We start from the raw sequence: 121,896 nt of genomic DNA, 5'->3' as shown, positions 1-121,896 counted from the left end.
AGGACGATGGAAAGCTCCGAGTTTGAACTCTGCAGTTTGCACTTTGAGAGCTGCCCTTAAACACCGGCCCTTAAAAACTTTGTTCAAAAAGTGGCAAGTTGTTTATTTTTTTGCTTCGAATATCTTAAATGTTTCTGCTTCGCGAAAGGCCACCCCGCTTGCCCCACCAATTCTCCAAGAATACGTAACGATCTAATGAATCTTAACATTAGGGTTTCGATCCACATTTTGCGGCCATTTTAACGTGCTTGTATTACTTGTTAAGCAGGTAGCACGACTTATCTACCTGTACATTACAGTGTGACATCACAGTGACACAAAGTGATGTCACTCATTAGGGCAGCTGTTAGCCAGCTGGAGCTGCAAAACATTTCCTGTGCGGACAGAAGCAGAGGAAGAAAGCGGCTGTCTCCTTGGCTATTGCTCGGCCTGTCGGTCTAAAATAACGGGTTAACCAGCCCCGGGCAGTTGTAGGAGGGTTGCCCACCTCTGCTCCGAAGGAGTTCAGATTCCACCCGCGTAGCAATCAGCCAGGTAAACCTTGCTGGGTTACCTTGTGTGTTGAAGGTGTTTGGATGGTAGCAAGCACAGGCTGGGATGAATGTGCCGGCTTTCCCCGCTTAATCTCTGCCCGAGCCCGACCCACAACAGACACCCTGTCCCCGGACGGGCTGACAGAACTAGGACCCCAGAAGTCCCCCGGGCCCGGGAGCCAGGCGTGCAGCTCGGCGGGGCTTCGCTCCTTTGCAAGCAATGGGGGATAGGGCGGGTTTTCCGGGGATTTTAGGAGCAAAACCAGAAGAAAATAAGGCGCAGGAGGCTCCCGCCGGGCAGGTCTCTCTGCAGCCTGAGGCCAAGGAGAATCGCCGCGGAGCCCCGTAGCCTCCCCTCTGCACGGCCCCGGAAGGTGGATAGCGCAATGGGAGGATGTTCGCAGGCTCAGCTCCGCAGCTAGGAAACATGAGAAGGCTTCGGGATTCATGTTCCGGGGCCTGGCCGTGCCTGCTCGGTAAATAAAGAGGAGCGGCTGCCGCGGTCGGTGTGGTCAGAGCTCGGGCGGTGTGTGTAGCAAACATGCGGCGGGAGTCACAGTGGGAAGGGGAGTAGGGACCCAGCTGGATTATTCCCCACCGAGCGGACTCCGCGGGCCCGCCCGCATCAGGTATTGTCTCCTCGCCGCCTGGAGGCTGGCGGCCAGGCGCGGCTCTGCAGCCTGGCTTGGAGCAGGCTCTGACCCGCTGCTCAGCTGCCGTGTGAGCAGGATCCCCGGCTGAACCGGCTTTCTGGCTGCTGCCCTCGCGAGCACGTCTCCCGGGCTGCTGGAGAGGGAGAGGGGGTGGTTTCCCCGTGTTTCGGTTCTCCGGCGTTGTCATGCATGTGTGTGTGTGTGTGTGTGTGTGTGTGTGTTGTCTGATGGGACTGACAACAGCACGATAGCTTGCTCTGGAATGTGCACAAGCAGGGTCCTATTGGGGAAGTGAAGCAAAATCCTTGTGTCCCGGGATACGGTTGTAACTCGGGAGGGACCTAGCTGTGCTGGATACGTACACCTGGGACCTGTGCCTTGGGCATCAATGGATTATGTTAGCAAGTAATTTTGTGCCGTTAAGAGGCCCTGGCCAATAGTTTGTGTTTAAAATCCGTGTCAGAAGAGTTGGCTTGTTAGATTCAGTTGTGTTGTTTGCTCCCTCGATGTCTGAAAACACGTCGGCTGGATCATGGAAACGCCTTTGCTTTCTGTTGGGGGTTAGGACAGGAAAGCAAATGTGATTCATAGTGGGACCAGGCAAAATAAGCACATGGGTAAATGAACCCTGTGAGGGTAGAACAGATGATGGATCCTTTTACCGCGTTTAAAGGACAGTTTGAATGGTGGGGATCCAAAGGCTCCTAAAGAAGAAGCAAGGAGGAGCTGTGGCAACTCCGAAGCGGTGTAATTGTAATACGTGTATCTGTGTGCAAACACACACTCAGAGCAGTGTGCACGTCCCAGGCCAGTGGATTCAGACATCTAGTCATATTTCACACGCAGCAGCCAAATAATGTCTGAATGGCATCCTTGCAAATATTGACAGTGGCCGTCTTTTAATTTCTGTGTACAGTAACTTAAACATTTCCCTGCGCAGCAACCTCGGGAGCAACTGGCGAGGGCGGGCTGGCCGGGCTGCAGGTTCCCGGGGCGGGGGGCGGGGGGGCGGCAGCAGCGGGAAGGGGGCTGTTCTTTTGGAAAACAAGAGCGGTACAGTGAGAGGGTCGCGGAGGAAGTCAATGCGCAGGGGACAGCTTTGAAAACAAACACAAAGGCGCGCGGGACTCTCCCTACCATCGCCTCAGGGGTCGGCCAAACGGGCTTTGACACCAGAAGAAAAACCATCGCCTTTCTCCGAGAACGTGTCGTTCGAGTTCATGGCGCTAAGTGGACCAGTCCCTCCGCCTGGCTGGACCGCGGCCTAATGGATAAGCCTGGGGAGTTGCAAGGAAAGGGTGTCCAGCGGCGCTACCTGCCGCAGCTCTTCCCGCTTCTTAAAAATAGCCCAGGCTCACCTTACTGCCAGATGGGGGGTGTAATTAGCCAGAGACTGGGCCACACACCAAAGCTTGTAACCCGTTCCCTTTCCCGCCCTTCTCCTCTGGGCACGGCATCTGGGCGCTGGAACAATTTGTAGAGTGGGGGGTGCCCAGAGCCATTGACCCAAACTGCAAACCAGGCCTACAATGGCAACCACTTCAAGGCAGGCGGTGCGGCAGCAGCACCCCTAGCTCCAGCACCTATGGCTGCCACGCCCCTGCTGCCTTCCCCGGGCCATGCTGGTTTCAGCTGCCCCTCCACCTGATCTCCTCGGAGCCTAAAGCCTCGCCCCGCCCCCCGCCCGGCTCGGACGCTGGACGCGGATCGCCTGTGCCCTGCCCACGCTCACACCGTGAATCGGGAAACACTCGTGTCCCCACGGCGTGAGGCTCCCGCACTGCGTGCGCCGGGCGATCCGAGCGCTCTGTCCCCCGGGCTGCGCTTGCGTTTTGAGGGTCTCGGGTCCTGTCTGGAAGGAGTGCCCCACAATCCAGCCTTTGTGAGCTCTAGATAGCGGGGCACACCGCCGAGCTCCCAAGAGATGACTTTGTGGCTCCGGAGCTTAGTTAGCAACGAGCCCTGCGCTGTAGATCTCCCTCGCCAGTAACCTCTGTATAAAAGCGAGCCTTCAGGCTTTACGGGAATTAAAACAATGTTTTAATTCTCTGTGTTTTGAATCTAAATACCCGGTAAGATATTTACCATCCTGAGTTTACAGGGGTGATTCTTTTTATTGCTTTGGGGGGAGAGGGAGCGGAGAGGGGAAGCTCCAGGCTGTTGCGACACCCTGGGGAGCCCCGCGGATGGCGACGGCTTTTAGATAACCCTGGCTCTGGGGGAGATTTGACAGCAGGAGGAGAGATGATGGGGCAGGAATTCCAGTGAGAATCAGGGACATAGAACGGAGTTGTGCACACACCCACCACACACACTGGCTCTCACACACAAAGAGCAGCTTCACAACCTGGGCAACAATTCAGACTGGACATGGAGCTCTGTAGTGAACCGTGTGCAGCAAAAGCAAGCGGCAGAAAGCTCCTTCCCTGCCAAGTTCGCCTTGATGTTTCTCGTGTTTAAATAATTACTGTGATATGACTGATTTCCTCGAGTAACCCGATGCTTCTTCTTTCCAGCACAAACCGAGTCATCTGGACATCCAAGCGGCAAGTTTCCCACTTACCAGAGTCTGCTGCAACTGAAGAACCAGGCAGATTGCAGCCGACCACCAGCCCTCCCCCCCACCATGAACACCGTAGTCTTTAACAAATTCAACAGCCAAGTGCTTTTTGAGGAAAACGCCAAAGAAAGGGAAAGTAACAGCCGGCCTTACCTGGGGGTCATTGACAGCCCACAGCACCCCGAAGTCCACATCCCCGACAGCCCTTCAATTAAAGACAACCTCAGTCTTCGGAACAGGCGGACAGGGTATGGCCCTCATTCTGATCACTGTAATTTGTGTTACTCTTGCAGCGCTACATAACAACAGAACCTAGCGAAGCAAGCGCGGTGTGTGTTGAATCTAGCGGTGTCAAACGATTGTTTGACTGGTGATTGTGAATATGTTTTTTAAACCTTAATCTCTTGAGATTCCAATTCCACAGCCATGGATAGTGGAAATTCCTGTAGCAGATAATGCAGTATCAATCTTGTTTTACTGGAATGTGTGAAAGTGTGTACTTCTGTTTTGGATTACTTATCTCCTGCTTTTTAAAAATACAAATACAAAAAGGGGTAAAATAAGTCTTTATACTGTTTGTTTTAAAATATTAACTCCGCAATAACAGACCAGCAAGAAGGAAAGCCGCTCTATAAATGATTCTTTCCATGGCATTATATCAAATCAGCCAGATAGGGCAGCTATAAAACACGAGCTCTAGGAAGTGTTATCTTGAGATCTTTTTAGCAAATGGAGCCTTAAGAAAGTCTTACCGTGTAAATCAAACTGTCTACAAATTTGTTTTTGCTTTAAGTTTACTAGCTGAGCTAAAGAAAATGAACTTTATGTTTTGTTACAATGTTTGCAAGAGGATTTTAAAATAATCACGCTTTCATTAAAGCCCTTCAAAGACCGGGAATATTGGTATTAGACACAGAGCTGTGCTAAAAATCCACCTGGCGATAAAACATCAGATGTTTAATGTTTGTTCTGGAACAGGTGAAAAGGGAGGTGGTGTGGGAGGAGGGGAAATAATAAGTTTTGTTAGTTTAAAAGTCTAATAAAATATACTTTGTAGTGTTGTTGTGATAAATCTTTGGTTAAATTTAGAAATTAAGGATTAAGGCATTAAAAGAGATAAGGAAAACGAAAAATGCTGAAGAGCTTTATTGCTGAATTTCCACCTTAAAGATTGCATCAGCTCATACTTCTAACTGCAGTGCTGGTTGGTAGGGCAGAGATTATGTTTCATCAAAATGTTATTACCAGCCGACTCAGACATAGATTTTAAATAAAGTATTTTAAAAGACCGGGAAACAGGCGAAAGAATCCGGAAAATATGGGAGAAAGCTGGCGAGGCCGGACAGCGACACCTGCCGACAAAGTCTGGAACTACAACACCAAAATCACATTTCTTCCTGCTCCCTGTAGCAGCCGCTAACGATGTAGCAGGCATTTCATTGGGAACATATCCTGGACTATTTTTAATCCGATTGTATTTTTGTTCTTCTGAATTTAGTTTATTGTTTCTGCTCTTTATTTCCTTAAGCATTTTAAATCTTTTAAACTAGAGTTTCACGTTTTCCTCTTTTAGTTGTTTTCAAATTTGAGATTTTTGCCTGCAAATTTGGGAAATGACACGTGTGTTTTCAAGACGATGGTTGTCTGACCTCTTGATTTAACAAGGGTTTGTGCACCAATGAACCAGGACCTGCTTAACACTTCAAGTTGTAGCGCGAATGGATTGTCTATCACTGGCAAATTAACTCAGTGAGATTAGCCAGATTTTTAAGTGTACATTCCCAAAGTGTTGTACAGAAGAACATATTTCTCGTGGCGATACAAAAGATGTAAACTAGGCAGGGAAGGGTGCTGCAATATTTTCAAACGCTAAATGTGCTCAAGACGGAGGCTTCCTTAGATCTCGCAAACCTGCTGAAAAGGCCGATTACAAACCTACCAAAAATATTTGCAGATGCCGAATACCATACACCTCCTGATAACGGACGCTAATTTTATACCAGACACGTCGTTGATTCAAGTTACTCAGCAATCTAATACTTCAGCGCGGGTATATGTAGCCCTTTGCCACCGCCTTTCTTTTATGTTCTATGAGGACATTGGGTTTTTATGGCAGGCATTAAATATTTTTCTATTGCAATCTCTGTTTTGTCTGTTTTACATTCCTCCCTCCCCTCTTCAGTGTCCCAAGGTCAGCCTTCTGCTTGTGCTTCTCACTGAAACGTTTCCACAATTTTCCTGCTTCGTCGTGGAAATCTAAGAAGTTGTTTCTTCGGACAAAGTGGAGGAAACATTCACACTGCAATATGGAGAGCACAGTAGTGGGTGTAGTAGAATGCAATTTGTATTTTCTTGTAGGCAATTGGCCCCATGTCTTAATCCACAGACAGGGAGGTTGCTGAACACAGTACTCTTTAGGTGTCAATATAAGTATTGTTACGTAGTGTTGTCATCATTCTTTGGGATTAATTTCACTCATGCTAGAAAACCATGATGAAGTGGAATGGGGTTTTTTGCTTGTTTGTTTGGCCAGAATGTGCTGTAGGACCTTTGCTGCAAATATATGGCATGCATGTGCAGTGGTGTGCATGGGTCCCTGTGTGTTACACCCCCACAAGGCATACGTACTTTACCTGTACAGTATGCTAAGGTTCACACACAAATAAGACATCGCGTGGGGGTGGGTTTATAGATTCTGTAGCTGCACCCGCCCCTGTCGCTAGTTGTACTGCATAGCGCGGCGTGTGTACACACACGTGTCTAGAGCGACAGATCGCGTGGTGCGGTGGTGCGGTGCGATACGCACGTGTGCACACACCGTGTCCTCCGCTCTCAGGCGGTGAACTCCAGCTCCGGCCCCGGGGCCCCTGGGCCGCAGCCATCGCTGTGGAGCCGGGCGCAGGGAGGGAGGCTGGCGGAGGGCGCCCCGCGAGTTACTAACCGGCCGGGCCGCTCTCTCTCCGTGCAGGGCCCGGCAGAGCGGCGGCAAGGTGCGGCACAAGCGGCAGGCGCTGCAGGACATGGCCCGGCCGCTCAAGCAGTGGCTGTACAAGCACCGCGACAACCCCTACCCCACCAAGACCGAGAAGATCCTGCTGGCCCTCGGCTCCCAGATGACCCTGGTGCAGGTAACCCCGCGCCTCCCTCCCCGCGCACTGTCGGCGAAAGCAGCCAAAATCAGGGACCGGCGGCATCCACCCGCTGGCTTTGCACAGCCGCCGGGCGCCAGCCTCCCTCGTGTGACACTGTCCGTGGGGTGTAAGTGTAGGGCCACGTATCCCCCCCCCGGCGCTGACAGGGAGCTGAAGTCCTGACACCGGCTGGGTGTGACAGTACAGTATCCGAAATGTTTAACACACAGGCAGCAGGCACCCACAAAGCGACACCAGGAGACGGTTAAGGAGGCGTGACTAAATACTCCAGTTTGGGTGAGGTTTATATTGGCCTCTTTGAAAACGCGAAGTAATCACCTAATTAAAGACCCCGTTGTAAGGTGTACACACGCGGTACACGCGCGGGGGCAGGGTTCAGCTTGCACGTGCCACCTCAGCTTGCGTTTCTTGAATGTTGTGCACTGAACAAACGGTCACATACTCGTAACACCTTTTGAAATAGAATGCCCATAGCATGGAATCTCTCTCCCGAATGCTATGGGAATATATAATAAGAAACCCCCCCTCCTCACTATGCAACTAATTGGCTATCCCCTCTGTAACACCAGTGCTCACCTTAGTGACTGGACAAGTGTCTCTTGCAAAGTCCGTGGCTCAGCCCAGGCACACCTTGAAAGGTCTAGCTGGGGGCAGGAGAGATCTCAGGAACGAAGAACGAGGCAAGGACTCCAAGCACTTGTTTAACTAATTCAGAACCAAACTATTAATACTTCCTCTCAAACAGGACTACTTCCCTACCACGCTTGCACTTTCTAACTTCATCCAGTCTGATGGTAGAACTGTTAAAACACAAGTTGCAAGAGATTCCTTTTTTGTGAGAAAGGGATATACTTTTTAAATCATCTCATTCATGAAAGCAATTTTGCTTAGTCTTTAAAAAATCATCTTAAGGCAGCGACTAAGCATGGAAGATTTTAGCACAAAAACCAAATGTTTCAGAAAGTGATGAGTAGCTGTTCATTTCCCATATGAAAATGGGATAGAATGGAAAGAGCTATCCAGTCCTAACTACAGAGATCACTACTACTACGTATTACACCCGTTACACACAAAGGGTACCTGCATCTAATGATTCTGACTTTCCCATTTTCACAAGACTGTATATACAAATTATCTTTATAAGATCTAGATAGATATGGAAGCCTATCTGGTTTTACTTACCTGGGCAAAACTCCTACTGAAATTCGTGAAGGTTGTGTCAAGAGAAAGGAGTATAGGATTGGTTTCCAAGGATTTGTAAATCTTACTTCCTTATATTTTCTTTTTTCATCTGGCACCATCTGTTAGATGATGGCGTTACGTGGTATCAGCTGTGGGGTGGTGCTATCTCAGGCTCCGATCCTGCAAAGACTTATACACTATGAATGATTTTCTTGACTGTAGTAAGACTACTCATCATGGTGCATAAAGATAAGCAGGTGTGTATGTCTCTGTAGGGTCAGGACCTCAGTACTCCACTGTGTGCCACTTAGCAGATTATATCCATGTAGAAAATACCATCAAATATTAGAAAAGTAGGAAGGAGATAGGAATCCAATATTAGTTTGCATGTTCCCTCGAAGAAGACTGTACTATGAACTGTACTTGGAAGAGGGTACCTCTTTAGTATGTGTGTGAACTGCATGCACTAGTGAATGCAACATAGCTTTGACCAAAATAATATTTACATCCTGGAAAATGCCATTTATAACTGGAAGATATAGTTGAAACAACTTATCTGAATTTTTAAAAATAGGTATGAAAGGATCACTCTGACTTTTTAAATATCATTACATAGCACTAGCTATAACTTACAACAGCTTGATATGACTATTATTGGTCTGCACCTTTAGAACATTTCTATATTTTTACATGAGACTTAAAATATTTTCAGAATACATGTGTGGAGAAAATATCATTTCATAGCTGATATATTAGAGAAGTTTGTCTGTTTTTCTTTAGAAGTGCCACAGATTAACTGTATAAAGCAAACTGTATTGGATTGTTATTATTTAATATTTACATGATAGTAGCAATCACAAGCCCTAGTCAGGCTCTGGCTTCTTGTGATAGATGATGTACAAACATGGAATGAGACATGGCCCCTGTTTCACAGAATTTATATTCTAAGTAGGATGCAGAGTAAAAGAATAATATAGAGCTAAATTAATCCCTGGCCATTGACTTCACCAGAGTTACACTGGGGTTGAATTTGGCCTAGGCATTTTATGTGAAAATCACATTTTAAAGAATCATGTAAATCAGTTATTATCTTAATTTACAGAAGCACAAGATCAAAGAGAAACTCCATCCGTTTTTCCCATAATTCAGGTGTAGTATTCTTTTAATCCAGAAGCACCATAGCATCTGTATGAGAGATAAATATATATGTCTGGCTTCCACAGTAATTCCTGCGCCTGGAAGAATAAAACAACAGTATCCCATATATGCTTTTCAAATGCCAAAAAAGAACAAGACTGGAATCCAGATCAAAATAGTTGAACCGTGAGAATTAAACACGCAGAACCAGGTTGTGATCTCAGACACACTGGTGTAAATCTGAAATAACTCCACTGAAGTCAGTGGGGTTACTTTGAATTGAGAGAGGTATAACAAAGGGCAGATTCTGGGCCATATATTTGTATCTGTTTGAAAATTTTGTTTCTCATTCCAAGAGTTGCATATTCCAGAGATGTCAAACAGGCTGTTGTATAAGTGCCCTTCTAATCTAGTAATCCAAATGCCAAGACATGTAGAAGAGCCAGGAACCATTATGTAATGTTTTCTCCTGACTGCATTCCTTCAAATTTTCTAAACAGTCTTACATTTCATCTTAGCTTTTTTCCAGTTCATCAATTCAGTTTCTCAGAGCTTTACAGCATCCTTTGTTATCACCTAGAATATCAGCCAGTGTTCACAGTAGTTATGTTCTCACTAGTCTTTCAAGCTTATTATCTACTGAAGCTGTTTCACCTTCAGTTGCAGACAGGCTTAGTTCACACCCTGCATTGACAATCCTATGGGAGGCCAAACAGTACTTTGAAAACCCTTGAGTTTCCACCAACAGTGTATCCAGGGAACCATCCAATTGGTTTTATTGGGTGGTATTGTTTTCCTGAATGATTACCTTGTAACAACCATGCAGAGATTCCAAGAATGATAAATAATTCTCATACATTTAGATGCATCTGCACTGAAGTCTAGCCCCTCTATGCTATGTTCTGGACTCCAGAATAGTTACAGGTGGAATTGTGCTGCCAATGTCTCCTTGCCTGCACCTGTCTGCTCCCACACATGGTGTTTGCAAGCATGGAGAATAAACCTGTATGAACTTACTACTTAACTTTACAGAATCAGCATTCATTCCTGCATATATGTCCTCTACAATTGGCTGGCAAATGATGCTGAATACAGTAGAGTGACTGTCCCCAGGCTTTGCCCAGTCTACATCTCGCCTACTCTCTCCAAATATGCAAACCTCCAAAATGCAGGATTTGCACAATAGGGCTTCTGCAGGATCATATGAAGCAGGGGAGGGTTATTATTAGGGTGATATCTTTCTAGCCAGATTTTGGGCCATTTTCAAGTGTCCTGATATTTTAATTCCCTCCACTGCCTCCCAGGTTTTTTTTAATTAATTTCCATCATTTTAGTAATTGTTTGTCTGTTGGTGCTGTGAAACTAAAAGGAGGTTTGTTCTATTTCCTGGACCCTAGAAATTTAGAAAATAAAGGCAGACTTGTATGAAGAGCTAGGGTTTGGAAGGTATTACGAAGCTCCTTTATTTCTAATCACTAATATAAACACATTGGGCAAAATTCTGTGCTGATTTATACCTAAACAACCCCAGTAAAGTCAATAGGATTGCACTGGGTGTAAGTTACTGCAGCATTTGGCGAGCAGTTCAAAACATTATACTCCCAAAATTGCGAAGGCAGAAGACCTGAAAGCAATGTACTTCTAAAAGCTGTCTTACAATTTACCCCACAGATTAGACTCCAGTTTGGAATCCAGCAATTTGTTCTGTTAATTTGCCATGAATATGTTATGTTTTCATTTGCACTATTACCACAGCATTTGATTTATTTTAGTTTAAATTTTAGTTTAAATATTCTTGTGAAATAAAAAAGAAAAATGACTGCATATTCTTTCCAAAAGGAAATATGAATGGCTTTATTGTTTAATAAGAAATTGTTTGCCATAGCAAGATTAATATACTGGTCATGTGCTGCTGTGGATTTAATAATATTACCGTTTACACAAGCATATCTATGACATAATTTATTTGGGCGAAAGGGATCATTTGGCTATTATCCCTCTTCTAAATCCTTGGCTCTTCTTGAGTAGAAAAGCATAATAAATCAGAATAATTTTTTCAGCGGTAAAGCCAAAGGGTCAGTATTTCTTGGGTGCCTGCATAAATACTTTTGACCATTCTGGGGAATTTCTAGAAGACTGACAAATATATTTATGGTAAATCCACCTGTTTTTTCTTGTTTACACATAAGGCTCTTGTTTTAATACTATGACGATTATTATTATTATTATGCATAAATAGGGAGTAACAATACTTAATCATTGGTTGGATTCTAACACAAATTTCTTCTCACAGTGCCTTGTAAGCAAGTCATTATTTTTTTTGTTTGCTAAGATTCCTCATGTACACAGAGTAATATAATTCATAACCATCTTAATGGGTGTTTGGGTGTTGTTAGTTTAGGGTACTTTCTTTTATAAATAAATCCTAAATAATAGTGGTAATGACATGTGCAGACAGATTAATAGATTATAAACTCAGAAGGAACCACTGTGATTACCTAGCTTGATCTCCTGTATAACATAGGCCATAGGATAACAGACTTGTTGGGACACTTGACATGCAACATTTGAATGAACACATACGGATATATGATGAATTCCTGCCCTAGTTAAAGTTAGTGGCAAAACTCTCTTTGACTTTAACAGGGCCAGGATTTCATCCACAGTATTTTAGGAACTGTTAGGTGGATAGGCCTAATCTTCATTCAGCATTAGTGAACAGTCTTGTAGTTCCGTTCAGAATCTGTGTATAAAGTCATCTAAGGGGGAGTCAGTACCTGGAGTGTATTTCTGAGACAGGATCTGTAATACTACACATTTGGGAAAAGTCTCTTTTGTAAATGCTGAATTAAGATTATTTCTTAATAGTTGAATATTATTATTTCACCCTCTCATACCGGAAGGCTTAAAATATGAATATACTGTTCATTCATATTAATATGAAAAATGTTTAAAGTTGGCATGGAAAGAACATATCCACAGTGTTTGCTGTCAGGTTTTCAATAAATTGATAGGGTAAATCACTTTAGTTAAATCTAATTGCTTTTATGCAAGAGTCACACCATTTCTGTACGTGGCACTGTAATAGCACCATGGTAATCTGTGCAGGCCTGACTTGATAACAATATGTTTCTCATGGGATGCTGAGAAAATGGTCAGTTTTCTTAGGCATTGCACAAACTGTTAAAATATTCAACTGGACCCCAAATCAATCAGTCTCTATTATTGCACATATGAATCTAGAATTATACTAAATCCTGTGGCAGTCAGGTGACCAACGTTTCATCTGAACAGTCTGGAATGAGTTTGTTAACTGCATTAGAAGGTGGATGGATTCCAATACATCCCTTCTGGTTTACTAAAATGATTGCTGTGTCAGTATGATGAATGTAAACAAGCAGCCTTGGAGCAGAACAAACATTACTTAGTCTTCTCTGCCAACTACAGTTTTGGTCTCCTAACCCATCACAGCAAACAACAGGGTTTGTAAAGCAATGAATGTGGCATTAGAGTGCTGATCCAGAGCTCACACTAGTTGCTGTGGAGCCCTGTTTAATGTAAAATAGGATTTAAGTAAAATCAAAGTGACAGGCTTAACGAGTCTCTTCTAAGTTCTAGGTAGAAAGCTGGATGAAAATTGTAGTTGTAATTAAGCAGGTAGTGTTTATTTTCCCAATAATCACCCTTAAATGGATTAGCGATCAAAATAATTAGCTAACTACTTATGTGCTGTTTATATACTTTACTGCAATAGCTGGATTACAAAACTAGGCCAAATCCATCTTTGCGATCCACACTGCAGCTTTCTGATAATAGGCTGCTATCTGGTGTGTTGCCTGATCTGTTGATTAGTTATTGACTAGGTTATTAATTTAGAATCCCCAATTAGTGCTCTGAAATTTGGTAGGTTCTTGTCCCAAGATCAGGCTCAGTATTATCAGAATTGCTGCTTTGGGAGCCCCATGGGCCATGGCAGTGACAACAACATTCCCAGTCAGGGAAGACTTTCTATAACTATAAAAGTTTTATTATTAAAATAATTAGTCCAATAAGTAAACCAATCCTAACAAATAAAGTCATGTAATATGTATAATGTTGTCAAGATGGCTCACACCATCTCAGGTATATACTTGGGGAGAGCTCTAGAAGTTGAGACATATTTTATTCTGAGTCTGGCATGCTGATGAAGAACTCCAGTGGGTGTACCTGAGACGAGATGTTTTATAGCCCTTGATGGTCCTCATGTATATGTATGCATAGCTCTTCCCTCCTTTACTATATCTTAACTTATTCCCCCTCATAATATTGGAGTGCCCTTATCCTATAGGTGAATATATTAATTAAGCAATGCTTATAAACATATACATCAATTGGATTACTGTGGTTATCTGCAGCTGAGCATCTGATAATGTTCCCTCCAAAAATACTCGAATCTGATACAAACTGCCTTCTGGGTCACTTACCAGCAGTTCGAAACACTTGTGACTATTACAAAACAATAAACAAAGTCTTATGCCATCTTGTGATTTAAGGTCATTGTTAGTTTACTTTCTTATGCTAACTTATTCAGTAGTTACTCCTATCAGGTTGTAAGACCTTATACTTATGCTAACTGCTTAAGCTATTGTTATAGGTCTAGGCCTGTAGGTCTCTAGCATTTCTGCTATCCATTCCTTAAGCCTTTATCTTATGATTACTGATAAAATTACTACATGGCTACATAATGACAGGTTTCAGAGTAGCAGCCGTGTTAGTCTGTATTCGCAAAAAGAAAGGAATACTTGTGGCACCTTAGAGACTAACACATTTATTTGAGCATAAGCGTTCGTGAGCTACAGCTCACTTCATCGGATGTAGCTCACGAAAGCTTCTGCTCAAATAAATGTGTTAGTCTCTAAGGTGCCACAAGTCCTCATTTTCTTTTTACATGGCTACAGGTGATTGAACATGCATTAGCTGGCTTTGCAAGGTAATAGGCCATGGTATCGTGCTGAAATCAGTGTGAATCACCTCTTTTACAGCTCTCTGTGTTAGAACTCTCACAGCACAAACGTAGGGGGGGCCTTGTGGACAATCCAGAGATCCCTCACATTCTGCTTTTCAAGTAATGCGGCTTTGCATCCTTTCTGAAGAGAGCCAATCAAAATACAATTAACCCTGGCAGAAGTAACCTGCACTCTAAAGTCCTTCTACATGATTAGTTTCTATTGAGATTTCCAAATTTATAGAATGTAGGTGGCTTGAATCTCTTTACTTACACCAGTGTAGCTCACTGATATCAATCAAGTTTCTCCAGTTTTACACTCATTTAAGTGAAAGTGGAATCAAAGTCAGCATTTCCCCAAATACTGCAAACATTACTATTCAAAGTCACTGTAAATACATGGGATCGTTTCTGGAATGTTTGCACAATGTAGGTGACTTGTCAGAGTCTATAGCATGTGTAACATGCTTCTTCACTTCATTAACACACAAAGTACTACACAATATTGCAACCCTCTCTTTTTTAGTCTCACTTCTTGGAGCCCGTGTATATCAGAAGGCACAACACATGTGTTAAATAATTTTTGTCCATTTTGTCATATCTAACTATTTGAAAAATATTGTTTTGGATAATTATCTATAGATCAATGTCTAGGTTTCTACAGTGACTCTAAACATGGTATGTTCCCTACATGCTGCTCCCTTTACCTTCTTGTCATCCATCATAATGTGCCAGCACAGCAAATGGCAGAATTTAGTCATTTATGTCAACATATTGAAAAGGGTTTATATTTTACTCTTTTATTATACACATACTTTATAGTCTAAGAATAGATGTTGCAATGTCAACTGGTAGATGATCTAACATTACTTTAATTTAAAAAACTAATAGTATATTGGAGTTCCTTTAAAAATTTCAGTATATTATCTTTTTTCAAAGATGCTGAAGTTAATATAAAAGGGACTTTATGGAAGAGTTGAATTAAAACTGACTATTATTAATAACAAGTGCTTGCTAATGCTTCAGAAAGAGTATTTGTCAACTGAAGGCCTGATCCTGCACTCCTGTCTCAGGCAAAATTCTCCAGTCTCATTAATTGAGTTTAACACACACTCGGGCCTTGATACATGTGAATACATTTCAGTCATTTTCACAAAGCATACATGAAACTTGTAAAACAATTAGCAGATTAGATTTGTAATTTTTTTGAGGAAAAACGTTGCATTTGTTTTTATGTAGGTATCAAACTGGTTTGCCAATGCAAGACGTCGCCTAAAGAATACAGTCCGGCAACCAGATCTCAGCTGGGCTTTACGAATAAAGTTGTACAACAAATACGTTCAAGGAAATGCTGAAAGACTTAGTGTAAGCAGTGATGATTCGTGTTCTGAAGGTTTGTTGATATTTTTATGTTAACTTTGTTCCATGTTTCTATGTGAAACTAGAAAATATCAGATTCTTCAGAAAGGATTCCGATCTTTCACAAAAAGCTTTCAGTGCCATAGGCTTTATTTTTCATGAGCAGCATGCCGAATTCTGTTTGGAGCTGTACACAAGTAACTCCACTATAGTTAATAGGATTATATAGTTTAACTGGGGGGGAGAATCTGGCCATACATTAGGTTTGTTTGTCCTTGCTGTATGTTATTATTAGACAAAATAATGCTTGGTTCTTTGGGTATTAAATAACAGACCTACTCCTTTAGGTCCTAGTACAGCAAAACACTTAAAAATGAGCTTTAAGGACATGGTTAGTCTAATTGAAATCAAAGGGCCTTAATGTTCCTTTGTTTATGTGATATTATATGCTGTTAGGGCCAAATCACTTGGTCACTTTATTAACAAAAGTAGTCTGATTAACTTCAGCTGAACTTCTCACATAGTAAGGTCAGCAGGATTTGGTTTGTAGTGTGATCATAGAAGAAAAAGCAGTCCTTGGAAAATTCCTTCACATTTCCTCTCCTCAGCAAAATGAAAGTGCAGTGCTGTGAAAAATTTTTATATGGCACTCTACTTTTGTTTTCTGAATGTTGATAATAATCATACATGTAAATAATTTTCCAATAATTTTGTTACATGATATATGTATTTATCCACTGTAGTCATATTAGAAATGAGCCAATGCTGCAAAACATTTATGGAAATATTTGTTTGCCTTTAAATGAATTTGTTTCATCTGCACGGGTGTTTTTTTTGTGTTCACTTTCCATAAAAGTTTAGTTGCAGGAATATTGTTTGAAGAGCAAATTTTAAGCAAATATTTCAGAGTGTTCATGGGAAATAAATTTCAAATTCACAATTCTTAGCAAACACAATGTTAAGAATTAAGCTAATCAGATCAGGGTATTGAAAGATACCATGTGATTTAGTTGACTGTTCAAATTTCAAATATCAAATGCATGGAATGCACTGTTCATATAAAAGTTACAGACAAAGCATTATTTCTAAAATTGTTCAGAAAATAATTTAGAATAGGTAAAACATTTGAGAAGATTATGATCTGCTTATGGACAATTTGTGAACAGGAAAAAGTGAAATTAATTGAGAAATCATTAGTTATGTTATTTGCCTAGCTTTAATCATGTTATATGTATTTAAAGATGCACAGATAAGGCTACTCTATAAATGTTATATAAACCATAATGTATCTTTCTTCTTCAGATGGGGAAAATCCTCCAAGAAACCATATAAATGAAGGGGGATATAACAAACCAGTTCACCACACTGTGATTAAAACTGAAAATTCGGTGATAAAAACAGGAGTGAGACCAGAGACAAGTGCCAATGAGGATTATGTTTCACCTCCCAAATACAAAAGTAGCTTATTGAATCGTTATCTAAATGACTCATTGAGACATGTCATGGCTACTAATGCAGCCATGATGGAAAAAACGAGACAAAGGAATCATTCTGGTTCATTTAGTTCCAATGAATTTGAGGAGGAATTGGTGTCCCCATCATCATCGGAGACTGAAGGCAATTTTGTCTATCGGACAGGTAAGGAATTCTTCATGTATCATTTTAAAACAGTTGGCTCTGTTTGTTAATGTCACCTGAAAATGAATATAGGTGTCCATTCTGCCCTTCATATGAATGGATAACTCCCATTATTGATACATGTGCAATCACATAGTTATAAGCTATTATTGTCATCATCAGAACACCCTCCCCTGATACATCCCAGAACATCATTCCATAAGCAAGACACAAGAAGTAATTCTTCCACTCTACTCTGCACTGATAAGGCCTCAGCTGGAGTATTGTGTCCGGTTCTGGGTGCCACATTTCAGGAAAGATGTGGACAAATTGGAGAAAGTCCAGAGGAGAGCAACAAAAATGATCAAAGGTCTAGAAAAGATGACCTATGAGGAAAGATTGAAAAAAATGAATTTGTTTAAATCTGGAGAAGAGAAGACTGAATATGGGGCAGAGGGGGAGGAATGATAACAATTTTCAAGTACATAAAAGGTTGTTACAAGTAGCAGGGTGAAAAATTGTTTTCCTTAACCTTTGAGGAGAGGACAAGAAGCAACGGGCTTAATTTGCAGCAAGGGAGGATTAGGTTGGACATTAGGAAAAACTTTCTGTCAGGGTGGTTAAGCGCTGGAAGAAATTGTCTAGGGAGGCTGTGGAATCTCAATAAGTGGTGGTTTGTAAGAACAGGTTAGACAAACCACTATCAGGAATGGTCTAGTTATTACTTAGTCCTGTCTTCAGTGCAGGAGACTGGACTAGATGACCTACTGAAGTCCTTTCCAATCCTACACTTCTATGATGATTGTCCATGAAATTAAGCTACCCTGGTGTAAATACCATATTTTACAATAGATATCAGGGACACGTTTTAAAATGGATAGTACAGAGCTGTTGCCCCAGAGGCTGAGGAGGGCATCTGTTGGGGCTGAAGATGGGGGAGGATGGCAAAGAACTCTTGAGACACTCCTTAATCTTTCCCCCCTCAGGGTAGGCATAAAAAGATATATGCAGCCAACATTTTCAGAAGTGGGTGCCCTAGTCTGCGGGAGCCCAGAAGGAAAGTCCTGAGGTATTTAGGGGGCCTAGCCATCCTCTCCCTCTCTCTCCATTAGGAGTCACATGACTGCAGTGCTAGGGTACAATACCACCCTGGCCTCATCAGGATCTAAATCCACCTAGGCATCCTTGGAGTGGGGGAGCATATTTATGTGAGTTACCTGCTCCCCAAGCAGACCATGTGGATCCCTTCCTTCCTGCTTACATCAAGCTCAATCATCCACAGGATGAGTCAGCCCCAGTGTGCAGCTGGTTATATGACCTCTTGGGGCTTATAATCGTTAATCACCTCCTACTGCTGCATACATTGGCAAGTGGCTTGGCCCTGTTGTTGCTGTACTACCTAGGCACCACACACTGTGCTCATGCAGTTTTAGGCTTTGCTCTCAGTTTCTTGGTTTAATATTTTTAACATTTAATTTATTCTTTTAATCTTAACAATAAAAGAAAAAATGTTTGTGTCACCCAATAGGCTGTCTGTCAGGAAATCACCACCTTTAATGGGTGTATGTTAGGGCAAGATTTGCACCCTCTCTGGGCTCCGCCACTGCCTCACAGATGGGGGAGAGAGGTGAGGGGAGAAAAGCTCTGCTTTGGAGCTTATTCCAATTTTGGGGGGATGGAAGAAGAGGGCAGTGGCTCCCCTCCATACCTGAAAAAAGTAGAATTTTGAACCTCAAACTTTTGATCTCACCAGCACCAGCATAGGGCCTTCCCACTGGCTTGGGGTCTCCCCACCTGAAGCTGCCCTACCAGGGACTCTGTACTTAGCTTTTAATCCTTTCAGCAGTGGTCATTTTTCTATGGCTTGGAGGGGCTCTGTGGGAAAGTTCATACGGCTCTAGGCTGTGGATTTCCAGATGGGCTGATTGGGAGGGAAAGACACAGGTTCCTCTTGACTTGTCGATAGCTCTTTACCTCTCATCCCTTGCCCATTTCCCAGGATCTCTGTCACTGTGAAGAGTTCTCTGCTGAATATGAGGGGATAAGTACAGTGCTAAGAAGACAGCAATCACCCCTTTCATGCAGATCTTAGGGGGATGATGAATTTAGATTGTGTGGTAATATCAAATCTTATGTAGAACAGGAATGGTGCATGCATAATGAATACATTCAAAAATTAAATTGCTTGATCATTTAACATTATTTTTTGGCATACCAAGAGCATTTGGTCTACATTATGGACTAATCGCCTGCCAAGTTTTGTTTTTAAATCAGAAGTTATTGAAGAAGTTACAGTGGCTTAGACATGTAAACTTCGGATTTTCTATACTTTTATATTGTAACTTTAAAATGGTCACAATGATTTTTTTAAATGTAATAAATTTGCTACTGGGCTAAGTTTTGCTTGTCAGGTTTCAGCCAAGAGTGAAAAATAGGGTCTTTAATGGAAAGGCTGAGACAGCCGTACTATAACCGTTGCAGTGTTAACAGACTGGGCTGTAATGTACGAATAGCAGCATATTTCCCCATAAAGTTAATAACCATGGCATATATGGAATTCATTGTAAGATCTTTTAAAATCACTTTTTAAATATCTTTATTAACTTTTTAAGTGCTACAGTCTTTGATGAGAACAGAACAACTTTTAGGATATACTTTATTCTACCTACACTTATAAAACAGACAAGCAGAAGTTTGTGGAAAGAAAATTGCCAGGTGTGTGCAATGTCATGCAATCTCTTTCCCATGTGTACAGAGCTACTCATAAAATAGTAGATGCAGGTAGGCTGTTTTAAACTGTAAGTTTATAATTCCATTAAAGGGGTTCTGGTGGTGTTATGAGATGCAAGAACAGAGCCTGTTATAAGAAAAAATGTGTGTGTTTTCAAGTTATTTCAAGTCCATTTATGAGAGCTATTTTAGAAATATTTGAAATTACCAAAATGATTGCTAGACAGTTTGAGTTAAAATAAGAAAGTTTTAGTGTTTCAGAATTCCACCTCTCCATTGTTCCCAGAATAATCATGTAGCAGACATGTATGCATGTTCTCAATAATAGCTACAATCCATTCTTGTGATGCCAGATTAGCCGATTATTATTTTCTGATGTCAGTCATAAGTCTCTGATTGCAGAAAGTTAGAGAATGACTTTTTAAAAAGTGAGGCTTACTATACATTTATTGACCCATATAGTTTGTGTTAATAAAATAAATAATTCTTAGCAGACAAGAATTGAATTTCAAACTGTTTGGCATTTTAGTTCATGACAACAATTTATTTGGCATTTAAATAAACTGTGAGTGAAAATTGATTCGCACGTTAGTTTTGAAAAAATATTAGCAAAGTTGATATGTTTATAATGGTAGAAGACATGCCAGAAGAAAATGTTGTTTTGAAGCAAACTATTTATTGTGCATTTTCTTAAGAGCAATTTCTTGTAGCTAATCATGAATTTAAAGTTTACTAACTGCAGCTCGTCCATGTTACAAGTCACATTCTGATTTCAGTTATATCTGTATATCTGGGGTAATTCCATTAATATACTCTGGTGTAACTGAGATCAGAATGTGGCCCTGTATATCTTAATGGTTCTGGCCGAATTAACAGGATATGAGTTCAGTGTCCAATGATAAAAACAAGAAATTGCAATTTAAAATTTATACGGAAAATGGGTTGTACCATTTCCCATTCCAATCATTAATATGCTTATAAAGACTGGACCATATGCTACCCTAGATCCATGTATGGAATTGGGGAGTCCTACCTTGAGATCTAGGCTAGAATGTAACCTATTGTTAAGAGAATGTGTTTGTGTTATACCGCTACATAATTATAGTGAGGTCATGAGAACCAAATGTTAGCATTTTAATACCCACTATAGTCTTCAAAAGAAAACAGAAAGCTGCATAGCTTAAATCTTTTACACATTCTGTATTTGGTTTGTACTTCCCTCAGCCATTTCACTCCATTCTCACATATCATTGACATTGTTAAATAGGAGAACAGACTGAAATGATATGTACCATTGCCAGCTCATGAAATGATAGAACAGTGAAAAAGAGAAAAATATATACATTCATACATATTACTTATGTAAGAGCTTCTACCTTAAGGGATACATATATCATGTGCTGTTATATATGTGTTCAGTTAAGACAGAAAGTTATCTGTCCAGAGTAGTTCTTAGTGCAGATATACTATGTATAGAATTGATCAGCCTCCTGCCTTTAGTTTTATGTATCTCAAGTTTTCCAATATGATTGTGCTTAACCTTTAGTTAAAAAAATATTTATATTAGGTAACCAATTTTTACTGGTCCCTTTGGATAGGTTCCACTGTATATTGTTCTGATGTACTCATTGAATATATGAAGAACTGAGAATCTCATTTATCTATTCTTATTTATTATAATTTATATTGTGGAGGTACTTAGAGGCCAGGTTTCCGTTGTGTTAAGCATTGTACAATAATATAACAAAAAGATCTAACAAGATTAGTGAGATCTGGATGTGTGTCAAAAACCTAAGTTAATCTTTGCCCAATGGTTTATTAAAATTTTAACATTGTAATTATCTTGATATGTTCTTCAAATACTCTATCTGTTGGTCACCTATTGATACAGAATCTTCTGCACTATTACAGGTTAAGGAAATTAAAAAACCACCCAACTTCCTGGAATGTCACTATTTTGTGAGCTAGGGCTGATAAATAAAAGCAAAATTTAAAATAAAAAGAATGAAATGCCAGGATGGAGAGTTTGCAAACTTCTTGAGACAGATGGATTTTCATTAATTTTACTTTATGTGTTACCTAGCACTGTAGGAGAGCCAAAACAAACAAAAATAATGAGGAAATTAAGACTTGCAGACCTGGAAAGGAAGGTAGCTTAAAAAAAAAACTTGAGAGACTGGTTGATTTTGAAGATGTTTGATTTTTATTTTTAGACGTTTGTACTCAGGAGCATGTTTGGTTTCTGGTGTTTTCATTACTGTTGCTTTTTTTTTTTCTCCTTTTTTCCCCCTTTCTCCTTCCTCTTTTCCTTCTTCTGATTCCTGGGAAGTTTGTGATTGACACAGCCTGATCCTGTGCACTTTGTAAGCGCCCTCAACTCCCACTGAGTTGCACTGGGAGCTGAAGGTGCTTAGCACCTCAACTTTGTGGGAGGCACTCAGCAAATTATAAGATCCGGCCCATGATCACCAATGTCATTTATGCCTCTGTGTGTGTGTGTGTTTGTGTGTGTATGTACTCTACAGAACATTCTGATTCTGTGTTGTCCTTGCCAACTTTTCCTCTCAATTTAATATTTTCAGAAATGAACATGTACTTTTAAAATGGGCTATAAAATCTAAAGCATAACCTAAATACAATGGAACCTGTCTTGAGGGGCCAGCAAAAATTTCTAGTATTAATGATTTCTGCAAGTTTGAACTAAATTGTACAGGAATCCTTGGGGATACTTTAAAATAAATGGTCACTTAAAACCAACTGCAGGAGGTCCTAGCTGCAGACCCCAGTGTAGTCAAGAACCAAAATTGGGAAGTGGAATATCAAATATAGTATTTAATGCACAAAATGCTAGAACTGAAATTTGAAGGTTACACAGTTTAAATAACTTTGCTAATGGAACTTTACCTTTTGCATTATCAGATTGGGCAATATTGCATTAATATAGATTTTCTTTGGGAAGGGATTGCATTTAATTTCTTTATTGTTGTTTTTAGAAAAAAGAGAAACAAGAAATTACCTGTGCTAAAATGGGCAGTATCAGTTTAAAAATATATCTTATGTTGTAAACAAACTGTGAGAATGTTAAAACTCAAGTTGGCTTTTCACTACTTAAGCTGTTTGCACACTTTTGAATTTCTTTCCGTTTTGACAATGAAAATCATTTAAGTCAATTTCACAGTTGTTTCTAGTCAGTTTCTCTTCTTGCTTCTACTGATGGCAAGGCAAAATTCCCATGCACTTTAATAAAAGCAGGATGAAGCCAGTTATTTGGTTGCAGACAGTTTTGTTGCTGGGTAGCAGCACATTGTTTTTCATGTTTTTTGCTGGCTTTATCAATACAGCAGAGAAGGATATATATTTTTAAATTAAAACTTTGAATTTGAAAATTCAAATTCAAATTAAAATGTGACAAAAAATCCAGAGAAATCTAAAAATGATGGGTTAATCAATGATTGTGTGCCTACAGCTTTCTCCTGCCATCGATATTATGACAATGTGTGTTTAATTGAGACCATTACAGTTTCCCTCATACAAATGTTCTTACCACTAGGTTGAAAGCTGCCCAGGATCTTGTGCCTGCCCAGGATCTATGTCTGGCCAGGTGGGAAAAATATACAGTGCTGTCATCATGGGACAGCACTATTGGCAGGTGCCTCTGAAATGGTAGACAACGCCAAGAGAGTATGCCCAAACATCATTGGCCGTTGCTTACACCTTTTTATGTTCATATCCTCCCTCAAATTTAGCAAATGCTCCAGTCCTCAGTGAGGACTATGCCCCTGCCACGTTTCAGACTTCATCCATCTAAGCTTATTGAAAACATGTGGTTAACCTGTGTACTAAGGGGAAAGAATATCTTTTTCCCATTTTCCCCATTGTCCAAAATGACTGAAGAGATTTTGCAGAAAAGAAAGAGAAAGAAAGAAAAGAATAAGAATTGCCTTTAAAAAGAGGCCAGCCCAAAATATGACTGTTTCAGGAAGTTATGAGTGTGTGAAAACAGAAGGTTAGATTGGTCATAAATTGTTTTTCAGCTTCAGCAATGGATAGCATGACCAATAATTACTATAATAAGGAAATTAGAATAAGACAATTAACATTTAAATAAGGAATATTCAATGAGCGTGTAGAAACTGAAAAGGAAACTGCTTTAGAAACTGATTTAGTTAAATGAGTTTAACACCTGTATGAGGGCACTCTTGTTGCAATTTAGACTATTGGTTAAGTTTAGTCAATAAATTATCAATTTAAGGGGAGATTTCAAAGGCACAAAGGAAAGGTACATGTCCAACTCCCATTGAAAGTATATGGAGTTGGGTACTTAACTCCCCTTTGTGCCTTTCAAAATCTACTTCAGAAACTAAATTGATATAAGACCCTCTTAAACCAGAGTGAGAAGGTCCACACAGATGTTTGTACCAATTAAATAAATTCATTTTGAAACAGATTTAGTTAAGTCAGTACAATTTTCTCATGTGGAGAAAGCCTAATATCCAGTCCTACAAACCCTTACTCATGTCAGTGATTCCCACTGAAGACAGTGAAATTACTTGCTTAAGTAAGGACTGCTCACAGCATTTACAGGGTAGGGTAGGATGCACACCAAAATGCGCTCCCTGCAGTCTTGAATGTGGGGGCTTTGTCTGGCCAGTGGAAAGAAAAGGAGTTGCGGCATCTTTAAGAGCCCCCGCCTTGGGTTAAAAGGGGAGGGAAGGAGGTGCATCACCTGAGCCAGGAGCTGACTGGAAGGAGCTCAGGTGGGATACTGGCCATGCACACCTGGGGGAGGGAGAATACTTATATTCCATTCCCTCCAGACAGAGCCCTCTTTCATGCTGGAGCAGCAGCACCCTGGGCTCAGAGTAGGATCACGTGTTTTGGTCTGCTATTAGGCGTTGGACTAATCACCTTTTTTGGGACTGAGAAGGAATTTTTCCCTCACTGCCAGATTGACTGGGGTGGGGGTGGTGTTTTCTGTCTATGTCAAAGCAGCTCATGGATGTGATGGGGTAGGGTCAGGAGTTCGGTTCAAGTTGTCACAACTTGGCATGTATCCAGTGCACATACTCATTCTGTTGGGCATCTGGTTCCCCAATAAACTTGGAATTGGAAGCAGATTCAGGGGAAGGCATCACCTAAAGAAGCTGGGGAAAGGAGGTAAGGCTCCTAATGTCTGGTACAGGAGGGAGACAACCTGCTTTCCTCAGCCCCTTAGCACTCATACAAGATGAGGGCAATGGGGTCCCAGCAATGGGTTGGGGCCAGGTTGGGAGGGGGGAGGACTGAGAGCAGTCCTCCCATAACAGGTGGAAATGATTAACAAAGGAATGATGACCTATACCGTATGAGTTATTGCTGGGTAGTGCCCAGATGAGTTAAGTTAATAAAGTTGCAGCCTAATTAAACTGCATCCCTTGAATCCTGTCTGTCTTCCTGCATGTACAGAACAATAAAAGCAGGGACTCCTAATACAGCAGACAAAGGGAAAAATTCTTGGGCCCACAGAAAGTCAACAGAAGGCTCTGAGCATAAGTGACCTGCCATAGTTCTGCTGCTTGGGGAGGAATGGTGCAGAGGCCGTAGAGAACAGAGATCTGGAGCAATCTCCCCATTGGGTCCATGGAAGGGTTGGGGGATAAAGCTGGGACATGGCACCTTTCAGATCCACTGGAACTCCCTTGTGTATTTATGGGGGAGGTTTGGGGCAGGCATGTGCAGTGGCCACAAAACCATTCTACCGATGCTTTACCATCTGGGAGGGGGAGGAGGAGAGAATCTGTTTTCTCCGACTCTTGGGAAGCCCTAATGCAAAGCCCTTTTACCAGGTGTTTGTGGAGGAGGGAGGAGTTGGGGCAAAGAAAGTGAAAAATATGACATGAGACAAAGAAAATTCAAGCGAAATGTGAAGGGAAGAAACAAAACAAATTTCCACAGATAAAAACATGTGATTCCACTCCGTGGGGACTGGCTTTTAAATCACATGCTTCACTTTATCATTGACAAGAGAGATTCTACTTTCTAGTACACATTTGTAGCTGGAGACAGACTAAACTGCTACTTTGCTGAGCTTGAACTGGCAACACGCTTGTTGTGCCTGACACTGAAATGTTCCTGTTTTGTATAGTGGATTTTCTATGGCTCATCGCTCATGGAAGCTTCCACTCATACACTCACACCTGCATGTACAGGTAATAACATTGTCATGGGCAAAACACCTTTTTGCTTGGTGAATTTTACACCTAAAAATTCCACTCATCTTGTGTGTACACATGTTAATGCACCAAAGTGTATATGCAGGTGTGCAAATGCACCCAAATGAACATGCACAATACGTGGAACTGTCATCCGAACATCCATTCCAGGATGGGGGTGTTAGCAGGAGGGGAATGAAAGAGGCATGTATTTTTAGCATTCCTTCCAGTAAACTTAAAGGAGTGGGGAGCCTATAAAAATTCATTTCATTCTGGAAAAATGTCTGAATTGAAACTTCATACCTGGGATGGTGTTTCTGTGTGTTCCATTCTGTTTTCACTGTTTGATATAAATAAAACAACTCCTGGTGACATACTGGTAAATTCTACTTGTACCATGGTCTATTGGATTGGCCTGTGTCCTTCTACAGTATTAGAGAGGTGCTGTTGATGCTACTATATTTAAGGTTGTATTGGTGTTTCCATTAAAATCCCTTTTAATCCAAGACTTTATAACCCAGCTGTTAAAATTCAGTTTGGACTGAAACTTGGCATAGATGGGAGTTTATTCTCCTATCTGGGTGTAGTGGATTTAAGCAGGTACATCCCAATAATACCAGTCTGAGTTATGCTTGTAAATCCCTGATGTGTTGGTAGGAAAATAAAACTCAAGGCATCTTACCAGGAGTAGAGATGTGTGAATAAATTTACTCCCCTTGTGAAACTGGTGAAAAACTGTTTTTACAATGGTTTGTGGAAAAACAAAATGTTTTTTCTTTCCTTCTTCTGGGTTCTGTCTGTCTGACTCTCTCTCACATACACATACTTCTTTCAGAGAAAAAGAAAGACTGCCATTTTGCTGTGAAAATATTTTAACTTGGTTGACAAATGTGTGAATGTCCTTAGTTTGTTGCCCCAAGATATCATTTAATCACTTCTCATGGTGAAAATTTGTGTTCACTGGTGAAAATGATGAAATTTCTTTATTGATTAGATATACAAATTCATGAGAAATTAATAGTTGATAGTTTCATATAGCTTTTCTTGGGAGCCAGTTTTTTAACTGATTTTTTTTTAAATTAAAGGTTGAACGGTAGGGCAGAAATTAATTATACTTAAAATTCTCTTCAGTATAGCACTGCAAAATCAGTTTTATTCACTATATTTTTTCCCATTTTGGTCTGAAATGTCATGTTTTGGACCCTGCCAGAGTAGGTGGACCAATAATCTTATATGATATAGCAAATCCTATTGCCCATTGTAGGTTTGTGGCTTTTGAAAGCCACACCATAACTTAAAAAACTACTTTATGCGTTTAACAGAAATTTTGAGGTCACTTGTCCATAATGTGAACACCTGAAACATAATGATGGAAGTAGGTTATTGAGACCAGACTTCTGCTCTCACATACATGTGCAAATGGACTCTTACAGGAGACAGTTGACACCAATAGCAAATAGCAATAGATTGAGGGAAGCAGAGCTTTGATCTGTGTGTGCACCAGGTTTAGCCTGGGAATTAGGTTTATAGTCTTTCACTCCAAAATCTCATTAGCTTCACCCTCATAATGATGGGAAAGTTGTCGGATCAACTTATCTTGAGATATTTCTGCCATCTTGAGAGGGGGAAACTCATGAGAACCAGTTTTCGTGAGATTTCTTCCATTTTGGACCAAAAACCATAACTGAAACAGGGAGCCAGTGTTGGATTCAAGTGTATCCATCCCATCCCTCTCCAAAATTCAAACGGGGTGGGATTTAAGGTTCCAGTTTTGGCTTCTCTCTAGTTACAATGATATAGTCCTTCAAGAAAGACTAGATTCCTAAACTTCCATGAATAATAAACGCTAGATATTACTTGATGCCTTTTGAGTTTTTTTCAAGAAGCAGTTGCAGAAATTACCACACATTTTACATAATGTGGGGGTGTCTGAAATATACACTCAATTCACAGACAAGGTATATGTGAGTGAGTTTTATGAGAGACAAAAAGCAAAGCAAACCAACCAACTAAACAAACAAAAAACCCCAGAGAGACAAAAGTTTAAAGCAAGAGACTAAATTGGAAAAGGAAGTTGTATTGCAGAAAACCTGGAAAAGTAAGAACAACCTAAATAAAAAAGAGAAGGAAATGAAAAGCTTGAGGGTTAGAACAGCTGAAAAGGGACACAAAAATAAATAGTTAAAGAAAAATTCTAATGAGTCAGGAAATGTGTTCTCCTTCTTAATTCTTCACAAGCCTTGAACCTTAATATGAAAGACTTCCAGAGTCTAGGTCTTTCACCCATGGCTAGTGGCTAACGTTATGATGACCAAATCTTTTGGTATGGCACTGATTGCCAAGATTCTCAGTTATGACACTAAAATGTACCATTATTTCAAAAGCCAGTTTTCAATCCCTCCCTCCTGCCTCCAAGTTGATTTAGACAACAGATGCACGGAAGGCAAAGCAACATTCAAAATCATCTGTCAGCTGAACCTGGGAGGAAAGATGGCCAGCTGACTATAGCCAAAATTCCTTAAATGTTACAGTGTTTTACATTTCTAAATGTAAAAACTCTCTTTCCAGCATGAAGTACTAGCTAAGTGCCAGAGCTGTGGTATCTCAGACTAGCTTAAAGTTGGAATATTAGAGTCTTGTGGCCATTTGTGACTCTTGACAGATTTACACTATTGAAGTTAAAGTTAAATGTTGTTTTCTCTATTTCCCTTTATTTTGTCTGCTTCCTTCTTTCTCTCTCAGCTACTATTTGTCATCTTAAATCCAGCTTGCTGAAAAAATCAGGGCTTTTTATAAACGAGCTCTGGAGGAGTGAACCACTTCAAGTTCTTTCTGTTCGCAGACGTTTCTCTGTGTTATATTATTATTTGTCTAATGCTAGCAGTGTGCTAGACCAGGGGTTCTCAGAACGATCTTTTGGTGGCCTCAGAGTGCGGCCACCAACCCTTGTTGGTGGACACTCTGATAATTTTTCCAAGCTCAAGGCCTGCCATCCTGGGCTGAAGCCCAGAACTGGAGCCCAGCGGCTGAAACCTGAAGCCCGCTGATCACACACACCGGCCCCATGTGTCTGCAGAGCCTCTGCCTGGAGCCCCCAGGAGGCTGCATGGTGGAGGATGCTGATCTCCTGCTGGTGGTGCCAGCAAACACCAAGGCAGCCAGAATCCACAGCTGGGCACTATGTGGGGGGCGGGGCATTGTTTTGCCCTGCCCCCCACAAGGAGGCTGTCATGGCTGCTGAAAAACTCCCTGGTGGCCGCATTTGAGAAATGCTGTGCTAGACACTTTCTGGACAGATATAAAGACAAAGGGTAAAATGCTGGCCCCACTGAAGTCAATGGGAGTTTTGCCATTGACAGTGGGGGTCAGCGTTTCACCGCAGGTTCCTGAACAAAAATAGTCACCCTGCACTAGATACACAAAGCCCTTAGGCATTTCAGTGCTCAGCATTGCAACGCCTAACTCATAGCTGCTCTGCTGTCCAATGCAATTCATTGTCCTGGATTGGGTGCCCCAGAGAGCTAGCTACCTTCTCAAAAGCCAGCAAGCAGGGAGCCACCTAAATGCAGAGGACGGGGTGGGGCTTAAGACCCAGGTCCACAAAGGTACTTAGGTGCCTGACAGGCCAGAGGTAGGCACCTATCTTAGCTTGGGATTCTCAGCTGTGAACCCTCTCCTGGAGTTAGGTGTCATAGCCAGGCCATTCTTTTCTTGTGACGGGGAGGGGGAAGAGGAGGGAGAGAGAGATTGATAGAGATCAATCTCCCTCCCTTCTTATAGCCAATGGCCAGGCACTCATCTGAGATTTGGCAGACCTGTTTTCAAATCTCTACTCTGTTTGATTTGGAGTAGAGACTCCCACATCTCAGGTGAATGCAGTGTTGGTTGGTGGTATATTATATTAGTGATGCACTAAAATTCACTGCTCTCCTACTTTTCTCTCTTTTATGTTGCTTAGATGGTGTCTCCATTGATTAGGACATAATATTAATAACTTACTTGGATTGTCAGATAAGATCACGTAAAGGACGGTTTAGTCCTTTAATATTTTTTGCTGACAAAACATTCATTGACTTCAGTGGAGTTCCTGACAGCAGTAAAAACACAGCAGTAAAAACATTGTTTTCCCTGTGGTTGTACAGGGGTAAATGAAAGCACAGTTTAGCTCATTTAGTTTCTTTTCATGGGAATAACGTATATCATTGGTTTGTCATACAACTTGGAGTCCTCATCCTTCAGTAATATTTGTTGGTGTAATTGTCATACCATCATCATTATCGACTCTCAACAGTATTGAATATTTAGTAACACTTTTGAACTGGAAATATATGAGAAATGCTATCGAACCCTGGACATTTCAGGAGATTGAATTTGTACATGTAATTAGTGCACTCCACTATATTGTATATTTATTTATTTGGCTCTCTATTGTGATAACACCTTCTGCAATATTAAAGTCAGTTGCATTGTCTTCCTGCTTATTTAACTACTTCAGCTAGGATCATTTTAATTGTTACCCATTAGAACATTTCCTTTAGCATTCCTAAAGCTAAAGGAAATGCTATTGGTTAGGAAATCTTGCCCTGATGTTTTATTCCTCTCCCCAGGTTATTATGCTTCACCATTACAATGAAGTGTTCCTATTATAGGCCCAATCCTGCTTTTCTTCCTTACCCCAAACATCCATTCAAGTAAATGAAAGTTGGAGTTAAGTAAAGAGTTTAGTACACTCCTGAGGGAATTCTAATTAAATATTCTGCATCAAAATATTAAAATTTCTATGCACAATATTTTAAAATTCTGCATTTTTGTCAAAATAATACAATATAATCACACCATTTTCAATTATTTGCTGACAAGTATTTTGAAATAAATTACCAAAATAATTGAAAATGATGTGGTTATATTGTTATTGTGTTTCTGTGTTATTTTGACAATTAAAATATGCAGAACTTTGCAACATTTTAATTTTTTTATTTTTTTGGTGCGGAATTCTCTCAAGAGTACCAGGGTTCTGTGTGGCACAATCTGGGTGTGGGCAGCTTGGTGGGGGGTCTGGGTACAGGGGGAGAAGCTGGATCCACAGGGCCTCGGTGTGCAGTTCTGAGTACAGGTGGAATGAGACTCTGCAGGGGAGTCCCTCCCACTAAGCCTCATCCCCTTGCACCCGGAAACTCCCCCCCCTCCTCGAGCTACCCCCTTCCTCCCCGCCAAGCTCAGCTTGAGGTTGGCTCAGCCTGTGGGACATGCTCTGCAGAACCTTACATGTCTTTAGAGCTTCAGTAGAGCTTTATGAAAGTCGAATGCCCCAGGACCACAAACACATAGTAATTGTTTATAGAGAGCAAGAAAAATAAAACTTCAACTTCCTGTGATATATTGTGTATCATCTATATGTGGCATATTGTTACACTCCAGTACCTTCAAAACTACAAGTGCTTAAACTAAAGAGCTAAATATAATTTAGTTAGTAAAAATATACCTTAGTTATAATAAAATGATAATAGTGGAACTTGGCAACAGAGTAGCTAATAAATACTACACTTCTGAAATGTGACTGGAATCCAAGTACATACTATTTTACTGTGTAGTTAAGCATGTGGCAGGACATACTAGAGCAAGATTTTCTTTTTGTCTTTTCAGTGGAAAACTAGAGTTCTTTGTTTAAGTGGGGCCTGATGGGAATTTTTAAAATAAAAACAAGGAGCTAAAGAATTAATTCCATTCCTTTTTGCCAACTTTTTTTCTCCTTCAAGCCAAATTATCGATTAATGGGGCATTAAATGTCAAATACTACATAGATGTTTTCTTACCCTTTTTATTTAGGGTTACTTCAATCATTTCTAGCTGGTACTTCAAATACCGAGATATTCCACAAAGAAAGAGAATACCCTTTCCAAAGTTTTGGCCTTATAACAATAAAGGTCAGTGCTATGAAAGACGGGAGATTTACATATTTAGTCCTATTTCTATTTTTTTAGAAATCTCCTCCCATTAGCCTTCTTTGTTCTGAATCTCAGTCTTTTGTCATCTTCATTAGCTGTCGCCAGTCTGGCACAGCTAACTGAATGCTTGACCATATTTTTGTCTGGCTATAGTTAAATAGTGATCTGACAATAGAATACTTTTCTCTAGGTTTTCCTTCTTCCCCTAGGGAACAATACTTCAAGGGCAACCTGCTTGTCCAGCATATGAACATGTGGAAAATCCACTGCTATGCACTAATGATTTTCAGATGGGCCATTGTTGCTGAAAATCATCCCAAGAGTAGCAGCTTCTCCATAATAGCACCTAACTATTCTGAGACCACATTGCCAATACTTGGATCTGGAATAAGACCCTTACATTAATGTGTGTAGTGGTGACATGCTACATTGCATATACCTAACAGTAAATAGTTTTAATCAAGAAAAGTGGGTAAATTTTCCTGCTGTGGCGTCGTTGTAGTCTGGAATAATCCTACATTTATTTCAGCATAAAAACTTAAACATTGGAAAAAGTAAGATTACGCCAATGATCCACGACAGTAATGGCAAAAGCATCCTAAATATTGTTCATAAATTAATTACTTTCACACATTTGCTTTAAATATTTATGGGTAATATTGCCTCACACTTGGGAGAGGAGAATGAATTTTAAATTTCAAACAGTTTCTGTAACTATTCTGTTCAGAAAACACATTCTTTTTAAACAACTTTCACTTTTAATCTATAATTAAAGCCAAAGTTTTCTTTTAATTTGAAAAGCTTGTCCTTGGACTAAAATAACATGGAACATTTTTAAACATCGATCCAAACTGCTGTAGATACATTTTATTTAAACCACAGAGCCTGCAGTTAGATTCCTTACTTTGCCAGACAGACTACAAATTGTAACTGTGGCAGTAATGACTGAATTTCTGGATGCTGTTCTACCAGTAAGGAGGGTTGTTTTTCTGGAGTTATTCCTCCCTTTGGGCCCTATTCATGAATGACTTAATCCCTGTGTATTATCAAATGTTGTGCAAGTTACTGTGCACAGAAAAAATCATGCAATGCTTCTCTCCCTTATGTTCCTTACATGGAATTGGTATGCTCACCTTGCAGGCAGTGGGACAGAAGAGAGGATGGAAAGACAGCAGCAGCAAAAAAGCATGCGAGTGAAATAAAAGGGGTGAGGCAAAGAAAACAGATAAAATTTTGAAAAATTGGGTGTGCACATTGGACTAGTCCTTAGACTGATTTAACTTGCCCAAGTATCACCAGCTGGAGATGGAACAGAACTTAAGGCTTGGCAGTGTTACAGGGCTAATATTTTCACCATGAAAAAAATGTTCCAGAGTAGTTTCCAGCGTATTGGGTACAAACATGATTCCTTTATGCATGTCTTTTGTTCAGCCTGTTTCTAATGGAGATTAAATATTTATTGTAGCGATGGGCAGACCTCAAAAGGTTCAGAAGTTCAGTGCATAGTATATTTTTCTGACCTTCCTGGGCCAAATTAATTCGTGGTGTAATTCTACTGATTCAAGTGAAGTTAAGCCAGGAGTGAGTCTGATTCCTCCTTTGTTTGAAACTTAAGACAAAAAGGCTGCCTCACAAGATTTCCACTACTTTATGGTGTTGGCCTGGTCCTAAACACCACACAAGTAACCTCTCTTGTGGTATTTTAATGTTTCTGCTGTAAGACCCAGCAGAAATGGGATAGTGTAGAAGTTAACAATTTTTTCTTTTTTTTTAAAAAAAAGCTTTGTCTAACACTTTTGAACCTCAGCAAAGGTATGGGTTGTGTTAGGTTCCATCCTGGGTGAAGGTTGAGGCTGTATCTTATTTTATCTGAACTGTTGTTTTCAACTCTAATTTGTTGTGGCCAGTGCAAGAAAATCCCATATTCCATGGCCATCCAGGGTATTGATTTTGGATACATCTTTGTTACAATCCTGTACACAATCAAGACTCCCTTTCCAGCAAAGGAATTGGTAGCAAGTATGTATAATGTCTTGATTCATGTGCTTAATTCCCATTGCTATCACTATGTGGTGTAGTCATTTACTTCTGTTTTAAGAACATAAGAATGGCCGTACAGGGTCAGACCAATGGTCCATCTAGCTCAATATCCTGTCTTCTGACAGTGGACAGTGCCAGATGCTTCAGAGGGAATAAACAGAACAGGGCAATTTTGATTGATCCAGTCCCAGATTCTGGTGGTTGGAGGATTAGGGCCATCCAGAGCATTGGGTTGCATCTCTGTTCTAGCCATTGATGGAGCTGTTCTCCATGAACTTATCTGATTCTTTTTTTAACCCAATTATACATTGGTCTTTACAACATTCCATGACAACGAATTCCACAGATTGATTGAGCATTGTGGTGAAAAAGTACTTCCTTTTATTCATTTTAAACCTGCTACCTATGAATTTCATTAGGTGACCTCTTGTTCTTGTGTTATGGGAAGGTGTCCTGGGGTCACTCACCACATTGGCATCTCTTGCTGGGCATTATGGGAATTAGCTTGGTCCCAGCTAGGGTGACCAGATGTCCCGATTTTATAGGGACAGTCCTGATTTTTGGGTCTTTTTCTTATATAGGCTCCTATTACCTCCCACCCCCTGGCCCGATTTTTCACATTTGCTGCCTGGTCACCCTAGTCCCAGTGTGTGCACCCTCAGGTGGTGGTAGCTCTCCCATCCTCGCCTCCACTTGCAGACCCATTATGGCTCCTTTCAGTCGGCATCTGCTTCGTGGCACAGCCCCTCCGGCCATGCCACCATCTGGCTTCCTCCCCTTCCTGGGGACTCCTCCAGCAAGAGTCGAGCCACTCCTCACAGTGGCTTGGCAGTCCACAGCCAGGCTGCTCCTTCAGCAGCTAGTGGTGGGGGCAGACCTGTCCATTACTCCAGGCCCCACCCCAAGGACCCTGCAGACAGCAGCTTCCTGCAGCCTCTTCCTTCCAGCTCACTGTCTCTATTCCCTGGGCCACTTCCACGGAGCCTCATTTCCCTCTGCTCCTGCCTCTGGTTCCAGCTCCTTTGCCCTCTTCGCAGGTCCTCAAGCCTGTAAGTCCTGGCAGCCCATCAGGAGCTCTCACTAACTTTTCCGGTCCCTGCTAGCACCTGTCCTTCCCCAGATGCTGGTCTCTCTGTAGCCCTCTAGGAGGATAGTCTTCTCCCTAGGGCTCCCTGCAGCAGATTAACTCACTCTGGTCTGCAGCTTCCATTTATATGGACTGGCTGGGCCCTGAATTGCTGGTCCAGCCACCGCCTAATTGTCTGCAGCCGCCATCCTAATTGGCTGTTTCCCCTGCAGCCACTCTTTTGGCTGCCTGTCACTCAGCCTCCCCAGGCTGTTTTTAACTCTCTCAGGGCCAGTGCGGGGCAGGCGCCCCGTCACAGAAGGGATAAATAACACTTCCCTATTCATTTTATTCATATGTGATCATGTCTTTTTTAGATGATACTTTTCACTTTAGCACTGACTGTGAACTTACAGGATTTACCCTCACTCTTCAGGTAGCATGTTGTTTGGGCCTCCTGCTGTGTCATTTCATCTCTGTGATATCATGAAGTGGGGGAAGAGGCAAGAGAAGGAGGAAAGAACAGAGGTGGAGAAAAAGGCTTTGTGGCCAGGAGGCAGATAAGGAATGGATAATAAGGAACAGTGAGAAGCTGATGGGGAAGGACAGAGATTAGGAAAAGGAAGAGAGGAATGGGAAATAAGCACTGGGAAGGAGAGAAAAAGAGGAGGAAAAGGAAAGGGAAGTGTTGGGGGAAGGAGACAGGAAGAGAAAATGCTGGAGAGGGCAGAGAACTGGTAGAAGTGTTGGGGAAGACCTGGGGTTTCACTGGGGCAAATCTAGGCAAAAAATCTAGGCAAGCATAGAAAATGTCAACCTTCCTATGGAGTAAATGAAAAAGTGGCATCATTCTTTACACAGCACTTTCCATAAAAGGACATGCTTTTAAGAAATGTATTTCACCACCCAGCCTCTGGCAGGCACCTGTGAGTCCACTCACTGCATGTCTGCACTGTTTTTACATGTAACATGGGATCAAAGTAAGCACACTTTTTCTCTAAGGATTGGTATGACCTGATCAGGATACAATAAGAATTGATATAAATCTTTGCTCAGAATTTAAAACAAACCTGATCTTATTTGGAGTTTGGAAAAGGCTCAGTTGACTTCTTTTTTTTTCTTTTAATTTTCCAGTACGTCTGCACTTCCTGATTTTGGCAGGAAGAGGATGTGCTGAAATACTATGACAAATGCTGTACTCACAGTGTTCTTGGCCTAACCGAACCCAAACCTGGAGGTATTGGAAATCTCTCACAGAGGCATGTCTTCAAATTTATAGCCTAATTTTCAGCCTACTGTAAGGTGGTTTGGACATGTTTGGATGCATCTCTGACCCAATAGTCCAAATATTTTGAACTTTACCCCATAATTCCTTTTCTTTCTGTCACCTCTGCAAATTGAATTTCTTGTTTTAAGACACATTAGAGACTAACAAATTTATTTGAGCATAAGCTTTCGAAAGCTTATGCTCAAATAAATTTGTTAGTCTCTAAGGTGCCACAAGTACTCCTTTTCTTTTGCGAATACAGACTAACACGGCTGCTACTCTGAAACTTGTTTTAAGACGTTTAAGACTGCCATCTATAAGGCCCAGGAAGAAAATTCACCTACCCCATTCCACAGGCTTTGGACAGTTGGTAAGGAGCATTACAGGATCTTAGCCTTCCTCTGAAACATCAAGTATTGGCTATTGGCACACAAAGGACATCACACTAGATGGTCCAATAGTCTGATCTGGCATGGCAAATCCTACATTCCCATATAATTCATTTTACATGTGTATCCAAGTGTATAAATGTATGTCATGGCAGATCAGACTATCCATATAATTTTAAACTTAAATGGAACATCAACAGAACCTTTGTTCTCCCTTCCCGCTTCCCTGGCCCCAAAATATCACTTTTAAAAGAAATAAATTATCTGGATTAAAAATGCTGTCTGTGGTGGTGAGTGGGTGGTTCTGTTTACTCTGCCACATTATATAGTACCACTTCTACTCCTTGTTTGGACAGCAGTCACAAGACCTAGATATCAAGCTGTGAAAGTTATTTTTCTTGCAGCAGTCTCTCTCTTTTTGGCAGGCATTTCTATCAGTGACTTTGGAGATGCCTCTGTTTTTGTCATGTGGTTGGGCTGATGATGAGATTTCTGTGCTGCTTCATTTTCCTGGATTCAGTTGGTCTTTGAGTCTTCTTCAGTTCTGAGTAATTGGTACACTCTTGAACGCATGCAGATTTGCATCACAACCTAATAAGGTCTTAATATAAAGTCTCTGTAAGAAAATAGCCTCAAAAGAAAGAATTCATTGTGCTGTTCCACATGATAAAAATCTGTTTTCTGTCTCTGCAGCTACCCACATCCAAAAACACATTCCATTTTTTATAACAATTTTCATTTGTGAATCAAGGCAAAATGAGAGGAAATGACTGGGGTATAATCGTCCCATCTAGAAACATTCATTTTAGTCTTGTAAACACAGAGCTAGAACTGTGTAAACAAGTGTCTTAATTTTCTTTAAACTGAATATTTTAGATGTCAGAGGTAGACAAGCTGCTTATATCAATACCATATGCTTTTTATTGCATCAGTGGCTGTCTCTTTATTTAATATTCTGATCAAAAAGATAATTTTTCAAAAGCATGTTAATTTTATAAAATCCAATAATCTCTCTCTGTCTCTCTTCCCACCCCCTCACCCCATCTACAGTTTACTCTCCTACCCACCATCCTAATATCTGAGCACCTTGCATTAAAATCAATAGCAATACTGAAGTCCCTAGTGGACTTCAAGGAGTCTCTGGCATGTCTCACTTTTTGAGGTCAAACCTCTTCTTCAGGTATGTTTGTGGGGATTGGTACAGGTTTAGCAATAGGAGAGGGTATCAGTGGGGGAATGAGAGCTAAGGATTATAATTTATTTATTTAGTCAAATTACTAATTTATAATACAAAATACATGGACCAAATAATATCTTTAATGTTGCAAAATTCCTGTTGACTTCAAAGAAGAACTAGGCCTACTTAACTACAAGCATTATATGTAAATGTCATCAAACCAAAATCTGCCTGATCTAAAGAGAAAATTGAGTTTGGATTATAGCATCCAAGAGTGTGAGCAATGTATGTTAATTTTTCATTGTATAAATAACAGCCAGCAAAGTAAATAATACATGTTTAATATGCAATACACATATGTAACTTAGGCACTGCAATGAGGTTTTGCTTCTTACCTAAGCTTACATAAGCTTTAATCTGAGGTTTATTCTCTTGAGATAACTGAGCAATATATACTTGCATGCATGTTGTTATGTTACAGAGATGTCTTTTAAAACTGAGTTAAAGTCATCTCTCTTGCGACATTCTTTTCCGTTTGCATTGCAAATTCTGGGCCGCAGCCCATTGAAGCCAATGGGAGTCTTGCCATTGACCTCACTTCGAATCAGTCCCTACCTCTACCTAAAATCACCTTTTACAAACATGCAGGATTCCTAACTATAGAATTATTGTTTGTGAGTAACATGTCATGTAAATTCATAAAGGTCATAGAGATCAATCACTTTGTTAAGTGGAAATATTTATGTTTGGATCCCAAAAATGTTATGAATCATTTTGGTGCTTTAAGTTCAGGATACAGAGTAAATTATTCCAAAAATTATAGTGGCTAAACGTCATTCCCTCCAAACGTTTGTGTAATATCTATTTATCTGTGGGCCAATGGCTGCTATGTATAATTAGAGGCAGACTTTGTCGAGTTAAGACTAAGTAAACACAGCTGAACATAAACAAGTTGGACTACAAGCATTTTTTAGTTTTGCCAACATCATACAACCTTGAAGACTGCTGCTTCTTCACTACAATCTGCTTTCAATGAGAGAGAGAATTCTTTTTGTTTCAAATGAGTAAGTGTTGACTGGACATTTGGTTTGTTTAAATTTTTCTTTGCAACAGAAATAAACAATATGCATGTACCTGGTGGAGGGCATCCTTTCTATTGTTTAGGAATCAGAGTGGTTTCATAGTGGAGTGCATCCTGAATAATCTGCTGAAACAAGGAACAATAACATAGCTAAAGACATAATTACACACTAATTTAAAATTCAATGTATGTGAAAGAAAACTTTCTACTGTTTCTGTAGAACTTAAACATATTTAAGATTCTGTATGAAATTATATGTGCGTGTGTGTGTGTGTGTACACACACACTTTTCAGCATTCTTAAAATAACATGAAGACAAATTTTTGGCTGGGTTTCTAAGACTACCTTTTTTGATAAACATTTTCCACAACTCCTGTTTTGCCTCAAGGTACAAAAAGAAAATATAGCTTGATCTTCTCGTAGAGAGAGTGGCACAATCTAAAAATATATTCATGTGGTAATTTACCACGTTTATATTATCAAGTGCTTAAATAGAATTCCTTGTTACAAATTTGATTTTAAAGGTCACATTACTTATCAGTTCAAAGAGTCTTGAAAAAAATGAAGTAGTAGAAGCTTAGCTGAAAATTAAATAGCTAATTTCTGGTTACTTAGACAAAGAGTTTTGATTTATACAACAGTAGGAGTGATTGTTATGACTTTCAAAAGACATTCAAATGGACTTTCAAAGACTTTAAATCATATCCAGTTTTTAGATCTAGTTTCAAGACATTGTTGTTAGGTGCTGCTTTTGATAACACAGTGCTTGATTCGAAGGGGTGATGACCCCCAGTCACGGAGCTAGACTTCAATGGAAATCACTGATGCGCATCGCTCTTCAGACTCAGTTGTAGACTAGTTTGCATTGGGCAGGGCAATGAACAGTTTTCTGAGAACCATATGTAATAATAAATATGATTGATACAGTCTCCCTGTCAGGTAGATGAGGCTGTGCTGGTATATGGGAAACTATAGTAACAAGGGCATGTACTATTGTTTTATCACCTACGGTTTCAAATGGGCAATACAGTTTCTTCAAATGAAATAATTTTTTTGAATCATCTCACCCAATCAAGAGAGTGATTTTTATTTGGAGCACAGACAGTCCTAGAGCTAATCAGAACAACACCCCATTAATAACCTTTTTGTTTTAGATGTTGGGTTTTTTCATTTCTCTTTTTGAAAATGATTTTATGTTTTTGTTTGAGTTTTGCACGTTAGGAGCCTCTGTTGTTCTATTCAGTGTTTGACTTTGTAAAAATTCCTGTTCTTGTGAACAATTGTCCATAGAGACATTTCACATTTGTACAGTGGATATTTGTACTAAGAGCCAGCCACTTTGCACTGCTTAGCAGTGGGGACTCTCTGATGGTGTAGGGATGATGGAGCTGGCTCCTGCACCAACTGCCCCTCTTCTTGTTTCTGAGGGGATGCTTGGGGAAAATAAGGAGTTGAGTGAAGAGGGGTATGAGAGATGTGTAATTCATTGTAGGGACCATAGCTTAGAGCAGCCCCTAGACTAGGGCCAGGGGAGCTTGAAAATTAAGTTGTAACAGAGCTGGTCTGAATTTCTGTTTGGTAGAAAATTTTAACATTTCATAATTTGTTTTCAGTTTGGCTCAGAACAAAATCAAATATTTTTAATATTTCCCACAGAATGGAGTTTCTGAAAAATTCAAGGTTTGCAGAATTTTCGGAAACAATTTTGTTGACCAGTTTGAAATATATTTTTTCTGTAGGAATTTTCATTGATATCAACACATTTTTAAATGTTTCAATTTTGATAAAAACAACATTTCTCATTGAAAAAAGATTTTGATGAAAAATTTCTGACCAGCTGTAAGTCAGAAGCTGCTGCCTGATGGCCCTTTCCCACTCTCCCAACTTTTTCCTATGCTGTGTAGATTTCAGCAGAGGGGAGAATCTGTCCGTACATGTCTTATGTCAGTGTTAACAGACAAAACTCTGCAACTTTTCCTCAAACGCATTTTAAAGTAATGTAAGTCTCCTGCAAATCCCCAAATGCCATTGGGTTTGAACTTCCGCAGTTACTATACCCATTATGCAAATAGATCAGCTGAGCCACTGGGAGGCTGCCCAGGTCACAGAGTCAGAAGCATAATTCAGACCTGAACCCAGGAATCCCGACTCCCAGACCAGTGTTCTTACCGCTAGATCACACCCTCAACTGTCCTCTGAAAGCTAGTTTCTTCAAGACCACTTTCTCTCAAAGCAGCAGTATCTACTGTGTAACAAACCTCTTCTCATTTAGACGAGTCAAGCTTAGGAATGGTGCCAACATTCTTAAAGAATGATTTAGTAGCCAACAAACATCTACAAAGTCTGTAAGCCTGTGAGAAACAATAACATTAGAAGTATAGATCATATCAGAAGCAATCTCCCAGTTCTGACAAGGCATTCAGTACAAATATTTGTTTAGTTCTCCTTATTCTCATTCACCTCATTAGACAGTTTCAAATGTTTTGCCGAAAGAACCATTCAGTTCTCCTCCTCACAGCTCTTCGGATCCAAAGCCTTCACAGTGTCATATACAAATCTATCTACTACTGTTTTAAGACCTCCCGCACATTAGACACTATACTGGAGTAAAATGGCCTCATCTGTTTTACAACTTTCAATGAGTTGACATTTAAAATGTAAAGATTCCTCTACTCCTCAAGAACACAAGCTAAGCTATCTATCTCCTGATACCACACCCACCACCATAGCTGGGTTTGAGAGCTCTTTCAAAGATTAGTTTCTTGACAGCACACTGAAATTGCACCATGCTAGACTCCACATGGGATTCCACCTTCCTCACATCTGAAGGGAGAGAATCTCCTGGTACAAAGACAGACCCAAATCTTTCTTTGCGTACAGGCAGGTGGTTGGAGACCTTGAGGAGCAGAGGAATTTCTGCTTCTCCTGAACTCTGGACAAAATTTGTGAACTCCTTTTGCTGCAATATTCTTCTCTCCTTTATCTTGTTTGCTGTATTCTTTTTCATTCACTCATTTAATGGTTTTGAAAGTATAGTATCTACATCGACAAACCTTCCAGCTTGTGGAAATCTCCAAGGGCCTATTGTTTGGAAGGTGTCTGGGAATATTTGGATTTGGGAAGAAACGTATAATAGACAAGAAGATAAAGGTAAACTGAGTTGTGGTGAGCAGAGGAGGAGAAGGGACTTGAAATTTGGTACGAGGGTAGACTTTGTATCAAAGATATGCCTTTTCCCAACACCGTGAAAATCCATCCAAATTTGGCAAAGTTATAAGCCTTTGAAAAATTGTGATTTGCACATTCTAAGTAGAGACTGCTTGGATTTTAGAAGCTAAATACTCCAAAGATTCTGTGCACACTGGGACTGAGCAGGACTTTCCCTGCAGTTGCATCTCTAGGCTGCTGTGGGCTGTGTTGGGTTGGGGTGCAGGCACCTGAACTGAGAGCAGAGAGACTGTCTCGCCGAGACCCAGACAAGGGGAGGGGGGAAGAGTAGATTGGGTCAAGGAGCCTGGATGTGTGTGTGGAAACTGGGACTGGGAATTGGGATGGGAGGAGACTGGGCCATACCGTTTTTTCCACAAGACCCCTGCCTCATTCAGTGCATAAGATGGATGGTGCTCACTTAATGAAGAGCTGTTCAATATTTTGTTTCTCCTCATCATGTGTGGCCCTAGGCCTTATTTATTGCATGCTACTCAAACAGAATTATTGGTTTCCTCAGGGGTTTTCTATGGCACCTATAGCTATAGTATCTGAGTGCTTCACAAACATTAATGAATTTATTTTCACCACACCCCTGTGAGACAATGGGTGTGGTATTATCTCCATTTTACAGATGAGGATCTGAGGCATAGAGAGATCCCCTAATATTGGGTGTCCAGTTTGGGATGCCCAGGACCTGATTTTTCAGGGTACTTAGTATTATATAGCATTTTATGTGCTCAAAGCACAGCTCCCATTGACTTTAGTTGCAGCTGTGAGTGCTCAGCACTTCTGTAAATCAGACCCCAGGGTCCCAAGTAAGGTGCTCAGAAAATGAGGAACACACAATCAGTGACCCCCTGTGAGATGTTGGTTTAAGTGACTTGCCTAGCGTCACACAGGAACTCTGGGCTAGATTCCCAGGGGGACTAAGGCACCAAACTACTCCCTTGAATTTGCCAGATTGTCTCTGCTAAAAACAAAAGAAAACAAAATTCTGAAAAAATCGAAACATTTTGTTGTGAAATGTATGCAATGAAGCATTTTGATTTTTTTTATTCAAAATGACTTTTCATGTATGAATTTCCGTCAAACTGAAACCTTTTGTTTTGGGCCAAATGAACCATTTAGTTCAGCCCCAAACAGATTTTTTTCCAACTTTTTGGTTCACCAGAAATTTCAAAAACATTTCCTTTCAGGTCAACTCAAAACAATTATTCCTTGTGTTTTGGAACTCCCAGTGAATTGAGAAATCTGTTGTTTGCCCTTCTCTGATCTGAAACAAGTTGTTGGGGGCCCTAGTAAGCTCTTTCCCCTCTTGAAGCTGGTTCAAAAGCGCTGTGACAGGTGGGTCAATGTGTGCATATGAAGGTTCTCTGTATATGGGTGAAATTTGCCCCTGCAATGCTTATGCACCATTGAAGCCCTGTTTTAAGCCTTTCCTATGTGATTGCATAGGTAGTATGAATGTCTAGGCACAACTTAGGTGACTCTTGAACATTTAGCTGTAAAAACTATTGCTGACATCCCATTGTGCTTTGAAATGAACATTTTTTTGTGGATTTATTTTTAGAAAGGTCATGTCAGTTTGTCAAGTGCTTCTTTACCTTTTCCTCAATCAGGTGTATGCAAGAGAGAGAGAAACAATGAAGTCCTTTCCCTCTTCTGACTTGCATGTTTCACTCTGTAATGCTGGATAAGTACTCCCTGGAATCAGTTCTGGCATTGGGTTAGAAATTTGGATGTATGGCCTGACAATAGGGCATCTTGCAGCTTAAATGACTTTTGTACCTTGTATAAGTATGTTTTGTTGTTGTTGGGGAGGGCTGACTGGGGTGTGGGGGAACTGGACAGCTCAGGGGAATGAGCAGAGTCCCTGGAGTTCTGTGCAACATTTTTGTGAATTCTGTGGCAGGAGTCTGAAAACATCCTGTGTGTATGCATTTATATCATAATATTATACCGTGCATATAGGGTCTGCTCCCAAACCCACAGCCAACTAGCATAACAAAATCTGATTTTACTGCCATAGTGTCAACATAGTGTTGAAAAATGACTTTGAAACCCACTCCTTTATCCCTCACTTTTAATGAAAAACAATTGGGGCTTGCCATGCAGTATAAGAGAGCTTACCCTGGCTGCATTTAACTTTAACTTTTTTATTTTAAAAGCCTTGTTTTAATCTTTAAGAACTCCTAGTTATACTTTTCAAATAGAGTGAAAATCTAAACATGTCCGTCTGCAGTACCTTGAGGATCTTGGCTGGGAAGGGGATATTTTAATATTAAAAATAAAGAAAATAAATACATCCAGAAAATATCCTCTCTTCTTACCTCTTACTCCCTTTCTCCTCATGTACTCTCACTCTCTCCCCACTCCCCCTTTTAAAATCTCCTTTATCTTTTTTCCTTCTCTTCTCCATTCTCCTCTTTTCTTTCCCTCCTTTAGCTCTCCTATACCCCTCCCCACTGCTTGACAAATGAAGTTTTCTTAGTTTACATTATAAATCATAACAGTTCGAGATGGAAAAGCCCTATTTGATCATCTGGTCCATTCCTCCAGTCAATACAAGATATTTTGTAGTCCCTTCATATGCAACATTTCATATATTAAGCTTATGACAGTTATTTATTTACTTTAAAATTTATACTGCTGACTATCAGCAAGATAGCTGAGCTCTTCCATTATTAATTACAAAGGAAGGGCCTGATCCAAAGCCTAGGGATGTCAATGAAGAAAGATTCCCGTTGACTTCAGTGAATTTTGGATCAGGCCCCAAAAGAACGTAACACAATCCTCCATTTGCTGACAGCTCTCCACCAAGATCAACGCTTCCCATTCTTTGTTATAAACTCCACAGGGGAAAACTTCAAGCTCTTGTGTCTCCAGTGACTTGAGTGAGTAGATAGGCCTTGTACCAATCCCTGAAGGTTAACACACTTGGGTCTGATGTTCCAGAGCCAGAAGCAAATTCCAGAAGTGAAGGTTTCACTGAGAATGCCTTGTCCCAGCCATTCAAATCTAGGGATGATAATCCAGAGCAGCACTGTTCCCAACTGTCAATTGGGTGCACAAAAGAAGGTGATTTCTGAAACAGGCAAGACTCGAACCATATAGGGCTTTAAAGAATCGATCAATACCAACACCTGGGTTTGCACCCTGAAACAAACTAGTAGCCTATGCAGTCTGTGGAGAATAGGTATAATATGATCCATATGAAAAAAGCGTCTAAATAAAATGCTTCTGCACTAGCTGAAGTTCAAGTGGTCTACAGAGGTATTCCCATGCACAGAACATTGCAGTTATTCAGTCTGGAGTTGGCAAATATAGGAATAACTGGTAAGGCCTATATGCAATAACCTCCATACCCAGTGTCATCAGCATATTGTTGGCACTGCAGCCCACACTATTTCACTCTCGTCCAGTGACCTCATATACATTTGAATCAAGAGAGGGGGAGTGACAGATTTTGATACCTATATGAGAGAACCATCAGAGCAGATAAGCAACTCCTCTCAGCAAAAAATCCCTATAAATAAATACAAATCTATATTTAAATGTCCCAATTCCACCTCTGAAATCTCTGCATAAAGCAGTAATGGGGCCATTCAAACACAACTCTCTTCCCGCTGCCAGGCTCCAAAGATAAATCTGAGAGCAGCTGACAGATCTAAGAAGGACAGTACAGGTACTTGTATCTTTGTCCAGTGACAGAAAGAGATTATTAGCCAGGAAGACCAGTTCAGTCTCTGTACTGTAGCCAGATCTAAAATCAGATTGAAAGGGGTCGAGGCAAGGTGTTGCTGGAGCTACTTCATCACAGCCTTCTCAGTAACCTTTTGTAGCATACAGAAAGGGTAATCATCAGTGAAAACATCAATTTAAAGAATTGGTCTTCTGAGCATGGGGCTAGAGGTCATTCATTTGAGAGTTTCTGGCACCTTTCCTCCTCCAGCTCCACAAAATAAGGTATTGACAAATTTCTGCCGAGTGTGAACCCAGTATGTGCTCAGGAGATTATACCAGTATGATGGATGTGGGTCCAGTTCACAGGTCATAGCCTGATACTCCCCAACACCTCTGGCAGTGCAAATTGGCAGTAAGTCAACCAGTGCTTCTCCCCTGACCTGACACAAATAACTCTGTCAGCGGCAGCCAGTCTGTTCAAAATTTGATCAACCCTGTCCACAAAGCAGATAGAAAATTCCCCACGGGAGAAACATTTAATTCTGATTCCAGGTGGAGACAGGCCAGATTCTCGAGGCTGTAAACTGCCTTGAGCAGTTCTGTTGCTTATGATGGGGAAATTGTGGGGGGGTGGGGGGAGAGGATGTTGGACTTTCTTCACTGCAGAAAAAAAAGCTATATACAACAGTCAGATTCAGAGTGAGATTTCCATTCTACCCTCCTCCCTCTATAATTTATCTGTCATGGGGCTTCTGTAGATCAGCGAGACATGGAACAGGGGAGCACAAAGGGAAAAGGCTTTTTGAACAACTCTGCACCAGTTTCTGGGGTCAGAAGATGATCGTAAATGCTCTATAAAGCTGTTTGATAGAATGGCCCATTAGCTGAACAGAATTGTCCTTCAGAAAGAAGTATATTTGTTGGTTTAAGGAACAGAACGGTAACACCTAGTCTCCATAGATTGAGCACAGAGGCGGGTCAACTCACATTTCCTCCACTCAAGTTAGATGAACTGCTGTTTACTGAGTTCGGGTCTTTCAGAAGGTACTACCTGCTCTGCGTGGATATTAAATGACACTCTTTGTAAGAGTAGGAGAATGGCCCACTGTTCATGATTACAATTGTCTCTCCTTTCTGTAGCGTAGCTTGCTCTACGCTGATTGCTTGCTACCTTCGTCCTCCAGAGGTGGCTGGATTTTTAGTGATGTTGATTGGTTTATGGGTCTACTTTGGGATCTACTGGGAGGAAAGGAACTATATTGATGTAAATTAACATAATAATAATAGTTCCGCTTAACCCAGCTTTCCCCTCTGCTTTCTCACACTGCTGTTTAAGTCATGTACCCTTAAACTGTGGTTTGAAAAGCATTATACAATCAAGATATGTCTGTAACCTGGAGAATTATATCACATCACCACTAATTTACATACACATGTAAACTTTATTTTTCATTCAACTGACTCCTATTATTCCTCATCCCTCTTCCTCCTTCTGTTTCTTTCTTTAGCTTGTTTTGAAAATGCTGGTCAACACATGTGAAACCAGGGTCTCCCAAACCAACAAAACACAGTGCACAAGAGGAGGAAAGAGAAACAGTCGAGTGCTGTTGCCAATTTTAAAATGAAGATAGTTATACACGGCCTTTTATCAACCCCGCAAATATTTTACAGTATTCACGATTTGGGGACAAAGAGCCCCTTTTGATCAGAGTTGTCTTTATTTCTGGAATAGAGAATGTGAAATTCATAAGGAATCTATACATTCTAAATATGTTTCAGTCACATGAGAGTGACTTCCTGTGTCTTAATTTCCATGTTGGTTTGTTTTCACTATATAATAATCTGTAACCTTCTCTTTTTCTCTCTTCCACCCTCTCATACACACCCCTTTCCCTTTGAATTGTAAGCTCCATTTGCTCTGCATATTCTAAATGATAACAAAAAAGCAGGGTCTGGCACACAAAGACTACAATTCTGCATGATCCTTTTATAAATTTCATAAAATAGGAGGGAAGGAGGATGTGCGTCCCTTAAGCAGGATGCAGCATAATTGATCGTTTTTTCATTAGCTGCTCACTAGAGGGAACTTTGGTGAAGCTGTTCATAATTGCACAAGTGTGTGCTGTAAGAATAATATTGTCAGATCAAAATGAAGACTAAGCTGTAGCTGTAATTTATATTATTGAAAGCTTTGTTCTTAAATTCCAGCCTCTTTCCATATTTGGAGGCTAAACTGAAATAACTAGACAGGCCTATGAGTGTTTCTAAAATAACTGAAACTGCTGCAAGCATGTCAAAATAAGGAGATCTTAGTTTGCTGGGGTCTGTCCTAGTTGCATGGAATGCCCCTGTATTCCTCTCCTGGCTTTACACCAATTCCTTCTGGGGCATCGGACAAGCCATGTAAAGGGACACCGTCAACTTACGAAAACCACATATCTGTCTGTAAAAGTTTTGCCTGTTATCGTTAAAAGTAACAGCTAAGATAAATATAATGGAAAGACACTGGAGAAAAAAAACCTTGCTCTTTCCTCAGTTTGACTTAGTGCATGTGACAGCCTGTTCTGTCTAGCCAGTTTCACTGTTTCTCTTGTGCAGTCTGTTATTCAGTTTGTGTGGGTCTTTCATGCAGTAGCAAGGGAGAGAAAAAATATTTTTAAAATAGGCAACTGTGCCGATGAAAGTACTAAAACTGGCAGGAGGGCTCAGGGCAGGCATAGTAACGAAAATATATGACTTTTAACTTTTCTTTTGCAGTTGACGAGTTTGGAGTGAATAGTGTCACCTTCAGTACATTGCGTCTCATTTTCCCCATCTGTTCTAATGAAGATAATAACAGTTACCTCACGAGTGTGTTGTCAGGATTATTAATGAGTTAATACTTTTACAGAACTTTGAATATGAAAAACAAAATATACTATATGTGTGATGTATTAATAATGATAATTATGTGACTCCTGAAAAATACCATACTGCATTACAGAGCTATTATTGTCCAGTAACTATAATCTTGGCACTGAATGCTATAGTTTTAATGCTTACTCTATACTGAACACTTCTATTAATGGAAAGGTATATAGGATCCCATTGGTAGGAGATTTATTGATACTTCCTGCTATAAACAACAGGGAACAAATATTCAGCCTAGCTGGTCTCTTTGGGTGCATGGTGGGAACAGAATGAAGCATTCCTGGCCAATAAAATCTAACCCTCTTGAGTGCTTGTGTAACTGGGCGCAGAAAGGAAGGTGCTACAACGATAACAACAACAATGTTCATAATTATGGATTATTTATGTTGTGGTAGTTGTAGGCCAGCGCCCCCTGCACTAGACGCGGTACAAACACATAGTCAAAAGGCATTTCTGACTGTTGCTGTTTAATTGTCTTTCACCCCAAGGACCCTGAAGTATTTTCCAAAGTGTACACAGAAATCACTCCTCCCCTCACTGAAGTGCATCACCCTCTGATACTTAACCCAGTACCTTTTCAGTAGGACACAGAAGAAGAATATTGAATGCAGCTGAAACTAGAGGACATTTAGAAAATGTGGTATTTGGAATTCAGTAGACAGTGTTGTGCAGTTGATAATGACTGCAGGTGCCTGTCATGTAGTATTTATTGCTATATATTTATCCTTACATATGCAGTGTTTCAGAGTAGCAGCCGTGTCAGTCTGTATTCGCAAAAAGAAAAGGAGGACTTGTGGCACCTTAGAGACTAACCAATTTATTTGAGCATAAGCTTTCGTGAGCTACAGCTCACTTCATCGGATGCACACTGTGGAAAATACAGAAGATGTTTTTATACACAGAGACCATGAAAAAATGGGTGTTTATCACTACAAAAGGTTTTCTCTCCCCCCACCCCACTCTCCTGCTGGTAATAGCTTATCTAAAGTGATCACTCTCCTTACAATGTGTATGATAATCAAGGAGGGCCATTTCCAGCACAAATCCAGGTTTTCTTCCCCCCCCCCCCAAAAAAATCTGGATTTGTGCTGGAAATGGCCCACCTTGATTATCATACACATTGTAAGGAGAGTGATCACTTTAGATAAGCTATTACCAGCAGGAGAGTGGGGTGGGGGGAGAGAAAACCTTTTGTAGTGATAAACACCCATTTTTTCATGGTCTCTGTGTATAAAAACATCTTCTGTATTTTCCACAGTGTGCATCCGATGAAGTGAGCTGTAGCTCACGAAAGCTTATGCTCAAATAAATTGGTTAGTCTCTAAGGTGCCACAAGTCCTCCTTTTCTATATGCAGTGTTGTTATAGCCGTGTTGGTCCCAGGATATTAGAGAGACCTGGTAGGTGAGGTAATGTCTTTTATGGGACCAACTTCTGCTGGTGAGAGAGACGAACTTTGGAGTTCTTCTTCAAGACATAGTTGTTTATACAGTGCTTTTCATATGTAAAGTGCTGTGGAGGTCCTATAATTTGGTAGTACTGTACATAGTGCATGACATGATATTGGCTTGTTCCTTTATCAGGCTACACAGGGTTGGTAACCAAAATACAATACCAAAGCCAAATGTGGACTAGAGACCTCTACAATGCAGCCTTTATTAATTTTTAGTAAAGAAGCTTGGCTCATTGAGGCTAAAGCTCCCAGTATGTATTGCTCCATCTTGATGGAACCAAAAGGAGAGCCAGACCTCTAGAGAAAGATGTCTGCAATCAGGTCTACTTTATGCAAATTAAGATAGCTCCTAGGCTCATGGCTACTAAATAGGGTAAATCTGGGGTATCCCTGCTCTCCTGAATAAAGTACTGGTCAAATTTGGGATCTGCAGTTCAAGTCTATTTTATAGTAGTTATAGGTCAAGATTAAAATGCTCAGTCTGTACATTGCTGATGACCAAGTGCTCACCTCGGTATGGTCAATGGGATTTCGTATGTTTAGCATTATTAATTCGGTCCTTGCAAATACCATTGTCAAGGACAGTATTCAGTGCCAGTGTCATGCCATTTTTACCATTGCAACTGAAAAGGATCTGTCTTAGGAAACAGCACCATTTTCAGGAATACATTGTATATTCTGGCTTTCAGCATTCAAGATCCCCATCTCCTTTGTTGTTCAGAAATACAGCGTCCTGTGGGTATTTTTTTACATTCAGAAGTTGTTTTCACCAATGTGTTGCCTTTGCAGTTAAAATATTCTGATTAGCTGGTATTCAGATACATAGAATGTCAAAAGACATTATGCCCAATACTCAGAGAGACGGAGCAGGACAAATTACGAGAGGTGAACAACAAGCAAAATGTAGCTTTGCTTTGTGAATTTGGTCCAGTCATTTTAAAGACTTGATCTTCCAAGGTGCTGAGCAATCCTAGAGACCCTCAATTCCCCTTGACATCAGGGGGAGTTAAAGGCACTTATCACCTGGCTGAACGGGGTCATTAGCCTTTCGGTGCTGCATTGTCCCTATCTATAAAATGGAGACAATGCCTACCAACCTCAATGGGTTGTTGTGAGGCTTAATTAATACTTTTTGTAAAGTGCTTTGAGATTCTTGGCTACTATAGAAGTGCAAGACAAGAAGTGCAGTAGAAACTTGGAGTAGAAGCAAAGGAATTTTGGCAGCAAAAAGGGCCACAACCCTGGAAATTAAAGGTTTTCGGAGTTCATTATACAATCTTTCTCTTTTATCAATTGTTAGCAAGAACTTTGCAAAATAATCAATGATATTTCTGTTACAGTGCAATTTTAGAGACAAACATTTTAAGTACATCTATTTGTTTTTTAAAACAAAACCTGACTGAGTTAAAGAGTTATTTTTTATTTAAAACAATAGCATTATGTAATGGTAAGTGTCGGTGAGTGAGGACTAGAATTGCGTTGTATATATGCAAGTTATTTGAGTGTATTCTAGCTAAAATTAGTGCAATTTAAACTTCTCATGTAGACAAGCCCTTAGAGTCTATTTTTTGGCTGTGGTACTGGTTTGATATGACCTTGGGCAAGTCACTTTCATTTATATCTAGATGAACACTCCTAAAAAAGATTTGCAAATACTCATTGAAATCAACAGTGGAATTGGAATACTGATCACCATTCATGGCCATGTTCCTCAAATGTTTGTACAAGCAATTTTTTTGTTCACAGGAATGTTTTCCTAAAGTAAAAGTCTCACAGATGCTTGAGTGAGTGTGTGTTCTTCTGGCAGTGACATTCATTATTTTTTCCATTTCTATTTGTACACCTACCCACACAGGGTTTTTTACAAGGTGGGGCATATTCACCCCCATCCTATCCTCTTAAAATGAAATAAAATAAATGAATCAGAAGAAAAGAATATACAGGGAGGTACAGGGTTAAGAAGATGGCCTTTTGTTATACTGGGATGATTCAGTACATCCCACCAAATCAAATGTTTGTTCTTCTTCTCTCTGTGACTCCTTCTCTCAGTACAGATCGCACATTTTCCCTGATGAGACCAGTACTGAAGCAATATCCTAAAATACTGCTAGTGGGTACTGTGCTTTTGTACATTTCATCTTGGAAAGACATAGAAAATTCAGGTCCCTGACCACTTGGGAAGATTTATGAAATTCATGGCACTTTGGAAGAGGAGAGGGTATTTGTTAAAGTTTGGCACACTAGCCAAATTCTAACTCGTTTAATTATTTCCTGCCAGCTTACTTTTCTCCTGCAATGTCAGCTAGATATCATATTCTTTACTTCCCACCCTGAACTGGTATAGAATATAGCTGTGTGCTGTGTTGTGCTGATAAACATATGCTGGGTTTCATGACAGAAGTGGATGCATTCCAGTGGCGGATGAAGTGATTCTTTATATATAGTTTGCACAATTACCTCGTAAAGTTTGTAAAGTGTTTTGGGATCCCTTCAGATGGAAGCTCTATTTAAAGAAAAGATCATCCTTGGCATTATCGTGGTAGCTGGCAACCAGTGATCAGCCTGATTCTCAAATATGTCTTCTCTGGAATCCAGACACAGACAGGGGATGCCAGCACCGTTAGGCATGTGCCTATTGTGCCTAATTGGAAATCCACTTCTGTCTGTTACTGTGGAGAACTTCCTTGAATGAACAATTGTCATTCTTGAGTGGGCAAGGGTGTCATTTGCTATGGGGCAAGTTGCCCCCCAAAGCTTGGTTTGCCTGGCAGATGTTTCATAGGGCTATATGCGCCACTTGGTGCACCCTGGAAGCTGCAGGATAGAGCATAATCACATATAATGTTCTATATGCTGATGCAACTTTCCCCTCCCCTCACAGAATTTTCTGAAAAGAATCTCCTGGATGGGGCGAAGGAGAAAATGCCTGTGATACAACAAAATCACTAAAGGCTACTGATCATGTGTGTTTGTTATTTATGTAAATATGTGTCCTTTCTAAATCCCTGTTTGTGGTTTAGTTACAAACTGGGTCAGGGTCCCATTTAAAACCACATACTGTCTTGTCAGTGGAAATTTTGTTTTGTAGAAAATTTACCTTTAGATTCGTACAGGACTGTGGTTCTGCTTTTTCATGTTTCTTATCATCCCTGATGTCCTCGGGATTATTTTTTTTAACATCTAGCTTCATCCCACCAGAACCTTTAGTAAGCTTCCAGGGCCAGAGTCACCTTTTTGAAGCTGGGAGAACTACATCTACCACCCAAGCCTGGTACGCTGTGCTCCAGGAGGAATTCATCCCTAGAGAGCAGATCCCTCCCCATTAATGCTACCTACTTTGGGGGCCTTGCTGGTTATGATACCCCTGTGTCTTTACCTGGCCGTAGCTTCTCAAAGTGGACTTTTTGTCACCTGGTGCCTTGCTCAGGGTCTATGCTAGTTCCTCCTGGCCAAGACCCTTGAGTGAATCTGGTCCACGGTATTTCAGGCTCTCCCATTGGATATCTATACAACTAATTTAATCAAAGACTAATCTCCATTTCAGAAGCAGTCTTATTTCCACCGGAGCCAATTTAATGCTGGGTTGGGGGGTATGTTTTGGGAAATACTGTGCGCAAAATGGACAATAATAGGATTTTCTCTCTGCTTTCAGAAACTTTGGAAAATGGACCCAACAAGTGTGAAAGGTGAGTGAGGGGCTGTCTTTGCCATTTGAATTTTTCTGTGCAATATGTACCCTGGTCACATGTCATGGTAGAAATGTAATCTGTACATGTAAATGTTTGTTGTTGCTTGAATCTAGCGCAGCTAACAGAAAAGGACCAAGCAAAGATGAAACATACTGGAAGGAGATCAATGCAGCGATGGCCCTAACAAACCTTGCCCAAGGAAAGGATAAACTGCAGGGAACTACCAGCTGCATCATTCAAAAGTCATCACATATATCAGAAATAAAGACTGTTAAAGTGCCATTAGTTCAGCAGTTTTGAGAAATTGTTACATTTTTTGGTCAAATGGACATTCCTCACAGCATTGGTTTTCAGTAAAATCCGATCCACAGCTATGAAGCAAATATTGAAAATAGATCCTTTTAACATTATGGTCAGTTAAAAAATTAAAATGCACTCTCAGACCCAGACTTTTTCATTGTATTAAATAAAATGTTCAATTGCTTCTATAAAAGGCATGTAAATTATAAAATAAAGTCCATTTTTATCAAAATATTAACTTATTTTATGTTAATCAAAGTGCGCATAAAATGTCTGCATTGCTATAACAATAAGTGCCTTGCTTTCAAAAAATAAGCTATAACGTGGGCATAGTACAACACAGTTATGCCTCAAAATGACAATGCCATTAACCTTAATCTTTGTATATTATTTCAAGTGAGCCTGAGCAGTCTAGGGCTGAACACATTATTGCTGGAAGCCCTTGAGAGAATTTTTGTGTATTTGACTTATACAAATTGATGACTGGCGAATCTTAATGAAAATGTTTTGTTTTTTTTTAAATCCACAGTATTATTAAAAATTGTATAGTCTGCTTTGTCAAAGTGACAATGAGGTTGTTGTGCATGTTTCTTACCTGTATCTGCAGTGTGTTAAAATACCAAAATAACTCCTTTGAAAAGTGCAATACTGTAGAAAACATGCAGGTTTAAGAATATTTCAGTCATTCAAATTAATCTGAATGCACACGTACACACAGACATTGTGATCATTAGAGATTTATAGTGGGGAAGGTTGCAGCAAGACCATCTGTACAGTCAATTTGGATTTCATCTTTCTAAAGCTTTGCTATTGACTTATTGAAGTAGTTATATACATAAACAAAACCGATCTCTTCTGGTACCAAACTAAACCTATAGTACAGTTTGTTATTTGTACTGGAGCTCAATAACTTTCCACAATGGAAACTCTTATTACTTTAATATGTCCAAATGCTTTTATTTTGTACATACTGTATCAAATAAGGACAGTTGATTGACAATTCACATTTCAATGGAAAAAAAGACATAATCAAAACTATATATACTCCAAGTTAAAACGCAAATGAAAAACATCTGGGACATGAAACATTGAAAAATATCAGCATGTATTTTAGGAGGGTTTAAAGTCAATGCTAAATCATGCGTTAAAAATAACATTTTAAGTCTCTAAACTTGACTGCTATTGAGTGATATAATCAATGTAAAAGCAGAAATTTGTGTTTGGTGTACAAGGTTTTCTTGAATCGTACAACAATATCCTAACCAGTGCTTGAATAAACAATGGTGAAGCCAAATATAATTTGTACTGAATCAGTTACAGAAAACTGGAAAAGAGCTGATTGTTCCCAGGGTTTGGATATTTTTTCCTGTGGGTAACCTATCAGTTGTTATTGCTCGCCCTTTGGTCCTGGAATGTTGACATTGACAGCAAAACTCCCATATACTTCAGTGGAAGCAGGATTGGGCCAATAATGAAACTACCCTACAAGCATAGTCTGTTCCAGTTGCACTAAAATAGTCAAGATATATAGCAAATATCCTTTTTGTGACTTCTAGGACACTTCCCGATGTAACATACTATTATGTTGGGTTTATTTAGGGTACAGTGAAAATGATTGATATGGAAATATTTTGTACATATATATTTTTACTTTGTTTTCTAAATTGCTGATTGCATTGACATAAAGTGCCAAGCAGGAAACATATGTCATGACTGTATGAACAGTTGAAGTATACCTCTTATTGACTTGCATCATTATGTATTTAGAATTCCATGACAATAATTTTTGATACCTGACTTACTGGATTTTTGTCATAATAATGTGAGTTTGTAACTAAGAACAGAAAGTAAATACTTCACTCTTGTTCATACTATTATAAGTTATTCTGGTATTAAATATTTTGTGACAATAAATTGATTGTCTTGTCAAACTATTCTGTTAGATATATTCTCAGTGTTTTTATTTGAGTAAATGACAACAATATTTGTCATATTGTTAAAAATGAAAAGTACTTGCAGTGACTTCTCTGGGATAAACTGGAGAAGACAAGCCATTTTAGAAACATGTGTTTGTCTTTTTTTAAACGATCAAAGCACAAAGAATAGCCTGAAAAAAACATATCAAGTAGGTTTTACAATTAACAAATACTTGCATCATTTCTTGTTACAATTTTCTTTAATTTATTTTTTTCTGTTGCTGCTTAAATGTTTTCTAAAAACATAAATGCTAATAGGTTGTATGTGTGTGTGGGTTTTTTTAAATAACAAGGATCATGATCAATGCTGAGCCAACAGCTAATGGAGACTCAATAATTATTTATGATGTAGGAAAAACAAACATTATTAGTATTGCTCTTTTTTGTTTCAACATATGTAACCATTTTAATAAAATAAATAAGTGCAAACCACATCTTGCCGTTTTTGAAATAAATGGTCATTTCTCTTTCGTTAGTCATCATTTGCATGCCATGTTCTCTCTGTTTTCATGTAGTACTATGGCGTTGTTAGAATGGGGTGCAGCATGTGATAAGCAGAGGGAGGAGGAGAATTGTCGCCTGTCTGTTAGTAGCCCCCCTTGACGAGTGACTGAATGGTAGCAGCTGAGTGCACCCCAGGTCATGGCTACTGACTGATCCTCCTGGCATAGTGTGTTGGGTTACGGAGAGGAGACTACACAGAATATGATTTCAGAATCTCACGTGGGAATTTCCCCTGAACAGTCTCATGCTCATGCTGATGGCTCTGATGCTGCCATTTCTTATGCTCTGACAGATGCTAGGCCTTTTCTCCAAAGCTGGCACAGGAAGGCAATTCTAAGCTCTATGCATCAGTGAAAGTAACTGCCTGGTGGAGGAGTCCCCCTGTGGGAGGGTAGCTAGTATTAAGTCTGTCTGGGGGTCCAGTTTGTGAAGGTTGTAGCAGAGATGTTCTAAGTCAGCACATTTCTTTGGCCACACTAACAAGACACCGTCCCCACCTAGTGCTGCCACTTTTTTGGGCTGCCTTGGATGCCTCTGAATCATGTGGCAAAGGGAAGTTTGCAGCTGACTTTCACCACTGCAGACTTTCCACCCCTGGCATATATGCCAGCTTTCTGTGGCATAAAGCCTGAGCTGTTCTGGGGCTGATGCTGTTCTGTGCCACTGGACACACTCATGCATGGGCATGAAGGACACAGTTTAGAGTTGCACAAGTTAATATCAGGAAAATCAATTTCAGACTGCAGACTGAAAGCCTTTGAACCCTCCCAGTGCCCTCTGGCATTTAGAGTTTTGAAAGTTGCTTCAGCATTCTTGTAGGGGTGCGGAGTGTGACTAGGTGTGGATCACAAGGCTGTACTGCACTGCAACATTGCCTTGCTTTCACAACTGTAACAGAAATGGAGCCCAGAGGTGGGATTATGCTGCAAAATTTGGATCCAGATTTTGAACATTCCAAAGTTTCAGCATGTTTTGCTCCAGGATACGGAAGATTGCAAAAGTCAGATCCAGGTCTGGGGACAGAGTTAAAAGTCCCTCAAAGTGTAGGGCTGTGGATCTGATTTGGGCCCCATCTGTAAACTCACCTCGTTTAACAGAGAGGGAGGTAGTTGGCCACAATACAAATACATTTTTAAAAAAGTAAGTGGAAAAGAGACATGAATGCCTAATGCTACAGAAAAGTCCCCAAATGCTTCTGTTATGTCAGCTTGGGCTATTGGCAGTGGAAGTGGTTTTTGGCAGTGGAACTTAGACCTTGCTCAAGGCTAATTTAACTCACACACCTGACTTTTTAAAGGGAATTGAGATGTAGATTCTTAATGGATGTTCTTTTTACATTTGTGCTCTGGGTCCCTTCTTCAGATTTTGATTTTCCCTTTCAGCCTCTTTTGGACTTGCTTCCTCTTCCATCTTTCTTCCTGCTTGAAAAGTATCCTATTACATACAGATGGCAACAGGACCGTTTATGCCAGAGCTCATTCTTCTGTCTAGGCCCATGTGGGTGAAGGCTATATGAGTTCAGTAGGATAGTACTGAATGACAAAGTCTCCCATTAACGGATATCTTCATTCTCCCATTCCAGTGCTAATTAACAGTTCCTAACATGTGAAGGGCTCAACAGTGTGCAGTAAAGATTGTCCAACCAACAAACTGCACTATCTATCACTATGTTCTTAACTATTACTGCTTTTGGCTATCTTAACTCCCTAAAGGACTGTCAATTTAACCATAACTGCATAAGAACTGCCAAGTCTCATTTTATGAGCTGCTGCTGAGAGTTTAGTTATTTAAGTCTGATGTTAAACAATTTTTATTGGTACTTCATGGCAAATGCTTGATTTACAGTGCTGTAAATAACCACAAATTAGGGGCATTTCTTTCCTTTACGGTAAAGGCACATTACCTTGAGGGACAGAAAGATGGTTTGCATGTGAAGATCTGGAGTCTATTCCCAGGTTTATCACAGCCTTCCTGTGTGAATTTGAGTAAGGCCTATGTAGCGTGAGTTCCAAAGGAAGTCATGGGGTAAACATCAGGGGACTGGAGCTCTCTGTTATGGATGCTTTCAAAAACAAGAATTTTCAAAGCTGTAGTCCAGAATGATCCAGAAGTTCTGAAAATGTAACCCTTGCTCTGGCTTCCCACACTGCCCGGATGCTCTGAATCTAGGTGAGCACTCACAGCCTAATGGGTTTTCAAGATGCTACTATCATATTAGGTTATGTAGTAGAGGATCATCTGTCCTATTGGGCCTGCAAGCTGCAAAATGCAAAAGTGTTCCTCGATTACTCTTGGACCCCATTTGGCAGCCAACCAGGGGCTACGCAGTGAGTGCTGGGTAACGAAAAGAACAAACACAGAACTTGGAAACATACAAGACATCAGAAATGCGAATAATGGGCAGGTGTGTATGGAAAATTCACATCAGTAATAGTATGGCTGCCTAGAATACCTGCTGGAGAAATGGTACGTTCATGAGGCTAGGGGCACCTGTTGCATATTCTCCCACAAAGGGTGAGGGTGCTGTAAGTACTGTAGCTTCTCTCATATTATTGCCACCTGAATCCATGCTTCACTTTCTCCCTGTTCAGCAGAGGTCATTAATTCATTTATGTCTGCCCCATCAGGCCAGTGTAGTCCAGGTCTCACAGCAGTATTATGTAGCATAGAACAGATCAGGAAAACCCTGTTAACATTTGCAAAGGGTTATTTCAATGGGCTACCAATCTGATGCTGATGCCTTGTTCTCATTTTGACAAGGTCAAGTGACCTCTCTATGGCCACGTAGGTGGAGCTGGGAACACTGCACTTCTTTGGGTTGACCCTGTTGGAAATTCACTATGGGGCTCAGGAGCCATGTTCTCAAGGAAAACTCTCAGGCTCCTGACGGAAGGAAGGAGCTGAAGTAGCAGACAGAATGTGGTCTTGTGGGAGTCTGTGTGGTGTGCATAGTGTTTGCTTGCTCATTCAGGGTGACCATAGACTTGCTGGCTCAACTCTCAAACAGTGCAGAGAGGGATGCTTTGTTTAACACCCAGGAGTCCCTGTTGCGCCTAGATGCACCGCCTTGATGTTGGTTGCTGGGGCTATCAGCAGGGATTGGGTCCTGCCCCCCTCTGGAGTCACCTGGGGCACAAGACTGGAGGACCAGGCAGCCAGTGAGTTCCTGGCCTTCCCAGGGGCGGTGGGGCTCAAGCTTTGGGCTGCAGCCCTGAGGTAGCAGGGAGGCAGGCTCTGGACATGGGGCTTGGGCTCCAGCCCTGGGCTCTGGCTGCACAACAGCAGGCCCCAGGCTCTGACCACACGGCTTTGAGTTCAGCCGCAAGGCTTCAGGCTCTGGCAGCAGGGCTTCAGGCTCCGGTCCCCTGCTACCTCTGCCAACCCCCATCTTCCCGGGCCCCCAATGCCTCCCCTGACCCTCCATCCAGGGCTTAATTTGTCCCCAGGCTTGCCAGGGCTGAGTAAGACTGCTGTGAAAAGCAATACTTGTATGTTTGTTAATATCACTTTTCACAACAGACTTACTAGCTAGCAATAAATATATACATGACCAAATTATTGGTTTCAGAGTAACAGCCGTGTTAGTCTGTATTCGCAAAAAGAAAAGGAGTACTTGTGGCACCTTAGAGACTAACCAATTTATTTGAGCATAAGCTTTCATGGGCTACAGCCCACTTCATTGGATGCATAGAATGGAACATATAGTAAGAAGATTATATATATATATACACACATACAGAGAACATGAAAAGGTGGAGTAAGAGGCTAATTAATTAAGATGAGCTATTATCAGTAGGAGAAAAAACCTTTGTAGTGATAATCAAGATGGCCCATCCAGACAGCTGACAAGAAGGTGCGAGGACACTATTTCCCCATGTTAAGTATCCTCACACCTTCCTGTCAACTGTCCAAATGGGCCATCTTGACCATCACTACAATAGCATTTCAATACCTCTTCATATAAATTTCCAATAAAATGTTGACACATTAAATTTAAACAATTATATTATTTGCATCAGTCAATAAATCAGATTTTTTTTCTATTGCGCTAATTCTTTAGTGCTAGTCCACCGGCATTGCAGTGTGCTTAATTAAGTTAAACTGTTTTTAATAAAGTGCATGTGGCAAGTTTTCCAATTCTGTAAGAAGAAAAGGAGTACTTGTGGCACCTTAGAGACTAACCAATTTATTTGAGCATAAGCTTTCATGAGCTACAGCTCACTTCATCGGATGCATACTGTGGAAAGTGTAGAAGATCTTTTTATACACATAAAGCATACACATAAAAGATCTTCTACACTTTCCACAGTATGCATCCGATGAAGTGAGCTGTAGCTCACGAAAGCTTATGCTCAAATAAATTGGTTAGTCTCTAAGGTGCCACAAGTACTCCTTTTCTTTTTGTCCAAATCATTGTAATTTGTGCATATTTATTTAGTTTTCCTAAAGGTAATTAAGTATTTCATGAAAAAGTGTGAGTGTGGCCACCAGCAAGAGTTGGTGGCCGTATTCTTAGGCCACCAAAAAAATTGTCCTGAGAACCCCTGCTCTAGAAGGTACTACCAGACCACATTTTTTCTCAGGATGACCTAGCCTGTCCTGAATTTGGTCATCGCCTGCTCCACTGGTTCCTTCTATTGGGATAGAGTTGGCAATTTCTCCTGACAACAGGATTTCACCTCCAACTCCAGGATGACCCGAATGTCCATGGGCCAGGCTTCCTGCCAATCCAAGACAGGTGCCACCTTTAACATGATAACACTATTTCAGTTCAGCCACAGCTGAGCTTTTTATCCTTTTCCCTCTTCTGCTGTCTTCCCTGCTATCTGTGTTTGGCTGTCTGTCTGTGTTTGGTTGTGGAAAGTTAAAGCTTGGTAAGTAACTGCAGTAACATTTACATCAGCAGTGAAGAAAAGTATGAGAGACAAAGCTGATTTTGGAAACCATGTTTCCCTTGTCTGCCTAGTAAATAAAGGAGATGTTTTAACACCAAAAGGGGCGTTGTTGGTTCCTGAGAAGCTGGGACTTACAGCTCAAAAAGACCTCTCATATATTGCACTAGCTAGGGAGCACGCTGACCTTCATGTGGGCCACAGGTGTGATATCATTCTGAGGTCGGGACACACACAGCAGATGAATGGGGTGAAGGGCTCAAGCATTTGAACGGCCTGCCTGTGCCGATCAGCCCTTCTGGATCTTTCCATTTTCTCTCTGGAGTCTGTTGCAATCCTGGGACTCACAAAGCTGCTGTGGAGGTGAGAGAGGAGCCTGAAGATGGGACAAAATTATGCTTTGTGCGAGAGTCGCTTGGGGATTCCAGGGAAGCTGTCTTAGCTCCTCCCCCTTCCCAATTGCCCTGAGGGAGGGAATTTTCATCCTTAATGATCCTGTTCTCCCTACTTGGCAGCCTCATATAGGAATTGTCTGTAGGTCTGTAAACGATGGGGTAACATGTGGCACATTCATGAGCTACCCAGATGTCACACAGCCAGAGATAACCCTTACCCTGTGCTGGGATGGCAGATGAGGAACAACATATATGGCCGTGGAAAGCAGGGTCATAGATTCCCCAACCTGTGGTGCAGAGAGACTGCAGTGTTCCTGTGGGTTCCCCCTCAAGATTACATTTCCCCTCCGTGACTGCTCAGCCTGGAGGCAGCAGAACAGTGGTTCAGAATTTGGTCCACTGGTTGTTGGTGAGATGAAGATGGATGCTGATGAGGGACATTACCCAAATAACAAAGAGTTTAGTTAGGTTTTTTTGGCTAGTATTTAAAATATAGGTGCCTAAAGTTAGTCTCCGAAGTGCGTAGTGTGACAGCTAAGGCAATTTCCTGCACTACCCTGGCCAAACCTTGCTGAAATAAGTTTAAGTATTGTAGGAGTGCATTGTATTAAAAATGCAAATGTTTGTGTGTTATTGTGGGATTGTATGTAAATTGTCTAGGAGACGTAATTGATGTAATCCTTGGGAAGTGTTATGAGCTTCATAGGACTCTTTTAAACAGTGGGCCAAGACAAGAATGTATGGTTAGCTGAGTAGGTTACTTAGGAAATACCTGAGAGGAGGGAAATACAAATGCCCACCTCCAGCCCTGCTCTTTGAAACTTCACCTTTCGGAAGGGACCTTTGGCCACCAGTAACCTATTCCCAGGATCAAAAGGCCCAAACAGCATAGAATATTAGGGTTGGAAGAGACCTCAGGAGGTCATCTAGTTCAAGCTCCTGCTCAAAGCAGGACCAATCCCCAGTTTTTGGCCCAGCTCCCTAAATGGCCCCCTCAAGGATTGAACTCACAACCCTGGGTTTAGCAGGCCAATGCTCAAAGCGCTGAGCTATCCCTCCCCCATAAAACATAAAGGGATAACTCACAGTCATGAGGGTTCTTGTTCTGTGCACAAGGGGTTATGAACGCCTAACCACAGACCAGACCCTGGTGGGGTTTGAAGGACTATTCACCATCCAGAGCCCTGGTTGGAGTTGGGGTGATCTCTGGTCAGGGCTGGCTCTACAGTTTTTGCCTCCCCAAGCAGCGTGCCGAATTGCTGCCTGAAGAAGGGAGCTGCCGCTGAATTGCTGCCGAGGGACTGTGAAGATACAAGCTGATGCCGAATTGCTGCCACGGCAAAAAAACCCATGCCATCCTAACGACGCATGGACTGCCACCCCTTTAAGATTGCCGCCCCAGTCACCTGCTTGGAACGCTGGTGCCTGGAGCCGGCCCTGTCTCTGGTAAGCTTATTAGCATGTGTCAATATGTTTTCTCTATAATGCTTTCACCTAAAGAATGTGCTCACTTAGACAGAGCCCTGTGGTAATTTAATTGTGGCAATTACACTGTGTGCTCTCCATGGGTTGAGTTCCTCCCCACCCCCCAAAATCTAGGGTTACCATAGGTTTGGGTTTTCCTGGACTTTGCCTCTTTTTTGGTAGTCTGCTCTCTGTCCACCTGGACTTTTCAAATAAGAGGCAAAGCCTGGGATTTTTCCTTGGGAAGCAGATGTTGCAGCTCAGAAAGAGCTGTCTCCATGCCTGATTGGTCCCGGCTCTGCATCCACAGCTGATTGCCCCCTGCCTCCCCACTTGCCCCCCCGCAACTGCAGATGCTGGATCCCGCCCACCCTGGCCTGGCCCAGTCTGCCAGGTAAGTGGAGCCAGCAAGTGCCTCTTGGCTGGGAGGCCTGCACCAATGCAGGGCCTCATAGCCTGGCCAGGAGGGGTGACAGGGCCAGGTCTCTGCCTCTCCTGGGGGAGTGGGAGAGACCTGCGCGGAGGTGCTGACTGATGGGCTGGTGCTGCATCCCGGGCCTCCACCAGCTGCCCTGCCATGATAACAGGGATCACAACACTACCACCTTGAGTGTGAGGCTGCTGGTATTCCCCTCCAGCACCCCACAGGTATCCCCTCCAGCACCCCAAATATCCCCTCCAGCACCCCCAAATACTCCTCCCAGTACGCACGCACCTCCTCCCCCACCCCACCCCCCCGGCTGGGGCTCCTGCACATTAGCTACCCTGTGGCCCTGGTTAAATCCCGCCCCCCTGCCCGGATACCTGTGTGAGACCCAAACAAAACCAGGGCAGATGCCCAGCCCCACAGGCCAACAGTGACCCCCATGGCAGGCCCAGCCCTGCAAGCCTTGGGCAGGTGTGGAATTTGTCCCCAGTGCATGGCCCCGTTGACCTGGCTGGAGCTGCCCCCGCCCCCCAATATGTAAGTCAAACTATGCCTATTGTGCACTCTCTGTGGAGAAAAGTAAAGTAGTCCTGTTAAATGGTCTGACTTTGTTGGAGAATTCACCATGTTAGGCAGGGAGCTGTGCAGCCTGGCAATACCCTGGTCAGGAGTGGAAGAGACATGTGTCGCCTCCCAAGAGAGGGGATGGCCGGGGAACTGGAAGCCTAAGGGTGGGTGCCCTTTCTGGACTATAAAAGGTCAGTATAGGTGCAGTTGCCCTCAACTGTGACACACAACTTGACAACTAAATAAATGGTCTGATTTTTGAAAGTCCTGAATACTCCACAGCTTGCACTGTTGTCACTGGGAACTTCTAGTTCTTCAGCATTTTTGAAAATCAGGCCACCTATTTAGGTGCCAAAATGTGCACTTGGGAGCCTAACTTTGCACACCTATTTTTCAAAAAGATACATTTTTGTGTTTAACAAATTCACCAAGCACAATGTTATTAGAGTTGAAGGGTAGCTCTGTAGCACTGTTGTGCTGCCATCAGAGATACAAGGGTTTGCGAACAAACTCAGGGCTTCTGCTGCTCCCTAGGTTCATGAAAAGTAGGCATGCTTAGTCTGAAGACAAAGAAGGTAAGCACAGAAGTCTCTAATACTGCTCACCCTTAACTACAGGGCTTGTTGTTTAATGCCAGGAGATCATGCATTTCTCCTTCCAGACCTGAAGGTAAGGGTCAAGATCCTTTTGAGCAAAGGAGGAAGCAGGAGAAAGCACAAGGCAACAGATCAAAGAGGTGGGTATTGCCTGCACTTAAAATGATAACCACCACCAACAAAAAATTAGTATATGAATTTCTGAATGGTCATGGTGAGCAGCAAAATGGTAACCATAAAGTTCCAGGTGGCCATAGATTTGTTGTAATATTTTACTGGTCGTGAAACCAACATAAACTGTCAATTCAAAAAACATGGTTGACAGTGACCCAAACCTTTTAAAATATCTTGTAAAGAAAAACTTGGAAATGTCAAAGTTTTATAAATCATTGGCTACATTCTTGGAACAGATATCAGCTTAGTAGGTTGTCTGTGAATGAGTAGTATAAAGACTTTAATCAGAAAAGATTGAACAAGGCTGGTTCCATGGCATGGGAAGATCCATATGACCATATCTAAGTTATGCTCTTACTGAAAATGTTCAAAGTGTTTGTCACTTTGTTTGAAATGTGTAGCACTGTTAGATATATATTTATATGTACTCTACCCCCTTTGATATAAAAACCAAACTTGTTTCTTATCAAAATACATTGCCACAAATGCTATCTTAACCAAAGCAACTTAAAATAAAAGCATTTACTGTAAGAACTACTATAAATAAATCACTACATTAAATATAGTCTGAGGGCCATTACTCAGGGCCCCCTTCAGAAACAAAAATACAGGGAGGGCGGTTGAAACCTTTTTGCAATTTCCTCATGGGCAACTGTGGTGGGAATTCTATACCCAATTTATAAAATGAAATATCCCGTGTATCTGTTTCACAAGGACATGTACCAGCATGAGTGTGGGATTTAGTGGAACATGGATTTACAACTGGACATTAAATATGGGCATGTGGAAACATTATTATGTAAACTAATACTTAGCTACTTTTTGCTACATTTCCTCAACAGCAACAAAATGGTAGCACAGAAACTAAGTGCCAAGTGTAATTTTTTAAACTTGTTTTACAAGAACAAAAAGAAAAAAGTCTTCTGAGGACCAAGGACAATTAGTTACATTTTTTAAACTGGGTGTGTTCTAGTATTCATTCTTTTTTTCTTAATTGACTAAGATTCAAGGCCATGTCATAAAGGTCTTGAACAAACATGGCGTGTGCAGTTACATAGATAAAAAGTTAGCATAAAAACTTCTTTTTCTGTTGTGAAGTCTTAAATGGAGCCAGATTCTGCTTCTACTGAACTCAATGGAAGTTTTCCATCAATTTCAATTTTTAGCAAAAACAAGCTCCAGGATTATTATTTTTTAAATGCATTACTAAGAATCTTTGGAACATTTTTTTATCCACTGTGATGACCCATTCATTGCTCAAGTAGGAGCTTTATCTCAAGATGGCTGCAGTTTAGACATATATAGACTATGACAATGTTAGAGATGGATGTAAGTGGTGCACAAACTTTATGCTGGCCCTCTGCACAGAGATGAATTTCACCTTTTCAGAATGCCACTTGACGGGTGGGTGAAAACCATAAGGCATAGTGCTTTAAGATGCAGCCATAGCCCCTTCATCTGGGCTCTAACTCTTTGAACAACACACTAGAGATTGAACCAGAAACCTCCAGAGCTAACAGCCCGAGTCTCTACAGCTTGAGCTAAGCAGCCTGGCACTGCAACAGGGCACCGTAATATTTACGCCCTCTGTGGGTCAGACATGCATAATATGCACTCATCAGAGGGTTACGTACACCCACAACCTTACTCTGATCTCTTGGGGTAGACAGCCAAGCCCCACTTTTGGTTGAGGTTGCATTATGTATTGGTAGTCAGTGTGACTTTCCAGAACATAGATAGTCCACCATAACATGGACCATAACAGTTTACCTTAAACCTGTGGGATGGCAGCAGCCATCTAATGTCTATTGTGCCACAGACTATTAGATGAATGCCTTGATAACTCACAGCTGGTGTATTCATTTACTGGAGTACGTTTCCTTTCCAAACTTAACAGTGTTAAGAAGTAGGGCGACATTTTTTGGCTGAGACATTGGTCATTGAAAAATGCAGATTCGCCAACATTGAACTGTTTCATGAATTGTGTTGGTTTCGCTGAACCGTTTAGTTAAACAATAATCTGAAAAAGAACATTTCATTGTGACATTTTCATATTTTCTTTAATTTTATTTTAAAAAAATCAAAAACGTTTTTAAAGGTTCAAAATTGAACTTGAAACATTTTATTTTGATTTGAACAAAACTTTTTTCGTTCAACCCAAAATGAATTTATTTGTAGGTTTGCCAGAAATTGGAGATTTTTCATGTTCATGACAACCCGAAATGAGACTATTCTTGATTTTTCAGAATTGCGAGAAAACTGAAAAAATACCCAGCTCTAGTGAGGAAGACAACAATTTGTGACACCACTACCAGGGCAAATCTCCGACCTGCAGGAGAGTTAGTACTGCAAAGCTCTCTGTTTCTCCAGCCTTCCAGACTCTAAGTAAGAGGTAAGATTTGCTCCTTGATGGAAAACAAAGTACTTGAAGAAGAGGGAAGGAGGCACAGAGAGAGAAAGAGAGATACATATTTAAAGCGAAAGATAAAATTTCCAGAAGCAAGGAAACTTTCATTTAGGTGCAACTGAGCAGATCATGAGACAGAGAGATTTTTGGTACATGCTCTTTGGTACATGTCACCATAGTGGCAGGTATCTGTTGATAAGAATGTGGAGCTCCTATACTTTTGAATATTACGTAGCTGCACATGCTATACTGAAGGACCAGATTGTATTCACTCTGCTGAACAGCACAGGAAATAAAACTTTCACTCTATTATGGAGTCTGATGCAGACAGACACACCAGGAACAAAAGCACATGCAGAGATCCTATAAAGCTCCGGAGCCACTGGTGATTGCTGTGGGATTCTGGTTACATAAAAGAAGCCAAGAAGAGGAAGGAAAAACTGCACAGTTTATTGCAGTCTTAAACATGGTGGACACAGTATTAACTGATGCCCTTCATGACAGGCTGGGCTATGTAGTTAAGCAATACAGAAACAAGTGCCTATTGTCTGAGCAAGGTGTGTCATACCACAAGGTCACGGACATTGCTGTAAGAGAATCCCAAGTGGTGAATGTGTCTAACAAAGTCCACAAGCCAGCAGAATTTTCACGTTACATATCATTACTTCGGAATGTTACTGATGTGACAAGATGGGTCACTCAGAAGCAGAGACCTGGCATGGTGCAAAGACCTGATGGGCTGGCAGTGGGGTGAAAAGAGACATGTTGACTGCATGGTGTGGCATAAGGCACATGGCTGCAGGCAAGAGGTAGTAAATGGGGCATAAGGAGGCAAGAATGGAAGGTGAAGGACTGTCAAATTGTGACAATGAAAGGGGCTAGAGCCAGAAAACAGAGGGAGAAAGAAGAAAACAAACAAACAAACTTGCATGTCTTCACTATTGTAGACCTTTTTGTAGCTCTGGGTAATTCCGTTATCTGATGCAGTGGTTATAGCAAAGTCAGTCATCTTCCTCTGTGATCTATATCATTTGCAAAGCAAATTGCCCCTCATGTTCAACAGTCACAAACAAGTAGATTGCCATTCTTTCTAATGAAGGGTGATCCATCCTTCCTGGTCCAAAGGAGCCATAAGAATTGGCTAGAACATTGCATGACAACATTGAAAGCTGAAACAGGTCTGTGACGGGGCGTCAAAACTGCACACAGGAGAAGAAGGGGTTAATTAGATCCAGAGAGCCTGGGTACACCTGAAGAGAGTGTGGCAGACTCAAGAGAAGATTCCCAGGGCAGTTGGACGAAGCCAAGGGGAGAGGCAGCCTTGGATCCCTTCCTGAGAGGAGAGGATGGGCAAGAGCCATGGATAAGGGGCTATGGAAAAGCTGTAGGAGAGGATTAGCTACTGTGGTGGGCCCTGGGAAGGGATAAAATTCGAGCAAGGAGGGCCTGTGAGTCAACATCCTGAGAACAGGACAGAGGATTCAGGGGGGAAAGGAAAAGTGACTGAAATTTCAAGCCCTGTAGGGGTGAGGTCTAGGGGTACTTCTTGTTTGACACCATTTGGCAGCAAGACCAGGATTGAAAAGAGACCCAGGAGGGACAAAAGATGTTGGAGGAGATTACATGTGAAGGGCATCATAGTGGACATTACCTGAGACTCGAAGGACAGTGGTACCCCAGAAAGTTGGGACTAGAGTGGGCCATGGCCAGAGGGCCAAGTCATCTCAATGCTGGACAACCCAAATCTCAACGGAGAGCTGAGGCAGAGTTGTGGAAATGCTGCATCATGCCAGAAGGGGGCGATTCAGGACAGTGAGTCAGTTACAAGGTCCAACCACAGTGCTGCAGGAACAGCTGCTACTTTTAAGAGGGAATTGGGGAACATGAAAGGCATCTCTGTAGAGCTGAACATTAAGTCAGACAACTAACCAGGTGATGCGAGGTGAGAATAGAAACATAGGTCATCAAATGTTGAAGCGGATCTTAAACCTCTGATCAAGGCATGAATTCTTTATTGGCTGAGAAAATGGGCAACTTCCCATTATGCCACCATTCCAATCTGTGGAAACACCATTGTGACTATAAAGCTAGTATTTTATTCAGACTAAAATCCACTTCCTCTGATCTCTGCTTCTTTTGCAGTGGGTGAAAAGCTTAGCAAAACTGACCTGTGCCAAACTTACTTATAAATGCAAATGGTGGAAAAATCTCAGGGTTTACTAACAACAGTGATACCCTGGCACTGTTGTTTATCTTCTGGAACCAGCTTTGTTTCAGAGGGCTTTGGAGAGGAATGCTGGGGATACATTACTACCTAGTCATTGGTCAGAATGAAAGTTAGCAAGATTATGTACAGATTCTTGGCATGTTGAGCATTATAGTCTGAGAGTTCATAATGGCAAATGCAAAGTTTTCCAGCATTCCCTAATATGTGGGCCATATGGGTGATTCTAATGGTTTTCACAAGGTACCCACAAAGGTTAAGACCATGGTGGATGTTCCTGTTCTTGAAAATTCTGAATATATTTAGTTCCTTTCTGGGATTATTGAATTACTATAGATTCTTCATTCCTCACCTACCTACAGTTCTAAATATTCTTCTAGGTCAAAGAAAAACCTAAGGCCCTATCTCCAATCACTACACTCCATGTATGTTGTACATCATTTTATATTGCAAGCTCTTTGGGACAGACAGTGTTGCAGCTGCAGCATTTCTAATGAAGACATAGCCTACGTTTCTACAGTTTCTGTTCCTCTGATGTTCCAGCTGCATCCTGCACAGTCACAGTATCTGTGAACCTAATACTCTAAGGATTGTGGGAGTGAGGCTGAAAGTGGGTGTGCTTTGCTGTTCTCTCTGTGCTTTTTCTGCTGGGGAAATGGGGTTTTGGTTTTTTGTGTGTTTAGTTTTGTGGTTGTTAGGTTAATTTCAGGCTCTCTTTTGTTTTAGCAGCTTTTTGTCAGCCCTCTGGGCTGTCATGGCCAGCCCAGGGGGACAGAGACCTCAATTTGTGTGGTGTCTAAGGGTTTAACCTGTGGCCATGGGTTGCAGATTTTGCCTCTGTGAAGGAGTGGGTTCTAGCTATGGGGAAGGTGATTGGGTTTAAACATGTGAGGTATGCCTCCCACATGAGAGAGGCTGTTATTGTGTGTGTTGCCACACTTAGGCTGGTTGAGGGATTTTCGTCCCTTTAGTGCCCCTCTCAACACCTGCTGTTAAAGTCTCTATCTCTAATGTGCCTTCTTTCTTAGGAAATGAGCAGCTGGCTAAAGACCTGGTGGGTTATGGGAAGATCACTAGCCCTATCAGGAGGATTCCTTTGGGCTGTAAAACCCCAGAGGTTCAGCATGTCTTCTCCTTTCATCGGCAGGTTTATGTGATATTAAACAATGCTTCCAAAGTGTTAAAAGTTTCCCTGAATTATAGGATTGGGGAGCGTGACTACGCAGTGTTTGTTGCCACTGAGGACAGGGCCTGTTTTGGGAAGCTGACACATTTGTTCAATCAGTGCCCTAAGAAGAGATAAGCTGCCCCTGAGAATGGCGACCCTAGGAATGCAGGGGTTTCTGAGAGTAAAACACAGAGTGAGGTGGCTCTGGCAGAAACTGGGTCACAACAGGCTCCAGCTGTCTCTGGGGATGTTGGTCCTGGGAGGTTCCAACCCCAGGGGAGATGGCATTACTGGTTCTGTGGCTCCTGACTCAGTGGCCTCCTGGCTTGAGCCTGACTTAGAAATGGAGGCTGAGCCTCTTGCTATGGAATCCAGGGCCTGGACTGAGGATTCTGGCTTGCAAGCGAAGCCCCAAAGCAAAAGATGTCCGTTAAAGGCAGAGGGGGCTCTAATTTTTGAGGATGCTGCGAAGTGGGCTAGTTTGCTCAGGGTAGTTGGGAAGCAAACTGCTGAGGGTGGCCCTTTGGTTGGGAGCATGGAGAATTCTCAGGTATTAGTTTTGCTGGCTTTGTCCCAGCAGCCCCCTCCCTCTGGTCTCTCTGAGTCTCCCCGCTTGAGGTCAGTAGTGACTCAGCCTGCGGGGGCTGACAAACTCACAGACTCTTTGGGTCCTGAACTGCCTGAGGGGGGACATACCCTGGATATTATTGGTAGGTAAGTTTCTGGATGAGACTAAGGGGAAATGTGGAGTAGAGGTGGTGGATTGGTTTCCTGACCTTAATCTGTTTTTGTTATCTGCTCAGTATGTGATGAGACACGTCTCTGTGTGACTGAGTTTGACAAACAGAAGTGGTACAGATGAAAAAAAACGGTGATCAAATGGCGTGTCTCTTTGACCAATAGAAATGTTGGGGATTAATGGATATAGGAGAATTTGATGTTTTTGTTTGGGGTTTTTTTTCCTTTGTCCATCTTTTTCTTATTTTTTCTGTTGACTATTGGTCTGGTGAATAATTTTGTATGCGGCTCGCTGAATGTGAATGGGTGTAGGGACATTAAAAAAAAAAAGTATGGCTCTCTTTGAGTACCTGTCCCAGAAAAAAAGTGGACATTTCATTTTTTCAGGAGATACACACACATTCTTGGTTTGCTGTATAGGAGATAGGAGGTTTTTCTGAGTCATGGTACCACTGCAAGCAAAAGGATTGCCATTCTCATTGTGGACATGGTGAAGCCTGATTCAGTGGTTGTGCAGGAAGTTGTTTCAGGACATTTATTCAAGCTACTTTTGAGCACAATCATTTTTTTAATTAATGTTTATGCTCCTACTGTGGGGAAAGACTGGGTGTGGTTTTTTTCAGTGCTTGAGTGCTTTTTTGACAAATTGTTTGACAAGTGATATTTTAATTTTGGGGGAAGATTTTAATTGCACTCTTAATGAGAGATTGGATAGGAATCATTTTGAACCACATCCATTGTCTGCTCAGCTATTTGCAACCCTTTTACAGGCTGCTGACCTGACTGATGTGTGGCGACATTTTCACCCTCATGCAAGCAGTATACCTAGTTGAGTGCTAGTGCTGGCTCTTTCTTTATGGCCCATTTGGACAATATTTATGTTTTTACTTATCATTTGTCTCATTTACTTTCCAGTTGTATTGTCCACACTGGGATTTCAGAGTATGGTTTGGTCTTATTTATGTTGTCTCTTCCTTCTATGCAAGACAGCCATCCATACTGGCATTTTAACTTGCCTTTTGCAAGGTGTTCACTTTTGGGACTCTTTCAATTATTTTTGGGGAGCCTGGCTTGCCTCAGAAGATGTTTATCCACCTCGCACCATTGCATCAAGGAGGGGAAAAGTTAATATTAATGTTTTTGTCAGCAATAAACACAGCAGACAACCCTGGGCCTTTGCTAGAATAGGAAGAATTAGAGTTGGGGGATGTGGAACCTGAAAAAGCCTCTCATGGCAGTAATGAATTGCTGGGCTGCATGAGAGCTAGAAATATAAAAAGCTGCTCTTGTGGGACTTATTAGATAGCAACATTTAGGGTGCACTGGTTAGGGCCCTTCTCAAACGCATGCACCTACTCAGTTTTTCTTGAGCTTGGAATACAAACGTGTGGATCTTCTGAATTTCCTTTTAATAGCTTAGGCCATAAGTCATTGTGTGTGAGTGTGGTAAAGATTCCTCATTTTCCAATGCTTGTTGATTTTCCCGATAGAGTATGGAAAAGAGAGCTCCTGGTGGCGGACCCATCCATCCAGCCTGGCGAACTGTATATAAGCTTCCGATTGCAAAGCGTATGGGTGATCTCCAATGGAGAATTCTTCACAGGGCCATTGCCACGAATGCATTTGTGCATTGTTTGACTCTGCAGGTGTCCACGCCATGTCCTTTTTGTGACACGGAGGAGATGTTTTGCATATATTTCTTACTTGTTCCAGGTTACAACCATTATTTGTTTTACTTCAGGGTATTTTTCAGTTATTGTCCCTTGATTTTTCTCTTACTGTATTTATTTTTACTGTTAAGTATAGGTTCACAAATAGATTTATGGTATGCCTTGCAAACTTTATTTTGGGTCAGACAAAGATGGGCCATTTTAAAAAGTAGACTATGTAAATTATTTGGTACTGGGGTTGCTGCTGTTCTTCAGGTTTTTAGATTTTTAGTGTTTTTTTGCCTTCATTTGAAATTTAGATATTATACTCTTATAAGCAATCTGGATCAATTTATTCAGTGGTGGGCAGTTGGAAATGCACTTTGTGCGGTTTGGGATTGGCAACTGTTTTTGAACTTGTAGTTTTAAACGTAAAAAGGTCTCCTTCTCTCTCTCTCTCTCTCTCTCTCTTTCTCTCTCTCTGTGCTTTTACAGAACTTCATTCAATAGGGCTCTTGATACAGATCAGCCCTCTATGTGCTACTGTAATATACATTTTAAATAAAAAAAATCCTAAAATAGTAAGTTTATTAAATGCATTTTGATCCCAGTTTACCAATGTGATTGGTATGTAATGTATCCCCACACAGAGTGGAATTGGGAGAGAATTTCAAGGACACAAGACAGGAAGCAACTCTGAACAAACTGGATGGGAAGATTTAGAACTTCTATGTAGAGTGTAGAAATTGTGTCAATATTTATATGGACAAAGAATTGTGCTTCTGAGATCTCCATCTTTTCATGTCTGTATTTGGGCTTCACAAACTATTACATCTCTAGCTGCCTGTAGAATGCAAAGATGGACTTCTTATTACCTATCCACCCTTTTGTGATTTAGCCATAGGGCCAAGATGCTGAAGACCCGCCAAAGTCAGCTGGCAGCCTGCAGGGGGTACCAGGGTGAGAAAAGAACTGCGGCCCCACACCCAGCCTCTAGGAGGTGCTCAACAGATTAATGCCCCCATTACAGTTAGTTTATGTAATTTTACAGTCATCCAGCTTTCATAGTGGTGGGCACATAGAAAGACAGATTCATAAGTAAGAAAGCACTCAGAATGTGCCAATACTCTCCAGTTGCATACCTGGTTTTGCAAGGGCAAACACTAGAAGATCAGAAAAGCGAATGTCCTGTTATTCTAGATGACTAGTTTAGTCAACACATACTTACTGCAGCATATTTGAGTTATTATTCCACCACTCTTAAAACAACAGATGCTGGGTCAGCTTCATGCTGGACATAGTGAAAGGATGCATCTGAAAGAAACTGCCTGATGTCACTTTTGATGGTCTCATTTGGATCATGCCATTGAAGAGAGGGCAAAAACCTTCTTCCTTGTGAATCAGATTATAAAGAATATGCTGAAACTGGCACCACTGCATATGTGATCATGGCCTGAGAATCCACGGCAGGATATTCAGGTGGATTTTGTTGGGTGTTTTTGTTGAGGACATATGTTCTTGGTGGTCACTGATGCTTATTCAAAGTGGCCAGAGATCTGTGTAATGGCCTTCACGTCTGTTGAGTATGCTACCAAGATGTATGTGAAATGTTCAGTCAGTCTGCCAGGACAACTACAAAGTGACAAAGGAATTTTATTTCTATCTTCTGAGTTCAAAACTCTTGCAGTTTAATGGGGAAGGAGGTCATATTAAATCAGCACCAGACCATCCAGCTAATTCTTCATTGAGAAAAACCCAATGTATGCATAAAGGCTTAGCTAACTTGTTAAGTTACTGAAACACCAGCTCACACCACAAGAATGGTGTCCCCAGTACTTCTAGTTAGAGGACATTTCTTTCAATTTACTGAAACTATTGGGGATGATTCATAAGGCACAAGAACAACAGGTGCCTTGGGAGATACGAGTCAACACCAGGACAAGTAATAGCTCACAAATATGTTATACAGCTTAAATGGGTTCCTGGTTATCCCTTAGCAAGACAGGACCAGTATCATGCACAAGGAGCACACAAATGGCCTCACATCCCAGAGACATGTTGCTCAGGTTTTAGACACATGTTTATCAGTTCTTCCATTCCAGAGCCTTCTCTAATATCAATGTTAGCAGATGGCCCTTTGTTAACATGTTTTCAAAAGTAAGTGATGCTTTCATGTGATATTTGCTTTGAATACTTCATGCTACAGTTAAAGTTCCAGTTCTTCTACAGACATTTGGGTACATCATACTTCCTGGTCTAGGACAGAATTCATAGTAGTCAATCCCCATTTTCTTGTTAATAATAGTCAAATATTAGAGCTTTCCATGAGGGGAGAGCAATATGTTACATCTAGTGATTGCATAGTTTTGCACTGAGTGATTTTTTCATATTAACACTGTATATAAAAACTAATCATAGAATCATAGAATATCAGGGTTGGAAGGGACCTCAGGAGGTCATCTAGTCCAACCCCCTGCTCAAAGCAGGACCAATCCCCAATTAAATCATCCCAGCCAGGGCTTTGTCAAGCCTGACCTTAAAAACTTCTAAGGAAGGAGATTCTACCACCTCCCTAGGTAACGCATTCCAGTGTTTCACCACCCTCTTGGTGAAAAAGTTTTTCCTAATATCCAACCTAAACCTCCCCCACTGCAACTTGAGACCATTACTCCTTGTCCTGTCCTCTTCTACCACTGAGAATAGTCTAGAACCATCCTCTCTGGAACCACCTCTCAGGTAGTTGAAAGCAGCTATCAAATCCCCCCTCATTCTTCTCTTCTGCAGACTAAACAATCCCAGTTCCCTCAGCCTCTCCTCATAAGTCATGTGTTCCAGACCCCAATCATTTTTGTTGCCCTTCGCTGGACTCTCTCCAATTTATCCATATCCCTCTTGTAGTGTGGGGCCCAAAACTGGACACAGTACTCCAGATGAGGCCTCACCAATGTTGAATAGAGGGGAATGATCACGTCCCTCGATCTGCTCGCTATGCCCCTACTTATACATCCCAAAATGCCATTGGCCTTCTTGGCAACAAGGGCACACTGCTGACTCATGTCCAGCTTCTCGTCCACTGTCACCCCTAGGTCCTTTTCCGCAGAAGAATGTGCAGATCCTTAGTTGGTGTAAACTGGCATAACTCTATTGGTGTCAATGGACCTCTGCTGATTAACACCAACTGAGGATCTAACCCCATGTGATGCCTGTCGAAGAATAAATGAGAAATGTGTTTGTTGCTGACCTCCAGCTCTTGTAGTCTGTCTTTATTTGAGAAATAAGTTTGGAACATAAACAGGTTGAACCATACGACACAGCTATCTTTTCACTCCCGTCTGTGGCATGCTACCAGCAGGAGAGGTAGGACCAGAAACTTGGCAGCTGAGCACAGGGGGTCACAGGTGCAGGAGAGGAAGAATAAGACAAAACCAGAAGAGCAGATTGTGGGTTTTTAAGCATAGGTTTAATTCCTCTTATTATATGAAACTAAATAAGGAAAGACAGGAAGATGCGGAGGGCCTGAAAATGTAGAGAGAGCATGGAATATGGAAGCCTTGAAACAGGAACATGAGCCTACAACCACCAGTAGAGATTCCAGCCAAGACAGCCTTTTTTATGTACTTTTCCATGCTATAGCGTATAACAATCCATTTACTCACAAGAATGTTTTCTTATTATATTTTGAGTAATGTCCTGCTGATCTAAAAAGTTTAAGGGTCCCACAAGCCCTTCAAATTTGTAATACCCCCTTTCAGTCCACTTTCTTTCCCTTTGGAGCTGTGCAGCCCTGGGGTACGTAACTGAGAGATGTCCACTTCAGTCAGGGGAGCAAGCTTCATGAATCACCAAACAACAGTGCTCAAATGGGAAAAGCACTTTCTTTGTACCAATCTGTGGACTTTAAGAAATGAATAGAAAGTAGAGCTTTGAAAACCCCTAGAGAGCAATCATGCTCACTTTCTCTCTTGGCCTCTTCAAGCTTGTAAGTCTCAGGGTGGTTTAATTAAAGTCCTTAAAACTCTAACAGTAACATTCAAATGCTTAATTTTTTTCCCTTTGGACTCACAGAATTTCCATCCCTCTTTCTCATGTCACTCTCACTCTGTAATAAAACAACTGAGTCACACACTGGTACATAAATATTAGCAGATTTTTAGGCTTGCTGTATTTTTTTTCTTTCGGCCTATTGGGCAAACAGCCTAGAAGGGCTAAGTTATTTGCCAGAATTTGAATTTCTGGCAAACAGCGCAGATCCAGTAGAAATCTCAAATCATATTTCAGGAATGCCATCCTTGTACTGTGCTTTTCCAACTCTTTTCTCTGCACACTAATGAGTATTATGGGGCAATGTGTTCCAGAAATGTGAAAAGTGATGCAGTGGGAAATGTACCAGAACCATCTTTCCACTTATGTGGTTGCAGTTGTCCAAAAAACACAATTAATTAGTGTGATTGAACTGTTTAGCTCCCCAATAAAAGCTTTTTGTGTGATTATATGAAGAACCATTGGTAGAGTAGACTTCATACTGAAATAATGAGTGGAAGTTTTAATTACATTCTGATAAGTAAGATACTAGTTTGTTTGGTACGCTGCAAACATGGAAAACACATGCAGTATTGAACACAGTATATAGGAGTTTAGATTAGAGGTGCTGATGAACTATGTGGAGATTATGTACTTGTCAGCCACATAATGTGTCTGAATTTGAAAAGCAGCCTCTCATTTTGTTCCTGCAATGTTGAGGGTATAAATAATTGCAGGTGATTTTCTATCACTTATGGCTAGAAAGTGAATTAAACTAAACTGAATTAAGGCCACTTCTATCTTGAATAAGAGTGTCCACAGAGGGATTTAATGCAGTTTAATTAATCTCCAATTTGCATTTACACCTTTACTTAATTCATATTAACTTTTCTGAGCAGCTGAATATAGACAAGCCCTAAGCCCTGGTCTACACTAGGACTTTAGGTCGAATTTAGCAGCGTTAAATCGATGTAAACCTGCACCCGTCCACACGATGAAGCCCTTTATTTCGACTTAAAGGGCTCTTAAAATTGATTTCCTTACTCCACCCCTGACAAGTGGATTAGCGCTTAAATCGGCCTTGCCGGGTCGAATTTGGGGTACTGTGGACACAATTCGATGGTATTGGCCTCCGGGAGCTATCCCAGAGTGCTCCATTGTGACTACTCTGGAGAGCACTCTCAACTCAGATGCACGATTGTTTGCCGTTGCTCTGACACAGGGAGGGGCGACTGACGACACGGTTTACAGGGTTGGCTTACAGGGAGTTAAAATCAACAAAGGGGGTGGCTTTACATCAAGCAGTATTTCAGGCAGGACTTCACGGAGGGTTCCAATAAGAAATGGTGCACCTAAGTTATTGTTCTTATTGGAACAAGGAGGTTAGTCTGGCCTCTGATTGATACATGGCTAGATTTACCTCGCTGCACCTTCTCTGTGAGTGACTGCAGCGTGACCTAGAGGAATGAGTCCCCTAGACGGGGGGCAGAGTAGGGGGGTTTGCAAATGAGTACAAAACAAATCTGGTCTATTTCTTGTTTTGATACACTCCATCTATCTTTTACATCTTTGGCTGGCAGCAGACGGTGCAGAAGGACTGCATGCCATCCACATCTCATGGCTGCTCACCATAAGATGGTTCAATAGGACTGACTGCAGGACTAAAGAGAATGACCTGATCAAGTCACTCCAAATTTAGTCCCTGCGCCCATGTCTGCCCAGGCGCTCCTGATCGACCTCACACAGGCGACCAGGAGCACCTCGGACATGACGATGACGGCTACCAGTCCTATTGCACCGTCTGCTGCCACAAGGCAATGGGTTGCTGCTGCTGTGTAGCAATGCAGTACTGCGTCTGCCAGCACCCAGGAGACATATGGTGACAGTGAGCTGAGCGGGCTTCATGTTTGCCATGGTATGGCGTCTGCATAGGTAACTCAGGAAAAAAGGCGCGAAATGATTGTCTGCCCTTGCTTTCACGGAGGGAGGGAGGGAATGGGGGCCTGACGATATGTACCCAGAACCACCTGCGACAATGTTTTAGCCCCATCAGGAATTGGGATCTCAACCCAGAATTCCAATGGGCAGCGGAGACTGCGGGAATTGTGGGATAGCTATCCACAGTGCAACGCTCCGGAAGTCGACTCTAGCCTCGGTACTGTGGAAGCACTCCGCCGAGTTAATGCACTTAATGCACTTAGAGCATTTTCTGTGGGGAGACACACACTCGAATATATAAAACCGATTTCTAAAAAACCGACTTCTATAAATTTGACCTAATTTCGTAGTGTAGACATACCCTTAGACATCTTTCACTCCCTGTTTGAATGCTTTAGGGCAGGGGTCTTGATCCTACAGCACCTAATGCGCCGTTGATTATTTCTGTTTGTTTGCAGTCAATGGGCCAGATTTTCTACTCAGTTACACCAATGAAAGCCAAGACTCACTTCTCTGCAGTCAGCAGAGTTCGGCTGGTGTAAACACCAGAACAAACGAGAGAAGAAGCAAGGCCAGTAACTGTGACCCAGCGCTGTGTTCGGGGTATGGTTGGAGGAGTTTCCTTACAACCAGCAGGGATACAAGTTCAACTTTTGTGTTACATGAAAGCTTAAATGTTGAAGAGGAGGCATCACCTGAGCAGTGGTAGCCTGCAGTGGCACTGCATGCCCACAAAATCCGCTCCCATGTTCTAGACAGAGAATAACCTGAAATGTAAGGTCTGTCTATAGTGAAAGAAAAAAGAACTGCTAGGAGGCACCCTCTGAATATATGTAAGCTTCAGCTGAGGGCTAGGAATCCTGTATATCTCTCAGACTCCAAAGGAAATGGACCCCCCCTACTTTTTAAGAGACCACTATGATCTCCCTGAGTTTTGTTTCACTTGACCACATAAATGACTAGCCATTTTCTAAAGCTGCTTTTGTATATGGGAGCTCTTCTACTTCTCATCCAGTTGCAAGCGGGAAGTGTGATTTCAGGGGCCTTTCACCCAGGTCTGTTGCAGCAGATGATTCCAGGTCTAGACCCTAAATCCTGTCCTGCACACAGACAGGAAGCATTCCTTTCCTAGGGTTTAATGCGGCAGGAGCTGGCTCTGGAGCCTCTCTTCTAATTAGCTGCTGCAGGTGGAGAGCTGTGCAAGTCGCTAGGATTGTTTTTATAGCTATCACATCTTTATGTGGCTGAAGTGGTTTTTTCCACTGTAACTTGGCCGTTTTTGCAAGAGAAATATTTTAGGTCACATTATCATTTTTCCCCCCACGGAAAGCTTATAAAAATTAATCTGTAAGTAAATTGTTAGGGAAAAACATTAGCGAGCGTGTTTTTAAATGGATAATCTTAAAAGGAGCCCATTCCAGGGGAGTTACAAAGTAAAAGCTGTGGGCCAGCTCCTGATCTCCACCTCAACTTCCCCCACCCAAGCTAACACCAGTCTCAGCTAACCCTCCAGTGATTGTTTTCCTAATTATTGAATTTAATGCTGGTGAGAATGCCTGACTGATTACCTTTGAGACGGAAGCTCTTTGTTTATTATCCACAGAACAAGTACAACACAGGTAGTGCAGTGCAATCTTTCCTACGCTGCCTTGCTAATCTATCTCAACTCCTACCTATATGGGTGGGAAAGTTAGTTCAGGCCCATTAATTTCATTTCCTGTCTGGCAGGGTGACCAGATTTCTTGATAAAAATCAGGATTCTCACGATATTAGGGACTTTGTCCCGTGTCCCGGTCAAAGTACAGTTGGAATGTTGTTTGTCCCGATTGTTCGCAGGGCTGAAGGAGCCCACGCCGCACCATGCCACGTGGGGCTGAAGGAGGCTCCTTCGGTGCTGCATGGCAGGGCTCCTTCAAGGAGCCCTACAGTACAAGGTAGGCTTATGTGCATGTTCTATTTTTAAAAAAATCTTATATATGCAACTGTTCCCCCTGCCCCCAGGAAAAAAAGTCTCGATTTTTCACACTTTCTATCTGGTCAACCTACTCTCTGCTGAGGTTGCAAGCATGGGTCCCAGTTGTGCTGGTGGTGGCGGTTTGTTGTGTGTGGATATCCCTGTACTGGGTACTGGATTGAACCCACCACAAAGGCCCATGAGATGGTAGCAATTTCAGTCCCGATCAGTCTGTGCTAATTCAAACCAAAGACCTTGATAAAAGAGACTCCATTGCCGTTAGTAACATGTAGCAATGCAGGCTCCCTGTTCTTTAAAGTGATGTTATGAATAGAACAGAAAACTTTCAATACAACAATACAGGCATTAGTATTTTAAAACTTATCATTAACATGCATGAACTTTCCATGTAAGTATTAAATCTTATTAATAAATAACCTGTATTTGTTACTATTACAGACCCATTTGTATTTGCTTAACCCCTTATTACTATTTGTGTATTTACTTGTTGAAATTCCCCAAAATGGTAACCACACCTTATAATACCAACTTGATCTTGATATAAGGCTGTCTTTGATTTTTCCTATTGGAGTGATTTCCCAGACTTTATTTCTCCATGCCACTAATATTTGGCAGGGGGAGGGATATGATCTTTTCCAAAAATGAACTATTACACATCTGGCTGCTAGGAATAATTGCATTGTCTGTGGGTTTTTCCAAGCAAATAACCTCCTTTGGATTTGGTATTTTACTTTCAACTTCCCTTCATTGTAACACGATACTAAATATAGAGTTGTTTTAAAAAAAATCAGATATAAGACAGACACTTCCCCATTATTTATTTGATAATTGTTACCCCATGATCCAAGGAATATCAAACCTTCATTAAAATAAATGAAGTCTCTCTCTTTCAATTCATGGCATATCCATTATCCCTTCATGTAGAGAATTTCCATCACCTACCTTCAACGTATTCTTCATGCTTCAACAGACAATGCAACTTCTGTCCAGGGCAGCTTCAGTGAGCCTGGACTGCCTTGTGTAATCATTTGCATCTGTAAAAAGTGTCAACTCAGTTTGCACTCACTTTGCGCAGGTGCAAATGACTACTCAAGGTGAAAAGCAGTGGAGAACGATTGTAAAGCACTTAAGCAGGTGGAAATGTAGAGCAATGGAGGCACCTGGCATAGAATGATCAGAAAGTACCTGCATGTCAGCAATTGCCTAGGAGCACATTCATCCCTTACTCCATGGGTGTAGCTTCCATTACTGGTAATGGAAGCCATGTATGTGTGTCAAGACAATAGTACGTATGTGAATGTGATAAGCATGAGTATTCTGAATTCTGCCTGGTACTGGGTTATATGGGGCTAAGCTTCTGCATGAAGCTTAAAGTTGCTCCTATTCCAGAAGACACTACGCAGTGTCACACTATTGTGGGCTCACATACTCAAGCTGAGAAACAGGGGCTACTTGCACAGACTGAGGTAAAGAATGCTGCCAGGCTAGGTTACAGCAGCATCAGAGCTGTGTTTACTTTAAAGATCATTCCTTGTTGTTAGTTAAGTAAATTATCCTAAAACCTGCCTTAGCCATCACTGAAATATTCCAGGCATTACTTGTTCTTTACATTATATTACTTCTCAAAGGCACCTGGGAGCTGGTACACATGAGAAATTTCCAAGGGAACTTTACTTTTTATGAACTGCTGAACATAACAGAGTAGTTTGCTCTAAAACATAAATCTGCTGGCCTTTGTCAAAGTTCCCAGACCAAAAGGTTAGAGGTAATAATTACCACAGAGCCCCATTAAAAAAAAGAGAGAACTATTTATCTTGTTGAGTTTTTGACTAAAGAAGTGGATTTATACAGTTTGGGAGCTATTTTTTGGTAATATAAAAAAAGGACCTGCAGAAAATCTTTCATCTTATTTCTACACCTGCCAGTTTTCCTCACCCCTTCCCTTACCCTCATTAAACTCTTAGTAATTCCAGTAAATACATCAAGAAAAATATGGCTCTTATGAGCTACTGAAGTTTTCTGCATAGAAGAACATAAACAGTACATGTATTTTATTTATCAAGGTTTGGTTTTTTTTAAATGTGCCTCGAGACATATAAGTTTTATTAATAAATATCAAAGCAGAACACATTCTCCACAGCAGTGAAAGTTCATTAACCCATTCCTTAGAGCCATCAGCTAAAGGAAATGCATTAAGGTCTGATCCTGTGAGCTGCTGAGTGTCTTCAACTCTCAGTGAAGTGAATGGTCTTTTACCAGCTCTAACTGATTGTCTGTATTTGTTATGTCCATAGTACATGGAAAAGAACTGGCCACTACTACTAAGTGAGACCTACGACATAAGTATGGTATTATTTATAGGCACTATGGAAAACAGAGCCAAGATATTCATTTCTAACCCGTGACAGTCAGACTGAATCTGATCCACAAATAGAATGATGACCGTTAGGACAAAAGATCTTTATTACTTGTAGCATAAGCAATTAAACACTGACTGTGGCAAACAATTCAACCAGAACTTCAATCTTCGTACTGTGTATACAAATAATAGTATCAAAGAGTCAGTGTCAGAGATGAAGCACGTGTGATGTTACACTCCATATTCTTTATGAAAATATGCTTATGATATGGATATGACACAACTGAGATATATTTTATGCAAGATGGCTCATGAAAGACATCATTGGAAAGGTTATGATTTACTGAATGTGATTATCCAGTTTGTATGCATGTATCATTTCTGTATCTACAGTTAGGAATATGGACTATGTAACAATTACAACAGGGTGTGTATTGGGAAGACACCCACCAGACGACAGGCCATCAGATTTGATGGGCCATTACGAAGAAACAACAAGACTGTGAAGGAACTAATCCCTCTCCTTCTTGAAAGGCATCTTGGGACGTAACTGTGACACTACTAGGTCAGGTGGTCTTGTCACCTGATACTAAACGTTATCTTGGACTTCTTGTAACTTTCCACTAAAAGGAGAGGGGGGCTCAAGTTTGAGAAACAAAAGATTCCCGCCTTATGTAAATCTTATTTAAGGATGGGGAGGAAGGCAAATGGGACTCTCTTCCTTTGCCTACCCAAGAAGGAGGACTGCTGAAAGAACCTGAAGGGACAAAAGAACTAGCCTGAAAGGAAAGGCAGGGATGAGTCCAGACTGAGACAGGGGTCCAGTCTGTAAGAAGAAATAACTGGAACTCTGCGATACAGAAACTCTGTGATACAGAAACTCTGCATCCTGCCTAATTCAACATTTAGGGTGATAAATTACATTTTGTAACCTGTTTCTTTAGTGAATCAAGCTTAATTTGTGCATTTTATTTTATTTGCTTAGTAATCTGCTTTGTTCTGTTCACTATCCCTTTAACTACTTAAAATCTGCCTTTTATAGTTAATAAAATTTGTTTTGTTTATTATTAAACCTATATAATTTCTAACCTGGGGAGGGGGGAAGAAGTGGTGCACATCTCTCTTCACATTGAGAAAGGGGGCAAAAGTTTATGAGCTTGTCTGGTATAGATTTTCTATACAGTGCAAGACAGTATTATTTTGGGTTTGTCTCTCAAAAGGAGCGTGCACATGAGTGCTGGGTGAGTCCTCTCAGACGGAGCTGACTTCAGTCTGTGTCTGCAGTTGGGTGTGGCCCTACCGGTGTGTGTGCGCTGCAAGAGGCTGGAGAGCCTAAGTCAGCACAAGAGGGAGAGGAAATCTAGGCTGGTGGAGCAGGAGTGGCTCAGTTAAACCCCAGTACACCAGGTTGCATCCTGGAGTGTGTGTGTGGGGGGGTGTAACCCATCACAGCATGGAGATGAGCTTTGTTGGGTTTTATGGCCTGCATCATTTGTTCTAAAAGCTGCATACTGTCTTAATACACATAAGGTAATGGTAAAATTAATGAAATCTTTATTTTTAGTAAAGGCAGGTTTTGCGTGGAGGTCTCTTGCCATCCACTCTTGCACTCCCAATAATATATATAGCCCTTACGATTTGAAGCCATTTTTAGGAGAATTAGCACGCTATTTCACCGACCCCTTCTTAAGAGTTTCTGTCTTAAAGGCCTTCTTTATGTATCTCTTACAGTATGCTTATAGTTTGCTAAAACTACAAGTAAATGAAATGCCTACACTTATAACAGATGTGCAAGGCTACCATTGAATTCCCTTGCATTGCTCCCAGTCAGACTCTTGCTCATGTGATACAAACCTGTGGCTTATTAGCAAAGCAGGTGGTTGACTGCAAAATTCCAGAGTCAAAGTTAGGTTAATCTCTTTCTTGTTTATCTCATGTTTTATATGAATCTGTATCATTTAAAACACTAATCTACTGTAACAAATCTGTGACCATCTAATGATTCACAGTTGCTACTGTACTGCACTTCCTGGTTACATGGGCCCAGATCCACAAAGGGACATAGGCGCTGCAATGCCTGACTTTTAAGGTATGTCTACATTATGTTTGGGAATGAACCTCCTAGCCTGGGTCCACAGACTCACATTATGTGCTAAAAGATAGCTGTGTAGACTTTGCGGCTCGGGCTGGAACTTGGGTTCTGAAGCCGAGGCAGAGGAGTGGGCTCTAGCCCAAGCTGCAATGTTTATGTTTAGCGTACTAGTGCAAGTTTCTGGACCCGGGCTGGTAAGCTTGCTCTCAGATGCAGCGTAGACATACCCATAAGCGAGGCTCCCTGTAAAAGGCAACGAGGAATTCTGAGTGCTGTGAATTTTGATATTTCTTGGCGAATCATCAAACAGTTACTTAGGGGTTTTATAACGTACAAGACATTGGGCAATCTCATAGTGTTCACTAGCTCTTCCAGTGCCACGTGGCACAATTTGTCCAGCCATCCGTTGTTGGAAGCACACAGGACGAACCCTTACTCATGCATGTAGGCTTCATAACGCTGAGCAGGATTTGGTCTGATAGCTAAGAGAACTGGATAGATAAAGATTGGAGAAAGCTCGTTTTACTTTTTGTACTGCTTTGTTTTGCTATGTGATTCTATTTTATTTTATTTTTTTGCTTTGCATTTAAAATTCCGTTCTGCTCTGACAGGTAACTATCGTAATAAATCAATCAATCAAATAAAAATGGCTGCTTATGCCTCAGCTCTGTTCCTACCATATATCCAATACTGCAGCAACATTTTTTCCAGCGGCACAAACTTGTGTCTGTTTTTTAAATCCTAAATTGAGCAAATGAAACCCAGTGCAATTAAACATTATTTTGTGCATGCTTGAGTCAACCAGCAATGTACTTGATCTTTTTGTAAATTACTGCATACAAACATATATGCTTGTGAATTTGCACCCAGTTTGAAACAAAGCTGAACATCTAGTTCTGTGCTTTTCTGTCTAACCATCTGTTCGCACTTGCAGTTCCCATTTCCAGTTTGGTGTGTGGTGCGCTAGTTTTGAAAGCATGTCCCTTCATATTTCACCAAAAAATACTCTTAAAGTTGCAGTAATTGCTGACATCAAGTGGCTGCTGAGGCTAATTACAAATGTTTATTTTCTGTAATAATTTTGAACCCTGTTTATTATATTGAATTTATTAAATTTGAAAGCCCAAATTAAGGTAAGAAGTTAGCTTTTGTGATCTACAAGTCTGACAGAACTGTCAGGCAACGTTATATTTATTTGGAAGGCTATTAATTCTTATGCATATAGTGCAAACGGTGTTCTGTGTGTTTTACATACAAATGGAAGGAGCAGGAGCCTGATTCTGTTCTCACACTGGTGTAAATCAGGAGTAACTCCAATCAAGTCAATATATGTTAAACTGATGTGAGATCAGAATCCAAGGCCCCTGCTCCAGAGAACTTACAATGGGTGATTTCGCACCTGGGTAAAGTTTACCCCTGCTCAGAGGGCCAACAGAAGGCTGCACTATGTGAGCCCTCATTATAACCCTTCAATTGGCTCAAACTGGGACTTAAGCAGTGTCTAGAATTCATACCGGCTGCCTTTCCAGGTGTGTATGTCATCTCTAGGCTCCTTGTACCACTTCTAAATCCTTTGATGAATCAGTCCTTCCGCAGATAATTACTCTGAAGAAACCAGTATCAGAAAGTTCAAGCGTTGGGCTAATTAAACCCAGTGAAGGTAATTCAGGATTTAAGATACAGACAAAGGTTTCTATTGTTAGATTAACCCTGATGCAAACAGTGCTTGTGCTTACACACTTTCCGGTTTTCCCTTGGGTAATATTACCTCAGCATAGGTTTCCGAGCTGAACAGGGGTATAGGGGGCATCAGGGCAATGGCCTGGCCACTATTTGGCTGGGCCAACCCTGAGTGACACTGTGACCCCATGAGCCAGGTCACACCATCTCTCACTCAGGTTTGGAGATGGTGAGTGTGGGGGCTCATGGGTCAGGGGAATCAGGCTACTAAGGGGCGTGCCTGGCGAGGGAGGAAGGTCAGGTGAGGGGGACTCCATAGCCCCTCCCACTTCAAATGGCAATCCGCAGCCCCTGCTCAGTGTTTATATTCACTACTTAGAAAAGAGGCTCTATGGGCAATACTGTGAATGCTGAGGTAACATTATTTCACTTTCTAAGGCTATTGATAATGGCATAGAGAGTACACTTCTAAAGTTTGCGGACGTTACCAATGTGGGAGGGGTTGCAAGTGCTTTGGAGGATAGGATTAAAATTCAAAATGATCTGGACAAACTGGAGAAATGGTCTGAAGTAAATAGGATGAAATTCAATAAGGACAAATGCAAAGTACTCCACTTAGGAAGGAACAATCAGTTGCACACGTACAAAATGGGAAATGACTGCCTAGGAAGGAGTACTGTGGAAAGGGATCTGAGGGTCATAGTGGATCACAAGCTAAATATGAGTCAATAGTACAATGCTGTTGCAAAAAAAGCAAATATCATCTGGGATGTATTAGCAGGAGTATTGTAAGCAAGACATGAGCAGTAATTCTTCCGCTCTACTCCACGCTGATTAGGCCTTAGCTGGAGTATTGTGTCCAGTTCTGGGTGCCACATTTCAGGAAAGATGTGGACAAATTGGATAAAGTCCAGAGAAGAGCAACAAAAATTATTAAAGGTCTAGAAAACATGTCCTATGAGGGAAGATTGGAATAATTGGGTTTGTTTAGTCTGGAGAAGAGAAGTCTGAGAGGGGACATGATAACAGTTTTCAAGTACATAAAAGGTTTTTACAAGGAGGAGGAAGAAAAATTGTTCTTCTTAACCTCTGAGGATAGGACAAGAAGCAATGGGCTTAAATTGCAGCAAGGCGGTTTAGGTTGGACATTAGGAAAAACTTCCTGTGAGGATGATCAAACACTGAAATAAATTGCCTAAGGAGGTTGTGGAATCTCCATCATTGGGGATTTTTAAGAGCAGGTTGGACAAACACTTGCCAGGGATGGTCTAGATCAGTGCTACTCAAAGTGGTGGTCCGCGGACTAGTGCCAGTCTGCGAGCCATCGGCTGCTGGTTTGTGCGCACATTGGAAAAAAAAATTGTCGGTCCACCACATCAGATAGCTTGAGAGGCACTGGTCTAGATAATACTTAGTCCTGCCTTGAGTGCAGGGGACTGGACTAGATGACCTCTCGAAGTCCATTCCAGTTCTATGATTCTATGATTGATTGATGTTAGCACTTTACTGACATTCAGAATCTTGTAACAAGAGTTGAAATAATAATAGATAGTAAACTAGTTGAATTTTTTTGATAAGTTTCAGCTCTTTACAGAAAGGCTAGAGAGGACATTATACTTTACAGATCTGAAACAATGCATAAGTGTAGAAAATATCATTGCCATTGAAAGTTTAATTATGAAGCTGAAGTTATTTCCAGGCCCGCCTGTCAGATATTTACTACCTTTCAAGAAAATAACCAAACCAAACCAAAAGCCAGCTTTGATGTGATTTCTGAAACACTTTCAGGAGTATTGGAGCAGGATGTGAATTCTGACAAATATCAAATACTTTCAGTGCCGTAAACTTTAACAACTGCTGACCACCAATAATGTAAACCCTGGGCATTCTGTGCAAACTCTGTTTGCAATTAAACTGCATTGTAAACAAAATGAGCTCATTTCAGAGGCATGTTTCACAATACAATGCTCCATTTGTCTCCTTCTCTCCTGTCTGTCTCCAGGTGTCTTTCTACATTGCTTCCTGCATGGAGAATATCCCCTCAATGTGCCAGGCTGCCACCTTCCCCATATTTAGGGCCCTACCAAATTCAGGGTCCATTTTAGTCAATTTCATGGACATAGGATTTTAAAAATTGTAAATTTCATGATTTCAGCTGTTTAAATCTGAAATTTCACAGTGTTGTAATTGTAGCGGTCCTGACCCAAAAAGGAGTTGTGGGGTCGGGGATCATAAAGTTATTGTAGGGGGTATTGTGGTACTTCTACCTTTCCTTCCGCACTGCTGCTGGTGGTGGCGCTGCCTTCACAGCTGGGCAGCTGGAGAGCGGCAGCTGCTGGCCAGGAGCCCAGCTCTGAAGGGAGAGCCACCGCCAACAGCAGAAGTAAGGCTGGCATGGTATGGTATTGCCACCCTTACTTCTGCGCTGCTGCCTGCAGAGCTGGGCCATCACTCAGCAGCCGTCACTCTCTGGCTGCTCAGCTCCGAAGGCAGCCACGCAGAAGTAGGTGTAGCATGGTGTGGTATCACCACCCTTACTTCTGCACTGCTGCTGGTGGGGCGCTGCCTTCAGAGCTGGGCGCTCGGCCAACAGCCGCCGCTCTCCAGCCACCCAGCTCTGAAGGCAGCGCAGAAGTAAGGGTGGCAATACTGCGACTACCCTAAAGTAACCTCGTGATGCCCCCTGCAATTCCCTTTTGGGTCGGGACTCCCAGTTTGAGAAACGCTGGTCAGCATCATGAAATCTGTATAGTGTAAGGAAAAAGGCACACAAAAGACCAGATTTCACGGTCTGTGACGTGTTTTTCATGATCGTGAATTTGGTAGGGCCCAACCCATATTATAATTTGTATTACAGTGGCACCTAGAGACTTCAACCAAGATTAGGGCTTCATTATAGCAGGCACTGTACAAAAACAGTAAGAGATACTCCCTGTCTCAAAGAGCTTTCAATTTAAACAGACAAGACAGACAGTGGGAGGAAGAGAAACAGCAGCCCATATGGGTGAAGTTAGCTGTGCAAGATCACAGAGTGAGTGAAAGGTTTAGAAACCAGGGCTTCTAACTCGTAGGTCAGTAACCAGTCCACCAATGTTGCTCCCTGCAATACTGAACTTCCTATTCAAGATTCACTTCTTCTTTGATGCACCCATGAAGTGACCAATTCAAATATTATATAAAAAAGGTACAAATTATTTCTTCTCCTAAGATTCCCAACTTGTCTCATCTTTTCTTATTCTGCCTATTCACTTGCAAGCTCTTCTGGACTGGGAATTTCTTTGTTTTTTGTCTTGAAGCGATACAAATACATTGCCAGTGCTTAATGAATAATAATAGTAATGGTTACTAATCATTATTAACAATAAGTGGGAGAAAACAGAAGGAAAAAATTCAGTTTCAATTTATGGAATCACTCCTCTGGAATAATCTTAATGCTTGACAAATGCTCAGGTGGAAGCAAAAATTCATATGTTTCACAATCAGGTTGGTTGGAACAATTCTGCATTACACAGCAAAGCTGCTACTTTTCACTGGGTGTGTTACTGAAAATGACATTGTTTCAGGATGACCCAGGTGTCCATGCATCCTTGACTAATGAAGATTTGCCCTGCAAGTGCCTGGGGAGCGAGCCAGAATATCTTTTCTGCTATTGAAATAAAGCAGCCCCCTTTTAAGCCAGTCAGAAAAGTAATTGTTCATTTCTCAGGTTGACCAGCACACGAGATCTTTTTCTTAAGTAGCTTTTTACATTTTTACTCCTTAGCTCTCACAGTTGTAATTTCTCTAATTGCCAGCACTGTAATGTAGGCCAGGAAACCCCAATTCCCAATGAAAAAGGGGCTAGCACTGTGTACTGCATTTATAACAGAGACATGGCAATAAATGGGCTATTGGTTAAAGCCATAAAAAAAACAAACACTTCCCAAACTCAGCTTCTTAAGTTCAGTACAGCTCCTTGTGTTTTAGAACACAAAGAAATGTTAATTATAAGAGGAGACTTCTGGGCATCACTGGTGTTTGGAAGAGGGAGTCCTGGTGGGCAGAGCTGGCAGATGTAGAAATGAGATGGAAGAGCTAGGGGAAATTTTTCCTTCACAATAATTATTAGCCATTATGTAAACACACTTTAGGTAAACAAGCCTGGCAAGAACGCACAATGTTGAACAGAATGGGACAGGCAGTTCAGATAAAATAAAAACTGACCTGAATCTTCACTGGACATTAAAACCAAACCCAAATCTGCTTTGTGTAAAAAAGAATTTTACTCCTACATTATGAGTCATTCTGTGGACTAGAAGGTTGGCACATGTCAGAGCTGCCAGGATAAGGTAGTAGAACAGTGTAAATGCCCAGGCTATGTCTACACTTATAACAACGTTGCTGTGCTGCTACTGCCGCGCCGTTGTAAGGCATGCAGTGTAGACGCTCTTTGTTGCGGGGAGAGAGCACTCTCGATGACAAAATAAAACCACCCTCAACAAGGGGCGGTAGCTTCATCGATGGGAGAGCGGCTCCCACCAAAGAAGCATTCTTCACACGGGCGCTTTTCGTGGTTAACATTTTGTCGTTCAGGGGGATGTTTTTTAACACCCCTGAGCGACAAAAGTTTTACGGATGAAAGTGCAGTGTAGACAAAGCCCTACATATAGTCAAATAGATAGATAAGGTCGGTAATCTACTAGATTCTTGCATTTCTAATATCTATAATTATGTGCTTAGAGCCTGGTTCGCTTCTGCCTTGCAGGTTATGAAATCACTTACACCTGTGCAAAGTAGGTGTAACATGCTATAAAATCAGAACTGCAGCATTTTACACCTACTTTGCACTCACTCAGTGAAGGTATAAGTGACTTCATGAATTGAAAGGCAGTTGAGAATCAAAGGAAGCTGAGTCCTTTGTCCCAATTACTCTGGGGGTTGATCCGAGTTGGAGGTGGGTGAGCCATCTTCTCCCCTGGCTGACAGCATTATCTTACATTTGTCCTCCTCAAAGCATGAACACCCTTCCATGTATTCAAATGAGTGGATGGGGGGAAGTGGTAGATATGGTATATCTTGACTTTAGTAAGACTATTGATACTGTCTCACATGACCTTCTCATAAACAAACTAGGGAAATGCAACCTAGATGGAGTTACTATAAGGTGCGTGCATAACTGTTGGAAAACATTCCCAGAGAATAGTTATCAGTGGTTCATAGTCAAACTAGAAGGACATATTAAGTTGGGTCCCACAGGGATCAGTTCTGGGTCTGGTTCTTTTCAATAGCTTCATCAATGGTTTAGATAATTGCATAGAGAGTACACCTATAAAGTTTGCAGATGATACCACCCTGGGACAGCTTGCAAGTGCTTTGGAGGGTAGGATTAAAATTCAAAATGATCTGGACAAACTGGAGAAATGGTCTGAAGTAAACAGGATGAAATTCAATAAGGACAAATGCAAAGCACTCCACTTAGGAAGGAACAACAAGTTGCACACATACAAAATGGGAAATGACTCCTAGGAAGTAGTACTGCAGAAAGGGATCTGGGGGTCATAGTGGATCATAAGCTCAATATGAGTGAACAGTGTAACACTGTTGCAAAAAAAGCAAACATCATTCTGGGATATATTAGTAGGAGTGTTGTAACCAAGAGACAAGAAGTAATTCTTCCACTCTACTCTGCACTGATTAGGCCTCAGCTGTAGTATTGTGTCCTGTTCTGGGTGCCACATTTCAGGAAAGATGTGGACAAACTTGAAAAAGTCCAGAGAAGAGCAACAAAAATGATTAAAGGTCTAGAAAACATAACCTATGAGGGAAGACTGAAAAAATTGGGTTTGTTGGAGAAGACTAAGAGGGGGCATGATAAGAGGTTTCAAGTACATAAAGGTTGTTACAAGGAGGAAGGAGAAAAATTGTCCTCATTAACCTCTGAGGAAAGGACAAGAAGCAATGGACTTAAATTGCAACAAGGGAAGTTTAGTTTGGAAATTAGGAAAAACTTCCTAACTGTCAGAGTGGTTAAGCACTGGAATAAATTGCCGGAGTTCAGCGGGTGGGAGTCACGGCTGGAGTGCCCCCAGCCCCACCCCCAGCTCTGGGTGGGTGGCGCGGTCCCAGCATCAGATGTACAGGTGTTGCTGAGGCATGGTCCCAGACCCAGTGCCCTGAGCCCTGGGCCTTGTGCTCACCAGCCCCAGCCTGCCTGCTCCCCCAGCTTCTTGGCCACACTGGGAAGGGAAGTGGAAGCAGGCAGGAGGGGGACTGAGGGTGGAGTGTGGGTGGGGCCACCCCAGGCTGTTTAGAGAGGCACAGCCTTCCCCTGCCTATGCTACCCAGTGCCTATGGGCCTAGAAGTCAGAAGCCTCTGCTGATTTCCTGAGATCCATGTGAAGAAGGCATTAGGGTCAGAATCCAGGTTAGGAAGTAGAAGGCCCTTGTTCCCTGTGCCATGCTCAGGCTGCTAGATCATGTTTTCTGTTACGCTGTGATCTTTGTGACCTGAGGTACCAGTTCAGCTGCACACTGCTAATCAGTCAGCCACCAGGAGGGAGCTCCCAGAGCCAACTTTAACATTTTCAGATAGGTCTGCAAAACAAGGTGTTGCCATTCTTCCCTTGGCACCAAAGAAAACTGATTTCCTGTCCACTGCGATCAGAGCTCCATGCAGCAGACTGGGCTAAGGATTTTGAGGAGAAGTAGTGAGACTTTTTTAGGAACACCCTCCAGCTAAACATTAACTCAGTGTGTGTTTGTGTATGTGTGTGTGTGTGTATGGGGGGGAGGGGAATTTAGGGTTCCCACTGCCTCCTGATAAAGAAGTGGAGTCCAGCTCCTTGTTTCTTTTGACCCTCCCCAGTGCTTGATATTTGTTTGTTTTTGCAAAGAAAGGGGGAAGTGTATGTGTGTTTGTATGTTTGGGGAGGGGGGTTAGAAACTTTTTTTTAAAGGAAAGCTAAGATTCTTCTTTAGATGTCTAGTACCCTGAAATCAGGGATTGAGGAGGAGAAGTTGTGGGGTTCACAGAACCCCTCTGTGATGGTGCCAGCAGTGGCCTTGAAGAGGTGTTGGAGGCTCTGCATGCTAACCTTCTTCACTGCACTAACCTGTGTTAGACAGCCACCGGTTGGTCTTTATAAAGCATTTTATTTTGTAGTTTTTAGAGCTGTTGAAAAAGCAAAGGGAAGATTTATAATAACAGTTGCTAACTCTAGGCCAACTGGTTTGGCACAGAAAAGAACTATGTTTTTCAGAACAGCTTTTCAACATTCCACTGTTAGCTAAAATGTATGAAAATTACAGTTTTGAAATGACCAGATGTTTTTGCCGAGAAAGAAATAGATGACCTGAAAGGAGAAGACGAGGCCTGAACTCAGGATTCCATACTACAACTGTCAGCTTCTCAGCTAATGGATGACCTACTACCATCTAAAACTACTAAAGTTGTGTGATTAATGTTGTTAAATTGCAACCACAGTATATTTATAATTTTCTCCTTCAGAATGATATCACTATAAAAGGTGAAGGAGAGAAAAGGAGATTAATGTGTCGTCCTTGTACAGAACAGTATGGAATAGCTCTCCTCAAAACAGAGGTTTTCACGTGAAATAGACGAATGGTTTCATCAGTTTTGTTTCCAGCTTTTTTAATCAAGAAGCAGCAGCTAGTTTTAGCTTTGTCTGTTTTTATTTCCAGACAGAACTGAGACTAGAATCTTTTCTGATTTCAGCTTCACATTGTTCACCACAATAAGATAAATCAAACAAATACATTGGAGAATGATCAAGAGCACAGGAGATCTCCTTTTGACCACCCATAGTGGCCTAATTGGAATGGCCTGTCTTTAGGAATCTGTGCCGACTGGATAGGTGCTTTAAAGCTTTCCCTTTTGTTCTGCCCAAAGGTTACCAGTCAAGAGAAAGTAAGAATGGAGAGAGCTAACAAAGAGCTATCCTACCTGTGGATTTTTATAGCTATAGATAACCTAACAACTTTCTTCTCGTGGCCGTGGCTGTAGGTGCCTTGCAACTCCCACTTGGGGAGAGATTCCCGTCCCTATCCCCTTTCCCTCATAGGAGAGCAGCAAGGAGCTTTCATTAAGGGGGAGTCCAGGGAAGCCTAAAGTGGTGGGGGAAATTATTGAAATTATAGTTCTTGCTGCGCTGTGCAATCCTGTATTCCAATAAAAAGGACTTGGTCTTATTGCCAAGTCCAGCTGACTATCTCCATGCCTTGTCACCAAGGGTTCTTTGCATTGTCGCCCTAATCTGAACAATCATACTACATCTGACAACTAATACCACATTTGTGATTTGCTATTACTCATATAGGGCCCAGTCCTGCAAAGTGCAGTGCCCTGAATCCCATTGACTGCAATAGGATCTTCGGGCATTCAGCACCTTGCTGGATCAGGCCCATAAAGCTGCTGCTGCTGCTTCTGAAAAAGTATCATTAGCCTGCCCTGCTCCTCTTCCAAGAAAGCACGCTGCGACAGATACGGCAATTTCCTTCAATTTCCTTGACAGACCTTATTGCACTAAGTTTATGTATTATCATGGGCTGGGACTGTGTGTAACCCCTCTAGGGGGAGATGTGACAGATAGTGTAACCCATTGTCCCTTAATTTAAAAGAATGATTTATGTACAACTCTATTCTACTCCACTGAGGAGGACTAACACAATTCCCCCGGGAATTAAAAACAGTGGGTAGTGTGCAAGGCAAATCAGTCAGGTGGTAACCCACCCAGAGTGGTCCCACCACTAGGGGAGGCTCACAAACATTAGTTCGAACAAAATTCTCCAGAGACCAACAGATAAAGAAAGGACTTTCGGATAAAGTAGCTGAATTTAAACTGACTCACGACCTTCTTTCTGATTCAGCAAACAAACAGGGTCTACTGTTTAAAGGGGGACCACAATCTTTGCACAAGGCTTGGAAGAGCTTGACCTACTAGGGTCCCATAAGACCAATGGGTGACCTCTGTAAGTTTTTAGTTTGCATATAGGTTCTTTTTATGTTTATTAACATGTTTTCATAATGATTCACCTTAATAATAAATGTGCTGTTTCAGAAAGAGCTGTGTGGCAACTTGTGACTGCAGACAATTATATTGTTCATAGTTTCTGAAGAAAAAGCAAAGCATAGATACTGACCTGTTCATGCAGTCTGGCTTGCTGGGAATATCACAGCATAGGCTGGGAACTGTGTAGCCTCCACTTAGGAGGGAGTGAGGTGCAGGTCTCTGTCCAAGAGAGGTGATGACTGGGAACTGGAAACCTTTAAGTGGGTGCCCTTGAGGGACAGTGGAGGGAGAATACACGTGCAGTTGCCCTAAAACGATGACAATATGGTGGAAGCAGTGGGATTGCGGAAGATATAAATTGTCGTAAGTGCCAACAACAGTAAAAGCAAGTATCATAGAAGGGAAAAGCACAGAAAAAAGTCTTATGGTCTTTTCAGGAAAGGAATAGTGAAAACAGAGATGGGGAAAATTAGTTATAAACAGCCAAAGAAAGGTCATGTCAGGGCTCATAACACGGTGCTCTGACCTAGTAGTCAGAGACAGAGGTGGAGTCAGGGTCACAGTTAGGAATCATGCCAAAGATCAAAATGAGAGTCAGAGAAAAGCCTTCCCAAGGCTCAGGGTCATAGCCACACCAAGGATTAAGCCAGAGTTGGAGTCAGAAGTCACTCCAACAGTCAAAGATGGAATCAGCAGTGGTGGTAAGGGCAAGGAAATAGAAATGAGGAAAAAGGTGTGGTAGCAGGAATTGGGATTAGGCATGGTAGTAAGAGCCAGGGACAAGCAAAGAGACAGGGACTTGGTCTCAGGGATCAAGGCAGCAACAAGCCTAACAACTAATTACTGAGACAAGGGGTGGGACAGGAATAGGAAGAATTATACCTGGTCGTGTCTAATCAGCAGTCTGCTGCTTACCACCTGAGCTGCTGAGTCAGCAGGAGTAACATCTGGTGGTGGGGCATTAGCTGCAGTTCCCTCATCTGACGCTGTGATACAGAGGATAAGGCTCTTGCTTGACAGCCTCATGGACCTGGGTTCAAGAGGTATGGCATCTGACAGGTCAGATGCTTGAATTATGCAGATAATTATGCAGATTAGGCTGCTCAACACTGAGGAGCAGGCAAGGGTACAGCTATTGACTTGTTGTATTGTGATGACCAAAATAGGAATTATGGTCCACGTTTGCAGGGAACATCCAGCAGTTGGGGAAAATCTTGGAGCTGAAGGTTGGAGAGAAGCTGACAAAGGCAGCACCCATGTTTCATCAGGATCAAATGCACCAATAACTATGGGCAGATTGACAGAGCAGGAAAAGCTGCATCTGGAGAGGGTCAGGGTCAGAGTGTGTCTGAAACCCAGCAGCTTGCAGCGTGGGAGAAGCAGCATCAGTATGAGAGAGATGAGAAGGAGAATCTGAGGACAGGCCACTGGCTTCTCTGGAGCCAACCTATGAGAAAGTGGGGCAAAGACAGGAATTTGGCTATCAGCGGAGCGGGTTAAAGAATCTCCCTGGCCTGACCCCTCTGCTATCCATGCTTTACAGCTTCTTCACAGGGAGCAGCCCTGCCTTATTTCTCCCATTAGAAATTCTCCCAAGGAATTGCTACATGTAATACTCCCAGGGCAGATAGGGAACCTCCACCGATTGTTGGGGCAGACAGTTCCTTGAGGGACAACACACATACTGCCTAGAAAGGGAAGTGGGAGGACCTGGTCTCAAATTCATGTACACAGGTTTTGGGGTAAAAAGGGGTGCGTGAGAGCTGTCTGTCCAAGGCCTAATCTGCGTGGAAGGGTTGGAAGGACTTGACCTGCTAGGGTTTGTAAGACTCATAGGTGATCTCTGGTAAGCTTTTCAGCATGTGTGTAGGTTATTTCATTGTTTTTAATCTTTTCTCTGTAAGGCTTTCACCTGAAGAATAAATGTGCTTGCTTAGAAAAAGCTGTGTGGCAACTCGTGACTGCAGGCAATTACTTTATTCATCACCTTTCAAAAGAAAGCAAAGCACAGATACCAACCTGTTTAGGCAGTCTGGCTTCCGGGGAATATCACAGTGTGGGCTGGGAACTGTGCAGCATGAAAGAATCCCAGTCAGGAGGGAGGAAGGCTCTGATTTTCACCCAAGAGAGCTGATGGCTGGGAGCTGGAAACCTTTAAGTGGGTGCCCTTGAGGGACTACAGAGGGAGAATACAGGTGCAGTTGCCCTGAAACTGTGACACAGGCAAAAAGCTATTTAAAGTCTGTTTAAAATTATGCCTTCTCCACTTCATGAGTTTGTTAAGCTCATTATAGAAGTGGAATGAAATTCCAGAGCACATTTAATATTTTATTATTATTATTATTATTTTCTGTGCTTTTCTGAGGTAATAGAAAGTGATTTAGCCATCCATGATCCAAGAGTAAAATGGTGTAGGAATCCTAGAAACCTGGACACCATAGCAATACAGTGACTACCAGTTTGGCTACTGAGTCGCTCAAGTCCTTCCAAGGAAGGATTAAGAGGATTGCATTTTCCACATTTTGAGATGAATAAGCTGAGACAAGATCATTTTACTGCATTTCTGAGAGAGTTAGAATATTTGTGGAAGACAATAAAACTGGGCTGCTCCAGAGTCTGGCTTTCAGCTTTACAAAATTATCAACCACAGGAGATTCACTCAATGAAATCACCCAGCTTCTCTCTGTTTGATCCTCTAGTTGTCCTTGATGACCTCCCAACTGTCTCAGTTTTTTTACATTATTCTACTGGAAACCGCCCTGCTGCGCTCTTGTAAGCTATGTAAGAATGCAATCTTGGAACTTGTGAACAACGGATCATATTAAAATGTGAGGGACACGTGAACTGACTCTGATCAAATAAGAAGCAGCTTTAAACCACAGTGGAAAATTTGAACTGAACCTCATTCTTTTGGGAGGCTTGAAAATGCTTAGTTTTATTTGCCTCAGTTTACCTGCCCCACTGTGATTCCTGGTTTGGGCCAGGAGAAGAAGAAACAAGAATCTTTTGTCACCAGAGTTCCAACTGGATTTCCAGAAATTTGGTCAAGTTCAGAAAAGCAACATTCAAAAGTTTGTGTGCTGACTGAACTGAACCATGAACTTTCACCAACTAACTCATCACTAATATAAATGCATATTAGCATGCACATCTTATTAATGCCTATCACCTCCTAACTGAGGAGCCTTAAGCATTGAGGAACCCAACATTCCTGTCAAAGAGATAGTATTATGCTTATATTACAGATGAAGGAATGGAGGCGAAGAGAGTGTGCTCTAATTTTGGGTGACCAACTGGAGACACCTTTCACCTAATTTTCAGAAGTGCTGAGCTCCTACAAGTCCAGCTGAAGTCAGTGGGAACTGCAGGTGCTGAAACCTTGGAAAACCAGTTCCTAGGCACCAAAAGGTGGGCCCTCAAAAGTGCGGCAACCAAAAATGTTGGCTTTGGTGACTTCTCCAAGGTTATTTCTACCTTCTTAAACAGAATACATTTACAAGGGCAATTTCAAGTAACATACGCCTTTATACTCACCCTTTGCCCTGCAATTTTAATCATTAAAGTTTTCAAAATATTAAATATTTAGGGTGAGATTTTCAAAAGTGTTTAGCGTTGGTCTCCATTTCTGCCCCTTTGAAGGCAGTGGGAGCAACATGAGCTAATGCTGAGTGCTTTTGGAAATCTGCCCTTAGGGTTTTGTCTTTTATGTCTGAGGTCTAAACTCTAAAGTTGCCAGTCTGAAGAAGGTTCTTGGCTATGCAGGCTGCTCCCTATTTTGATTATTATCTGAAGTAGGGCTTCCTAGGAGCAGAGTCACAATCTGGCCCCTGAAACTCACTAGATTCTCTTATTTATCTTTACCTGTGGGTTCTTCTCTGATTGGCTGAAGCATTTTAAAGGGCCTGTATGCCTGAAAGACATTGCCTTGGCTGACAACTCAGTTCCAGAGTGCCTGTCACCCTTTCATTCTCCCCACCAAACACTAAATCAGTGGTGAGGGCAAAGTAGCCACCCCCACCATTGAAAACAAGAAGATTCCAGATAGTATCCATAGCCCTCAGCCCTCTCTGGCAAGAGGTGCCAGACACCTATCCCAGGCAATTAGTTTTTACAGCTGGCCCACAGGTCATCTCACGGTTGTCTTGCTCTCCCTCTTGAGTCTGTGCATGGGAGTCACTCCAATCCTAGAAATGCAGCAATACTGGTGAGTTAACACAGTTGAAGCTGTGTTTCTGTTGTATGCAACCACAATAACATCATAGATTATAAATCTTCTACCATTTATAGTTCTAAAATAGAAAAATTTGTTTGAGAACTAGGTTAAAAATAGTTCACTGCCAGGTTGACACTATATTTACCCAGATGTATCCAAGACCACTTTTGTGCTTTAGTCACACTCCTTTGAAATATACCAATATAAAAAGATGAAAATTTCATTTAAATACAGTGATGGGAATGATGCCACTGAAAGGCAATACATATATAACAATGATCAAATGTAATCATTTGAAAATACAGAGTGCCTCCAAATAAACCAAGTCTGTTAGCATTCACTGCATACACCAGTGTCAGAGTTCATAATTAAAGATCATAAATCTTTTGCAGTGTAGTCAAAGGAACAAAGCACGTATAAACCAAAAATCTGAAGACAAAATGTGTCAGGTGTAATTCATTATTGTGCAGAACTTTGGAAATTAAGACTGTGAACCCTGGCTACCCATATATATGAAAAAAATCTTTTTCTATGGGCTGAGATCAATCTTAAGGCTGAATTTCATATAGATTAATCCCAAAATATCTGAAAAATATTTAGATGATGTCATACTTTTTACCTTTAGATTTTTTCTTTAAGGATGTAATAAATGAAAGAGAAAGTGAATCAAGTCATTATGTTGATCCATTTGCATTAATGATTTTCAAAACTGTAGCTGGCACTAAAACATTTTGCAAATTACAATTAAATACACTTGTAGAAAAGGTCATCTAGTGTTCTGCAAATGTGGAAGTTGAAATTTAGTAACAGTGTTGTAGCATACAAATTAATACAAACTGAGAACTTTACTAGGGCAGTCAGATTGTCATATTATAGGTATATATACACACACACATATAAGATAGACTATGTATAGAAACCTAATAAAATGTGTCAACATCTAAACATGTGTCATATAGTCTTTGGAATAATCCAATGTGAAATTCAGCTCTAAGCTTGATCTCAGCCAGCCGAAAAGATTTTTATACTTATGGGTAGCCAGTTTTCATTTCCAAAGTTCTGCCAAGTAATAAATTACACCTGACAGTTAGGATTGTCTTGTTGTATCACAAAACTCAGCTTGCTCTTCTGAATCCCTTCACTCCCCTTCCCTGAGAGGGGGACAGAGAGCGCTAAAAGGGGGGCATCTTGGCCTGTGAAGGCCACATTGACCCTGCCCTATCCCATGAGTATAAGGCTCATCAGCAAAATTCCAGCCAGGTCTTTTATTTCTTGGCACCATCTCTTTTAACCACACTGGCAACTGGCTGCAAGTTGCTCTGAACTAACATCCCCACCAAGTACTACTACTAATTACTAAAATTTATTCCTTCTTAACCTGACTGTGCCTCCAGGATGGTGAGAGGAAAGAACCCCTCAGGCCTCTTCTAATTTGGCCTTAACAGGAAGAAAAAGTTCCTTCTTGACATCCAAAACAGGCGATCAGTCAGACCCGCGGTGTCTGCAAAACACAGCTCTAAAACAACACGTACAAGAGGCTGCTGGTATTGCATTCATAGCAAAACCTGAGAACATTTTCTCAAGTGTCAGACCCATGACTAGAATCCCCATTGCTTAGTTTAATAGCCAGTGCATAACACCCCCCCCAAGCGCCTCTTATCCAGCTTACTGACTCACTCTGAATCATAGTTGCCCCATCTGAAAAAAAGTGGCTAATACTAATGTGCTAAGAAACATTAGACAAAAGCCAGAATTTCAAATCAGAGTACTTTTAAAATGACCTGTATTTCAAAACTGTTTGCCAGTTCTTCAAACTTACCTTCCCAGTAAATCTGGCAATTTTGAGGCCAAACTAATTCTTCAAGTCAGTGTTATGGGGAAGCAAAAGCAGGATTTTATAGTGGAGGTTGGCTTCAGCTTTAATATAGATATTATTATGGAGAAAGAAATTGAGAGAGAGAGTGGAGTGTGTGTATGCATACATGTATGTACACACACACACGTTCACTGTTTTAGGCAATTCATAATATATAATAATTTCCCTTGTGAACCGCTACAAAGTTATTGTAGCCTTAAAGCTGGATAGACCTACAGTAATGGTATTTCCTGACATTTAAAATGTGAAAAGGTCAACAAAAACAGTACGTATGGAAACAATCTCTTGTCATTATATTATGTAGCATGAATTAAACAACCATTTTCTCTTTTTTCTTCTGTCATTCAGGGGAAAACATCTAAATGGAAAGGACTGAAACAGCCAGCAAGACATTAATTTAAGAACTGCTCCACAAATCCATTCTATTCTGCTCTGTTTAAATCTACTGCTTTTGCACCTATTCCTTGCTAAGGGGGTTGTGAAATTAACCAGCATAGCCCTGTGACACAAACATGAAGCGTATCCAGGGAATATCTTTCTCCACATTTGATTATAATGGCCTCCAGCAAAAGCTATATTTTCCTCATGCTGCTTTGACCAATACTGACATACTTGTCTGCAGTATTTGTTGCTTTTTATACGTGTGCTAGAACACACAGATTTCACTGAAGAGTCCAAAGTGTAGGCCACTGAGCCCAGATCCACAAAGGTATTTGGATACCTAACTCTCATTGATTTCAGTGGGAGTTAGGCACTTAAGTACCTTTGTGAATCTGGGCTCCCCATCACACACTATAACTGTATGCAGAACCAGGTTGTGACACAGCGGATCCTAAATATGGCTCTTATCCACACACAACACATTAAGACACAGTTCATTACTGTGGTGACTAATTGTGTCTAGACCTTGCCAGTGGGCTGGATCCTAGACTGATTACTGTTCTACATCCAGGTCCCAAACACAGCTGTTTTGCAAGATAGACATGACCCTCTAACCATTTGAGCCAGCTTGCCATTCCTGACACTCTTTGTGTTGTAGGACAGCACAAAGCATGTGGATCCAGTCAATGTAAATACCATCCATGTGCTCTATCCCCAGCACGCAACCATCCCACAGGGTTTTGCGGGATATCTAACCAGGAAGTGGCAGGCCTGTTTAAACATCCAGCACATCGTATTGCTGGTCATAGTGAACATATCCATTTCTGTCAGAGAGCTACTAATCTGAAATGGTGAAGTCACAGTTGAGTGCCTGGCCTGACGGACAATTCCAAACCCTGCCTGCAATCTGGAGCAAGGAGAGCATCCAGGATGACCTGGATGCACTGAAAGGAATTTGAAGATCTACACCAGACCTTGTTGGCAGGGATGTCACCTTAATGCACTGAAAACTCCACTATCACTAAGCAGAAGACACCAGCCACAAGGCCAGATCCTTAGGAAAAAAGCAGATTACCACACCTGCCAGTGTGGTGGAGAGCTATGTTCTAGAGGGAGAGAATGAGATATGGCTGGGGAGAACAATGGGGAGACCTCATGCCTGTTGCAAGGGTGGTACCAGCTCTTTGGTACAGAAGTGTGTTTAAATAGCATGTGATCAGTTGAGAGGACAGAGCCTGGAGTAACAAGGCTTGGTGAGGGAGAGTGAAGATGCTCTGGTCTATACCATTAATATACTAGAACAACTGGCTTCTGGTAAGGGTGGAAGTTTGCTGACATCCTCCACCCTGCCACACCAAATCCACTGGAATACAGCAAGCCCATTGGCTGCTGCATTTCCCCAGAGGCTGCTACTCCTCAAAGTTTTAAAAGGACAAATAAAGTGACTCAATGAAACCTTGGCATTTGTTGTGCTGAGATGCCAAGTTTATAGACAATTGATGCCTCAGATTTCTGCGCTTACAGAAGCTCACCAGCCTTGCTGAGCAGAATTATTTTAAGTGTGGATTTTTCTTCAACCTTTTAATCTAATTTTGGGCAGGTGTGACAGCAGCTTGTTGAGACTCACTGCTTTCACTGCCTGCATAGGGTAAATGGCTGCTATTCTTGCCCTGCACCTGGAGTAGGGGCCAAGAACATACTTGCTGAGAGACCCACACTGGCCCTGCATTGCCTCCTCTTCTGACCCTATACAATCCCTCTGGGCAGCTGATAGAGATCTGGCACTGAACCCAGTGCTGCTGCACATGGTGGTTGCAGAGGTCCTCTACAAGCCCATCCTGTGGTTCCATTATGTTGCATTACCTTCCACAGCCCCTCTACCCTGGGGGAATTCTGCCTCAAGCATGTAGAGTATTCCAGCAAATCTCTGGAATTAGTTACTTTTACTACTTTAATAATCAGATGTACAGTAGCATGCCAATAGCATGTGTGCTCAGGTGGTGAAACTTCCCACTGTTCACCAGACCTTACCCTAGTGTGGGGATCTTTTATCACCAAGGTGCAGGGTGTGTGCTTTATGTAGCCTAGCACACATTACGGTGGATGGCAGAATGCCTGCAGCATAATAGCTTCGCGCATAAGCTGCTAGTAGCTCCTCAAACACATTTGGTATCCTGCTTTTTGGAGACAGAATTGGGTCAACTCCAGGAAGTCCCATTGCAATCATTTTTCCAGGAGTTAATATGGTAGGAAAAATATAGCTAATAAGTCAAACTCTTTCTTCTTTTGCTAAATAAAATAAATATTTTTCTAACCTATATTGTTTCTGGCTCCACTTTCGTCTCAGCCTCTTAATACAGTTTACTTCAAAATTCCTTGCTGGGTGTTGGCAGGGCACCCATGATCGATAGCATGACCCTGTAATATGGTGCACCAATGTCATCCCATATAATGCACTGTAAAGTTGAGCTGTTATTGGAAGTGAAGCTGCATAAATAAACACTCTTACCTTAATGTGAAGTAAAACAGTTTGAGTTACAAATTTGCAGCATCGGTGTAGTAGATATTAATCTGAAATGAGTGGAACTAGCTACATGAGCAGCAAAAAAATCAAAGAGACACACACTGATTTTAGTTTGTATTTTTCTTGATATGCAGCTGGCATCCAATACTTTCCACTAACTTTGCTTACAAAAAACAGGGCTCAGTGCTGCCAGCCTTCCTCATGTGGGAGGTCCAAAGGACAGACATACGTGGCCGACTATTCCTAAAACTGCCCCTACTGCTTCTGCTCTTCCACTGGAAGCCCAATCTGCTGCAACTGTGCTGTTGCAGCCTCTGGGCCTGTCTGTCCTGGGGATATTTGTAATGATTTAGCTCTGTTTGTGCAGATTTCCAGCATGGATGCCTTGCACAAGTATAATATGGCGCTTGCATCACTACCGCTTACTCTAGTTTGAAACCGGAGTAAGCAACACCACTATTAGTCATTTTTTGCATGGCTAAGGAGGCAGTGTGGCATGGAGGCTACAGCTCTGCCCAGGCTGGAACTCAGGACAGCTGGGTTCTATTTCCTTCTCTGTCGCTGGATTGATGGGTGACATTGGGCAAGTCACTTCAGCCCCCCTGTGCGTTGGTTTCCCCATTCCCTGGACAGTGGGGCTAATGATACTTACCTTGTTTGAGAGCTATAGCTAAAAGGCACTCTATAAGAGCTGGATATTATCTACTTTAGGGGCTTGCACTGGTGCAGCCACTTCGGTGTCACTGCTTGGATGCAAAAAACCCATGTAGACAAGCCATAGACATATCTATACCCAGACTTCTATAGTTATGGGCAAAATCCTGGCCCCACTGAAGTCAACAGCAAAACTCCTGTTCACTTCAGGGGGGGCCAGGATTTCACCATAGTCAAAGTGGAAGGTTAACGGCCACAGTGCTGTGATCCGAGATTAATTCTGCAGCAGGTGTACAGTGACATGGGCAAGCAGGTGCCCATACATGGTCAGCACAGAGTACGTGGAAGGTTGGTATGGAGGAAGGACAGCAGTGTGAGTTCTGCAACCCAAAATAAAGATAAGTTTGAACTTTATTTATCTGTGACAAGCCTTTGTTAGAGAAGGTCTTTTAAGCAATTGTGGCAGCATGTCAATACTGCTTATTTAAAGTGTCCTGTAAGGCTATAAGGCATCTATTAACTAGCATGCACATATTTAAAATTTGCACTCCTCCATACATTATCAGTTGAACACCTCCCACTCCTCCATCAGACATAAGTTGAAGGCTGAACAGTTTCAGTGCTCTCTGGAAAGCCTACTGGGTAATTTCATACACAGCAGCCCTGCAGCTTGGAACTACTACAGCATGAGAGAGATAACAATAATAATTATACTGATGTACCTAAAATGAGTCACTCCTCTCCCACTGGACACCAATTAATTAACTAACTAATTATTCCATAGTGTAGTTTTTAAGTGAGAATCAAATTCTCCTATTTAATTGGTCATCAGTCATATAAAATGCTTGGTTTCATTAAGCTAATTTTGGTAATGGCTGTTTTGTTTTGTTTTTAGTTTATTTATTTATTGGCATTTTAAGTCAAATATTTGTAGTAGAATTTTCATCCACATGCATTGCTTTTTGCACAGGAAAATACTGAAATAGTTTCTCAGGCATGTTTGTGCCTTGCTTAACAGGTTGCAGTGTCTGCAACAGACAAATCACATGAATGCTGCATGCTCCACAAAATAGCTCAAAAACAAAAAATAAAAAAAAACATAATGAAGAATTTAGAGCCAAAGGATAGCAAATACAGCTGTTTTTTCCTTCCTCCCTCTATTTCAAGGCTGTCTTTGCAATATGGATTTCATTAATGGCTCAAAGACAACATTGCAGAATTACAAGTTTAAGATGTTATTGGAAAAGCCACCTCATGAGTCTTTTTCAAATATATTTTTTAAAAACTAACTTTTAAAAGCTATTAGGAATTAGCTGGGAAATGTGCGTGCACATGCGTAGAGTAAATGGCAACACAGACTTTCTGTGGAGCTTTCCCCCATTTCACAGAAAAAGATACAAAAATATAATACATAAACAGGAATTCAGCAGCTGTAGAGTTTGCTCCGTCTGTTCTTAAGTCTGTTAGATTGTAAGGGGTCTGGAGCAGAGTCAATCTCAGTTTATACAGAACAATGAGGCCCGAATCCTTATTGAGACCTTTAAGCACCTATATCAATGTTTATTAATAATAATACCATTACTAAAAATGTAGATTCACAAATGTGATTATTTCCTAACACCAAATCAGATCAGCACATTCTATAACACAAAAAGCGTGTCCAGTATTGTCAGAAGGAGTCAGGCATCTAGACATTATTACATTAATAATACACACGCTTTTCAAGAGGAAATCAGTGGATTTCAGTAAAAGCAGTATGGAGCTGCCAACTAAGCTAATTAGTAAATGAACAAAAATTCAAATATGTCAATAACACCAGAGGGAAAGAAGACACATTTTAGTTCTGAAACAAGCAATAATAAACTTCAAGTTAGACTTGCAGACAGACAGTGTGTGAAATGTCATTGCACTCACAGTACTTCTGCATTTACAGACCACACTTGAGAGGTCCATGCTCCCTATAGTGATATAAAATCCAGAAAACAAAGCACTGCAGTCTCCATGCCTGAGTTTTTCTTGCTGAGTTATGAACAGCTGCCCTGTATGGTATCTGCCAACTAAAGAAAACAGAAAACACTTAAAATCTGTTTTGAGTGGCGAATGGATGCATTACCAGACAAAAATCTCTGGTGGTCTTATATTCTTTTTGCCAAATTTTTAAAAGTGCATTTTTGTGTTTGTGCAAACTCCAGTGCACTCATGGTAATCTGGTTTCATGTTCCAGGCAGGTATGTGCATGTGCCAACCCTGACTTGTGTACATGTGCTTTTAAAACCTGGAGCCCTGTAATTTCAGTTTACTTCAGCGTTCCAGCGTGGTTCCAGCATAGCGCCAGTTCTTTTTGCTCTCTGCTGTATAAATTATCATTGGGGAATACAGTTCCATCTTCATGGCATGACGCCTCTAACGGAATCATCCTTCTATACATAAATATTAACATCAATTGTAGCCCTGCTTAATTCTTTAAAAACAAATAGAAAACAGAATCAGCCCATGTTGTGGGGGAACTGTCCATGGGGCTTCTGAAGCAAAGCATGATGCTTGGTGTGCTCACTGGAATGCATAGACCCAGAAAGCTCTTGTAGTTCACTGCTATTTCATGGGAATGCCAGTGCCAGAGTTCTGGGAATAACCTAAATGCTTTGCATGTATTTGTAGTTGCACTGAGCTCTGTGTGAACACCGCATTCCCCATTCTTTTCCTTGTTTGAAAGCAACCTAGCCACCACCACATCATCCACCACAGCCAAAATAGCACCCTCAGCTGCCTTGCAGGCAGGTACGCAGCTGTCAAGCCAAGTGAGAGGCCAGCAGGACATCAGAGGAGGGAAATAAACTGGCAAGTGGGTGCCATATCTGGAGCTGTTAATTCTTGAGTGGTATATAACTTCATCTTGCAGATGCTGTGCTGAATGGCCAGAGCAGTTGTCTTCAATTATGGCTAGAGCCAAAGATACAAAGAGAGTAATGAGAGCTAGATGCTGCACTGCCAGCTCCTGGAAGATTGCATGTTTATTCCTTTAGTTAGTTACCAGAACGACAATCTAGACTTTGTATATGTCTGTGCGTAATGCAAGTGCACAAGCTAATCTACATTCAACATGGTAGTTAGTTGCTGTGGTGAGCAGTGATACTCTTGTTTATTATAAATAATACCCTCCTGATCAGACTCCAGGAATCCAGCGTACACACTGAAGCACTCTTATTTTCCTAAACAGTGTCATATCGTGTAACTTGCAGGTTATTATTATTTGTACAGCACCCAAAGGCATGCTAGGCACTTTCCAGAGCAAATGGAAAGGTCCGGACCCTGTCCCAAAGAGCTCTAATAGTCTAATTTTAAATGTGATGCAACAAGTAGAGGGGGACCAACAGGAGGAAGGGATTGGGGTGAAGAATTACATGGTTATGGCACTAAAAAGCAAGAGTGTTACCCCAGGGGAGAATGTTAACTCATCTATGCCTTCTGCATTTCCTGTCTTAATTATTGCAACCACCTCCTCTCTTGTTTCCCCAACACCTGCATTATCCCCTCAAGCTGTATAAAATGTAGCCGCACAAATATCATTTGCCTGGTCCATCAATCTGACCATGTCACCCCCTGCCTTTGATTTCCACCAGTGCTCCCCCTTCTATACTGCATCAAGTTTCAATTTCTTGTCCTCGCTTTCATAACTCTGACCGACCCTACTTATCCAGCCTCATTTCTTATTATATCACCCCCAACCCCTGGCTGCCTTTTCCACACCCATCATCACATTGTCTTCCCTGCCACCTGCCCCTCACATGGGATGCTCTTCCTGAGATGGTTTGCAAGGCCAATACCCACACATTTCACTCCCTCCTGAAGACCCACTTTCATAGAGGTGTCTAACATCCAAAGACAGAAGAGACCATTGTAATAATCCAGTCTGACCTGCTCTATAACACAGGCCATAGAGCTTCCCAAAAATAATTGCTAGAGCATATCTTTTACAAACATCCAGCCTTGATTTAAAAATTGACAGTGATGGAGAATCCACCATGACCCTTGGTAAACTGTTTAAAAATTTGTATCTATAGTCACACTTAACATTTGCTGGGCTAAATATCCAGGTAATCTTATTGCTATCACATCCAACAACACCAGCTCCCTGCTGGTATTTCCCCCCTTTATTGTATCATGTCTTGTTTAAGTTTGTAAGTTGTTCATGACTGGGACAGGGCCCTCTTATTTGTATTCTGAGGCACCTAGCCAGGGTGAAAGTAACTTAAAGGACTTACCGGTACACCGGAGTCCTGAGCAGGGGGCGGGACCTAAACTGGAAGGGGTGTGGCCTCAACCAGAAGAGGTGGGCCTTTAAATCCCCAGGTCCTTTAAATCAAGATTTAAAGGGCACGGGCTTGATTTAAAGGGCCCGGGGCTCCGCTGCGGTAGCGGCGGCTGAGAGCCCCTGGCCCTTTAAATCACTGCCGGAGCCCCGCCGCCGCTACCCCGGGGCTCCGGCAGTGGGGCTCCAGCGGCGATTTAAAGGGCTCGGGGCTCTGCTAAGGTAAACCCAGGGCCCTTTAAATCGGCCGCCTCCGCTACTCCGGTGGCAATTTTAGGGCCCAGGGCTCCAGCTGCTGCTGGGAGCCCCAGGCCCTTTAAATTGCTGACCTGGGGGAAGCCGGTCCGGTATGGTGCACCGGCTCTTGCCGGTACACAGTACCGGCCCGTACCAGCTTACTTTCACCTCTGCACCTAGCAAACTTTGGGGGGGGGGGTGTAAAATAATAAAGTAATTAATTATAAGGACAACATTAATCACTGAAAATAAATGCACATTATGTGTTAGCAGACTAACATCCATTTTAACGGTTTATAATACCAAATCAAGGATTACTAAGGAACAAATTAAATATCTGCAAGAGTAATATTACTTACTGGGAGACAGTTTCTGAACTGACCCTGCTACAGGTCAGACTCTTGGCTTTTTCAACACATAACAGATCAGTAATGGCTTTGCAAATGGTATTGTTTCTTAGAACTTCTAAATGGCCTTTTATAATTTTCTCCATGACGCACTAAAATGCTAACCTACAGAGATGAGATACATTCAAGGTATTACATGGAAATGAAGAAATACCTGGTTAAAAGCAAAGAAATGTAATTTCAGTTTTAGACCTCTGCAATTTTAATCTTTTATACCTGATTTTGATCCAAAGATTAGTACATTTAATTTCTTCACACTAAGGACTAATCTGGGGAGAAGAGTGAGGGGCACAGGCTGCAGCAAATACAATTCTATGGAATTTGTATCTGGATCTACAACAAATGTGCTGATGCTGTAAACAACAACACTGCAACCTGTGAACATCAAATCCAGATCTTGTAATGCACTAAGAGTCTTAAAAAACAAACAAACCAACCAACTTTCCAAGAGTCGGATGACGCTGGTCTCAACTCCACAGTCTTTTGAACCAATGGTCTGTGAAAATAATTCCTCCCCCCAAATACTTTCAACAAAACCAGTGATATTTAACACAGAAACTGGGTTTGCATTAGTCATATCAGTTAGTGTTCAGAAGAGCATGGGCTTAAAAAAATGTTTACTAAGGGAAGCCACACCTGAAAAGAAATTTTTAAAAGTTCCACAGATCAAAGTTTTTCTTCCAGATCAATGAGTATCTTATGTTTGAAGGTAGTTACAATTTCCTCCAAATTGTTCACATCTGTCATTCTACATTGTTAAAATGACACACAATAGTTGAAGAGGTACAAAAAGGCAACAAAGTGGATAGAATGACATATGGAAACAGCCAAAAATATATTTGATCTTTGAACAGAAAAAAAACCTGTTAAACATTATTAAGTTTCACTTTCCTCAGTTAATTACTAGTTTCACTCTAGTAGATGCAAAAGACAAAGAACAGCGAATCAACTGAAATGAAGACTTTCTGGGACTTTTATTTTACAGGAACTATAAATATTACTTATAATTTGACAATTGAACGCAGAATGTTTACACTTTTATGCTTAATTTTCTAACTGTGACTGCTGAAAACTTTGAATAAATAAATCCCACCAGCTTAATTTAAGAGTGATTTACTTTGGTGTTAATTAGAAACAGTATTTATGCCTTCCTTTCACTCTTTTTACCCGGTGCTATTTACAATCTGATAATCTGTTTTAGAATAGCTAGTTTATAGATTTATATCAATCGTATCTGGTCAAACAAAGAAGGCACCCTTTTTCAAATATATATTTGAAGTATTGTCCCAAAATAATAAGTTATGTTTATTTACCTAAAATCTGTCTCACACATGCAAAGTATCAAGAGCCATTTGAAACTTAAAAATTCATAATAAAGTTCTGAACAAGAAAAATAAAGGCTATGAACATACGCTTACAACCACTCTATAATTATCAACAAGGCTTTCTTTATTAAAAGTCTTGTTTCTTTTAGTTGCTGCTTTAGTTAAATCCACACAGGACTACAGAAAGGGAAACATCTCAGTTCCTGTATAAAATACAATCTTTTCCCTCGATGGCAAGAGGAAAATCATGATGCATAAGGATTCTTTAATATATTTTCCTTTGGAGTTTATTGACTTTACTTCTGCTGGTATGTAGGAATAACATTTGGTTACCAACACTAGATCCTCACTGTCTTAAAATCCCATCCATCTGACTATAATTTTGAGCAAGTTCTATTAATTTAAGTAGAATGAAGTTGGGGGGAGAGATTTGTCTGCCTATATTTTAAAAGTTTTAAATGTTTCCCCCCCCTTTACAAAGAATTATAGAAATACATACTATAAATTGTAAATGTTTTCCCTCTTTAATAAGAGTTAAAGAAATATGTACTATAAATCTGGGTCAGATGGCTGAAAGGTGGAGCAAATTTCTCAGTGGGCTAATAAATCAAGTTAGTATTTGAATTTGCATCAAGTCGGAGTCTCTTTCAAATTAATGTACTGTATTAAGTAGTTGTATGATTTTATCATATCCATATATTAGTTATCTGGTTCAAGTAATAACCACTATTCAGAGAGGATAGTGTATGCTCTGATTTTATTCTGTTTTAGAAAGAGGTTATCACTCTTAAATGTGGTTTTGATTTCAGAAAAGTGAGCTGTCACTCTTTACCATGAATTAAGGTATCATTTAAAGGTATACAGTATGCTTTGCTGTGAGTAGCCCAAGGTACTCCCTTAAATTCAAGCCAACCAGCCAGCTTTCCATATGGTTCTCATAATATGCCCTAGAGCTATATTTCATTTCATAATCTGAAGAGATGACACTAGATTTAAAGCAGGCCCAACAGAGATACATTTCAGGAGACAGTGCAGGTATTCTAATTATGTAACACATGTAGTCATTTCTGGTACATAAATTGGATTTTTATTGGTATGTACAGATTCCTTAAAGAACTTGCACCTTTAACATAATCAGCATCAATCCATACTAGTGCATTGGGTAAGGGACACTTCTATTTGTGTTTTGACTTTTTAATTTAGTTTGTATTACCTTAAAACATTAAAAAGGGTAGTAAAATAGCAAGACATTTCAAGCCTCCAAAGCTGTAAAGATGCTGTGCTATCTACAGAACATACTGCAAGAGGATTGTGTTCTGAATTCTCAATCCAAAAGAAAGGCTCCGATTCTGCAACAGGATTCACAAGTGCAGACCCTTAAATTTACACAAAGTCATACTGACTTGAATGGGATTCTGGTGGTTGAAAAGTTTCATGCTAGCAGATCCTGCTGCTGCACTGGGAACTATTTTAGTAAAAGATCTTCACTGATTTAATGTTGCCAGTGGTACTATTTCAGGAGCAACATAAAAAGCCATATAGCATATTCCACTTGCTTGGTGATATTTAATGTAAACATCTTTTTAAATAGATAGAATAATTAGAGCACACTGGAAATAGAACACAATACAATAAATGGAATAACAAGTTTTTCTGAGGCACACCGAACTACCTGGCACCAAAGTTGCTCTAATAATTTCCAGTAGGCATTTGAAAAAGGTAAAAAGGAAGTAATAAAGGTCAGTGTGCAGAATCACTTTATTCCTCTGGCAACTATGATGTACGTTTTCTTCAATATTTAAAAATTCCAAATCATCACATCTGAAATCCCCCCAAAATAGAACCAGTTTTATAAAAATGGTGCCCCATTTATTGTATCAGATGTAAGATAGATTGGATCTCACTCCTCTCTCTCACCGGTGTAAATCAGGAGTAATGCCATTTCCAGCCAGGTCTACACTACAGATTTACAGATTATTTTACCAGAAGGGTGGTGAAGCAGTGGAATGGGTTCCTAGGGAGGTGGTAGAATCTCCATCCTTAGAGGTTTTTAAGGCCTGGCTTGACAAAGCCCTGGCTGGGATGATTTAGTTGGTGTTGGTCCTGCTTTGAGCAGGGGATTGGACTAGATGACTTTCTGAGGTCTCTTCCAACCCTAATATTCTATGATTCTATGACTGATATAACTATGTCACAGAGGAGTCTGAAAAATCCACCCCCCTGAGTGATGCAGTTATACCAGTTTAGCCACCGGTGTAGACAGCTCTATGTCAATAGGAGGGCTTCTCCTGTCAACATAGCTACAGCCTCTCGTGGAGGTGGATTAACTATGTTGAGAGGAGAAGCTCTTCTGTTGGTAACCTAACGTCCTCACTGAAGCGCTACAATGGCACACCTGCACCAATGCAGCTGTGCCACTGCAGTGTTTTAAGTGTGGAGCTTCCCTTAGTCAAAGTCCTGTCTTTATGAACCAAACATCACATCATATGGTTGCTGACAACCCTGTGTTCAATCTGGGTCTGATCCTGAGAGGTGCTGGATACTGTCATTTCTGTTGACTTCAGTGAGCAGGATTTCAGGCAAGAAACTTTCTACAGGAACAGCTACAGCTGTACCAAATCCCAATTCAGGATGGATGTAAAATGTAGCACAGCTGAGGCTAAAATCAATCATCTAAAGTTTGTTTTCTCTGGATTCTCAATGACTCACCAAGCCCGTCCAACTTCTTTTTGATACACAGAATCCTGAAACCTTTGAATCCGATATATCAGCATACTTCTTGGATTTCTAACTCTGTTTCATACCAATATGTCATAAACAGAATAATTCATGTTTTGTATGAGTCTCTTCTTTCCCCTATTCTGTCCTGAAGTCTTAAAATTTCACCTATCCTAAAGGAAAGGAGTATCTTTTTTACAGGGATTCAGTGTTATGTAACGGAATCCACCCAACAGGATGAATTTTCTCTTGTATCACAAGAAATTACGGTTCCATGACTAAATAAAAGCTCCTCAGTGTCATTCTGCTGTTGCATGCATTGTAGACACATATTTAAACTACATTCAATTACAGATTATTTCCATTTTCCTTTTTCAGCACTCTGTGCGCATTCTTTCAGGATGATATTAAATCTTTCTTCTGCACCCATTGTGTTGGACTAAATAGAAAATGTACCAAAGAACATATAGGCTGAACAAAACTCTCTCACGAATTACATGCTTGCAAGAAGTAAATTATGGTGTCTGGTAATAAAAAAATATTGTCCTCATGAGTTATTTCTGTGGTTAAACACCAGTAATATGTGGCAACACATGATACATAGTTTACTTAATGCCATTTATTCTAAGGAGCTAGTTACTGACCAAAATTATTGCCATTAACTCGTTCCATTAGCAAAAATTTGATAGGGAAAGCACTTTGTGTGGCCATTGGGAGGCCTATCCTATGCCTCATATACAGCTAGATGTTGGACTCTCATACACCCTAGCGTACTCCACCTATGCTTTGTCACAGATGGACTGTGCTAGGCTGAAAACGTTGGATGCTTTATTTTGGCTCCAATCCTCTACATTCAAGCCCAGACTCAGTGTGTTTGTTCCTGTGGTCGGGGCAGGAGTGGAGGGGGATGGGGCAGAGGTGGCTTTAAGTTACCTTTGCATCCTCCACATTCTAGGGCCACATGAGACTGCTCTAATTTACACATCATTTCACTTCACTTAATTTGCTTCCCTTAGCCTCCTCTGGGTGCTCCTGATCTGGGTCTCCAGATCCCTGCCACAATACAAATAACAATTCCTGATGGGTATGGCGCACCACCACAAAACCCGTGGGAAATGGATTCTAAAAAGACAGTTAAAACCTTTCTAAAATAAACTTTCCAAAATGTAGATCCTGATAACTTGCTTCCATCTTGTTAGAAAAAAGGGACAGAATGCAGTCACAGGGGAAAACGCCAGGAGTCTCCTCAAAGCAAGTCAGGCAGCAAGCATCTTGTGGACTAGTAACAGTGAAATGACTCCTTAACATACAAGGTCAACTGCCAAACATAATCTCAATTATAGCTCTAAACTTTGTCACAGACAAAGTTAGCTGGGGCTGGGAAAAATTTTACAGAGAGGGAGAAACTAGAAAAAGCCACTCACTTCAGCTGCTGTTTCCTACAGGAAAGCAGGTCCAATATTTCATAAAGAGATATCTCTGCCATATCAAAACACTGTTCTTGGCCTCCAGTCCTTAATGTTCTTTGTACGATTACAATATCAGACTTCCAGTCATCAGTAATTTGGGTTCACCTCCTTCCCAGAATACCTATGTAAACCATTCACACTTCTTGGATCTTGCTCATTTACTTCAACACAAGGCCTCAAACTAGGGTCATCATCAGACTGCATTTTTTAATATTAAGGGAGAACAGGGGAACATTGACAGAATTTGCTTCTAACTGAATCGATTTGGAGTAAGAAGCCCACTTGAATAAAATCCATCAAACACCCAGGGATCAAAATAAAAAAAAGCTGGAAAGTTTTGTTTATTAAAAAAGGAAGATTTGAATGGAAAATAAATATCTGTGATATTTTATTTTCCCCCTCAAATCTTTTCCAGTTTGAAACTGAAGTGTCCAACTTTTAAACTGTGATTCCTGTGCATTTGCTTGATTGGATTCTAATGGTGCACAGGAAAAAAAAACAGATGACTAATATTAGCCAGTAAACATAAGCACCAGGGAAATTAAAAAGAAGTGACTATTAGCACTCTCAATCCCTAGTCATTCAAGCTAAATAAATAAATAAATAACAATACTTTGCACTTATATAGCACCTTCCACCTGAGTATCTCGAAGCACTTTATGGATATTAACTACACTGTACTATGCTCAGAAAAATGTCAGTTTCTTACCTGCATGATTGTGAAAATACATCTGAGTAATAATATATATAATCTCACTGCATAAATATGTGCATGTGTATTTCAACTGTAGATGCCACTATAGAAACACATACATTATAAGACAAAATTTAAATACCTGAGATTTAAAACCTTTTAAGATAAATGCTTTCAGAAAACAGAGCTCTCCTCTCAAATGGCTTCTCCTCCTATTATCTTCTCTCAGAAAAAACAAACAAAAGACCCTGCCCCCAAAACTACAAAACACTTTTTCTTTAAAAAACAATAGTAAATTGGGAAAATTCGTTTGACCACAACATGAGACAAATCCCCTTCTTAGTTTAGGGGGGAAAATATCCCTACTGTTTTTCTACCTCCTCTTGCTTCCAGACTCTAAGTCTCTCCCTTTAAAGAATAACCACACAAAATGAAACATAAAAAAAAAAAAAAGACTGAATTATTCTGTCACTTTCCCCTACATTCTGCACAGTCAACCACTGTGAATGTTAGAATGTAACTTGACACTAATAACTCTCTTATGAAGTTTGCCTGTGAACATCTGTGTCTGCAGGGTTTTTTTTTTTTTAGAGACAATAGAAAGTATTTTATCGAATAAAAATAAGATACCTGACTGATCTATGCCAGGAAAATCACAAGGGACCCGCACCAAGCAAATGAAAATAAAACACATGAAAATTGGATATTTTTTTAGATTAGCAGATCTTTGCATACTATTTCACATCTCCCAGCCCACTTCCCTTGACAAGCTGCTGCCATCTTATGGAAGACTTTGAAAAACATTCTTTCTAAAAACAAATAATTCTGCTCTTATATCTTTGCTGTTTTCTTATGTACTTTACTCCTTGAATAATAAAGATATTTACATCCAAAAAAACGGTCTTATTATTTATGTTGTTGCTTTGGAGATCCAGCTACTTACTGCCGCTGCCTATTCCTCACTTGAAGTCACATGCCTGTCTGGGACATTACAGTAATTTTCAGAGCAAATAGGAGACAACATGGTCTAGTGGCCTGAGAAAGGGGGTGGACCATTCTGAGTTCTATTTCTGCCTCTACCACAGACTCAGGCCCTAATCCTGCACTATTAAATTCAGTGGGAGCTTTGCCATTTACCTCTGTGAGCCTAGAATCAAGTCTTCATTATATGGCCTTGGGGAAGTTAATTAACTGTATCTTCTGTATATAATAAAGTTGAACCTGCTTAACTACAGTTGTGGTTTTTAACTCATGTAGTTAAATAGATGCAAGCCCCTGTGCAAGCTCTCTTATTTTGGCTTAAACCTGACTTATTTTGGTTTAGCTTAAGTCACTTAGGAATGTGTTTAAAGTAAAACAGGCCACTCTTAAACTGAAATCAGAGGTAAAATTGAGGCAACTTGTGTGGGTAGACAAGGCCTCAGTTTCCACAACTGTAAACATGTAAACACAGTTGTATTTACTGACCTCACAGGTTTGCTGTGAGCAGTGATGGTTTAGCCACTGGTCCAATGGGGCACATGCCCAGAGGCCCCGGCCAATTGGGGCCTCCAGAAAAATGGACAATCCCTCACCCGCCTGGCGCTCCTGCTCTGCTCCGCCTAGCTAGTGCTGGAGAGCCCCGACCCTGCTCCCCAGCAGGAGTGCTGCGCGTTTGGTTGCCAGTTTTGGTTGGATGTACTCCTGGAGGTTTCTTCACATGACATAATCTTTAATTGAAGATTAATCTTTAATTCCTGGAGACTCCAGACCAATCCTGGAGGATTGGCAACCCTAGCTGAGGGGGGAAGGGAGGGGAACTCCTGGCAGAAGGGGTAGGGAGGGGCCCCCACTTGCTCTGGCTCAGGGTCCCACAAAACTATAATCTACCTCTGGCTATGAGAATTAATGTATTGATTTGAAAATGCAAAGCCCTATAGAACTGCTAAATATTAGTATGCAACAGAGGAGTACGATTTCAGATCAGGCTTGAGCAAGAGAGAAATCATTGAGGACAAACGCTTCCACCTGCATTTGCATGAGACTCTCACTGACCTTAATGTGAAGGATAGCCAAGGATCCAAGATCAGATTGTGACCAGTAAAACCAAAGAGGGTTTCACATGAATGGGCCCAGCATCAGAAATATATATGTATGAGAGAAGCAGAATCTCCTCCAAACAGAAAATTCCAGTCTTCCCAAGCAGCAGCATCAGTGATTCTAGGGCCCAGCTAGCTCTCAAGTGGTTTTGAAATCAATGGGAGTTAGGCACCTAAATACTTTGGAGGATCTGGGCCTAAGTCCCCTCTGCCTTGTGTAGCATTTAACATTGGGGCTCTGAGGCTGAGCACACTCACCTGGGTTTAGCGCTGAGGAGCTAAAGAATATGTTCATTTTTCACTCCGTCAGCCTATTTCTCCATGACCCAGTAGGAACCCTGCCTCCTCCTTCCCCCTTCTTCCCCTGTAGAAAAGGAACACCTCCCATCTAGAAAGAGCAGTTGCGCTTTAGAGTAGGCAGAGTGCCTTAAATATCTTACCAATACTCACCGCTGGCTGCCTCTCCTAGCCCACACACATTCTGGGGCCCTGCTGCCCTGCCTGAGAGCAGCATAAACCCATTGGTTTCCCCTCTTCCACCTCACTACATTTTGGACCAAACTGCCCCTGCTGCTGTTTTGTGGTGTTCATACAGGCTGAGGCTCCTCCCAAAAGTCCCAGAATGGCCCTTTCTCCAAGGCACACCGTCACCAGGCAGTGATACCTTAAACCCTGGACGCTACCCACCTCACAGCTTACAATGTCGATCTGGGAGTAGAGACACCAAGTAGGTGAAGCAATTTTTTATTGGACCAACTTCAGTTGGTGGAAGAGACAGGCTTTCGCTCTTCACAGAGATCTTCTTCAGGTCTGGGGAAGGTAACCAGAGTGTCTAAGCTAAATACAAGTGGGGACAGATTGTTAAGCATATGGGGTTCACATATGCTGTAGGAGCCCACTTAAAAATGAACTGGCAATTAAGAGTCAGCAGGTAGTGGGGTGAATTACAAATTGCTATAATGAGCTATAAAACTAGTGTCTCTGTTAAGTCCATGGTTTTTAGTGTCTATCAGAGGTGTCATAAATATAAAGGGAAGAATAAACCCCTTTAAAATCCCTCCTGGCCAGCGGAAATCTCCTCTCACCTGTAAAGGGTTAAGAAGCTAAATGTAACCTCGCTGGCACCTGACCAAAATGACCAATGAGGAGACAAGATACTTTCAAAAGCTGGGAGGAGGGAGAGAAACAAAGGGTCTGTGGGTCTGTCTATATTCTGTCTTTGCCAGGGATAGACCAGGAATGAAGCCTTAGAACTTTTAGTAAGTAATCTAGCTAGGTACGTGTTAGATTATGATTTCTTTAAATGGCTGAGAAAAGAATTGTGCTGAATAGAATAACTATTTCTGTCTGTGTATCTTTTTTGTAACTTAAGGTTTTTGCCTAGAGGGGTTCTCTATGTTTTGAATCTAATTACCCTGTAAGGTATTTACCATCCTGATTTTACAGGAGGGATTTTTTTTTATTTCTATTTACTTCTATTTCTATTAAAAGTCTTTTTGTAAGAAAACTGAATGCTTTTTCATTGTTCTCAGATCCAAGGGTTTGGGTCTGTGGTCACCTATGCAAATTGGTGAGGCTTTTTATCCAACATTTCCCTGGAAAGGGGGGGTGCAAGTGTTGGGAGGATTGTTCATCGTTCTTAAGATCCAAGGGTCTGGGTCTGTAGTCACCTAGGCAAATTGGTGAGGCTTTTTACCAAACCTTGTCCAGGAAGTGGGGTGCAAGGTTTTGGGAAGTATTTTGGGGGGAAAGATGTGTCCAAACAGCTCTTCCCCAGTAACCAGTATTTGTTTGGTGGTGGTAGCAGCCAATCCAAGGACAAAAGGGTGGAATATTTTGTACCTTGGGGAAGTTTTGACCTAAGCTGGTAAAGATAAGCTTAGGAGGTTTTTCATGCAGGTCCCCACATCTGTACCCTAGGGTTCAGAGTGGGGGAGGAACCTTGACAAGAGGTATGAATATCAGTTCCCAATCTCGTCTTTTAAAAGTATTGTGCAGGTTTCCTTTGATGATGAGGACTGGAGAGGTCAAAGATGACGTGATTGCTTTGTGAAAAGTGTCTGCCCATGGATGATATCTTTGATCATTTATCATTTTTTGTGTGAGTTCATTTGAGAGAGTAGTGATTGTCTGGTTTCACCCACATAGCTGTTGTTGGGGGCATTTAGTGCACTGGCTGAGGTACACTTGCTGTGATAGGCATGTGTAGGACCCATGGATCTTGAAACCTATGTTGTGGTGGGTATTGATCATTATAGCAGTTCAGACATGTCTGCAGGTTTTGCATCTGTTGTTCTGGCAGGGTCTGGCAGACACCTGGAAGCAGTTAGTTTTTAAAGGGTTTATTTAGACAATTCCTGCCCCCAGGCACTTACATGCTTATGGCCAGATTGTGACTCTTGATGTACATTCATGCAGAGAAGTAAGAGGGTGAATAATAAGGGAAGCTA

The 121,896-nt window shown here is 41.4% G+C and overlaps 1 protein-coding gene across 5 annotated transcripts; it reads left to right on the top strand.

Annotated features, from left to right (window-relative positions):
* Nucleotides 1–354: 354 nt before the first annotated feature.
* MKX (mohawk homeobox) lies at nt 355–56,604 on the top strand. 5 transcript variants are annotated; one of them, XM_074943414.1, is made up of 7 exons: nt 355–534; nt 3,703–3,994; nt 6,715–6,874; nt 15,441–15,594; nt 16,863–17,198; nt 53,972–54,005; nt 54,122–56,603. In XM_074943414.1, the coding sequence occupies exons 2-7, from the start codon at nt 3,813–3,815 to the stop codon at nt 54,306–54,308; spliced, it is 1,053 nt and encodes a 350-aa protein (XP_074799515.1). In that variant the 5' UTR covers nt 355–534; nt 3,703–3,812; the 3' UTR covers nt 54,309–56,603. The 5 variants fall into 5 exon arrangements, with proteins under 5 accessions (XP_074799515.1, XP_074799510.1, XP_074799511.1 ...); XM_074943409.1 differs by lacking the exon at nt 355–534 and adding an exon at nt 859–1,009 and having other exon boundaries at nt 54,122–56,604; XM_074943410.1 differs by lacking the exon at nt 355–534 and adding an exon at nt 859–1,009 and having other exon boundaries at nt 54,127–54,249.
* The last annotated feature ends 65,292 nt before the right edge of the window (nt 56,605–121,896 follow it).

This window comes from Natator depressus, chromosome 2 (assembly GCF_965152275.1).
Source record: "Natator depressus isolate rNatDep1 chromosome 2, rNatDep2.hap1, whole genome shotgun sequence".
NCBI classification, from domain to species: Eukaryota; Metazoa; Chordata; order Testudines; family Cheloniidae; genus Natator; species Natator depressus.
This window is presented reverse-complemented; position numbering and strand designations above follow the sequence as displayed.

Excerpts from the sequence above, each read along its gene's own strand:
- MKX (XM_074943409.1), top strand. The coding sequence starts at position 928 with ATGTTCGCAGGCTCAGCTCCGCAGCTAGGAAACATGAGAAGGCTTCGG. Across the intron at positions 15,595-16,862 it reads TGATGATTCGTGTTCTGAAG|ATGGGGAAAATCCTCCAAGA; the intron begins GTTTGTTGATAT and ends TTTCTTCTTCAG. Across the intron at positions 54,006-54,121 it reads GGACCCAACAAGTGTGAAAG|CGCAGCTAACAGAAAAGGAC; the intron begins GTGAGTGAGGGG and ends GCTTGAATCTAG.